Consider the following 144,179-nt stretch of genomic DNA (forward strand, 5'->3'; position numbering starts at 1 on the left):
ATGCAAAAAAGCATGCAATTTTTACTGGCCAAAAAAAACATTGAGGAAAAAAGGAGCGGGAAAATGTTGCCGAACTTTTCTTAGACATTTTAGATTCTAAAAATATAAAAACAATAATAATATCTAACCATTTAATTTGTTGATTAAAAGACATGCTCCTCAGTATAATATATAGTTATTAAATAGCCTAGACCCTTAAGACGTGGCCATCCATTTATATAATGCACAGCACTAATTCAACTAGTGATACTAGGTTAATAGGGAATATTCTGGTCACACACACGCACACATGCATGCATGCTCTTACATTGAGGTAAGAGATGTGGTACTCCAGAAGGACCTGGACATTTCCGATACTCTCCTTAGTTCCGACAAAGGTAAAGGGGACCATTCCCTGTGTCAAATAAAACAAAAAAACAAAAAAGTGCAGGTCAATATAAGGCAGCCAATGATGGAGATAATCAATGTTTCTGTAATGGAGTTTAAATTTTTAAAGAGAAAATAGAAGCAAGAAAACAATGACGGTTAATGTACGTTTAACCTGTTACAGGGCACTTGAACTCATTGGCTGGCATTGCCAGCACTAGAGACCCATTTAATTTTGACCTTGAGAGGAATTACCACTGAAGTCAAAATGTATTGAAAATCTAACACCAATAATGTCATTGACGTCAAACATGAACATTTACACCCATACCTCCCCATTTCCTATCTGTTAATTCCAAAAAGTAGGAGTTAGTGTAATTTTTTTTTTTTTTTTAAATTGCAATATTTTTTTTATTAACACTTGTTTCTAATTTTCATTTACTCATAGTATAAAAGTATTCAAAATAATTTAAGAATTGAAAAAGTAAAATTGAGATATCTGTCCACATTGTGAAAATAACCTTTTTAGTCCTGTAAGCACACTACGTAGCAAAATGTGATGTCTACATTTTTTTGTTTATTATTATTCAAGCTTTTTTTAATTACCAAAATAAGTCCTTGCCTTAGAAAAGGTTTGGAAAAAATAAAGTTGGACAAAAGTAACATGAAGTAAAAAATATTCAATTATGTTTAATATCATTTTTATAACACAATGTGCTGTCTCACATTCAGAATGTATGGTATAACTATTTTTTTCTTAAATTAAAATTAATTAAGAAAATACTTGTGTATATATATGGCTCAGATCTACTCATATTAAGTTAAAAGCAGCTCACTTCTTGTCGTGGCTGCTTGTTGTCATTGTCTCCTTCTATCCGGACCCTAACAACTCCAGACTTGTCCACAATCTCCTGAATGACTTTTCCATTCTTGCCAATGACTTTACCTAAGGGCAGAAAGTGAAAAAAAAAAATTACACACATTAGACCTAGGCCAAAGACCTAGGCCATAAAATAATTTTTCAACAATAAAAAAAAAAACTTTGAATAAAATTTGGTAAATTTAAACTGCAATTATACCACCCGAACACCACAAATAACAGAGCCTGATCCGAAGTGAACACTAGTTCCAGACCAACCTTCAGTAGAAGATGGTAAGGAAAAACTGTTTTTAGTATGGTTAGCAATAGAGCAGCTATCACTGAGCATGAAAAAAAGGACTATAACAGCCAAAATGAGCAATTTGGAGATGCAGGACAACACCGAGCCAACCCACCATAATATGAAAGTGAAGTCTCCCTGTCATTTATTTTATTCCTCTTAAATACCTTCGCACAAATGGCAGCCTTATTGAAAATTTCCTTAACCCACGTTAGCCCACTCTGGCTGTAATTATTTTCTTAATTAAGGGGTTTCCCAATTTTATGCAAATGTATTGAAAAGGTTGCAAAAATCTAAAACTTGACAAGCTCGAAAATGGTAATGATGTCTTCAGTCGAGTTTCATTTACTTCATCTTCCAGAGCAACTTTTGGTTTGAAGGCAAATTTATAAAAACAAAAGCCCTGTCAAAATAATTTAACGAGGAAAGTAAATTTATTCACAGCAGTTTGACGTTTCAAAATTTAAAGATGAATAGATTGATAAGTTTTATTTTCATCGTGATAATTTCTCATATCAACCAGGCCTAACACAAATTCTAGCAAAATATAATTGCCATAAAAGGTTTTTGGAAGTAATTTAATATATATTTCTCGAAACACAGCAGCACTGAACAATGGAGCCATAGCCACCAAATCTGTTTTCGAAAATGTTTATACAAAAATATATTTAAAAAAAAAATTAAAAATGTACTTACCAACGAGATCTCTTGGTACTTGGACAGAATCCTCTAGAAACTCTAGGAAGTTTCTTGCCTTTTTCACCGCTTCTGCGGTCTGAAACGAGGCAAAAAGTTTAACTGAAATAAAACTTAATCGCACATTAAAGTACATTAACACAGTGCACATTCAATGTGGCATAATTCTAATTATAAATGTAGGACTCCATATCTTCATTTAGTATACAGCGGTACCTTGACATACGAGTGGCCCGACATACGTGAAATATTTTGGGCGAATATTTATCTTATAAGAGACAAATTTGGATAAATGAGCAGACAGTGGACGCAAGAGGCTGCTCATAAGAACATCATGGCCACTGTCTCTCTGGTCACAATTCCCTCTGGTAATGTCTCTGCGATCACTGGGCGGACAGTTGCATTTTTTAAAAATGTTTCCCTTGTTAGTCATTGCGAATGGCGAGGCAATCGCTAATACAAGAGTTATATATACACTTCTCGTTGGCAAGTGGTCGTGCGCTATCCTATTGTAAGGACATGTGCATAATTTTCGGAACATTTAGAAGGGAATACAAAAGCATACTACCATCGAAAGGTTGCATCTGAAACTCAGGGTGGAGGCGGGGCAAACAGGCAACCCAGCCCAGAAGAAGAAAGGTATAAAAATGTAAAACCTAAATAAGATTTCTGTTTGGTATAAGGTTAGATTAAATCCAATTGAGTGTGTCTGCATCGTAATTCAAATTCAATTAAATTTGTTTATGTTATCTTACGAGCGCGTTGCAGTGTATAAAGTAATCCAATATCTTGTTTTGGGTGTTTTTTTTTCCCAGAGGGTTCGTTCTTAGTTCTTTCAATGGGAAACGATAATTTGAGTTACGAGGTACCACTGAACATGTATATATCCACTAGAGGAAAAAAAGTGTAGATATTTTTTTTTTTTTAAATAGGGTACATTTTTAGTACATAATTTTGAAAAATCCTCAAACACCACATAAAAATTGACTCTGGGGAAAAATGGTCGCGAGCCTTGAAGGCTAACAGAAAGTTTCCTTAACAGGATGGCTGGCCTTTGCTTAATAGATAAGGACAGTGAGAAGCTTGGATATGAAGCAGGCAAAGATTACAGCTGCTACTTCTCACCTCAGCATTAAGTGCCAGTTGAGGTCACATTAGATAACATGCTAGACATCTCTCTTTAGGACTCCGGCCGAGACACTGGACGGATTAGAAGTAAAATCTAAGTATAATGTGAAAACATTTGCCCTTTTCCTGATTTTCAACCTCTTATTCATATTTTCAGTTACCTTATTCCATGTTTCAAATCAATAAAATTTTAGTATCAAAGGCAAGCCAGGTAAATGCTGTCGTTGTGATCCTATTTGTGTAAAGTTCTAGTATAAACAAGCACCTTGTTACGCTCAGCAGTACCAAAACAAAGTCAGACCGGTTTCAGGATTTGTGTTGATAAGAGGTACATTTGAAAGAGGATTTTTTATGATCTTGGAAGCATCAATGATGCAGACCAGTTTTAAACTAATTAGCAGACTTTTTTTTTTAAACATTGCCTTTAAGGGTGGTGTACAGATCCTTTTACAGATGACGGGGAAGATATGTAGTAAAAATTTGGTTGCTTGATGCACGCTTGTTATGAAAAGTACAAGTCAACCTTACAGACATGGCGAAAAAAGCAGTGTAAAATGGACACTGCTATCTCCCTAAATCAGATGGGATATGCTATAGCCCAAATGTTAACCTAATAATAACCCTGTTAAAGATGGATGTATGAGCTGTCTGCCAATCAACATATTTGTAAATAAAATAAAAACAATACCTCTCCATAAATTCTAAAGGTACCAGTCTCCTCATCCAAATCAATGGCAGTGACACCAGCAACTTTTCTTGCTTGCTGAATGTTACTGCCATGACTGCCAATGGCCAGTCCCATCAAATCTGTCCTCACTGTAAACTCTTCTTGGAATGACGATACCAGATGTCTAGAGTTCTAAAAGAAATAGATAAATAGTTAAGTTAGTTGTGTAGTACAAATTAGGCCTGAACGACATCTTGTTCGTATTGCGATGTGCACATGCTAAATATTAAAATTGTCGACCGTGCGATATTAGAGGTTGGAGGAACGTCTTGTTTGAGACATGTCTTTTAATGAGCGTATCAGGCTATTTGCCACTAGCTTCTTGTGGTTCAAGTAACGTAAAAAAAAAATTTAAAAAAAAAAGACTACAACTAAATGTTTACAATTTACTTTCCCCAAATAATACTTCAGTCACCGTATATCAGGTCAAAAGCAGTTTTGTGCTCACTCATGCCGTACGTTGCAAAATTAAACTTCAGGTTTAAATAACCCGAAAATAAGAAAACTAAACTGCTATGACAATTTTTCTCTGCAAACATTACAATCACTTGTAATAATAGTCTGAATTTAACGATATAAGAATACAATATGGTTATGGTAACTCAACCACCGTCCTCCTGAACAGAGGTTTTAAAGTCCTCTGGAAAAATAAAAAATAAATAATATCACATTATATGGCAAACATACAAAATGTCCGTTTTTATCAATATGGTTGTGCTCAAGTACAAATCCACCTCCCACTATAATCAATGAGTTAACACTAAGCCAACTGACCTCAAGGTGTTTTGTAGCTTCCTGGTTGCGGGACATGAGCATAAGTTTGGTTCTGAGGCTGCGGAGGTGCATGTCACTGAGCAAGGACACACGCTTAACTGTTGACTCATTGGTGGACTAAAATTAGAACAAATAAATACAGATTATTATCAACATAGAAAGTGTTTTTAAGGATGAGGATTTTAAATGACCTGTTATTTTAAAAACATCTTAAAGGAAATTAATTAAGGCATCCATAATAAAGTATGAGACAGCGAAGGAAAATGCGTTACCAAAATGATCAGCTTGCTGGTCTCAGGGCAGTATGACACTTGACAGGCTCCCACAGCTTTCTTGAAGTCTTTATGGGCATTGTCAGTCTGACACCTGAAATGTGTTAAACATTAAAACTGGAGAAAAAAACTGTTGTAATGAGTTTAGTTCTAGAGATTACTCACAAACTGTGAAAAAGAAGGGTTCTTGAAAGATTTCCATTAATCAGTTGGGAAAGTGTTTTTTAATATTTTTTTTACAAATGAAAAAGAAACCGAGTTTTTTTTGTGCTGATTAATAGCTATTTCGAACCATTTTGCAACAATTGTTCTCCTTTAATTAAAATCCTTGCGAAGGAAATCAGGAAATTGTGCAAAATTCACATTCCAATGAAAATGTATATTCAACAGAGAAATATTAACTTTGAAAAGGAAGTCAGTCCTCGTTTCTAATATTACAAAACAAAATTAATTAAAATTGTGGGTTTTCAAGGCAGTGAAGCCAGCAAGCTTGTCAATATTTGATTAAAACTTGAAATTCTAGAGAGTAAAATTGAACAATACACAAAAAAACTATATTCCACCACATAAGAGCCATTTTTGTCAATCTACAAATTCTATAATAGCAAACAAATCACCAACAGTTGTTAAATTTCACTGATAGTTTTGATATCAGAATGTGTCAAATTTTGCACACGGCAAATACAACTAATAACTATAAGAATAGTGACCAAATCTCTATTGTTTTTCCGTCTAAAATTAATCCAGCTATTGTTGTGATGGCTCATTTTGTTATCCTAACTCATTAACTCCTACAGCAAAACTCTTAAACAACCCACAAGAAAAAGGTGCACCGACTGCTTGGGCGCAGCATCCATTTGTAGAGATTTTATACTTTTAAGTACACCCTCTTTGAAAATACAGTGGTTACTTTTTTGAGTGAGAATATGAGATTGTTAAGTGCATTGAGTATACAGACGCTGCCCGACTTATGAGTTGAGTTACGAGCGCTTGTTCATAAGTTGAAAGTGTTCATAAATTGAAATTCAAATTGAAGTTGATTCAGTGCTATATTTTGTATTATAATTTATGTTTAAGGCCTATATAAGTATATTGAAGGTTTATACAAGTGCATTTGTATGTTTAAAGCTTGTATAAGTAACCAGCATGGGATTGTACTGGAAAAGAAACATTTAATAAAATGCAGAATACATACATTACTATATAAATACATTAGACAGATGGAGAGAGATTTACGAGAAACTGGCCGAAAGCTATATAATGACGATTGCAGTTTTTTTCTTTTCATCATAAACGCGGTAGCACTGTATGGCATCATTCAATTGCAGCTCGATCTTTCTGTTTATAAATGTGACTGACGGTCGAACGATTCAAGTTGTATTCCTGTGCAAAGCTCACCACTTTGTCATGCGCATCAAGCTTCTTTATTATTGCCACCTTCGTTTCAAATGAAAAGGCTTGCCTCTTCCTAGCACCTCCATCACTAGAATCCCTTCACTTTTCACCAACCATATTGAATTATGGATGCACGAGATATTTAATGATAGAAATGAAAAAGATTCTTTGCGCACTGGAGATACGTCACGCCTTTCCGCACAGCAACGAACTGGGCAGAGGAAGGTGGATGCTGGGTGAGCAGAGTTCTCACAGCGCCAGGCGTCGGTATTAGCGGCGGAAAAAAGAACTACTCGGAAAAAGGCGCGCAATACAAAATCGAACTTACGAACATTTTTCGACATAAACGCAATTTGCAGACATGTTCGTACGTACTGTTTATTCGTAAGTTGAATGTTTGTAAGTAGGGGAGCGTCTGTATAACTGCTGATAATAGTTTAGTAGTTAAATGTCATCAACATATTTAACAAAACTCTTGCTTTATTGTTGAAGAATCTATATCTCACGGTAATAGGAAAAAAATAAAGCCTTCCTTTAGATGTATAAAATATTTTCTGGAAGCAACATGTACTCACGCTTCTTGAAGATCTTGAGGAATAGTGATACTGCACTTGTGAAAGTAATTATTGGTGATTGCCTTGTTAGTGTTGACAGGGCGCAGGCGCTCAAAGGTCACAATCTCGTTGTAGGTGGCATCACAAGCAGCATATTCAATAACAAAGAACTGAAAATACAAGTTGATCCATTTAGGCATATTTTATTCAGTCGATAACTGCAATTGTTTTTAGCTACCATACAAAGAGGGTCATTAAACCTGGCATTTGGAGACTAAGGGGGAAAAACTTACATCTCCTTTTGTCATGCAGACTTTAGCTAGCCACCAGCCACAAGGTTCCACTTCATTGGCCCGGGAGAGGATCTTGGGGAAAAAAAATTAAAAATTAAGACAACTCGCTAGTGTGAAGGAAATAAATAGAGTCCTACATACCTCCACCTCCTCACCCTCTTTAATCTCTTTCTTGGCATCAGCAGGAGGTGGCATTCTGACATCATTGAAGGGCACCTGCCGTTCGGGTTGCCAACTGAAAAATGAAACCATTAGGTTGATTTTTGATGGTAGCGCATATATTAAAAACAAAAAGATACATTGCATCCGAATTGCAGAAACTCACTTGTTCTCAAAGGAAATGGTGAGGGAGTCATTGTGGATGTCTTTGACTAAGCCCTTCAAAAATAACAAGAGGAACAATAGTTTTTAAAGTTTGTTTATGTTGTAAATTGTGTATTCACAAACAATTTTCTGAAAATGTAGAATATCATGCCAAGATGATTTATTCTGATAATACTTATGTAGAGATGCTTTAACTTTCAAAATAATATAACGGAAAATGTTACTTTATAGTACACAAAATGACTTTCAAATGACATTTTTTCAGGATCAGGATAGTTAAATAATATACGTTGCTGATAATCATTAGTCTCTAAGGAGAAGGATACATGGACACATTTGTCTCTTCGCTTCATAATCATTAAGTACCGATACACAGTATCGGATCGGGACATTACTACTATAGCGGGCTACAATGTTGGCTATCCGTTAGCAATCTATTATCAAACGGTTAGCAAAGCTGTTAAATTGTGTTTGATCCATGGCTTCAGTCCATTTTCCAAGCGTTCACACCCGCATTGTGTTGTCATTAACGCCAGGAATTTCTTCTGTCTAGCTCTGATATGCTGTTTCTTTAAGTATTTAGAGTGTTTTTGAGGGTTAAAAGCACTGGAAGCACACGGAAGTCAAACGCCTTGCCACTCCCCTGGAATGTTCTGAACGGATTTACCGTAATGCTTGGAATGCGTGGGGAGCCTATTTTTAGGGTGAACGTACGCTGTGTTGAGTGCAATAAGTAGTGTCAGGTCCATACAAAAATTGAATTTAGTGCACAGACAAAACGCAAGGACCGACTGGACGCATTAACCATTTTAGAAGTGTGCCCTATGTCTGAAAATACGGTATTTCTCCAAGTAGTGATTGCAACGAGCAAAGAGTTACAATTGACAATTACAAAAAAAATATACGTAAATATGTCGCAATATGCAATAAGTCAATTATTCAATTGGAAAATGAAGGGTATTTTTTGTAATTTATTGTAAAGCATTAAAATTGCTAAAATGAAGCTAACAGTTATATATGGTCTATCGTTGTACTCATAACTTTTGCTAGCAATTAACCAATCACAGTTTTCTCCAAAATCCAATCTTGGATGTTCAAATGTGGCACATCGAAAATGAAAACTGGTTGGTTTACAGCATATGCAAACCATGCAAAAAATGGTGGTGTGGGGTGGAGGGTCAACTGACAGTACATGCTTGAGGAAAATACAACTGCTTTTTTGTTGGTTGGGATTAGCTCCAGCACCCCCCACAACCCCTGTGAGGTATCAAAAGCCCCTCCTCCACTTCAAGATTTTGTACAAAAAAAATCCAACACCAACAAGGGCTGGCTCAACAGGTGAATGTGTAGTTTCCTTCAAATGAGTGCTTTCAGCCAAAATACCTACCCTGTCCACACCGCTCGTACCTGGAACTCAATACCAATTAACTTACGTCAACTGCCGTCTCGGAACTTTTTCACCCAATCATCTTAAAGACTGGCTGTTAGACGGACAAAATTGTGATCACGACGGAGTCTAAAATTGTGCTATGTCTGTCATGTTTATATTGTACCTACAAAAGGGACTAAAGAAGGAAATTAGCCCATGGCTCCAATCTTACATATGTATGTTCATTAACATGAATATAAATATGTTCATGTATATGTGGCGTCTGTCCCTTATCAAATAAATCAATAAAGTTACACACACCACCGGTTTGAACAACTTTCTCTTGTTCTTGCCGGTGTCATACAGTGGCCATTAAATATTAATCAATCAAAACCTTTGTGGCTATTCAGGATCTTAAGTATGGAATTATTAACTTTGGAATTATTGTGAACGGTGAACAGAGACGTGGGAAGACAAGGTAGTTTTTTTATATATATATGCTGAAAGAGCAAATATAATAAAATGCAATAGAAAGACTAGGGTTTGCCGCGAAAGTGGGCAGACGGGCGGCAATTTAACACAAGCAGCTAGTCTAGAAATAGCATTGAAGGTTTCGGTATCAACGAGGCCATCCCCTCTTCCGTCAGCTGCTCATGACTGACAAGGAGCAACTGGCTCGTGTGTAAAAAAATAGCTACGACGTTGGTCAAATAAGAGACGGTTGTTTCAATGTTACGTCGAACCAGAGTTTCTCCATAGCAGTAGGCACAATAATAGCGACAAGAAGAGAATAAATGGATCGGCTTTCCGTTAGCCACGGTAGAACACCAAACTATCCTCTGTGACTTCATGCTTTGACGTCACCATTTAAGTTGGGTGTTCGCACAATATAAAGAGAGCACACTTAACAAATGCCTATCGAGGAAAAGTAGAGCGATAATGTTCACAGCAATTAGGATTCTTCTGATTCGGTCAAAATAAAAAGCCGAAGAAGTAGCTAGAATACGGCAGCATTGCTAGCGTAGCGAGCTAATTGCAGCTAGCAAGGCTAATACAGCTCACGGGAAAATTCTCAGGCTTGGGACTTGTCGCAATATTCAAACTTTATGTGCCAACTAAAGCACACTAACGCGAGGCAATTTGATGTGGCGTAAACATGAAAATAGGTCGACAATTACCTTATAATATGCTCCGTTGGAGCCTCGGACCTCCACCTCCAGTTCTTCCATATTGGACACGCAAAGGATGCTGGGATAACAGGTGCTCCTTAAAGTACCAACACTCTGGGGTGCATGCGAATCTGTTATTATTATGACGCCAAATCTCTTCGAGAGGAATAAAGACCTATTAACGGTAGATCTGAAATTCAATGTTTGTCTCTTGATATCTGAGTTGCAGTTACAATAGTACACTATAGCAATGCCTAGTCTTTGAGTATTTGAAAGAAATGAAAGACTATACAGTAATGTGGGTGAAGACAGTTAGATGTGCCTTAAGTCTGATTGTGAATAATTAAACAGATGTTGAACGTGTTGATGACTAGTGCCATAATCAGGTCTCTAGGTTTAAAAAAAAAAAAAAAATGGGGCCTATGTCAGTCGTCAGGGAGGCCCAGCGGCTGAGTGGTTAGCGTTGACAATAGGAGTCTTGGGTTCAAATCCAGCTTGGTCCACCTGTTTGGAGTTTGCATGTTCTCCCTGGGAATATGTGGGTTTTCTCCAGGTACTCCGATTTCCTCCCACATTCCAAAATCATGCATGGTAGGTGATCCGACACTAAATTGTCCCTAGGGATGAGTGTGAGAGTGAATGGTTGTCCATCTACTTATGCCCTGCGGTCGGCTGGCAACCGTTTCAGGATATCCCCCACTTCTGGCCTAAAGTCAGCTGGGATAGGCTCCAGCACCCCCCGCCGGCCCTAGTGTGAATAAATCAGTTTAGAAGGAACTTCCAAATATAGACACTGTCAAGTTCCCCATCCACAAAAACAACAATAAATATAAAAGAATGACACCCTTCTGGATTTTTACTTGCAAGGAGGACAGACATTGAGGACCACTCCCCAATGGCTTTCTGCCTATTCTTTTCTTTTGTCCATTTTTATTGCAATCGGAGGCCCTGATTCCTACATGGAAATCCCAACTCTAAAGGACTTGCTGGATTATACAATTGGGCCGTCAGACGTTTTAAAAAATCGTTCACAATCTCATCACTAAAGTCAAAACACAAGGCACAAGGACTCATAGACACCTTGGTACATCACTCTTGAAAAGGATAAACAAAACGTCCTTCGTTGGTGGCAAGAAATGAAATGGTGACTTTTTTCTCAGGCAAGAATGCTTTCAAATTCAGGCAAAGCTTGTAGCAAATTAATGATAAATGATAAGGTGTGCATAACTCCAACATAAACATTAGTTTAGGTTGTATAACCCCAATTTATCTTAGGTTTAAAATGACTTGTAAGAAATTAAATTCAACTTAAAAACTGTAATTATTCCACAAGCTGACTCTTCTAAAAGAAATACACTGGCATATTACTGCCATAATTAAAGTATAAAATTGCTAATTCAAGTTTTTGTTATTTTTACTGCACCGTATAATGAAAGACTTCACATCCCTTAAATGTTAACACTGTTTAAAAAAAAAGAAGTCCAAGACTAAATCACAGTGAAAGTAAGTCATGGCAGCTAATCAGTTACAAATAGCCACTGTGACACCTAGTGGCCGACAGTTAACCTCCAGGGGAAATCCTCTTGCTGGATATGCTTCAAAGTGGTATTATTCTGATTTATCACCCCTCAGACCAGAGCTGCCAACCTCTGTCGACCCCATTTCAGGAGTACCCTTGTCCCAATTCCAGAGTTTTTCCAGAGTTTTTGCAATTCAAACAAAATCAATAAAAAATGTAAATTTAAAAAAAAGAACGCTGGACAATTTAAATCAAACTGTTATCATGTTTTTACATTAATTGAAATGTGTTTTTGCAAACTATGGAAAAGTACAGCATAAATAAAATAATATATTTGTGTTTGGGTCCTTCTACGTGTGTGTTACAGTCAGTAATTCCAACAGGTCGCACTTGCATGTTGTGCAATTGTGCAAATGTTAGTCCTTTTGGAGACGACTTCAACATGGGATATTTCGTCGAATAAACTTCTGTGAGTGTCGGGGTTTCTTATTAGATGTTTCAGCCAAATTGTCATCCATTTAACATTAATCCCGAGCAGGCATATTGATTAAACTTACCAGTGCTCTGTACTCCTACTTCCTTTAGAACAACCCCGGAAATGATAGCATTTGTTTCCAAAGAAAAGACTGGTGGTTTATTAATTCATTCATTCATCTGACATACTACCCAACCTTAAAATGGGTATGGAGGCTGCTGGGGCCTAACCCAGCTGTCTTCGGGCAAAAAGCAGACTACACCATAGACTGGTCGGCAGTCAGTCGTAGGGCACACAGAGAGAAAAGTGCCCACCCGTGCTGCCAATCATACCACCACCAGTGGGAATTAAGCCTGTACCTGCACATACCAAAGTCAGGCGATGCGGCCTACTGGTGGTTTAGTCAGCCTTAATAATATTTACTTCCCTTATTAAAAAAAACAAACTAAAAACGAAAACAATAATGTTAAAACGATAGAGCAGGGGTGTCAAACTCCCTTTGGTCTCCGGGCCGAATACAGCTTTTTTTGAGCTCAAGTGGGCCGGACCAGTAAACTCATTGCAAAATTACATAGAACTAACAATAAGCCCACTTTTTTTCCCTCTGTATTAGTCACTAATACTGATAATTAGTGCAAAGAATGAGTAAATTATCAAAATGTTTATTAACAGCATTTTCCTTTTACATTATGAACAATATAATATGAACAAGAGAATAACATAAGAACATAAATCAAGTATGTGCAATTTTAACAACACTTACACAGTTAAACATACATTTAAGTGTTGTACACACTGCGCCTCCTAGCGGATAATACAAGAACTACAAATTGTAAAGAAAATTCGTGTTTTTTATACAATGCAGCTTTCTTCCCCGGGCCATACCAAACCACCAGACGGGCGGGATCCGGCCCGCGTACTGTATGTTTGACACCCCTGCTGTAAGATATGCTGACTCACTATTTGAAATTGCTAGTTAGTATTGCATCAGTTTGATGTGAAAAATGTAGAGTCATGTTGGGACATCAGCTCTGCAGTTATTTGGGCGTATCAACCCACACACACCCTGTTTCACATACAAATAGATGCGCAAACATCATTCGGAGAGAGTTGCGGCGAATAGGCTGTGTTCGCAGTCGTTCCAGCTCTCCTCATCATGCAGTCTGGTAATAAACGTATTTCCTTTAAATTGGTCTCCCTCTTTCTTAACCTGCTCCTGAAGTTGTTTTACAGAGATCCAACATACTTTGGTGCCGATACCCAACAAGCCAGCAATTACTAGAGCGACGACAGGCCGCATCCTCTATTGAAAGGGTCAGCCCCACAGACGTTCCCCCGCCGCTCCGGTGATCTTGCTTGTTTGTAGGTCATCAAATACTTTATTTCATATTTTCAAATTTATTTAAAATTTAAAGTTATAAAATGATAATATTGCCTTCTCCTCGAGAATATTAAAAAATATGACCTTTATTCTTTATATTTAATGCAACAAATTAAATGTTTTAACATGGCTTTTGAAAATATGAAGCATTGATAGTTAAGTGGCAGAATTCTCCTTCTTGCCAGAATGCCATTCAGCATTGCCATAATATAGAAAATAACAATTCCAAAAGTTTGTCAAACTACATTTTCAAAGCAAACTTCCAACTTTGATAGTTTCCAATTTATCTGAAGTTATAACATGATGATATTGCCTTCTTGAGGAAAAAGCTGACCTTTAACCTTTACATTTAATGCAACAAAATAAATGTTTTAACATGTCTTTCATAAATATGAAGCATCGATAGTTCAGTGGTAGAATTCTTCCTTACCATGTGGGAGGCCTGGATCCGATTCCCAGTCAATGCAGGTTATGTTGAATACACAATGCAAGAATACCATTTGGCAATGCTTGAATATAGAAATCAATAGTTCCCAAAGTTTGTAAAGCTAGATTTTCAAAGCAACCTTCCAACTTTGATAGTTTCCAATTTATTTGAAGTTATAACATGATAATATTGCCTTCTTGAGAATATTAAAAAAGCTGACCTTTAACCTTTACATTTAATGCAACAAATTAAATGTTTTAACATGTCTTTCATAAATATGAATCATTGATAGTTGTAGAAATCTTGCTTAACATGTGAGAGGCCTGGATCTGATTCCCAGTCAATGCAGGGTATGTTGAATACACAATGCAGGAATACCATTTAGCAATACTGTAATATAGAAAACAATAGTTCCCAAAGTTCGTCAAACTAGATTTTCAAAGCAACCTTCCTACATTGATAGTTTTAGATTTCTACAGATTAAAATCACATTGTTTGATTTTTAAGTTACTTATTTCCAAATTGGAGTGGAAAATAAGTACTTGTCCACCTACAAACAAGCAAGATTTCAGGCTGTCAAAGAGGTCTAAGTTCCTCTAACGAGGTCTCCACTCGTTACCTGTATTCATGCATCTGTTTTAACTCATTATCGGTATAAAAGACACTTGTCCACAAATTCACTCTCTCACACTCCAAATTCCACAATGGCCAAAACCAAAGACCTATCGAAGGACACCAGAGACAAAATTGTAGAGCTGCACCAGGCTGGGAAGACTGAATCTGCCATAGGTAAAATGCTTGGTGTAAAGAAATCAACTGTGGGAGCAATTATTAGAAAATGGAAGACATACAAGACCACTGATAATCTCCCTCAATCTGGGGCTCCATGCAAGATCTCACCCCGTGGCATCAAAATGATAACAGGTACGGACGACGAGCAAAAATCCCAGAACCACGTGGGGGCAGGGAGGCCGAGTGAATGACCTACAGGGCCTACAATGCGCCGTCAGGGACTCAAATCCTGCACTGCCAGACGTGTCCGCCTCCTGAAGTCAGTACACATCTAGGCCCGTCTGCGGTTTGCTAGGGAGCATTTGGATGATCCAAAAGAAGATATAAAAAATAATCAATAATAACCTAAAAAAATGAAATACGAATTAGGATAATAGACATATTTTACTCACGAAAAAATATTTTAATTATACACAAAATCCATCCTCCTTTCTTTCCTCACGAAAACTGTCGTACAAATTATACGTGGATTTCAGGTCCATCAAGAAGTTCTTTTCTATCGCCATCAAAGCTAATGCTGACAGTCGAGTCTGTTCTGTTGTATTACTGGCATAAGTTTTGATTCTATTTCGGGCTGAAAATGTTCGACAGAAGCAGTGTAAACGGGGATGGTCACTGTCAAACCCACTAATGTGTACAGCCGCCCCATGCGCTCACTCAGATTTTTCTGCTGAAAGAAGTCAAGGAGATCAGTGCGAGATTTCCCCGTAAAATCATCCAAGCCATACATCTGTTGTTAGCCGAGGCAGATCTAAAACTTTACCGTGGCTCTGCGTTAAGAAGGGAAAGGTTGCATATGGGAAAGTATTATGGTATTCCCGAAAATTCTGCGGGTCGAGGAGCGAGAGAAACATCAGTATTTCGCTTGGCCTTTTCGTGCGCTTGGAGCACCCGCACCTCGTTCAGTGGCCTCGTAGATTTCCTCATATTGGCTCCTCTCGAGCGCAACTGTGTCACAAAACTCCTTTACTCTTGCAAGATAAAACTGTACATCAAGTTTGTTGTTCTGTAGTATTGATAAAAAGTACGTCTGAATTCTAAAAAAATGTCATTAAATGTGTGAAGTCAAAAAAATAACAGAATTCAAAATCATCCAGATGTGCTTTAAATCTATCAGCACACCACACAATCTCATTCACCATTACACAGACAAACTACCTTTATTTCCCTTCTGATCTCTTCCTTCATCACTTCAGCAATCAGGTTGTTTTGTATTTTGGCCGACGTAATAATAATAATAATAATCGGACATAGGCTTTGTCGTCATTATCAACAACAAAAGCCTAGTTGTCATCATATTACCTAGAACTGTGTACGACAAAATTGGTAATGTATAATAACATGCCACTAAACACTTTATTAGTGGACGGGTGGTAATGTAAATCCGTGTTTCTCTCAGCAATGAGAGAGAGAAATTCCACATAATTTCCTTTTTTGGGGGATGCAGCGCTTTCATCGTGTCCCCTAAATGAAAGTTTACACAGTCTATCAAACATTTTAAGATTTTCCTATTTTTCTTTAACTTTTCGTTGTGGCGCTCTGTTCGGAGATTACCACCCTTTCTTTAGCTATCCATTTTTTTCTGGAAAAATCCATCTGGAAGATGTCTTTGTTAAATCTGCAACCAAATTCATTTGTTTTTCTTCGTCGGCCATTGTGGGTGGAGTTTGCGAGCCCTGGCTGGCTCACTCTATCACTAGCCAATCATAGTTGGTGAAAGCCATGGCGTATCGCAACGCCTGCGAGAAGGCAATGACGTATCCCTATACCTACGAGATTGCCTTGGTGTCACCAAATCCAATTCTGATTGGTTAAAGTAACAGTCTTATTGGCGCTTGTTTCATGCAGTAGAGCCTCCAGAACTGATTGTGAAGGCCTTGAGGCCAATTTCTGACCCTGGCAACAAATAATGGATGAATTGTGATTGGTCAAATGTTTCAATATGAAAACACATCTGGAAGCAGTGCAAACAGGGGTAAAGCAATGAAAGGAAGTTGACAGACAATTTGGAAATATTTAATAAGTATTCATGGGCAAAATATAATTAACATCAGTTTGTGATTCAGATATTTCTTAGGCCAGCAGAGAAGACCTTGAAGGCCCTGACGGCACACCACTGAACAAAGGGTACATAACACAGAATTGAGATGAACTTTTGGTATTGACCAAATTCTTACTTTTAGCCATGATGTGCAAATAAATTCTTTAAAAATCAAACAATGTTTTTTTCAGGTTTTTTCCCCCCACATTCTATCTCTTGTTTGAGGTTTACCCATGTTGACAATTACAGGCCTCTCTAATCTTTTCAAGTAGGATAACTTGCACAATTGGTGGTCTTGTATGTCTTCCATTTTCTAGTAATTGCTCCCACAGTTAATTTTTTTACACCAGGCGTTTTACCTATTGCAGATTCAGTCTTCCCAGTCTGTTGCAGGTCTAAAATTGTGTCTCTGCTGTCCTTCGACAGCTCTTTGGTCTTAGTGGAGTTTGGAATGTGAGAAAATGAGATTGTGGACACCGATAATGAGTTAAAACAGATGCTATCAATACAGGTAACGAGTGGAGACCTCGTAAGACCTCGTGAGAAGTTAGACCTCTTTGAGAGCCAGAAATCTTGCTTGTTTGTAGGTGACCAAATACTTATTCTCCACTCTAATTTAGAAATAAATTCTTTAAAAGTCAAACAATTTGAATTTCTGTTGGGGTTTTTTCAACATTCTGTCTCTTATGATTGAGGTTTACCCATTTTGAGAATTACAGGACTCTCTAATCTTTTCAAATAGGAGAACATTTACAATTGATGGTTGACTAAATACGTATTTGCCCCACTGTATATGTATCCCCTTCATTAGGCATTATTAATTGAGATGTAATTTTAGATGTATTATACAATGTTTTTTTTATTTCCAATTGATATGTCTTCAATCAATGAATCAAATAAGTTGGACTACGTGTAATACTGAGTGTGAAAACATACGTACATTTTTTTTAGCCTCCTTTTGGGTTGTTCGCATTTGGAAGAGCCAGCCAGAGTGGACAACTGGCTTTGAATAAAGCATATTTTTGTGTGTGTGGGCGTGTAGGTGTGCGTGTGCGTGCGGATGTGTGTGTGTCTGCATGTCATTCTGGCGGGGAAATATTCCACTTGGTCTGAAGACATTACTCCAGACCCTCACAGCCTGGCTGATAGTCGGTCCTCACGTTCAGATTTAAACCAGTTTACAAATTCCATTATGCTAAGCCTGAACACTGGTTGAAAAATGATGAACGATTATGTGAAACACATAATCTCCCTGCTTCACCATCATTGCAATATGACAGCCAAATTTCATTCATCCTATCCAATTTCTTACTTATTGAGGAGAGAAAATTACTGGTCCAAGTAATCAGATATGTGGCAAGGCTACGTGAAGTTAAGCTCACTCCCATTAGGCTTGCTGTATTGCTCCTGCTCTAGTCAAATACACATTTGCACACACACACTTACACACCCACGCGTGCGGGTATGCTCAAATATTTGCACTCATACAAAAAACAGATACTACACATGTTCCACATGTCAAAAATTCAGCATGTTTCGTATCCTGTTTGTAACATTTCAAGGACTATTTTTTGGTTGTAATATTCAGTTTGCCCAACAACATCAACCATTTGTGATGCAAATTTGAAACAGTTTTAGAGCTCATGATATGCATAAATACACTTTTGGATGATGCTACATGTCGTCAGTCTTTTTTTGTTGTTGTTTTTGTATTGTTTTCTTTCCCATCTGTAAAATAGGTCAAATTAGATAACTTGCTGCCTAATTGGCTGATGACCAGTCCAGTGGGAATGTCTGTAACCACATAAACAACAGTTTATTTGATGTGTCTGAAATGTCTGAAAGACCAACCATGTATACATGTGCATTTATACATGTGCATGTATACATGTGCATGTACGTGTGATGTGTGTGTGTGTGTGTATATATATATATATATATATATATATATATATATATATATATATATATATATATATATATATATATATATATATATATATATATATATATATATATATATATATATATATATATATATATATATATATATATATATATATATATATATATATATATATATATATATATATATATATATATATATATATATATATATATATATATATATGTATTTTTTTTTTTTTTTTTCAATGCAACTAGATTATTTAATTACTTATTCATTTCATTCATTTATTTCTAAATTGTCTTTTCCTGTGTCTGTATTCTGACCTTCTGGCTACTGTGACAGGGAAATTTCCAGAATACGGGATGAATAAAGTTATCTAATCTAATTTAATCTAGTTAGGGTACAGTAATAGTAAAATTGATGGATAGTTATGAACGGGAATTCAAATGGTAAAACATCTGATGATATTAATATTTTATTTCTCTCCATGTAATGATATAACCAGTAGAGCGCATGTATGAACACACATTTGTACTAATTCGACTAACATAACATAAGTGTATTGAGTCTACAGCTTTGTTTGTTCTCCGCACATGTTCAATTTAACTCTCCAATCAGGAATGTATTATAGCTGTAATTGAAAATTAGGAGTACATTTTTCAAAGAGTAATTTATCAGACCTTATTGTTCCTGTATGACACCTCCAGGGCGTTTTTCTAACAAGGTGCCTGCGGCACCGAGAGGTTTTCAGCTTGCCCAGGCCCTGAAGCGCTCTCACTGCTTTGTCACTAATTGTGGCCTCCTTTCCAATGAATTGTGATTTGGGTAAAAGAGCTTTTTGGCTCAATGCAATGAAGCTGCCGGTGACGCGCTCACCATTATCAAAGATACTCTTGATCTTTTCAAAAGCAGGAAATGGATTTTTTCCCAAGCCTCTGTTCAATCACTCTTAGGGTTGAGGGGGAAAAAGCAATTTGCAATGCGTCCATTAGTTGTTCATTAAAGCAAGATTAAATTGCACCTCGAATCACATCTGCCTTTGCGAGAGCAAAGGGTGACAGTTTTAGGGCCCAAACTAATTACTAGTGCCAATGAATGAGAAAGGAAAACAGGCCTGTTTTTACATGAGATAGTGTGGCCTGTCATTATATTCAGACTAATTCCACTCTGCCTGCTCTCTTAATGAGACCAGAACATCCTCACATCTCCCTCGCTCGCTTTCTCTGTATCTGCACCAGCTCCAAACATATAATTTAGATAGCACTTGGAGTACGTATTAATTAATTTTTCTATGAGACCTGCTACAAGTGCCCAATCTGTGATGGTATAAATTAACATTTTGAGAAGAAGGGAAGACAGATGGATGTGAAGGCACAAATACAAAAGTTGTTTGTTCAAACCATAAGTTTTAGTTGCTGGTCATCTAAATCTCTCAATGTTTATCAGGTGTAGAACATCAAATTTCCTGGCTACTGCCACAATGCTTCCACATCTGTAAAAATTTGACATTAGTTTTTATTAAATAATTTTTAGAATAATCAAAACTATAACCAATGTAAAAAGATTATACTGTAGATCAGCACAATAAATGTAAACAAATTTGAGTTTGGACAAAGTAATAATATAGTGAAGTATGAATAAAATGGATTGGATTGAAGCAACTGAATCCAGAATGAATTACTACATGCTGAGTAGGTGTGATATGACAATCTATGCAGATACTATAGTGGTTAAATTTAGCGTAATAGAATAAATCATTGATTTTAACACTTTGAGCAAACTTAATATCAAATAAGCAGTTGTTTATCCTTATCAGGGCTGCAGGATGCTGGAGCTATCCCAGCTGACTTCAGGCAAAAAGTGGACTACACCCTAAACTGCTCACCAGCCAGTGTTATGGGCGTATGTAGAGACCGACTGCCACATGCAGAGCAACTGGAAACCAGTTTGAGTACTTGGTGCATATGTAGAAGTTTAAGAAAACGTTGCTCTCCGAGAAATTAAAAGTGTGCTAACTGCCGGAGCTAGACTGAGCTTTTAGCTCAATAGTCAGCACGCTCGACCACCACAGTGACAGCGCAGGTTCAAACTTCTGTTGGGAACATACTGATGTCTCCGTCGTTCCTTTCACATCTTTTTACAGTCATTTTCTGTAAACAGGTAGATTGTTGTTCTTTCTAGGGTTGATGTTTATTTCCAATAAAATCTTACCTGTATTTCACCAAATATTTTGCACTTTTTTTACAGTGATGTAGAAAACATTCAAAGTCACAACAGGCCAGATATTTTGATTTAAAACACCCTCAAGCGGGTATATTCTGTAATACTATAATACATATATATATATATATATATATATATATATATATATATATATATATATATATATATATATATATATATATATATATATATATATATATATATATATATATATATATATATATATATATATATATATATATATATATATATATATATATATATATATATATATATATATATATATATATATATATATATATATATATATATGTGTGTGTGTGTGTATTTAATCATTTTTGTATTATATCAGTCTTCAAATTGTCCGTAGAGAACTCGGGGTCGTAACCAGTCACGTAGTCCTCTCACAGGGACTGTTTATCTGACATCTCACAAAGTCCCGGGCTCCGAGGACTGTTGATCTGGGTTTGCAGCGAAGAGTCGTCCAGGACTCTTGCTACCAGCAGAAGACATGAATCACTTCCATGAACACTCGCATAGTGTTCCTACATCGTGACGCACTTCGCGCTTCTTTATGTAATTGTTATGCCAAATGAAGGCGTGATTGTTTAAATTCAAATGAAGTTTCTTTTTAGTTTCCTCTTTGTATTATTGTTAAACACCTTAATTGTTATTATAATTGCCGATGTTGTTTTTGCTTACGCATGTTGGATTAATCAATAACCTTGTAATTGTTTGGATTTATGGCTTTAAAGCCGTACGAGAAAATAGTGTTCGAGTAGATACAAGGAAGTCTTGATGTATTTTCCCTTATAAGGTTGCTTATCATTGATGCCTATTTAATTAAATGTCAATAATTAAATCAGATGTACGCCTGCAGTGTTTTAATAATTATATTAAAGTATAATTATTAATGAACCTATCACTAGGGTTGATGTTTATTTCCAGTAAATGCTTTACAGTATTTCACCAAATATTTTGCACTTTTTTACAGTGATGTAGAATATATTCAAACTCTATACAACAGGCCAGAGATTCTGATTTGAAACACCCTCAAGCGTGTGAAACAAATGGGCTCACCACCTTTCCATGATCCATGTAGCAAGAAAATTAGAAACAGTCTTTATTTTCAAAGGGTAAAAATAAATAATAAAAAATAAATGTAAATAAAAACACTCTCATATGTTCTCTACTTTCCCGGTTCTCTTCTCAGATTATCGTGTGAGGTTTTGAGGTTGGTTAGATTAGTATTACAGCTGAGAACAGCTAAGTCACACAAACAGGATTTAGCATGTTGTCTCTCAGAGGCAGCCCAACTTGAGATCACATAGTGCTGATGAGCCCCAGGGCATAACATTCTTATGGCAGATACACTGCGAGTTACAGAAAAGGAGAAGTGCATAGTACACCATCTTTACTCGTGTGTATTTGTTAACAGTGCACAAAGTTGAGATTTCGGCATCTTTAAATGAGTCGACAATGTTGTAAGGCTTTAACTCAGTGCTCTTGCTAAATCTCCTAATACACATGATAAGCTTTTCATTGCTGCTGGCTGATTAGCTTTCTCAAGATGATTTATTTATTTATTTTTTACATACAACACATTTTTCCTGCCAAGGTAAAAACCTCCTGTCCTTGCAAAATATATACATGAACTAGCACTAATTTTTTTTTAAGCAGAGGAAGCACACCACCAGTTTTCTGCTGAAGGGAGATTTGGCTGCAGCGAGAGCACTGGTTCCAGGAACTCAAACCATTCCAGGCTGGGCTTATCCTAAGCTTGTTAGTATGTGTGATGCTGAGACTGATAGGGACCTCTACATTACCATATAGCGCTGCTGAATTAACTATGATCTTCTCCTGCACGGGGAGAAATACTAGTCCACTGAAGTTTTGCAGTGTGCAGGATATTATGATGACATGCCATAATAAATGTTTATAATCTACTTAGTGGAGGACCAGAGTTCAAATATGTTTCTATATTCGGCTTATTAATGCTCCTAGAGAGTTTCTGTTCCACCTTCAGCATCTGCAAAAGAAGTATGCACACAGCACTTGAAAAATAAGTGATCTTGCAGCCCCAACTGACATTCTGCCTGCAGACACAAAAGTTAGCTTCCAAATTATTTCATATTGTTATTACATACAATCATGTGTTTATGATTTATTTACTTCAAGCAACAATTTTATACAGTGTGATTAAATATATTTATTTTATGTATATTTAAATCTTCAGTACTGAACTTAATGTTTAAATTCATTCATTTTCCAAACCGATAATCCTCACAATGATAATCGCAGGGGGAGCTGGAGGTTCAGCAAAACATTCATTCTTTTTCTGAACCGTTTTATCTTCATTAGGGTCGCAGTGGGTGCTGGAGCCTATTCCAGCTGACTCCTGGCCAGAAGCGGAAGATACCCTGAATCGATGGCTAGCTGATCACAGGCCACAAGGAGATGGACAACCATGCACACTCACACCCATACCTAGGAGCAATTTAGAGTGTCGGATCACCCATCATGTATGTTTGTGGAATGTGGGAGGCAACCGGAGTACCCGGCGGAAACTGGAGTACCCGGCAGAAGGCCAGGCGAGAGCATGCAAACTCCGCACAGGTAGACCAACCTGGATTTGACCCAGGACCCCAGAGCTGTGAGGCTGATACACTAAGAACTCAGCTGCTGGGCTGCACCTTCAGCTAATCTCAGCTAATTATGGAGACCATGCAAAAGAAACCCTGAATTGGTGGCAAGCCCATCACAGTACTCTTAAATAAATATATTGTTTACCGTATTTATTCGAGTGTAACCCGCACGCACACGTGTATAATGCGCATCCATAATTTGTGATTAAAAGTTGGTATACATTTTTAGGATGGCATTGTTTCAGCGAGATTCGTGTATAACTCGCACCCGAACTCTGCTTCAGTTTTTCGGTAGAAAATTTTGCGCATTATACTTCAATAAATACGATATGCAGATTTTGGTAATTTCATATTACTTATTTTTAGTAAGTAAAACTTCATGGACCAAGGTGTATTTTTGCATAATTTTTCTTATCAATGCTAGTTAATTATTATTTACTCATTACGTATTTATTTATGTCTAAATTGTATTTTCCCGTGTCTGTATTCTCACCCTCTTGCTACTGCAAACCTGTCAACCTCTGCCGATAACTGCCCTTATAAATGATCATGATTCCCCGTACAAACCCCCCAAAAAACGTACAAACACCGTATGACGCATGTTTACTCGCGGTAACTCGTTTCTTACTAGGTGGCTCCTCCATGCTTGCCTCCCCGATATTTACTCTATGTATATCTACGCATGTCATCCTTTATCGATATTGCCAAACGCACCGCTAAAAAAATGCATAAGATTGAGGATACTTTTTGCTGGTATACCGTGACAATAGTAACGATCGATGACAGTAGCTTTGTTGGCTACCAGCCTACGAGACTATCTGGATTTTAGCCAAAATGGTCTTGTTAATATCGGTTTTCATAAATATTGGCGATTTTTATTTTATTCTTTTATTTTTCCCCGTACAAAAGTCGGTGTATGGCGTACATAGTACAAATGGTAAAAAAACGTATAAAATACGTATAAAACGTACAAGCTGACAGGTATGCTATTTATTTATGTCTAAACTGTATTTTCCTGTTTCTGTATTCTCACCCTCTTGCTACTGTGACAGTGAAATTTCCTGAATACGGGATGAATGAAGTTATCTAATCTAAATTAGTCTAATCTAATTGAGAAAAACAAAAAGTATCCAATTCAATAGAACAAGAAATGTTCTCTTGACCTCTCAGACCTAAAACAACAAATATTCTGTTCCCCCGTGTAATCAAGTAAGTGACTCTGCCTTCTTATGTACGTATATCGTTATGCTACATGTTCAATTTGTCCTTATTATAGCACTTGTCCTATTCTGACAAATAGTAATTTGGTGTCAGGCAAGACAGCAACGGGTGAATAGTATATCTGTCTTTCTGCCATTCACCGCCTTTATTGCTTGGGCTCAGACTCCCCTCTCTTTTTCTGTGTTGACACATATACATATCACACAGTAGGATTAGCATGACACTCACTGTAACAAACCTCTCTTTGGGGGGGGGGGGGGGGGGGGGTTAGCCTATTCTATAGCGGAGGTGCCCAGCCAGAAAATAGCATACTTAGACAACAATGGCGTGGTAAGTACCTTAGCAAGGATCAGCGCTGGCAGAGTGAAACACATTACAAAACAATGGCTGACTGCCTGTCTGCTTGGCTGCCTGTCAGAGATGGGAGCTTCCATGAGCCGCCATGGTGTTGTTTGGCGAGGAAGAGACACACATGATAGCCTCATGCCGCAACGTAAACACTGCCGTGTATAACTGGTCATAATCCAGCCTGGAGACATATCTTTCATGATCCTCTTTTGACGTGTGCCATTGTACCACAACACGGTATGCATCTGTATGTAAAGGTTAAAAGCCAAGATGAGAATTGACTACATTGAAAAGTGTGGCTATTTTTAAATCAAACTATAATTTGATTTGGAGTCAAATTAGCCAACGCGGTATTAATACAATTAAATACATACCGTTGTACTTTTGGTCAGGTATTCCTGGTGGGCTGCTAACAAATATTATAGCATGCGACTTTAAAATGACAGCAGACCACATTTGGACACTAATACAATAAAAAGTGGCAAAAAAAGCTAAATAATTAAGTTAAATCCTGATTAATCTTCTTTTCTCAGATGGCATGTCCTTCCGGCTAAAAATAAATTTGCAAACAAAAGATCATACCTGTCAACTTGTGCGTTTTATACGTATTTTATAAGGTTTTTTTACCATTTCAAATCATGTATGCCGTACACCGACTTTTGTACGGGGATTTTTTTTCTAAAAATCGTCAATATTTATGAAAACCGATCTCAACAAGACCATTTTGGCTAAAATCCAGATAGTCTCATAGGCTGGTAGCCAACGACACTACTCTCATCGATCGTTACTATTGTCACGGTATACAGGCAAAAATTATCCTCAATCGTATGTATTTTTTAGCCGTGCGTACGGCAATATCGATAAAGGATGACATGCGCAATGCTAGTTATACATAGAGTAAATATCATGGAAACAAACATGGAGGAGCCACCTAGTAAGAAACGAGTTACCGCGAGTAAACATGCGTCATGTTTTTTTGGGGGTTTGTACGGGGAATCATAATAATTTATAAGGGCAGTTATCGGCAGAGGTTGACAGGTATGAAAGATGTCAGACCCAAAATGAGCTGCTGATTTTTGCCATCTACCAGCATGTTATTCATAGGCTTTTCTATTCTCTTGCTACCGTCCTGTCATTCTTACAACAAGTACTAGAATGCTAGATATTTTCATCAATTCTAATTTCAATGTCACAAACTGAATAGATAAAAAAAAAAGAAAAAAAAAGTGGGCATCCACTGATGGATTGCTTTGGGTGGAATACATATGTAAAGAAAAAGTCAGATTTGCGTAGCAAATTTTTTGCAGTCCTTTTACTGTTTTGACATGGTTACCATTCAATAGCAACATTAAGCATGAAAAGGAGGTGAATCATAGAGGTTAAAATTGGTTATTAACTTTCAAGTTCAACACAGTGGCCCTAATTTAACAGGATGCCAATTGGAGTTTGCTAAATTAAGTGCCCAGTGTCAAAAATAGCATCAAGTTGCAATCTAATACCAAGATCTGAAATAGCAGGTACAACATTACATAACTGGTCACACCAAAAGTCTGTGAAAACCAGAGCACTGACCATTTCCACTGGAAAATGTGTGAATGCATGAAGAATTTGAGGCCACTGGATGATTCATTCATTTTCTGAACCGCTTATTCTCAGAAGGGTCGTGGGGGGGGGGGGGGTGCTAGAGCCTATCCCAGCTGACTTCAGGGCGAAGGTGGGGGACACTCTGAATCGGTGCCCAGCCGATTGCAGGCCACAAGGAGACGGACAACCATTCACACTTATACTCATACCAAGGGGCAATTTTGAGTGTCCAACCCACCTATAATGCATGTTTTTGGAATGTGGGAAGAAACCAGAGTATCTGGCGAAGAAAATAAAACACATGCAATCTCTACACAGAAGGACCTACCTGGATTCTAACCCAAGAGCCCAGAACTATGAGGCTAACGCGCTAACCATTCAGACACTGGGCCGCCTGCCACTGGATGATTGAACATTCCTTCTTCATCCGTACTGTGCATCCTTGCAAGGATTACAGGGGTTACTAGAGCCTATACCAGTTGGCTTCGGGCAAAAGGCTGACAACACCTTAGAATGGTTGCCAGCCATAGGGCACAAAGAGGGACAGTACTCACGGCCCCACCGATCTAGAATCGATCCCACGCTTGCCCGTACCATTTAGGCAGGCTAACCACGATATAATCAGATGACTGTTTGAATATGCCAATGGAAAAGGCCAATAAACAAGGTGCTAAATCCAGCAAGTGAAAAAACTAAACACGTTTAGCTGTGGGAGTTGCAACCACAGTATGTTCCGATCTCTCTGACATTGCGTTAATTACAGCACAACTCGGAAATTGTTAAACCTAGACACATGGAAATGTAAAGTTAAAAAGGGTATAGTCTGATATGGCGTGACTTCCTGCTATCTCCCCAGGAATGAGCTTTCAAGATATTTAGAAGCTCAATTTTTATTGAGGAATTTTTGTATGCATTTAACACTTTTTTAGATTGTCTGTATGCATTGGGGCCCATTTTTACACACCCACACAAATGTGTGTGTATGAATATATATATATATATATATATATATATATATATATATATATATATATATATATATATATATATATATATATATATATATATATATATATATATATATATATATATATATATATATATATATATATATATATATATATATATATATATATAAATATATATATATATATATATGTATATATATATATATATATATATATATATATATATATATATATATATATATATATATATGTATATGTATATATATATATATATATATATATATATATATATGAATATATATGAATACATATAAATATATGTATATGAAACTGATAAACAGTAACACAAACAACATTGTGTTAAAATCACATTTTGTATTACAATGTTTTTCATATGATTTAAAAGCGGAAGTTTAAATTTATTCCAGCTTCATCATTGGGCCAGTAATAAGTCCAGACATTTAATACTAGTTAAATTGGGAAGCGGCCTCTGTAGAAAAAAAAGGGTGTTCCTAATGGTATAAGAGCAAATGTTGGCATATCGCCGTGAAATCTAGTAGAAATCCTCTCGTCACCGCTGTTCCCTTTTAATGCAAAGAAAATGAGCCCCTGCTGTAATAAGAAGCGTTCCTAGAATTAGTTTTCATTTGCACAAAATTGCAATGCAAAAAAAAACCCTACTACTTTTATCTATGAATTTCACTCCCGCATAAGCAAACGGGAAAGAAGGCAGACCCTCCTCCAACATTATTTGGATGACGTTCCATCAGTAGGAGCAGCAAGAAATAACATTGTGCAAATTCTATGCATGTTAATGATAAATAGAAATCCACCTGCTCACAGATAAAATGAGTTTAATTTCCCCCCCACCCGTGCCCGTGTGCCTGCTTGGCCTTTTAGAAATTACTTATGCACAGCTATTATTAAAATAGGGCCCGAGCAAATGAGAAAGAAGCGCTATCTCTGGAGCGAGAGTGGCTGGCTTTAAGACTGCTGCTGCCTCTGCAGCAAAGACTCTCTACTTCACACAGTCAGCGTTTCTTTCTCATACACACATGCCTGCCAGTACACACACACACACACACACACCTTCAGTCAAGCCTCTCTTTGGCAGCAGCTATGACTCTGTGTTTACTAAATTAACCCAAATGTTGTTATTTTTTTGCTGAGAGTTTAATAGAGTAATGGAATTTGCAAGCTTTTTGAGAACATCCTAATACGAGCGTGGCAATGGGACAATGTTCAATGCTTGTGTATGTCTCGCAGTACAATGGGAGCGAGTATGTGTACACTTGTTTATTATTAAATTTTCTTGTGAGGGAGAAACATCTTTTGACTATTGAATGTGGACATTCCTGCATTTTCAAAGTAACTGGGGATGTAAAACTGCTGAAGGCCGGGAGGCAATAGAAAAAAAAATCGGTCATTGGTATTGACAAGATATTGAAACAGAGAACAAAAGTCACGGTTAAAAAGAGGCCATAGCAGAGGGATTATTCAAACTATTGAGTAAAGTGTTGCAAAGTCAACAGATTCTATTTATTTCAACTTTTGGTCCTGAAGACAAATTTATTCATAATTTTAAATCTAAATATGAAAAAAAAACATTGAAAGTGGAGTCAAATGCTACTAGAACTGTTTCTCTAGCATTTCTTTAGATGCAGCACACTTTTTGAATGGGAAAAAACTCAAGGGACAGCCCCAGCTGAAAATGTTCTAATTTAAAACTCTGTCACTTATATTTACAATATAAAGGCATTCTCGTCCAAGTCTTATTAATAAAAATCAGAGAAACACAAAAAAAGTATTTTAATATACACATATATAATTGTATTACAGAATAACCCCAACAATAATCTACCAATTTTATCATCAAATTTAATGACTAAGATTACTTCAATCTCATAATAATGCATGAAAAGCAGTTTGTGGCCACACAGACTTAAACAATGTAATACTGTAATTTGGGGATTTTTGGAAATAAAGCAGTATTTTACGCATTAAATCTATCCATGCCCTTAAAAACTATCATTTAAACCCTTTAAAAATGATCAAAGGGTCCTAATTTAGTATGAAAAATGTGCAAAACACAACAAATCAGACAAGAGAAACAGACAAGAACATTTTTTATCAATGTATCAAAATGAATAATAAGCATGCAAAAACATTTTCTATCTGTGTGCACCCATAAGTGTAAGGAGGAAGCAAATACATGCACATAAAAACACAAACGACTACAAATTATGAATTGAAAACAACATGGATTTTTTATTAACGTTTTTTCTTTAATGTTTTTTTCCTATTACATTTTTCTCCAGTTTTATTACTCACGATGGCTTCTGCTTGTTTGAGTTTACGTTCTCCTTTGCTGCTGCTTTTTCAGATAATAAACTCCATCATTCCATCTTTTGCAATTTCTTCCTTCACTATGCAAAAGTGTAATAGTTTCTCTATCTTGTTATTCAGTGATGACCTCTTTTTTTTTTTTAAATAACAGGGAGACCATGACATGCTTTTATAATGCTTTCTTCTGCTTCAATATCTTAGCATGGGTTATGGCTGTATTGCTCTGCAATGTCAGTCAACCGCATTTTTTTTTTACATTTTCTGATTTTCCTCAATGGATGACAGGGCCGGCTTCCTATTTTCATTATCACCAATAATATAAAATGAAGAACACGTTTATTTTAAACAAACTCAAAAAACCTTTGTAAAAATTCCTTGACAAGAGAAATGTCCAATGGGAGGACAGCAGAGAAAATCACATCACGACTGTGAGAATTTAAAAATAAAATAATGAATATAGGAAACGTATTTACATTTTGGGGGATGTTTGATTTTGTACAGTAATTTGCATATCAAAGGGTTTTGTAACAAGAAAATTTCATATGTAGAAGTATTCCTAAGTAGAGCTACCAGATTTCAGATTAAATGTAATATGTATAATAAATAAATATATATATATATAATATATATGTATATATATGTGTATATATATATATATATATATATATATATATATATATATATATATATATATATATATATATATATATATATATATATATATATATATATATATATATATATATATATATATATATATATATATATATATATATATATATATATATATATATATATATATATATATATATATATATATGTATATATGTATATATATATATATATGTATATATATATATATGTATGTATGTATGTATGTATGTATGTATGTATGTATGTATGTATGTATGTATGTATGTATGTATGTATGTATGTATGTATGTATGTATGTATGTATGTATGTATGTATGTATGTATGTATGTATGTATGTATGTATGTATGTATGTATGTATATATATATATATATATATATATATATATATATATATATATATATATATATATATATATATATATATATATATATATATATATATATATATATATATATATATATATATATATATATATATATATATATATATATATCGTGTTGATGATTGAATGTGACTTAAGTGTCATTTTGAGTGTTTTTGTATTTTGTATGTGATGTTTAGTATTTTGAAATACCTAATTCTTAATTTTGCAAATTAAGAAATTTGCTTTGCCTTATCTCAATGAAGAAAAAGCTCTACTCAGCACTCTTAATAAGTTCAGGACTGCATAAGTACTTAACACAGCAATTATCTAAAAATGGTGGTAATGACAGTAATAGCAAGGTATATTATTTCTTTGCGGTAAAGGACCCACTAGGATTTGACAGTTTTGCTTCATTGCCAAGCGCTCAAGTTAAAGTTGCTATGGCATACTGTTATTTAGTCACTGTGCATTGTCTCCAAATTATATGTTGCATTGTCTATACACTAAACTGCACAAAACCTCTGTAGACATAATATTGTGTTTACACTTTAGACCATTTGATGTCTGTAGCCTATAGTTGTCAATGCATAAAATTATATATCGGTATCATAAAATACCAGCTTGTCTGAATAAGGAAAATCCTGATGAAATATGGTACATCAGTAGCCGCAACATTTATTGGTCAATGAACGTTTGCAATGATCATATATGAAATGCCTGCAAGTTGGGGGGTCGATTTTTTGTATTGTTTCACCACTTGCGTAAGCGTAATATCTACAAAAATACAATGCTGCAAGCAGTCTTTCTTCTGTATACTTTATTAAAATAGGCAAAAATGACACTAGTAAGGTAGTAGCCACATGTTGCGGTGAAGTTGTATAGGTGAGGGAAGGTGAAAACAATATACGAGTAAATTAAATGGAATTGAATGCTTTTTGTTGTCATTATAGTATTTTTTGTTATCATTAAGAATAAGGAGATTTAAAGCTTCACCGTGAAGTGTACAAATAAATAATAAATAATACAGTCAACCCTGACATACGATTGTCCTAAAAGACGATAAATTTGAGATACGAGGAAAATTCTGACAATTTTTTTGCCTTGAGATACGAGACAAATTTGCGATACAATAATACCAGATGGTTACCGATGCAGCCGTTCGGTTGGCCGAGTATGCAAGAGGCTGCTGATGAGAACATCATCATTCTGTCTTTCTTATTGCATCACCCTGAAGTAAAGATATCTACTTGCATCAAGCTGTACAAGGTTGCATTTTTTTTTTTACCAGAGATAGCGTGACAGAGTCAATAATATGCAAAAAAGCCAACGGAATGTCCATGGACTTGAAAGTAAAGCAAACATCTGAAAAAGACCAGCGAAGCCATGGTTCTGAGGCATGGAAAATCAGGAATTTCCACCTTGAAAGCCGCAGTGGAATACATTAAAGTTTAAACTTAGTGTGACGTAAGATTAAAATGTATTCTTAAGTGTGTGTGTGTGTGTATATTGTAATCTAAGTTCATTTCAGTTAAATTTAAATTTTATGTTACGATGTTAGTAGTCCTCAGCCTCCTTGGTAAGGTCAAGTCAGGGGTACTTGAAGAAGTGGGGTTTCCGTCCTGGCCGCTAAACAGTGGACCAGCATTCCACATTCAGAAGAGTTCTCAAGGCGACAACAGAAGTCGCCCTACCAGTTTGCTTTTGTTTTGTGGCTATGTAGAAGCCATTTGACCATGCACCTTGGGGTCTGCTGTGTGCTCCTTGCCTATAGGGTACTGGAAGAGAAGTATGACTGATGTCAGAGTTGGGTTCACATTGCCAAAAGTAAGACAGATATGTTTCCAGTGAGTTTTGAACTTGCTGTGTCACTAATTGTGTTCTTAAATTCTATAGATTCTACAGATCAGGCGTTAATGGTGTCCAGTGATGTGGTCCTGTTGGTTTCATCAAGCTATGATCATTTACTCTCGCTGAAGCAGTGCACAGGGGTTAAGATGAAAATCAGACCGACAAATCTGAGACTAGTTTCTTCCAGAAAAAGTTGGTGCCTTCTCCGTGTCAGGATTAAGCCCTTCCCCAAATAAAGATGTTCAATTATCTTGATGTCTTGTTCAAGTAACGGAAGAACGAAGTTGGAGATCAACTGGCAGAAAAGTGCAGTGTCTGCATCGGTGTGCGGTGGTGAAGAAAGAGCTCAACAGATATGCATTGACAATGGGAGACTGTCTGCCTTAAAAAGTTGGAGAAAATTGCCCGGGCATGGCTAACATACTCACTGTAAGTGACCCATTCTGCATGAAGGAGATGATTTGAATTGGCGATTATAGCAGCCTCTTCCAGTTCTCGTCAATGTTACTTGCTATCATTAACGGTAATCCAGGAGGACAGACTAATAACCTCTACACACCCAAACACAGGTACCCATATCTGTGTCTAAGTGTAGCATCCATTTTGGTAGTTCATTTTTTTATCTCCCATACCGCTTACCCTTACAACAGTGGTCTCAAACCGGTTCCACATAGGGCCGCAGTGGGTCCTGGTTTTTGTTCCAACCGATCCAGTGCCGACATTTTAACCAATCAGGTGTCTTTAAAATAAGTAGCACCTGACTCTAATTAACTGATTGCACTTGCAAAAGGTATCCTTGTTGAGTTGGAATGAAAACCTGCACCCACTGCGGCCCTTTGAGGACCGGTTTGAGACCACTGCCTTACAAGGTGCGAGACACCCTGAATTGTTTGCCAGCCAATCACAAAGCACATGGAGATGGGCAACCTCTTATGCACACACTCATACCTAGGAGAAATTTAGAGTGTTAACCCAGCCTACCATATATGATTTGGGGATATGAGACAAAACCGGAATACCAGGAGAAAACCCACGCAGGCTCGGAGAGAACATGCAGGCTCCACACAGGAATGTGGGAACCCACTGGGCATTGAACCCTCAATCTCCGAACTGTGAGGCAAATGTCTTAACCAGCCTCGCACCGGGACATCTGGGTTTCAGTTGTTCCTTCTTATTATTTGACCATGTAAATATGCTCCGGGCAGTTAATTTTAGAAGAAATTTGAAGAAGCAAAACAGCAATTAATAATAATTTCAAGAGTCACTAGTAATGATTTTCCTGATTTCAATGCAGGCAGCCTAATATTAATTTTTATGCAGGGCTGTGTGATTGTGAGTGCGTATGGTTGTCTGTGTTTGGCCTACGATTGTCTGGGGCGTAGTTTAGTACACATGGCGCCCGAAGTCATTTGGGATAGGCACCAGCAAACATGTCAAAGATAAGTGTTGTTGAAAAAGGATGCATGAGAAGTCACTCAGTGAAAAATGCTTGACTCAATTTCTTAGGGCAGTTAAGTTTATCCTAAAATACTTTAAAAGTGACAAACTTTTCAGTAATCTGGCAGTTTGAAGTTCGGAGAAAAGTGAGTGAGTAACTGACTGACAAGCCAAGGAGTGTACGACTTTAAATTCCTCATTATAGCCTAACACATAGACAGCATGTGTGATCCTATTCCATTACTTACTATCCTGTATTGTCATGCTCAAAGAATTCAATGTAGTACTATTCATTGTAGAAAATGAAAAATGTAATTTCCCACTACTCTCTGTACCGCTGTGCTAACACTAATTTAAAATGTCTCATCTCCCTGTCCATGTTCAACAGTCTGATTGCCTTGCGCTGAAGAAAAGAGGAAGTCCTCTTTATGAAAAGGTGTCCAGGTGGGAGCTGAGAAAGAGGGTGGCGAAGGATGAATCATGATGGCGAGAATGTGCAGCTTCATCAGAGTCGGTCAAGCAGGACAGCTGCAGTTACTGACCTTCTAAACTAGCAATGAGACACACCTTCAAGGACAAAATGTTTTCTCTTTTTGTCCTCCGGCAATCACAATAGCTTGTCTCCTTTTGGCCTTCCGTCTTTTCTACTCTGACCACTTTTACACTCACAGCGTATTACTGCAGTGCAGGGTCAGGACTTTAACCTAGCTAGAAAATATAGTCTCTGAGGTGTGCACTGAGTGATAAAAATGCAGATTGGAATAAAGTACAGGGTAATTCTTAAATTAGCATGTCAGGGCAAATCTGAAGAGGAAACATAAATGGCCTTGGATTATTGAAATACGCGTCAAATTCATTTTTTTTCCTCATTAGGTGTCCATTGCCACAGAAAGGGCTGGAGCAATGCTTCACACCATAAAATATTTTCTTGCATTTTTCTAGACCAATCAGTCAATAAACCTGCTATAAATGACTGCATTTTCAGTCATGGTTTTCGACATTCCAGCTGTCACATTAAAACAGCAGAAGTAATTTGTAATTACAGAGGTCCAACCTAAAACATGTGGTGGACTATAAGAGTCTTACTGAATTATTCTCAGAAACAATTATTTTTGACTTATCAGGTTAAATGCCAACTTAAATTAAAATGAAAAATGCAGGTTTGAATGTTTGTTATAATGTTATTTCTTAAAGTACAGTAGTACCTCAAGATATGGGCTTAATTCGTGCCGGGACTGAGCTCGTATGTCAATTTACTCGTAACACAAATGAACATTTCCCATAGAAATGAACTAAAAACAAATTAATTCGTCCCAACCCTCTGAAAAAACACCAAAAAAACAGGATAGTAGATTGGAAAACATTTTTATTTGTTCTAATTCATCATCTATTAACAAAGTAACATATAACAAGTGGTTTAATAGTACTGAAATGGAGTGGTGTGCCATCAGGGCCTTCAAGGCTTTTTTCTGCTGGCCTAGGAAATAACTGAATCATATATTATATTTTGTCCATCAATACTTATTAAATAATTCCTTTCATTGCTTTGCCCCTGGTTACACTGCTTCCAGATGTGTTTTCATATTGAAGCATTTAACCAATCACATTTCAGCCATTATTTGTTGCCTCAAGGCTTTCACAATCAGTTCTGCAGGCTCTGCTGCATTAAACAAGCGTCGATAAGACTGTTGCTTTAACCAATTAGAATTAAATTTGGTGACACCAAGGCCTTCTCACAGGTGTAGGGATAAGTCATTGCCTTCTCGCAGTCGTAGGGAAACGTCATAGCTTTCACCAACTATGATTGGCTAGTGATAGAGTCGTCAGACCAAAGCCAAAGTGAGACAGCCTGAGATCACAAACTCCACCCACATTGGCCGACGGAGGAAAACAAATGGATTTGGTTGCAGATTTGCTCACAAAGCCATTTTCCAGACGAACTTTTCCAGAAAAAAAATGGACATCATTAAAAAAAGGGCAATCAACTCCGAAGCTAGCAAGCCTGTAACAGCCGGGAAATGGGTGTGTCCGCCACTTTCAGTTCGCTAACTACGAGCACTACTCCTGGCTCACCTGCTCCGAGGAACACTGCACTCCCAGGAACACTGGTCCGTAGTCATGGTAGTGTCCGTGGTCATGGTGTCAGTGGTCGTGTCCTTGGCCGTGGGTTAGTAAACTGTATAAGACGATCCAGGGGTGTGGTCAAGCTCTGGGTGGCTTAAATAGTTCCTTGACGAATAGCCACACCTGGCACCGGCGCAGGACCTGTGATTGGCTGGCAGGCGCAACCACTCACCTGTCTGGCCTTGGGCGTGACCGTGTGTAGTTTTGAGAGAAAAAAATCTTGTATCTTTAGGGGTTTAGCTTGTAAATTACCATAAAATGCATAAAATAATGCACTCTGTGGATGCACTGCACACAAAGTAAATATGAAATTAGAAAAATGAAGTTTTATCAATAAAAGACAAAACTAAACTACACCAAACGGTTGCACACTTTGATCCCATGCAATTATGTCCGGCCTCCTTGTGCTGAACAGGTGCACTCGCCTGACTTCGGTGCGGGCAGGCGTGGGCTCAATTCCCTCTGGTGGTGGCACGATTGGAGCGCTTATGGTCATTTGTCTCTCTGTGTGCTGACTGGCGACCAGTCTAGGGGGCACCCAACCCTTTGCCCAAAGACAGTTGGATTAGGTTCCAGCAACCCCCGCAAGCATTTTGAGGATATGTAGGATGGAAGATGAATGAATGAATTATGGGCCTACAAAAAAACTACCAAAAATACAACTCTCTGGAGTTCACGTAGTGTTACACTGTCCTCCAGTGGACAACAAAATAAATACATCTTGAACGAGGAACAATACCGTTTCTCTAACTCTTTAATTTGGCAACATAAAAATGACTGCTTAACTATTGTGTATCCAAAATCAGTGAATTGCTTTTAAAAAAAATTGATTATTCATGTACTTATTATTTATTTGTTTGTTATTTGTTCACTTCATGGTGAAGCTTCAAATCTTATACTTGTAACATGACAATAAAGACATTCAATTCAATACAACAAATATTTTCGAGTGGATTTGAATCAGTCACAGGGTCAAACATTTAAACCGATAAAAACACCTAATGTGTCAAGCAAGGCCGCTTCTCCTCACAAGTTTATGAACGCCATTGTGGAAGTTGATTCCTCCATCGAAACATTCAATGTTTATGTCATCTGTGATGCTAATCCTGATGTACAGATTGCAGAGGTCTGTTGAAAAGGTAAATATCCCAGCTGACTTCGGGGCAGAGGTGGACACCCGGAATCGGTGGCCAGCCGATCGCAGGGCACAAGGAGACAAACCATACACTGTCACTCATACCTAGGGGCAATTTAGAGTGCCAAATCAGCCTACCATGCATGTTTTTAGAATGTGGGAGGAAGCTGGAGTACCCGAAGAAAACCCACGCAGGCCCGAGGAGAACATGAAAACTCCACACAGGTGGAACGACCTGGATTTGAACCCAGATTCACCACTGTAACCACTCAGCAGCCAGGCCGCCCCAAGTTAAAAGAAAAAATAGGACATTGGATTGGAAAATATGTTTATTTCTTCTAATTCTCCAGCTATTAACAAAGAAAAACATGACTAGTGGTTTAATAATAATAAAATGTGTTTAATAGAACTAAAATTAGACGGATTATGCGGAGGGTACAGAGGGACATGGGGGGTTGGGGGGGGGGGCTTTCTACAACAACACACTCATAACAGAACAAACTCATTTAAATTCACTTGGATTAATATATACAGACACACTCAAGCATACGTTTAATGTAACTTTACACAAAACAGAATTCTATTTTTGTTTTACTATTTCATACCTTCTGGCCGGGGTAGCTGTTTGCCACGTCTCCACCCTCACGTTCGCTATTGATGGGCTGTTTGCTGTTGTATTCCCTTCAAAATATTTTGAAAATGATGCACACAAATGTCCTCACAATAGGATAACGCACGACTACTTGCCAACCAGAAGTAATCTTGAATTTGCGATCGCTCCGTTAACGGGAGCTAACAGACCAAAAACACTGGAAAAAATGTAACGCTCTACTCAGTGCTTGCAGAGACGTTACAAAGAGGTATAGCTGCGACCAGAGATTTTACACGAGAAGTTATGGGGGACAGAGCCCCTGATGTTCTTATGAGCAGCCAATGAGAAGTAATATACTATACTGCTCGTATTAGCGATGGCTCAGGCATTCGCGCTAAGTGACGGAAAAAAACCCTGAAAAAAAATGCACCGCTCCGCCCAGTGCTCGTAGATATCTGTTACACACAAAAGAGATGCGGCAAAAAAGACAGTACGCTACAATGATGAACAGCCTCTCATTTCTTGGCCACCTGGCTTTCTCGCATCTCGAAATGTTTCTTTTCTCTAGAGATAATTATTTGCTCCAAAATGTCCTCGTATCTCGAACTGTTCGTATGAAGAGGTACCACTGTACACTTAAGAATACAATTTTAATCTCACGTTACACTAAATTTAAACCATCGTATGCAATAACCGAGGCAAAGAGGAGTAGGCTTTTTTTTTCCTCAGACAAATTCTGCGATGTAGTGAAGCCGCGATATTCGAGGGCCTTTTTTAAAAATTTCTTATTAAACCCGACCGGCCAATATGAATAAATCAATTTCAACCTGGGTTATTTCAGCTCAGATGCGTCTCTTCACTCTCCTCCCTGCTGTATTGTGCTCTATTCACAGCCTCACACAACATAAATGACATGTCACAGCACTTCGTTAAGTCGAGCTTTTGATGTTCTTACTGCCAAAACTGCTTTAATTTAACACCCTTAATCATTAATGAGATGCATCTCGTTGCCAAGTCTTAATAATGTTATTATCACATTAATACATTTTTAACACCAATGTTTTACTTTTATGATTTATACATTACACTGCATATAGAAGCAATTTGCCTCTCTAACTACTAATATAATCAATATTGGTCCAAAAAGACCGATATCAGCAATCTCTAGTCAGGGTGACCTACACTAAAGTACACTATGGTTCAAATTAATTTTAGGTATGAACGGGCTATCCCAAAATTATTCCGCAAAGTTTTGAGAATGAACAAAATGTGAACACGGTCAAAAGACCATCAAAGGGCAAAATATGCTAATTTGTGAGAAGAGTTCAGTGATAGCCTGTGTTCCAACACTGATACATGAAAGGTCATATACATTGAAATTATAGGTGGTATCTTGAAATACAAGCTGAATGTGTTCCGACCGAGACTGAGCTCAAATGTCGGTTTTCTCGTGACTCAAACGTTTCCCATGGAAATAAACTAAAAATAAATTAATTCATTCCAACGCTCTGAAAAAAACACACAAAACAGGTTATTGGATTGGAAAAACATTTTAATTTGTTCCAATTCGCCATCTATTAAATAAAGTAACAAATAACTTGTTTTAATGATACTAAAATGTGTTTAATAGTACTAAATTCATACGGATTTTGTAGGGGGGAGAGAGATGGACTATTTGCCCCGCCTTCACACTGACTTTCAGTCAATATCGCAGCTTGTTTGATTTTGTAATCCCTTCAAAATATTCCCAAAATGCCGCACACAAATGTCCTCACAATGCACGACAACTTGCCAACGAGAAGTAGTAGCGATCGATCCGCCATTCGCACTTGCGGGGAAAAAAAAACAGAAAAAAGCAACGCCCCGCCCAGTGCTCGCAGACATTACACGAGGGAGTTGCGAGAGAGACAGTGCCCATGATGTTCTTATGAGCAGCATCTCGCATCCACTGTCTGCTCGCATACCAAAATTTATCTCGTTATAAATATGTTAAAAATTTTACTCATAACTCCAATTGCTCGTATGTCAGTGAACTCGCATGTCGAGGTATTATTATTATTATTATTTGGGCAGGAGAGGGGGATGCGAGTGCCTGTTACGGAGAACCTTGACCTCAAATCTGAAAGAACACCTTTGATAAAAATTCCAGATTACAGTGGGGCCTTCTCACCCAACGTTAGTGTATAGCCTCACCATGTTTTTTTTCTTAATACACACACACACACACACACACCCTTAAAGCTAGAAAGAAAGCCTTCCCACAATAAATTAAAAAAAAATCAGGAATTTTGTACAGTCACATTACAATCAATAACGTGACACCTTTTTCAGGAGTCGGGGATTTGTAAAACAATCCCATTAAACTCCCACTGCACAAGGATTAAAACGTGTCGAGCAAAGATGTAGTTTGGTTGAACAAGTAAGAGGAATGAGGCGGCACCTCTTCATTTCTCACCTGATTTTGAAACCACAATCTTGTGGGATGTTTGTCTGCTGATGCGGAAGGTGCTTCCACACTTAAAGTGGATGTTTTAACATCAAAGTCTCACTTCCATGCTATTTTAGGATCGATATCCTGCTTAAAATTGATTCTTTAACTCATTCTAAACCTGAAAGAAATTTAAATCTTCAAAATTAAGTAGAGTTTTTGAACCTGTGCAAGTTACTAGAAATATCCTCAAAGGAGTTGCGCCATGGCAGGTTTTCAACAAGGTTGCACCATCATGGTGGAAAAGACTGAAAACTATGTTCAAAACTTTAGCTGGGCCCCTACTAAAACTGAATGGACTTAATTCATAACATATCTACTCACAAGATTTCAAGGAAATACTCATTCTTAAAAACATACAAAAAAAACACTTACAAAATCTCTGTTCTCTTCTGCAAAATATTTTTGACAGATTATTGTGGGTATAGAAAAAGTAAAGTTTGAAGAAATATTCACATTCATTGCCATACACAAGTGCAAAAATTATACACTAAAAGACTTCACATTCACAAACATCTGAATATCAACTGAGTCAATTGATTTCAATCATGTTTCATAAAGTGAAACTTGTTAATTAGTTTATTGCATGCTCATATTTTAAGCCCATACAGTGGTACCTCAAGATAAAAGGTTCATTCGTTCCGGAACTGAGCTCATATGTCGATTTGCTCGTAACTCAAATTAACCTTTCCCAGAAAAATTTACTAAAAACAAATGAATTCGTTCCAACCCTCTGAAAAAACACCAAAAACAGGATATTGGATTGTAAAACATTTGTATATGTTCTAATTCGCTATCTATTAACAAAGTAACAAATAACTAGTGGTTTAATAGTAAAATTAGACGGATTTCGCAGAAGGCAGTGGGGGGGGGGGGGGGGGGTTGGCTTTTAGCACGGCAATGCGCACGAAACATAACAATAAACTTGGATTACGATGCAGACACACTAAAAAATAATTTTAATCTAACCTTATTCTCAACTTAATTCAAATTTTGTTTTAAATTTTGATACCTTTCTTCTCCTGGGTTGCTTCTATTTGCCCCGCTTCCACCCTGTCCTTCAGATGGAACCTATCGAGGGTTGTTTGCTTTCGTATTCCCTTCAAAATATTCTGAAAATGATGCATACAAATGTCCTTACAATCGGATAAGGCATGGCCACTTGCCAACAAGTAGTATATACGCCATTTGCACTGACAAACGAGAAAAACATGCAAAAAAATTCTCTCTCGCGTCTGCTGTATGCTCCTATATTAAAATTTGGCTCGTATCTCAAGATAAATATTTGCCCGAAATTTTACTCATATCTCAAATTGTTCGTATGTCGGGACACTCATATGTCGAGGTACCACTGTTTCCAGTTGCATACAAGGCAGCAAAGCTGATCATTGAAACAAAAAAATGAAACAGTATTTCACTAAGAATATTGTTCAACTATACGATTTTATAAACAGAAATGTTGGCCTTCTGAAAAGTGTATTAAAATAAGGAAGAGGGATGGTTTGGAAATGTTGCACCCATTGCAGCCCTTTGTGAAATAGTGTGGACATCGCCGCTTTGGAGGCAGTGCATCCCATAAGAAAGAATCTTGATAAATAATGTGGATTTTGGGCTAATAGAGGAAACAAACGAAAGCCAATATTCTAACCCATTTCCAACATTGAACTCTATCCTGAAGAGAAAAACAACACTGTATTCGCACATTTTTCATTGAAGACTTTATTTAAATTCCGACTCAGCGCTCTCATGAGGGAAAATAAGCAAGCTGCACAGACAACACAACCACAAATGAATGGCAGAACTGTGGATGATTGCTGACCTGTATCATCACAACGCACAATTCGGTGACGCTCATCCATCCCTTTTCTGTACCGTTTATCCTCACTAGGGTCATGTGTGAACTGGAGCCTATCCTAGACGACTTTGGGTTGGAGATGGGAAAACACTCTAGGCTGGTTGCCAACCAATCGCAGGGTGTATGTGTAGACATAGCCAACCATTCATATTTAAAAAAAAAAAAAAAAAAACAACAACATGACAACCACATGCAATTAACTCTTTCACACTGATACACACTTGCACTTTTTTTAACATGTAAATGGAAAAACCCACGCTCACAACATTGTTTATGGCACCACGGGCAATTTGCGGAACCTGAAGACACTATTCATGCTGAAAGGTTTTGTATTCATAAGGATTTTAGATTCTGTGACAGACATATCTATCCTTATTCTTGGCCTGGCATATGTTCGGTGTCTTGTAAATCACTGGTGTTAGCCGGATATATTCAGCCAGGTTCCAATCTTTTCTACAAATCTTACGATTAACACTCTCCAGTAGATTTTTTTTTACAAATTATTGACAAATTTGAAGTATTGCCAATTGCAATTGATTTGGACATTAAAAAGATTTTAAAGGATTTTTCGGTTTTCCTCCAGTCATTACTCAAAGAGGCCGTCTGATTTTAAAATGATTTTTTAAACAGAAAACTGTGTATTTAATCATTTCTGCGCATTAAACATTTACTGAAAAGAGCACAGCATTTTCTTTGTGTTTCAGTTGACTCAGACAATTCTACTTCTTTAAATTGAGTTTACATTTTGAAACGGAAGCTGGCTACTTTTTAGGTGCTATCCCTTTCTCTTTCTGAAATTTAGCAATCTGGTTAAAGATGTTCAACAGGTCTGGAGGAAGGTCTTTTTTAGACCTTCCCTCGGGCACCGAGATCTCTTCACATTGCTCATCTTGGACTTCAGCAGCATTTGAACTGTTCCACGCTGGCCCCTCTTCCTCCGCACTAAAGTCTTTCTCTTTGTTTGGTTCGTCTTCATCACCTCTAAAGGAATTACGCCTGGAAACATATTTCCTGGAAAACGCTGACTCAGACGACGAGCAGGATACTTTGCGATTCCTCTCATCCAAGCTACTTCTTTTAGGATAACTATATCCTTTATCCTCATTCCCTCTTTCTTTGCACCATTGACTACTTTTAGATCTATTGCTTTCATCTGAACTTACGCTACAACTTTTCCTCCTTTTTCCTTCCTTATCCTTTGTTTCTCTTCCTCTGTGTGATGAAAACTCACACTCTTCATCTCCTGAGCTTTCTGACAAAGAATACATACAGATTATTGGGCCATTGTCTTCTTTACTCTTCTTGCTGGTCTCACCCTGCTCCTCATCTAATGCTCCAAAATTCTCCCATGCTTGCTTGTTGAGAAAAGTAGCCGAGGTATTGTCAGGAGCTGGATACCACTCATGCTCCTCATCCTCCTCCCTTTTTTTCACTCGCTTACCCTCATCGCTCCTCTTACTACCCTCCCTCGAGAGCCTACGATGGCGTTTGCCTTCTCGCCCTGACTTCCTCTTTCGCTTTTTCTTTTTTTTTGATCTCCTGCGAGAGGATGAGGATGAAGAGCTGGAGTATTCAGTGGAGGAAGAGGATGACGAGGTTGATCTCTTTCGTTTTCGTTTCATCCTGGCCAGAAGAAATAGACTGAGGACTTTTCAATTTATGAAAATGCTTATATCCCATCAGTCCTAGCATAGTAAACAAGCTTCCTTCTAACAGTTACAGAACTCACCTCTTCTCGTCTTTTAAGATCTTACGCAATTTCTCAGCACTGCTTTGACTGCTCTTGGCTTTCTCTTCTAATTCTTTGGCCATCGCGTCTTCCCGCAGGCGAATCGATTTCTTTATGCCCGCCAGGCGATAAAATTCAAGGTACAATAACAGCAATCCACACAGAAATGTAAAAACACGGTGACCCCCGTCAATTTGTTATGGATGAATCGTAAAGTACAGTGCAACGCAAACAATACGGGATTTTTTTTTTACCAATGAAACAGTGGTGCAATCCAAAATGTGAAAGAAGACAGATAGTCAGACGGATGAGTGAGCAGATACATAAGATTGACACATTTTACCATTTGTTGATTGATCATGGACAAGGGATGAAGCAGTGTGCCGAGGTGTCAATCATTTTCCAGAGTTTAATCCCCCCACGTGACAAAGGCCGTGGCAGTCAGGAATTCAAGTCCCAGAGTCGCAATCATATGAACACACACAAAACATCTCATCAGTATTACAAACCACAAGGACAAAACAAACACTCTAATGCAAGACTGTAAGGTTTGTTGATCTATTGCAGGAATGGGCACACATAACATCAAGTCTCTGAGTGTTGAGGCCCACCCACCTGTATGGTCTCTGTGATTTTTTTCAAAGCCTCCTGGGCCTCAGGGTAGGCATCGTCCAGAGAAAGAGCTCTTCTGTACACTCCTTCTGCTGTGACAAGTTTCTCTTGTTCTTCAAGTCTACAGAAGAGAAACAATGAGAGTAAATGAGTGACACGTTTAACATGATGGTATTTCTTTCGTGGGACCTCCAAACCAAGTTTTGTAGCCAGGTAGTATTTTTTTGTTAAGTTTAAAAAATATGCCCATTAGAATGACTAATAAGCTTATTTGAGGCAACACAAAATGAGACGCATTTCTAACTGAGCAAAAGTGAGGCCATCCATTGGGGTAAAGTCTAAACTGCATACATTGGAACCATATTTGAAGCCCTTGCCTGTCGAAAACAGCAATTTTGCGATTTCGGCAGAGTTAACAGACTGCAAATTTTCATTTTTTAGACTTTTTTCAACTGGTTCTCTTTGACCTAGTACCACAAATGCACAACTTACTGTTTTCCTCTCTCAACAAGTGTTTGGCAAAGGTACTTCTTGGCATTGCGGTGATCTGGACAGGTTTCCAAGGCCAATTCAAAGTCAGATATTGCCTTCACGATGACTCCTTTATTAGCGTACCTAAGAAGAAAAAACGATCAGTGATAAACCAAACAAACATCCCAAAATAAACATTTATCGGGATGCTGTAAAGTTCATACCAGTGATTATTTATGACATTAATTAGCCTTTAATTATTAGCATTTAAAACCTTCAATTGGCTGGGAACCAGCATGTTTAATTTCAAAACTAACCATGAACTTGTTAATATTCTTAGAGCTTTAGTGACGCTAGAACATGGTGCAAATGTGTGCATACTTATAGCCACACATTATTCCCGTTTAAAACATATTACATCTAATATGTATTTAAAAGAATGAACTGCAAAACAACTGAAACATCAGTTAATACCATAATGCAAAATAGCCTTAGTCAGGGGTCGTCAACCATAGGTTCGGGAACCGCAGGCAACTCTTTAGCGCTGCCCTAGTGACTCCCTGGAGCTTTTTCAAAAACGTTTGAAAGAGGGCGGATAAATATATATTTTTTTGTTTTAATATGGTTTCTGTAGGACAAACATTCTTAACATTTTCCAATGCTGTAAGAATGTGTAGGATGAATACGAAAGCTCAACATTTCTTTTTGTATCATAACGTGCGGCACACGCAAATATCAGCAGGGCGGGATGCTGGGCCTGTTGTAAAGAAACTGGCGGTCGTGCAATGGGCTATGGATGCCAAGCGAACTGAGAAAAGCAGAGGATTCAACATTTCTTGGACCGAATCATTAACATTCATTGCCAATGGGGAATGGTACAGATAAATTGAGAATATTAGGTCGTCATTCAATTTTCGTACCACTTATCCTCATAAGGCTTCCAGGAGTAGTAGGTGAAAAAAGAAAATGTCAATGAGAATATTTCACAATACAGTGGTAACTCGACATACGATCTTAATACGTTTCGGGACTGAGCTCTTATGTCGAGCTTCGCATAACTCGAACAAACGTTTCCTGTTGAAATGAATTAAAAACAAATTAATTCGTTCCAACCCTCTGAAAAATGACCTAAAATGGGATATTGGATTGGAAAAACATTAGAGGGACTTTATCCACGGCTACGCACTCGTAACCGAACAAACACATTTAAATGAACTTGGATAAATATTTACAAACATACTCAAACATCTGTTTAATGTAACTTTACATATAACTGAATTCTAATTTTGTTTGAATCTTTTTTTTACCTTTGTTCTACGGGTTGACTCCACCCAGACTTGAGCCGGAGTCTTCAAAACAAACGCACCAAGAGTTGTTCGTTTTTGCCTTCCCTTCAAAATATTTCGAAAATGACGCGCAGAAATGTCATCACAATACGATAACGCGCGACCACATGCCAGGTTGTCAGGGTCCATCTTTTGATCGATATTCTGGATCTATTTTGAAATTTTTCGAACAATGACTCGCTTTAAAAGGGTTCTGAAGGTGTTGAAGGCTCTCCCTTTTCAGATGCTTTCGTTGTTATCAAATCCATGTAAATTCCGCTGGCTTTTTCACATATAGTTGACTCGGTCACGCTAGGTAGAGCTGCTCGTATGTCGAGGTACCACCGCATTACTTATGTAAAATGTTAAAGACTTTGATTTCAGAATAACTCACAGGGCTCCCCGTGCTACCAAGGCTTCCACGTTATTTGTGTCAATGTCCAAGGCTTTGTTGTACTCATTCATGGCTTCCACATGGCGACCCTGCTTAAAGTGGGCCACACCTGCCTTGACACTGGACAAAATAAACATTGGAAAATATATAATGTCTTACAAGAAACACATACAAAGGAGGATAAAAAACACAATTCGTACCACTTTAAGGCCCATGATGTCGACTGCTGCTTCCGGATGACGGAGGCAAAATCCTCTTTAACAAAAAGTTTGCTGTGAGGAGAGATAAATATGAAACAATTGATTTGGACAGCATAGTGATATAAAAAGACAGTCTCACAACATATTACAAATCATTAAAACAGCACCAGCACCCACAGGTGAGGAAGTCATTTACCTTTGTAGCCCTCTCATCATTGATGGAGGATGGATGTCGCTGACACCAATGTTCTCTAGCAGGTAGTCCACCACAGATGGGTTGTGGTAGCCATGGCAACTCCTCAATATATGCCCATATGTCTTACTGGAATCATTAGCTGCACCAACACTCCGACTGAGACAAGGTTGCCTTGATTAATCTCAAAATCTAAGCATCATCCACTTTGATCTATAATATTCACATGAGTTTAAGTTTTAGTTATTCCTAATATATTGGCCTTACTTGTATTGTGCGGGTAGCTCTTCCCTTGTCATTACTCCCAATTGGATACTCTGTGATCCGGGAGTTAGGGATGCTTGAAGAAGAGATACAGTTATTTTTTCCTGATAGCGGTCAATGTCTTTCACTCCAGCTAGAAAACAAAACAAAAAAATTAAACATCATTGAATGTATTTCATTGTTTGTTTGTTGAATAGTCTGATGCAATGTTATACTGAAAGTTATCTTGATTGTACAGTGGTACTTCTACACACGAGCTTAATTCGTTCCGGAACTGAGCTCGTATGTCGATTTTCTCGTAACTCGAGCGAATGTTTCCCATTGAAATAAACTAAAAACAAATTAATTTGTGACAACCGTCTGAAAAAACACCAAAAACAGGATATTGAATTGGAAAAAAAATGTTTAATTCTTCTAACTCGCCAATAGTAATAAAATGTGTTCAATTGAACTAAAATTAGACGGATTTTGCGGAGGGTACAAGGGGGGACTTTCCAACGCACTTGTAACAGAACAAACTAATTTAAATTAACTTGGATTAATATATATATAGACACACTCAAACATACATTTAATGTTACTTTATACAAAACTGAATTCTAATTTAGTTTTTTTTTTTTTTTACCTTTGTTCACCGGGAACGCATCAAGAGTTGTTTATTTTTGCCTTCCCTTCAAAATATTTTGAAAATGAAGCGCACAAATGTCCTCACAAAACAATAACGCGCGACCACTCCCCAGCTTGTCAGGGTGCCTCTTTTCTACAAAATCAGAAAACTCATGCCACTTCGCTAGCATGTCTTTGATATCCTTTGTAGCCAGGCGGCCCCCTCTTCCACCTACTCCTCGCAACGGAGTTCCCGCAACACCTCCAAATGTTCAATCTCCTTGGGCTTTTCCAAGTGACATGATATCATCTATGACAACGAGCAAGCTCTGTGACACATTTTTCAATTATCTTGCGCCTAATGTTGATTGTCAACGTTTGGCTTTTGTTTGCACAGCTCTTCATTCCACTTGCTTGCTTTGGATCCATTGTTGTTCACTTTTTATTATGCGTTGACTAACGGAGGCCGGGGGGGGGGGGGGGGGGGGGGTCAGACAGGAAAATGCAAGCTGTGCACAGTGCTCTGTTATACACGAAAGAGATGCGGCAAAAAAGACACCTGGCTTTCTCGCATCTCGAAAACTTTCTCGTATCTCGAGATAATTATTTGCTTGAAATTTTCCTCGTATGTTGAGAAGCTCATATGTAGAGGTACCACTGTCTTGCATCTGAATAGGATTCATTCTCATACAATAAGTCTCAAATTTCTACCAAATAGACATGCAGTGTGTTACTTGCTAAGTTTTAATTAACCAAATCATTTAAAAAAATAAAAGGATGGGGAAAAAAGAGTTATTGAAAGAAGACCACAATAGATTTGGTACCATTGCTGCCAAATTGAAGGAAGTTAAGATCTGAAAAAAAGCTAATGTGCATTGCAAACAAATATTTAAGCATTTGGTTGGTTGATCAAGAAAACCTTAAGGGACTATCAAACACATCAGATGTTATTGTTAAAGCCAATATAATACAAACAGTCACCTCTTATTAAGTCCCCAGTTTGGTAGTAGGACAAAGGATCATCGTGGCTGCCCGATGAAGGAATTTCTTTAATGTGACACAGAGCCTGCAATTAAAAAGACAACAACAAAAAAAGATTTGTTTGACTAAAATTCAAAGGCTTCAACATGACTGGTTTACTTTCAGGTGAATGTTGTGTCTACCCTACAGACATTGGCACAGATTTCTTCTTGTGTATAACTTAAGCAGAAGACTGACATGGGTCTCTGTACATTGAGACTGTTGGCTTACCGATAAATCCAGGTCTTCTATGTCTCTGTTCAACCCTCCTGCCATGCAAATAAGCGTAAGAAAGAAGCCATATTCTCGAATATTGTTGATCCTTCCCACCACAACGTCTCCTCTCTCTATATCCCTATAAAGCATGGCTCTTTTCTCCTCGTAAGGCACCCCCATGAATAACTCCAGGGGGGGCATGACAGCATACGCCTCTGTAAATATACAAAAAATGTAATAGAGTTACCTTGCTATGAGAGGTTACAAGTAATCATTTATATTCCATATTAATTGATTGATCAATTGAAGAACAATTAAACCTAGGAGTGGTATAATTCCAGTTGCATCTATTTGTGCCCAAATTCTTTTCAGAGTTGTATGGCAGATAGTACTTTTTTTCAGTTGATAGGAAGCCCTCAGAAATGTTTTTTTTGTCGGTCTACTAGCATATAATAGGAAAAAGTTACTGTAGCACCTTTTCACAATTTTTATTTTTAGTAAAAAATGATTGATACACAGGCAGCAATTTTTGCAACAGATCTGTTGTTGCTACTATTCATACCAGTCAACCTGACGAATGCGCTTGCAAAATAGTAGATAATCTTACAACATTTCAGAACGTAAGGTAAACAAAAAGAATATTTTGGGCAAATATTTATCTTGGAATACGAGACAAATTTTGATACAAGAGCACAGCGCATGCGAGATGCTGCTCAAAAGAATATCATGCGCACTGTCTCTGATCGCAAATCCCTCTTTGTAATGTCTCTGCGAGCACTGGGCGGAGCGTTGGATTTATTTCAGTGTTTTCTTTTCTCCCGTTAGTCAGTCCGAAAGGCGAATATAATACTTCTCATTGGCAAGTGGTCGTGCGTTATCCTATTGTAAGGACATTTGTGTGCATCATTTTGGGAGTATTCTGAAGGGAATACAAACTCAAACAACCCTCGATACTGACTGAAAGTCAGTACGGAAGTGGGGCAATAAGAGCCAACCCGGCAGAAGAAAGTTTATTGTTAGGTTCGATTAAACTTATTTTTGAATGTGTTTTCATCGTAATCCAAGTTCATTTAAATTTGTTTATGTCATGTTACGATAGTGTTGTGTGCAAAAAGCCTCCTCCTCTCTGTCTTTTTCTCTCTCTGCCCCTAAGAAATCTGTATAATTTTAGTACTAATAAACACATTTTAGTCATGTTAAACCACTAGTTTTGTGTTACTTTGTTAATAGATGGCAAATTACAATGAAAAAAAAAATTCCAATCCAATATCCTGTTTATGGTGTTTTTTCAGAGGGTTGGAACGAATCTATTTGTTTTTAGTTCATTTCAATGGGAAACGTCCGTTTGAGTTACGAGAAAATCGACAAAGGATCTCAGTCCCGGAACAAAGTAAGCTCATATCTCGAGGTACCACTGTGGTTATAACAATGCTGCAAATCAAAGTGCAATAAAAACATGGAAAACCTGAATGCTCCTCTCCTCCATATTCCTCTTCTTTTGGAATTGCAGTCTTCCATGATGGACTGAAAAGAATATCAGCCTTCCTCGCTATGAACTGCTCAACGAGAGGGTTTTTCTGTTCTTCATCATATCTGTGAAGGTATAAGAACAACTTAAATCTATAAATCAGTCTATCAGATGCACACCGTCTGCTTCTACGTATTTGTATGTCTGTCAGTGTATCCTCCGCGTCTAATTTTATAGCTCGGTTAAACACATTTTAGTACTAGTAAACCACTCGTTATTTGTTACTATGGTACTATTAAACCACTCGTTATTTGTTACTCTGGTACTATTAAACCACTCGTTATTTGTTACGTTGGCACTATTAAACCACTCGTTAATTGTTACTTTGTCAATATATGGTGAATTAGAATAAAATAAAAATGTTTTTCCAATCCAATATCCTGTTTTTTTTCATCAGAGGGTTGGAACAAATTAATTAGTTTTCGGTTCATTTCAATGGGAAACTTTCGCTCGAGTTACGAGAAGCTCGACATATGATTTCAGTCACGGAACGACTTAAGATCGTATGTCGAGGTACCACTGTATCTATATAGAAAAGGAGTGCCGGTTCATAATGGCCACCAATGCCTTAAACTTAGGTACAGTAGCTAATATCTTTGGACTTACCCTTCAAATGCAGCCTTGCACAGATCAGTCACCACAGCCTGAAAATCGGGATTTTCAGTCTGCTCGCATTTCAATTTGTTGAACAATGACTTTCCGTGATAAGTCAGACATTGCCTCAACAAGTCTCTATCCATTTTAGGCTCTAGAATTACATTGTTTTGTAGGTGAAAAGAGTAACGATGGCAAGAATTCGTGCAAAAATAATAGAATAGTATGGGGCTAGCAATCTAGTAGATTTGTAATTTTCAATTTTTTAAACTAGCATGATGAGCAGTACAAAGTCTCGCGCTTATAAGATCGCGTTGTGGATGTGTTTGCTATGTTCGTTTTGAAAACACACGCAGTACACCGTACGCAGTAGAGGGTAAGCGTCATTCGATCTAAAAAGACTATAATTTGCCGAGAAATATACACTTTTTTCTACACCGAGAAAACACGATGCTAATGTGTTCACTGCTTGCCGGAACCACACAAAGTGTTAGGTCACTGAGCATGCGCATTGCGCACATCCTAACACGCGTCAAATAAATCAACCATCAAAATATATATTTATTTTTTCCCTCTTTTTCTTTCTCTCTTTTTCTTTATTTTTTATCTCCTTTTTGTGTATTTTCCTTAATGTTTACTTAAATTATTTGGTAATACATTTTTAATTTACTTTAACACTATAACAATTATGTTTCGAATATTATATAATTATTAATTATGACAATAATTGAATGTAATGCTTTTATTATCATTAGAAAAAAATATGTGATAGTTATCGCAATAATTATAAAATATAAATATAAAACAAATAATACAATATATAAGAAAGAAATAATAGATAAATAATAATAAATATTAAAATATAAATACTACTACAAGCAATAATTATAATTATAAAAGCTTGATCATACATTTTTAATTTACTTCGACACTAAAACAATTGTTTCGAATATGATATAATTAATTATGACAATTGAATTTATTGCTTTTATTGTCATTAGACAAAAATATGTGATAGTTATCGCAATAATTATAAAATATAAACATAAAATAAATAATAAAATATATAAGAAAGAAATAATAGATAATAAATACATAAATATTAAAATATAAATACTACTACACGGAATAATAACAATTATAAAAGCTTGATCCAACAGTCGGTTTCTATTGTAACTCCTCTGTGTTACAGTGACTTTTAATCTGTGCTTTTTTTGATGTATCTTTTTGAACTGCGAATTGCCATTCAATAATTCATTCCTTTTCCTTTACGCTTATCCTCACGACGGTCGCCGGGGGTGCTGGAGATGATCTACTTTACTGAATTTTGCTGAGCCACGGACCGTTTCTTTGTAAAATCCACCAAAAAAAGTGCAAAAAAACTCAAACAGTTTTAATCCCAATTCGCAGTTTGCGAGAATACTACAGTACTAACCACCAGGTGGAGTAACGAACAAACATCGTCTTTTATGGACGTATCGATGTTCATTGCTGTCTTTTTCCTGTAACATTAGTTAGAAAAAATATGTTGAGTGACCACCTCCAGCTAGAATTAAAGCAGAGAAATGCAAGAGAATTTAGACTCATTTAAAATTCTTTTGTGGGCCATGTTCATATTTTCAGCCGGTAGTTTCCGATATCCTCAGACCGGCTGGCACCAACCATGGCTATTCTAAGTACCTTAACCATTTAAGTGTCAAAATCACAAAATTGAGGCAAACAACATTGCTGGGTATAACATGCCAGAGCTCCAAATATGGTGTCTCGTGTAGTTTATTACTTATCTTCAAAAGATGGGCTGACATCTGCAACCTGCATAAATGGGTTGAGTTGATAGCTGATCAGAAATTTGCTTGAGAAATTGGCCAGCTGTGCCTAAAAAAAAGTGTCCGGTGAGTGTATATAAAGAGCAAAACCCATCAATTAGTGTAGTTGTTCTCGTACCTTCAATATATTAAAGTCAAGAAATACGATGATTTCAAAGAATTTGAAATAAACACTTGGGAAGGCAAAACCTGCTTGACAACTCTAATTTGAGTTCAATGTATTCTCCTATTACTCGCAACCTGATATCATCTGCCTAATAGCCTTTGGAACAAGGGTGGACATTTAGTCCACAAAGGGCCGCAGTAGGTGGAAGTTTTTAGTCCAACTGAACAATAACACACTTATTCACAAATCCAGTGTCTTACAAGTATAATACTTTGATTGTAGTCAGGTGCTGGTTGTTTCAGCAGAAACCTCATTGGTTAAACTATCTGTGCTGGATCGGTTGACCAATTTGGTCCTTTGTGAAATAATTGCCCACCATTTCTTGAGAAAAGGTCCAATGTCTAGAATTTCAAAGTAGTAGAAGATTATAAAAAAAAATCATTATTTATCTTAATCTAAGAGTGTACTCTGGTCTAGGAAAAAAAGCAAAGATGGCAAATGCACTTGTGTAGCACCTTTCCACCCTCTTGCAACTCAAAGAACTTTGGCACTTTATCGTCATTCTCCTACTGATGACACACTGTCCAGATTAATGTGGCCTTCAGTATCTTCCTCAAGGATCCTTAGACGAAGCCACCTAAGTAGGGAATCAAACGCCCAACCTCTGAGTTGTGGAATGATTACTCTACCACTGACTCGCCCTACATCCCCTCATCTGTTCTTTCTATTACAAGTGTCATGCCATAATAAGAACAATTCTCATATCTGTACCAATTTATCAATAGATAAAGGAATAGAAAACACCTACCGTATTTACTCGCATATAAGCCACATTTGTCAGACAAATAAATGATGACTGAATTGACGGTACGGCTTATATTTACATAAAAATACAAAATGCACGAAATTGCAAGGTGACAACGCCATCACGCATGACAATGCGGCCGATACCGTCATTTATTTCAAAATAGACAAAAAGATAAACAAATGAAATGTTAAATACAATTAATTTTGATCTTGCATAAAACATTAAAAAACATGTGCTCGTCACGGCTTATATTTACATAAAAATACAAAATGCACGAAATTGCAAGGTGACAACGACATAACGCAAGACAATGCGGCCGATACGGTCATTTATATCAAAATAGACAAAAGATAAACAAATGAAATGTTAAATACAATTAATTTTGATCTTGCATAAAACATTAAAAAACATTGCCTGTCACTGCTTTTAAAGGTGCATCAAGTTATTAGTGATTGCATGTTGGGGATGTACAACTAGTTTTGGATTGTAAGTTTATCGGTGTTCGATTGTTGATGCCTTGATCCACATAGCAAGTCTGACATGTTAAAGCGACTATCGGTATTCGATTATTGATGCCTTATTGCATATAGCTGGAGTCACGGGATAATTTTGGGTCATTACAGTAAAAGTTGGATTGAAGAAACAACAACTAATCACTGTTGTGATTATTTGACTGTGTTTCAAGGTATGCTGGTTGTTGTAGAAGCCGGTTGAGTTTGTGGTTTGCAATATACACTATAGCGTGTGAGAAAGGAGATAATGTTTAGTAATGTTTATTTCCTTTTCAAGTGTGTGCGTGAATGTGCAAGTCTAGGCATATGAGTAATTTGAGATACAAGTAAAATTCAGAGCAAATATTGACTTTGAGATAGGAGCATTCGAGGCCTCCAGGTGGCTGCATCTCTCTTGTGCAAAGATGTTTATGAGCACTGGGTGGAGCGTTGCATTTTTTCTGTGTTTTTTTTTTTTTTTTTTGCGTTAGTCAGTGCAGAATTAAGGGAAACACAATGAGTCCAAAGCAAGTCGGTGCAATGAAGGGTAGTGCGAAGAAAAGGCGTATGATGACAATCGATAATAAGCACGAAATAATTGAAAAACAGGGTTTCAGAGGGTGAAAACGAGTTAATTTGTATTTAGTTCATTTCTGTGGGAAATGTTGATTTGAGATATGAGTAAATCGACATACGAGCTCAGTCCTGGAACGCATTAGGCTAGTATCTCAAGGTATGGCTGTAAAGGAAAATCAAAAAATGCTGCTATACATATAAAAATAAACAGCTCACAAGCACTTTCATACAAATCTAATGTCAATATTATCTATACGCTTGGAGGATGTAATTTATGGACTGCCTTTCAGGATGTGTTAAAACAGAAGAGTATAAGCTTATAAATTTTGGGTTGCCATTTGTGGGTGGAGCATGAACAAAGAAAATGTCAAATACAGATTCAAGTTCCACAGAGAATGATAATCGTCAGTGGGGCCAGGTAGACAGATACCTCAATGCCACAATGAAAATAATCCTTTTCTGGATATATTTGCATGGATATATGTTTGCAACATTTCAAGGTAACTTGGTTCAACATTTTTGATTTTATTTTTTTATCAGAAATGCACAATGCTAAGTGATATACATGTAATGTTTGTTGTTCTATTGGTTCATTATTCTTCATGTGGTTATATAAGGGGCCATGTAGTCTACTATTTGTTGTTATTTAGGTTTTTTTCCATGTTGGGGTTTTGAATCTGACTACTATTTAAGGATATAATCATTTATACACATTAACATTTACATTTGGAAACAGTTATTTAAAGGTGTGGCAGTAAATGTTTCTTCATTCAATTTGTAAGGTATACTGTACAAAGGTTCTTTTCACAGTGGCATGAAGAGACGTGGTGCAAGGTGAGAAAGAAAAAGCCTCTTGCCCCTTTTCGAGGCCCATTACCGTCAAGGTGATCAGAAAAATAGACAGGATATTATTAGGGATGTCCTTTGGTTGTAAACAGGGAAAGTAGAAGGGTGGTTGAAATGTAAAGTACAGAAAATCATACAAAGAAAAAGACTAGCAAAAAATGTGGGACACTGAGGACACAAGCACACATTGTGATACTACAACAACAACAACAAAAATTAATGGATGTGGCAAAGACCAAGCAGTAGGCATATAAAAACATATATGCGACCTCACAAGCAGATAAAGATTTCAATAGGTTGCCTAGACAGAAGGAATAAAATTGTAAGGATGTACTGCAAATTAAAATGCTGAAAGAATCATATATTATATTTTGTCCAACAATACTTATTAAATAATTCCAAATTGTCTGTTAGCTTCTTTTCATTGCTTTCCCTCTGATTGCACTGCTTCCAGATGTGTGAATGTCCAGATATGGAAGCATTTGACCAATCACATTTCAGCCATTATTTGTTGCCAGGGTCAGAAATCTGCCTCAAGGCCTTCACAATAAGTTCTGCAGTCTCTGCTGCATTAAACAAGCGTTGTGTTGCTTTAACCAATCAGATTTCGAGTTGGCAACACCACAATGCTTTCTCGCAGGAATAGGTATATGTCATTGCCTTCTCGCTGGCGTAAGGATACGTCATTGCTTTCACCAACGATGATTGGCTAGTTAGCGAGTAGGCGGGCCAGAGTGAGCAAGCCAGAGCTAGCAAATTCCACCTACAATGGCCGACGCAGGAAAACAAGTGGATTTGGTTTCGGATTAGCTGGCAAAGCCATTTTCCAGATGGACTTTTCCGCAAAAAAATGGACATCATTAAGAAAGGGCGGTCAACTCCGAAACTGGCAGCCCTGTTACAGCCGGGAAAAGAGTGTGTGCGCCAATTTCAATTTGCCAACTACAAGCGCTACCCCTGGCTCATGGGCTCTGAGAATGAATGCAAATCGTATTGCTGGGAGTCCTTGTTATTTGCCACCAATCGACGTGGTGTTTGGAGCAACACTGGATTTGCAAATTTGACCTGTTTAACCAAAGCAGCAACGAGACACCAAAGCACGGCCGGATACTTATAAGCTACGATGCGCTCCAAGACTTTTGGAGAATCCCCAGTGGAGTTATAATTCAACGAGCAAGTGCGCAGTGAAACGGAGTGCCACAACAAAAAGGTAAAGAAATCTTAAAAAGTTTGATAGACTGCGTCATTTTTTTGGGGAAGCAGGAACTTTCATTTCGGGGACACGATGAAAGCGCTGCCTCCCCAAACAAAGGAAATTATGTGAACTTCGTTCACTCATTGCTGAGAAAAAACACGGATTTACATTAACCTCTGTCCACTACAAAAGTGTTTAGTGGCACGTCGGGCAAAATAAAAAACGACCGAATCACTGCTATTGCTGAAGTGAGGGAGGAAGAGATCACAAGCGAAATAAAAAAAAGTATAGTTTGTCTCTGTAATGGTGGACGAGACAACAGACGCGAGTACTGCAGCACAGCTCACACTGGTTCTGCGTTACGTCACGGACAAAGGTGTCAAGGAGCGTTTCGTCAGATTTGAAAATGTTACCAGTGGGAAGTGAGCTGATGACATTGCAGGTCTCATCATTCAATTTTTGTTGGAAAATGAATGTCTGTGTAAAGTTGTGGCACAGTGTTATGACGGTGCAGCGGTCATGTCTTCTGGATTAAATGGGGTGCAGGCTAAAGTTAAGGAGAGAGCCCCGTTAGCTTTAATTATACACAGCTATGCCCATCGGCTAAATTTAGTACTGACTCAGAGGGCCTCATTGTAATGTATGCCATGGATGATTTTGCAGGAAAATCTCCCACTGATCTCTTTGACTTCTTTCAGAAAAAAATCTGAGTGAGAACATGAGGAAGCTGTACACCTTAGTGTGTTTGGCAGTGAACATCCCCGTGTCCACTGCTTCTGTCGAGTGGACATTTTCAGCCCGAAATAGAATCAAAACTTATGCTAGAAATACAACCGGACAGACTGAACTTTCAGCATTAGCCTTGATGGCAATAGCAAATAACTTCTCGATGGACCTGAAACGTACGTGTAATCTGTACAACAGAGTAATTGAAATCTTCTTGAGGAAAGAAAGGAGAATGGATTTTGTGTATAAATAAAAATAATTTTGTCGAGTAAAAGGTGTCTATTTTCTGAAATAATATATACATTTTTGAGGTTATTATTGATTATTTTTTATGTGTCAAAGCTGTAGCTGCAGTGAAGGTTTTATAGACATAAAATACTTGAGGGTTGGATTGATTCACACGTAGCACTACTGAAGGCCCAGGTGTGAAATGCACGGCCCGCATTATACACAGTTGTCCAGTGTGTGAACACTGCTTATTAATGTGACAAACGAGCAAATAAAATCTTTTATTACTTCCCAATGCTAGAAAGCGTGAATGGTTGTAGTGATTGGCTGGGCACAAATTCAGGCTATCCCCCACCTGGTGCCCATATTTGGGCCAGGCTCCAGCATCACAGAGACCCCTAGTAGGATAAATGGCACGGAAAATGAATTCATAATCAAAATATGACGTTAATTTAAAAAAATACTATCCATCCAAGTTTATAATGTTGGGCCATAGTACTTTTTTTGTTTAGAAATATTTCCTGTTTTGTAATTCCAGTATACAATAAATAACCAAATCCCACTTAATATAAGAGCATTTTTGTTTGTAATGGACAATGTACTAACTCACTCTCAAATTACTACATATATATAGATTCAACTCAGATAACTATGACTCCAGCAATCAGTACTGAAGCAGCAACTAAGGATGATAAATCACTGACACCTGAGAATCAGAAGAATATAACAGGAACTAGCAATGTGCTCAACATCTCAACTGCTCATCGCTACAGAAGAACTCTAGAAAAAACTTGGATGACCAGATTCCAGAACCCTACCATTTCCACCGAATTTACAGAAATTATTTCAACTACCACATTATCCAAAGTAACCAACCCTCCAACAAAGAGAAGCACCCTTACAAATACATCACCACAAAGTGAGATATATCAAGCACACATGAGAAAATCACAGACAACCAATGGCATACAGTTAAATCAAAATAAAAGTATCTCAATAAGAAGCACATCATTCAAGACATGTTCAACCATAACAAAGAACAATACTATAAACACTGCACTGGCTACAACAAAAGAAAGCACAAGCGGAATAATAAACACAACACAAGAACTTTCAAGCACAATTAATGCAAAACATCACACAATAATTCCTGCGACCACTAGAACTCTGATCACCAGACTTGTAAGAGCACATCTAACCAAGTCTACCACAAATGTAGACAGAACTATGTCCACTTTGGCAACAACTAATACCACCATTCCACCAGAAAACAGAACCATGTCGCCAACTAGAATGATGCCAAGCATGGCAATAGTAACAAACTCAACCATTACCACCGAAACCCAGAACAGACATACAACCATATCCCACCTACATAAACCACTCGCAAGCACACATTTTACATCTTCATCTCAAAACAAATTGAACAGGACTATATCTTTCAGCACGACGGCAACAAAACAGAACAAATTGACTTTCATAATTCAAAACTCAACCATTACATCAGTTTCTGCCAAGACAGTAAGATCTACAACTACTGAACCCCAAACTCTAATAGTCACCAGCATGTCTTTGGCTCAAACAGTGCCCAATACCACAGAATCAACCAATATGCCTGTGACTCCAGACATAACCAGGTCAACATCTGCAACAACTACCATATTTATGATTCCCACCACCACACCAAAAAACACAACTATATACCCACATGCCACATTACCAACATCACATACAATCATCAGTACCACATCTTCAAAAACAGATGCACGTACATCACAAACACCTGAAACAATAACAACCACACGCGTGAATGTTGAAAGTCAAAGCAAAATAAAAACAACTTTACCTGAATCTAGTAAAACTCAAAGCAACACCCTTGCAATTGTGGGCACAACAATGGGTAAACCAGCCCAAAACATGATCACACCCAGAACTCCAGGGTTAGCAATAACATCAATGACAAGTGTAACCCAGAGCACAACACCTGTAGTGCCAACTACGACAGAATCTTCAACAGTGACAAACAAACCCATGACTACAATAACTGAAAACACAGTAATGTCCACATCTTCAACAAGTAACACATATAGGACCATCACCACGACACCACAAAACAATAGTATACTCAACTATGGTACAATGGAAGCCACAACAGCAATAACACCTTTAAATGCTGGAACCCAATACATTACAGCAATAATCAAAAGTGGGACCACAAATACCACCATATTACAAACACCTGTGACAGTAAAAATAATTGCTAGTACACTACAAAACACAACACCATTTAGAGCTAACACCGCCCAAAGCACCGAAGCATCTTTTGCAAACACAATTAGTACCACAATTCAAAATGAATATACAAACATACCACAAACTCATCAAACAATGGCAAGCCTACTTGTAAACAACCAAACGCAAAATCCAAGGGCAACCAGTACCATAGTTAGAACAGCACCTACAAAAATTATTACACCAAACCAAAACACAACTGTATACACACATCCTGCAACAGTACTAACGCCCATTACTACTGTGTCAAAAGACACAGCAACTGAAGCGATATCTGTGACTAGTACAGTGCCATATACAACGGAATCTCTAACCACGCAAAACCCAATGGCAACCAGTACCATAGTTAGAACAGCACCTCCAAAAATTATTACACCAAACCAAAACACAACTGTATACACACATCCTGCAACAGTACTAACGTCCATTACTACTGTGTCAAAAGACACAGCAACTGAAGCGATATCTGTGACTAGTACAGTGCCATATACAACGGAATCTCTAACCACGCAAAACCCAATGGCAACCAGTACCATAGTTAGAACAGCACCTCCAAAAATTATTACACCAAACCAAAACACAACTGTATACACACATCCTGCAACAGTACTAACGTCCATTACTACTGTGTCAAAAGACACAGCAACTGAAGCGATATCTGTGACTAGTACAGTGCCATATACAACGGAATCTCTAACCACGCAAAACCCAATGGCAACCAGTACCATAGTTAGAACAGCACCTCCAAAAATTATTACACCAAACCAAAACACAACTGTATACACACATCCTGCAACAGTACTAACGTCCATTACTACTGTGTCAAAAGACACAGCAACTGAAGCGATATCTGTGACTAGTACAGTGCCATATACAACGGAATCTCTAACCACGCAAAACCCAATGGCAACCAGTACCATAGTTAGAACAGCACCTACAAAAATTATTACACCAATCCAAAAGATAACCCTATACACACATCCCGCAACAGTAGTAACGTCCATTACTACTGTGTCAAAAGGCACAGCAACTGAAGCGATATCTATGACTACTACAGTGCCATATAAAACGGAATCTCTAACCACCAAAAACAAATCCAAAAATGCAGAAACTCTCGACACAATTGCCACAACTAACACATTCCTGAATAGAATCACCTCTACACAGCACAACCCAACATTCTCCACAACCACAAAATTAAGCACAACAGCTACTGTAACACAAAATCCTATGAACAGAACTCTTTTTACAACTAAAACAACACAAAACACACCACTTGCAATGACAAACATAATCATGACTTCAACAAACCAAAATACAACTATATCCACGCAACCTGAAAAAAGAACTAGTACTACTTACGCAGCCCAGAACATGAGCTTATTTACAGCAACAGTAGTAGCGTCCATTAATACTGTGTCACGAAACAAGGCAACTAAAGCAATAGCTACGGTTACTACGCTGACAAATACAACCGAATCTTCAACCACAATAAACAGATCCATGACTACCGTAAATTCAAAAACAACTGCAACAGCAAACACATGGTTGAATACCATCACCGGTACACAACAAAACCCAAGTGGTTTCACAACTAAAAATATGTTAAGCACCATTGGTACAAGAAACTCCAGAATAACTACAATCATACCCGAAAAAACCCAAACAATAGCAAACATATCGGTGACTACTGCAACACGAAACCCAATAAACGGAACTCTACTCACAACTAGAAGAACACAACATATCCCACTTGCAATGACAAATAGAATCGCGACTACAATAAGCCAAAATACGACCATAACCAAACAACCTGAAACAATGACTACTTCTTATGCAGTCCAGAACACGATCTTATCCACAGCAACGTCCATGACTACAGCCTCACAAAACACAGAAACTAAAGCAATATCAATGACTGCTACAGGGCGAAACACAATAGAATCTTCAACCACAATAAACAGATCCATAACTACAGCATCCACAGACACAACTGCAACAAATAACACATTTCTGAATAACATCACCTTTATACAGCAAAACCCGACTTTGTCCACAACTCAAAAACTTTTAAGCACCACAGCTACAAGAAACCACAGAATAAGTACAACCATATCCCAAACACCTGAAAAAATAATACCTATAACTACGGCAACACAAACCTCAATGAACAGAATCATATTCACAACAAAAACGACACAAAACACCACCCCTACAAGCACAAACACAATCACGACTATAAAAAAACAAAATACAACCAAATCCACACAACCAGAAACACTGACTACCAATGCTGTCCAGAACATGACTTTATCTACAGCAACAGAAGTAATGTCAATTGCTACTCTGTCGCAGAGCACAGAAACTGAAGGAATAGCTATAGCTACTAAAGTGCCAAATTCAACAGAAAATCTGACCACAAAAACAAAATCCACAAATAAAGAAAATCCTGACACAACTGCAACAACTAACACATTTCTGAAGACCATCAGTTCTACACAGAGAAACCCAACTTTCTCCACACCTCAAACATTATTACTAAGCACCATAGCTAAAACAAATCATACAATAGGTACAACCATATCTCAAACACAAAAAACAATAACAAGCACACCTGTGACTACTGCAACGCAAAACTCAATAAACAGAAGTCTTTTTACAACTAAATCAACACAAAACACTCCGCTTGCAACTACACACACAATCATGACTACAACAAACCAAAATACAACCATATCTACGCCACCTAAAACAATGACTACTTATACAGCCCAGACCATGAGCTTTTCTTCAGCAACTTTAGTAAGGTCCACGACTACTGTGTCACAAAACGCTGAAACTAAAGCAAAATCTACGGCTACAGCAATGCAAAATACAATAGAATCTTCAACCACAATAAAACGATCAATGACTACAATAACTCCAGACGAAACTGCGACAACTAACACATTTCTGAATACCATCACCTCTACACAGCAAAACCCAACTTTCTCCAAAACCCCAAAATTATCAAGCGCCACAGCTACAAGAAACCACAGAATAAGTACAACCATATCCCAAACAACCGACAAAATAATACCTATAACTACTGCAACACAAACCTCAATGAACAGAACCATATTCACAAGAAGAACAACACAGAACCCTACACCTGCAATGTCAAACATAATCACGACTACAGCAAAACAATCTCCAGCAACTTTAGTAAGGTCCATGACTACTGTGTCACAAAACGCAGAAACTAAAACAAAGTCTACGACTACAACAATGCAAAATACCATAGAATCTTCAACCCCAATAAAAAGATCAATGACTACAATAACTCCAGATGAAACTGCGACAACTAACACATTTCTGAATACCATCACCTCTCCACAGCAAAACCCAACTTTCTCCAAAACGCCAAAATTATCAAGCAGCACAGCTACAAGAAACCACAGAATAAGTACAACCATATCCCAAACAACCGACAAAATAATACCTATAACTACTGCAACACAAACCTCAATGAACAGAACCATATTCACAACAAGAACAACACAGAACCCTACACCTGCAATGTCAAACATAATCACGACTACAGCAAAACAATCTCCAGCAACTTTAGTAAGGTCCATGACTACTGTGTCACAAAACGCAGAAACTAAAACAAAGTCTACGACTACAACAATGCAAAATACCATAGAATCTTCAACCCCAATAAAAAGATCAATGACTACAATAACTCCAGATGAAACTGCGACAACTAACACATTTCTGAATACCATCACCTCTCCACAGCAAAACCCAACTTTCTCCAAAACGCCAAAATTATCAAGCAGCACAGCTACAAGAAACCACAGAATAAGTACAACCATATCCCAAACAACCGACAAAATAATACCTATAACTACTGCAACACAAACCTCAATGAACAGAACCATATTCACAACAAGAACAACACAGAACCCTACACCTGCAATGTCAAACATAATCACGACTACAGCAAAACAATCTCCAGCAACTTTAGTAAGGTCCATGACTACTGTGTCACAAAACGCAGAAACTAAAACAAAGTCTACGACTACAACAATGCAAAATACCATAGAATCTTCAACCCCAATAAAAAGATCAATGACTACAATAACTCCAGATGAAACTGCGACAACTTACACATTTCTGAATACCATCACCTCTCCACAGCAAAACCCAACTTTCTCCAAAACGCCAAAATTATCAAGCAGCACAGCTACAAGAAACCACAGAATAAGTACAACCATATCCCAAACAACCGACAAAATAATACCTATAACTACTGCAACACAAACCTCAATGAACAGAACCATATTCACAACAAGAACAACACAGAACCCTACACCTGCAATGTCAAACATAATCACGACTACAGCAAAACAATCTCCAGCAACTTTAGTAAGGTCCATGACTACTGTGTCACAAAACGCAGAAACTAAAACAAAGTCTACGACTACAACAATGCAAAATACCATAGAATCTTCAACCCCAATAAAAAGATCAATGACTACAATAACTCCAGATGAAACTGCGACAACTAACACATTTCTGAATACCATCACCTCTCCACAGCAAAACCCAACTTTCTCCAAAACGCCAAAATTATCAAGCAGCACAGCTACAAGAAACCACAGAATAAGTACAACCATATCCCAAACAACCGACAAAATAATACCTATAACTACTGCAACACAAACCTCAATGAACAGAACCATATTCACAACAAGAACAACACAGAACCCTACACCTGCAATGTCAAACATAATCACGACTACAGCAAAACAATCTCCAGCAACTTTAGTAAGGTCCATGACTACTGTGTCACAAAACGCAGAAACTAAAACAAAGTCTACGACTACAACAATGCAAAATACCATAGAATCTTCAACCCCAATAAAAAGATCAATGAATACAATAACTCCAGATGAAACTGCGACAACTAACACATTTCTGAATACCATCACCTCTCCACAGCAAAACCCAACTTTCTCCAAAACGCCAAAATTATCAAGCAGCACAGCTACAAGAAACCACAGAATAAGTACAACCATATCCCAAACAACCGACAAAATAATACCTATAACTACTGCAACACAAACCTCAATGAACAGAACCATATTCACAACAAGAACAACACAGAACCCTACACCTGCAACGTCAAACATAATGACGACTACAGCAAAGCAAAGCATGGCCAAGTCTACACATCCTGCAACAACGAATAATTATGCAGCCCAGAACACGACCTTATCTACAGCAACTGTATTGCCCCATACAACTAAGTCTCCAACCACCACAAATGATCCCTTAATTATGGTGGCCACTTCCAATTCAATGGTATATACAACCAACTCAACGTCAACCATAACAACTTCGTTGATAAACACTCCCCAAGGTACTGTACACGACTCCTCTATTTGGTGGTAGTTTAATTGATAGATTTGGTAAACCATAGACGGGGGAAAATTACTCATTTAAAAATGGTTATCAGTGAAATTCAAAATTATTATAAATTTGGTTTCTCAACCCTTAATCCCTGCAGGTGCCCCATCACTGGCCCACATCAGGATGAAGATAAATGTGCTAAATGAAATTAGGAATGAAGTAATTATTGAACTGGTAGAAGCAGTAAGTGACCTTAAATCACTGCCATTTATAGTAGTTATGATATATATATATATATATATCTATATATATAGTTAATTGAAGGACAATGGTAAAGTGACATTACTTGTGCTTTTTATTTTCTCCTTTTAATTCAGTTCTTCACACAGCATCTGATAGAGACATCTTACCGCATCAACGTATCCAAAGTTCAAGAGACATCTTAACGCATCAACGTATCCAAAGTTCAATGGACTGGCCTTTAAAAGTATCTGTAGTACTGCTTCCAAGCTATCATGTGACAATGGTATACTGTACAAAACATGATCAAATGAATCTTTTTTTCTCATTGTTAGGGTTATTAGTCTGACTTTATTATATATTTGTTTCCAATGAAGAACGCTTTGCTTTACTTATCTTAAGATTAGAAAAGTTATTATAGTACATCTGCCTTGCAACAAAGTAAATGCTTTGCTTCTTAGTTAGTATCAAGGAACCTGAGTTTTAATTCACATATTGACCCCGCAATCCTTAAAGTTCCATGCATGTTCGTTTTGAAAGAGTACTCCAATAACAATTTGTTCTAATCTAACCAATGTATTGTCCAAAACAGAGGAGTCAGATACAGCGTACTGGAATATTCTATTCAATCCAAGTCCTAGCAAAGATGTAATACAATGCAGGTCTCTCTGTCTTGTAAGCAATATTATACAAGTTGAAGGGAAAGGAAGACCCATCATCATCCATGTTCTCAGCAGTCCTTCATCTCGTGTCCGCCGTCCATGAGCTGTGGGGGACTTGGTTTCCCAGATGTGTTCATTCTTCTATGACGATAAAAGTGTCCTCTGTGTCCGTCTTCCTTATCTCGCTTTTTAATGGTTTCTTCTACACACGTGAGTGATTTGGTTAGAGTTTCCCTGCTTGAGAAAACATACTCATTTCTTTTGGTAGTAAATAACTTTTTTTTAACTATTAGTTTTACATATAAAATGTTACTTTTCTTCACCTAACAGTATTTTTATTTTATTTTTTTATTTTTTTACAGTGAAACATAACCGTGCTTTTGAAAATAAGAAGAAAACTTGAATGAAATAACCTCAATTGTAATATCCCAGTGACGGAAACGATTCATCATACCTGGCTCGAAGAATGACAGAAAACTGCGGTGGTCTGGCAACTAATTCAGGACGTAACCTGCCTAATGCCCATATTCAGCTGGGATGGGATCCCACATCCCCTCAATTCTTATAAGGACAAGCGGCTTAGAAAATGAATGAATGCCATGCTTCGTCCGCCATTAAGTCCCGTGCACCGTTTTCTGTGTTTTTTTTTTTTTGCATATTTATCACACAGACAGGTTTAAGACTATCAAATCAATTTTTGTTAGACACAAAGACAACACGAGGAAAAAAGGCTGTTTCTAAATGATTTTATTTACCAAGGCAGGAAAAAAACTACTAACTTGTCTGGCCCTCAGTAAAACAGTTATTGCCCTCTTGTTTCAATCAAAAAATAACCGGGACAAATCACAATTTTAGGAAATCTGATTACCACCACATGTTTAATCAAGAAAACACTTAAATAGAATGTGCAATAACACAATCTAAAGGAATCCAAGAAAAGATGTGATGAACATCTATCAGTCTGAAAAAGGTTACAAAGCTATTTCCAAGGCGTTGTTGGTCAATCGAACCACTGTCATAGCCATTATCCACAAATGGCAAGAACTGGCAACAGTGGCAATCCTTTGCTGGAGTGGTCGGCCAGCTAAAATTACAAGGTGATGGTCTAAGGTTGCTTTACTGCCTCAGGACCAAGATGACTTGCTGTAATTGATGGAATTATGAATTCTGCTGTCTACCAGCAAATTTAGAAGGAGAACGGCCAGCCCTCGGTTCATGGGCTCAAACTTCAGCACTCTTGGAGCATGCAGCATGACAATCATCCAAAGCACACCAGCAGGTCCAGCTGTAAATGGCTGGGAAAAAACTATATTGCAGAATTGAATAATTCTGCACAAATTTGTGTGCCAAAATTCCTATAAAGCATTGTGAAAGACCCACCACAAATGATCAGAAACACTTGGTTTCGATTATTGCTGCCAAAAGGTGGCACAATGCATTATTAGGTTCAGGAGGTCAAATACTTTTTCACAGAGGGCCAGAGAAGTTTGTAATTTTTTCTGCCTTGGTAAATAAAATCATTTAGAAACTGTATTTTCTGTTTCCTTGGGTTGTCTCTGTGTCATACTAAAATTGTTTTAATGATCTGAAACCCGTGTTAAAAATGCAAAAAAAAAGTAAAAATAAAAAAAATGAAATCAGAAAGGGACAATTACTTTTTCAACTTGCGAGGAAATTCGGGTTGCAACACCAAGAACTTGATTCAATAATCCCCCTAATGATATATATAAAAAATAACTGGATACAAAGAGCCAAAATCATAATACTGATTCATAAAGAAAACATGCTAACTGACCACCTGGATGTATATTATGTCATCTTGATCAGATCAGTGTTTTCTTGTTGTGCCAACTCCAGGCGGCTAATTGTGGCAAATGTGAGCTAAATGGCTAGTGAAGAGATAGAGGATTTGCCCATTTTTGTTATTTAATAACGTAATGCGGTTCTTGGGTTAATTAACAATCAGAGTTTATTTCTAAACAGATCAAGGTTAGAGCTTTCTCAAATGCATTTAACAGTTCAACATTCTACTACCAAGAAATGAAAATATTGTTCAGTCATTTTTGATTTCAAAATGAATGTCCAATTATACCCATTTACATTGCAATCATTCTTCAGCTGCCTTAATGATGGCTCAAAGAAATTAAAACTTGTAACTTTTTGTGGGGGATTTTGCAGAACCTTGTAAGCATCCATTTATATAAATTACATTACAACATTCAAATAAACACTCAAAATAATTAGAAAAACTCCACGCCTCACAATTGGAAAATCTTTAAAAACATGATTTCTTTGCCAACATTCCAAAAGGCAATTTCAACGATCTTGTCAAGATGGTATTAGAAATTGGTCCAGGATTCATGATGTTTCAGGTCCATAAGTAACATGCATGCATCCAGGAGGCTAAAAGTAACATTGATTCATTCAGATCAAAGAAAATCAAATCTTCTTAACCAATGCGGCAGACACACTTCCCCAAAAAACCCACCTAACCGAGAAGTTTCTTGTCAAAAACTGTTAACACACAAAAACTGGAAGTACATGAGAAGAGAGGCAAAGAAAGAAAGAGAGGGAGAGAAATCAGTTTCGTAAGCAACGAGAAAGGTGACGCAAGTGAGAAAGTTTCCATTGGGACAAAAGTCGACAGCAAGAAGGTTAAAAATGGAATTGTAAACATTGTGTTAGACACTCTTGTCATGTGACTTTGTTGGGTTAAATTTCATGATTTTGCTTCAAGTATTATTCACAGTATTTTAGTGAGCTAAGTACCAGATTTTTTTTTCAGAATTATAACGTCATTATTTTTTGACAATTAGAAACTCACATTGGCTGTAATCTCATATTTGTGGGTTTGGTTCCCTCTGCCATTGTGTATTATCGCCATCTTGGTCGCTCTCTACGGTATCTTCCTGACATATTTTCCTTTAAGGAGTATTAAGAAGAATGCCCAAGTAATCATTCATTTAGCTTTACAATCATTTCAGTTCTATAAACTTACCTTTCCACCACACCCCTCCCACTTGGTGTCTGGAAAGAGGGTAATTTGATTTTGTGTTAAACAGGAATTAGGGAAAAAGTATTACATGTCATGAAACTGTTTACATATTGTACTGGGTGATGATTTTGTCAATTGTACTAAACAGAAATAGTAAACGACTTAAGAAAAAGACAAAAATAAACCTCGAAATTACCTGCAGGTGGTCATGGTGGCTGAGAATATACAAGGTACCCTGTCCCGAGATCCTGAGGACCTGCTCCCCAGTCCAACCTTCTGTGGGCATGACTGGGACAAACAGAACGCACTGCATGCACTAAAACACACAGTTAATGTTAAACTTAGGCGAACATTCTACACGCAATTTGGTACATAGAGAAGAATTACAGTATTCCATTAAGTACCAGAGGTCATAACACCTCTACAAACACTATCAAATCAAATGTTAAATTTTCTATTTATTTATCTATCAACAAAATGTTAAGACCGACAAAAGAAATACACAAGATGTAGGATATGCATAACAATACAGACCTGTAAATATGTGAAGGAAAACTTTTGACCCCCCTGTTTTTTATCTAGCTTTTGGAAAAGCATCACCAAGCGGCTCTCCATCTGTTTGGCTGACCATTCCTTATCAATGGTGATCCTGGCAGTCATTCCCATAGCTGAAAGAGTTGCTTGCTCTTTGCCTTTTGGCACAGTGTTTCTGTGAAAACAGTAAGTCGCATAGATCATCCATCCATTTTCTATGTGGTTGTCATCCCAACACTTACATGCAGCCATATTTGAGTAAAAGTCAATATTGTGTGTGTGTAGTTTTTTTCTGTTGTTAAACATTTAAAATGACCAAACTTAGAGTCTTCTGTTCCCATACTATATACATAGATTTATTTTAGATATATACAATGTTCCCTCTCTTATCGCGGTTAATGGGGACCAGGACCACCTGCGATAAGTGAATTTCCGCGATGTAGGGATTCCCCTTCCAAAACGCTTAATTTAAATTCAATTCCCAATTTTTTTATTTTTTTTAAAAAATTTTACCCCCCTGTATACAGCACACCATATAGAATACGGGCAGAGAGAGTGAAATTCATGTTATAACAAAAAAAACCTGTAAAATATGTTGTTTCAATGTAATATTTGCATTTTTTTACTTTTTCAAAAAAAAATCCGAAGCTCTGAGTCTGCGATAGCTGAACCGCGAAGTAGCGAGGGAACACTGTAGTTGCATGACAAGAAAGGATGAAGCTTAATTGTGAACATGAATAAAGTTTTTGGGATATCAGCAAAGAGGAAAAAACAGCTTTCACTGTACGTCTTCTTACCTCCTGATTTCTTCATTGTAGTAGCCTCTTGGTAAACAAAGTACATCTTTGACCACCAGCCCTGTCTGCTGAGGACTTAGTCGCTTCCATTTCATTCGAGTTTCCTTGTGTGAGGTGGCTATGTGAATAGTCTTAGTGGATCAACATTGAAATAAGAAACAACAATTTAAATAACCATCATCATGTTATTTACATACATATTTGAATTAAAAAGTCTGAATCAAGGGTACAGGTTATATGCGCACAAGACATACAGCGTTGCTAAACTATTTCACCAGTAGATGTCAGCAAATCAACGTTTAGTATTCGCTGGTTATTTTCTGTTTTGCAGTAAGAAAACAACCATTATATATGAGAAATTCCCAAATGTAATGATTTTATGGCAATTTTAAGGGTGCAACTTATAATGCGAGGGGGAGGAGGGTCATATGTGAAAAAATACGGTATTATTTTTATCCAAAAAGAGAAAATTCAATGTTGAAAATTAAAAGAAAAATCCCATCTATGTAAAAAACCCATACAATTTCATTTTGGTTCCATGATGCAATTATATTAAATACATTTGCTGTTTTGAACAATAACTAGAAGTTCCTTATTTGTGTTTATGTTTAAAAGAACAAAGACCTAGTGACCAGTCTCAAAATCACGTGAAAATTAGTTTTTGAAAGATTAGAAATAGAATCATGGGGAGAATAATGTTAATACACAGATAATCACAGACCACATAGGCACTACCATTTTGGTGTAATGTCAGTTACGTTGTAGTTAAGGTCTTTCTAAAGTTCTGCATAGCATATTCATAACTGCTTCTGTGGTCCAAATTCTAAGTTATATGACGTTTGCTGTCATCCTTTGGAGGTTTAAATTTTATCAACCGTTTTATTTGATTTTAATTCTTGTAATTTTCTTTTTCGTTTTTTTCAAACTCTTAAGCTATACTTTTTTTCCAGTGCGATGACTTGATTAAAAACTTGTCTGTCTCTTTCAAGCCACACAAGAGCCAAATCATGTGGAACAGACAACAGTTTGAAATTGATTGATTGATTATATCACATGTTTAAGTCGCGTGACGAGGCAAAGGTATTCAAAAATCATCATGAGCAGTAGCTACGTTAAATTTGGATTAGCATTCTACTACCATTAAAAATGTATAAAAACAAACAAAAGAAAAATGTAAAGTGTGTTACCGGGGTGGTGAGCTCCACAAGACGAGCCTTGGATTTCCAAGTGAGAGGAAACACCTGAGATAGTCAGATTAAATCAAGGCAAGTTGATTAATTGTTCACACTTGGATACCAACCACCTATGGTAATACTACCAATGGTACAATCTAATGATATGCAATACTCAACTTTAGGAGAAGCAATTGAATTTTGAACAAAAAAAGGGAACCCCATCTATTATTTATAATTGGCATTGCATTTACTGCGGCACATGGTATTAAGAACGATTTTGTAATAATTAGATTGCGAATTTTTTTTTTGTCTGAGGGAACAATAATATGATACCCCAATGCAACTAAAAGCAGCAAGTACAAATGTTTTTTAAATGATTATTTTTGCTACAGTTCTTATGTTTACATTACATTTTGCAGATGGTTTTTGCCAATTAAGGTTTTACCTCCATTTCTATGTCTATGTCATCCACGAAGTCAAGAGTAGGTGGGTGGTATTCACAGTTTTTATTAATCCTGGCAGGGGTTATTGAGTGGGGCTTGGCCTTCTGCAATGTGTCTTCGATCTCCCATTCTGGTTCTTCCTCGCAAATAACAAGAGGATGCTCCAAGTGCTTTAGGGTTAAAAAAGAAAAATATCAGACCAATATTATTGTTTGTTGTAAGAGTAGTGATCGCAGCAGTTTTACAACTGTTTCCCGCTACACTCTATTAGTTGCGTCTCTCAGCACAAAAGGTATGGATATGAAAATTAAGAGCAATAAAAAAAAGTTAGAATGTCTTCATCAAAAATTATAAATTATCATCTGACATTGTAAAATGAAATGAAAATGAAAAATGAAAATCAGACATAGGCATTGTCGTCATCATTGACTTGACAAAAAGCCTAGTAGTCATCATACCCTCAGCAGCGTATGACAAAATTGTATAGAGCTTCTCCACAAGTTAAATACGCATGATTCTATTTATCTATGTACACTTTAAAAAAATCATCTAATCCACAAATGACCAGGCCTTCAGTAGTCAAAATGATAAATGACTGGTTTTAGTTGCAAGTAAACAAATAACTTGAACATCTTGCTGAGAAGATTCCCAAACATGGGGGCTTTTAGACGGCATTAAAGTTTACCACATACCTGATAACTGTAATTTACTTCCTCCAGCTTTACTGGCGAGAGCATCCCACAGGATTCTTCAGAAGAAAACAATTCCATCTCAATGCTTTCCTTTGCCGCCAACACAGTCATTTTCCTTTGATCTGGCCTCATTGTATTGACAATAAGAGGTACTTATACTTTCTCATTTACTTTACAGGAAAATATCCTTTATCTCTACATAATGCATGGTAGATGATCAGTATCTTTTTTTCTCTACTTTTCTGTAACGTTTGGATTCCAAAACTATGGCCAGCTCATTACTTCAGCTGGGATCTTTCAAAGGCTCCAGTCATGATTGGTTCACATTTGTACTCATGGACTGGATTGATTGGCTAAGACAACATGTGTAGTATTCCTTGGAAGGGAGGTATTATGAAACTGATTGGATAATAGTGACATTTGATTAGAAAACAATTCAGATGTTGAGTAATGACATCTGACCGGTGTTACTCAATCATGTTTTTACATGGTTAATGGTTTAGACTCTAACCAGCTAGGTGATAAGGTTCACTCCAAAACCATAGAGGCGTTTGTCACTCATCTGTCTGACACATCAATTTCACAACAAAATTAGTAATATGGGATAATGTCCCAGCCAACTATGGCAGCAGGCTTGTTCAACGGACTGCATAGTGATTATTAATTAACAAATAAAAATAGTAGTCCAGCAAGTTGAAATCTACAACTGACAGTGTGAAGGAGCAAAAGACGTATTTATTGATGACACAAGTTTATATAAAATCATTAGTTCCATAGCTATCTTTATTGTGTTTCTGCACAATAACAGATAAACTGATTTCAAATGCAATCATAAAAACAAAACAATACTATTTGAAAATGGAGGTTGATCATTTGACATGTCTGCTTAACAAAACAATAATGTCTCAATACTTTTTCACAGAGTCCTAAAATAAGATTGCGTTTAGCCCTGCAATAGTTGGCTATTGTAACATAATAAACATGAAAGCAATGTAACACAATGCTCCATAATCCATACAAAAATGTTTGGTCATAGAAGTAGAATATGAATTCCTCCACATCACGATTAAAATCCTACAATGTGTTGTAACTGTGAAATATATTTGAATTCTTATATTTAGTCTTGCACCCTTTTCACTATGATGTATTAAGTTACTAGAATAGAATTTAACTTACACCTATTGGTTAAAATGTGCACTACACCTTTTGCTTTCCACCTCCTTCATTTGTATTAACGCCTCCCATTTTTATGACTTGTCTCTAATAAAACCAGGTTGTTTGTAGGGAGTCGCCAGGAATTCCAAACGGTCATTCAGGAAGATAGACTATCTTTCTGCTCTGGCTACACTGGCGTCCTCCTTCATATGAAGTGGTTTAAATTCTCATCACGACTGGCTGTGTGTTTCCTCTGCTCCGATATTATTGAATGTATATGGTCTTAAACCTGACATTTTCTGGTGCCGAAAACCCCGGGAATTCATTTCTGAATTTCGGTCGATCGCGGCCCGTTTGAAGAAAGGAACCCGGCCGGAGAAAAGAGGAGACAGGCAGACGGTAAGGGCATTTAAAATTTCTATATAACAAGGCTGGTGAAATCCCGTTTTTCCATTCGAACGAGTCGTGGAAAAACGCTCCAATAGTGGGAGATAAGGGATGCATACATGTGAGGATTACGTATGTCGTTAAAATTGAAATAGAAACGTAAGGTATGCACGGATGAATGCTTGGTCGGCCAACTGAGTATTTCCATGAAGTACGTCGGTGACGTGACGTTTACTTTAAGGCGGGAGTAAGAGTCCCCCTTTTTTGTTAAAAGGATTTCACAGATTGTTCAAAATAAGGGAAACCTTCCAAAAATAATGCACCCGATGAGTAAAAAGCGCTAAATAAAAGTAATCTTTATATAGAGATATAATAAAAACGGAAGTACGCCGTGACGCGCGCAGGCCTTGCGAAATAAAAGAATAACGGTTATAAAGTCGACGTAGACGGATAAATAGGATAATAACGTTATTAAAAATATAATAAATTGGTTGGGACGTCCCTAAAAAATCCTAAAGAAATATATTAATAGAGTAACATTTGACCATTGTTTGGAAAAAGTTCAAAAAATCTTCAAACAAAAGAAAAGTTGCAAAAATGGGTTTAACAAACAGCAAAGAACTCTCAACTAACCTGAAGTTTATGCTGAAGCATTTTCCAGGATAATTGCACATATATGAAATAGTGGAGGAAGAATAAAGACAAAGGGTGGGGGGAGAAAAGGGCAAAGCACATGTGAAGAAAAAATGGCTGAGCCAAGGACAAAGGAAAAATGGCGGCCAAATGGAGTGAAAAAAGCCTTCTTTCCCTAACCCATCCCAAAACTCGCCAGCATGACAGGTCTGATGGATGCCAGGCCTGCTAAATGACAGTGCCCCCCTACTATCCCCCCTCTCGTACCGGGCACGGGGGGGGGGGGACTCCTGGAATGCCAGACAAGATGTCTCAGGTTACCTCGCATCAACAAGAGCAGAGGGAGATAAGAATGTAGAAGCAGAGGAGACAGAAATGGCATTCATCCAAATTATTAATGATATCAAACGAAAAGAAAACAATGCAGAAATGGCATTGATCCAAATTATTAGGTAAAGTTTAGATAAAATAATTAATTTAGGATAAGCATGATTTCTATAGGATGGAATGAGATGAATCATGTTTAGTGCACGAAATATGATTCATTGTTTTTCCATCACTAGATGAAATATGCTTTAGTGTGAGTCATATTAATGACTATTAACCTAGTTCTTTTGAGAATGACTAGTGCTGATAGGACAGAAAAAGGTGGTTAGCTGCCAATAAGCCCTTTTCAGGGATGGCGCTCTCCACTAGTGAAAAAATTACAGACCACTGATGTCTGTGAGCGTGAATGGTTGTTTGTCTTTTTGTGTTTTTGATTGGCCATCCACCAAAATATAATTGATCCCTTAGATATCAAGGTGGAAAAGGATTTAGCAAATTGGAATCAATTTCTGAAACTGCCAATAAGCCCTTTTCAGGGATGGCAGCGAAGGATTGGAAATTTGAAATCAATTTCTGAAATCGCCAATAGGTTTTTTTTTGGATGGCGATGAAAAATCAAGGAAAATTGTTTAGTCCAAAGAATTTTTTTTGATGATAATGCATTGGATTGGAGGAACAAATCTGCAATGCGAAAATTTGAAGCACTGAGAAAAACAAAAACAGTGCATCATATGAAATTCCAAAGTACCATTGATGTATAGGGATAATGGCATCCAAATTGTGTTAACAGATTAATTGACTGAATTGACAAAATGTTCCATATTTCGTTACCATACCAAACGCCATTATTCACTACACGATTGGAGCTGAAGGATGACTCTAATCTGGCTATCTGTATAAAAGAAAAACTTTAAAGAAAAGAAACACACTAATTTTGAGTTAGCAGAAGAAGACTGTGTTTTTCAACAGGAAACATGGAGAAGACGCACGAGCAACCCAAAATGAGAACGTCCGTACAACTCTTGCTGACCAAACAGCAGACATGAAAATAGCGGAGGATGCAGATCCATCTTTGCACTGTAAGGAGGTTCTCTCAGTTGAAACGTTTGAGGAGACAGGTAAGATAAGCTTATTGACGCGATCAGACGTAATGGAAAGCATCCAATATTGATTGGAAAGATTATTGCTCGAGGAGCAATGCCATAAACCATAAGGAACTTTTTATATTGGTTTTATTGTCTCCATAAAAAGTGAAAGCGTTTCAATTGAGAACAAACCTTCTTACAGATTTTTAAAGTAAACAATTAGAGAGAAAAAGAGACTACAATGGATAGATATGTAACTAAATTTTAATTTTATGCCTGACTACTGGAAAAGTATTGATTAGGGAAGTTTTAAAGGAGATGATTGGCAAACTCCAAAGACAATGGAATGTTACATTTGATAAAAAAGACTATTAGTTTGGGATATTTTAGAATTTGAAATAATTGAGTTTAATATGCAACGCGATACACATTGTTAATTGAATTGGGACTTGATTAGTATGCAATTAATAAGTAATGAGTTTTAATGGCTCTAAAAGACAATTATGCTAGAAAATATTAACCCTAATAAACAAGGGGTGGTTACAGTTTAGTGGGTTCAATTCTTTTCAGAATTATAAATGTCTACATTTGTTTCTGGATAATAATTGATGTGAATGTAACTTGCAGAGAGCGGGAAAGCTGTTTTCCTGAGGAGAAGGCAGCCTGGTTTGCTCTATGTATTCTTCATATTTTTAGCATGATTAGTTAATTTGTGTAATTGCAGGAAAGGAAAAAACAAATATAGTTATTGATCTTAACAAGGAAGCAGCAATCAAAATAGAATACCAGCTAGCATATTTAATTTTGACTGATAAGGCATATAGTTAGAAATTAATTAAGATTGTTATGATTTTTGTTAATTGGGATTTTAAGCCCAACCACATAGCGGTAAGAAAATGTTAAGCACACGCTGAAGACAACGACAGAATACAGCAGCTAAAGCAGCAGCAGAAAACACCAAACAGCATACACAACAAAAACTGAGTCGATCTAAAAACTGTGTTAATTGATTTAAAAACACTGTACCATAGAAAGAAAAGATGCATAGATACATGAAGAAGCAGAACAGTCAGCCTATCCACAGCTAAAGGCCTAGCGGGCCTACCAAAAATATTCCAAAATTGAGCCATGGAAGGAGCCATGTCTCAACAGGGGGGAAGATGGACATGGCAGAGCATGTGTTCCATGTCCCAGAGGTCTAAATACCTACTTTAAATTTTTTTGTAGATACTGTTTAATTTGTTACAGAGGGTGTGCGGGATAGCCTCGGGCCCAAGCAGGTGCAACGGGGAGACAAAGTTGGAACCTTCACGAGGTGTCTCCTGAGAGGCCGCCCGTCGCCACCTTCGAATTCGACTACTACACACCTTCGGCTAGCCCCCGGATGAACTAATGTGACTGAGGGTAACCCCTAGACGCCTGGATGGCCTAACAACAACAATAACAACAACAACTGCAACGTCCAAAAGAGCGTGGGACTTGAAGAGCGAACAAATGGTACAATAAGACCAAGAAACCGATAAACTTGTCCAAAGAACATGTAAGCTGCCGTGATCTTTTTGTCTATCCTGCAGGAGGTGGTGAAGTCTGGTGACCAGAGCCTGATTTGAGTCATAAAAAGAAAGTCCTGGTCCTCGCCACGTTGGGAAGGTCCCTTCGTGGTTTAACTCACCACCCCCACCGCAGTAAAGATTGCTGAGAGGTCGACGTAGATTGACCAATCCCAAATCAAAGTAGTTCGAGACAACGGTGACTCTGAGTAGACTGGAAATCGGGCGGTCCCAAAACCCTTGTCCGTGAAAAAATCATCTGACGTCTACTCACCTGCCACGAGCACCTTTCACCTAACCTTGACCTCTCATAGTTTTTACACCCTCACGCAGAAGCCAAAATGAAATCAGTTGCCACCCCCATTCCTGTGACTGTACTATCAGTGGCAGCCTGGGTGTGGCTGAACGCCCCACCCTCAGGGATTTGAGTCGAAAAACGAGACAATGCCGTGCTGCTGTCACAGAGGAAAGTGAAGTGGTATGAAAAGAGCAATCCAAATAACCACTTTGAAGAAAATATGTGGTATCATTTCATGGTATTTCAGACAAAAACTAACTGGTGTGAATGAAAGTTGTTATGTGTGTAGCCGTATACCCATTTCCACAGGTATCCTGATATCCTGAATTCACTGGGTCTAGGTGTCACTTTTAGCACATCTGCAGTGATGCAGGTGGTCCAAAATGCATTCCTTTGAAGGGGAGTGAACACAACAGTAAGATATATAAGATCAAAGTCAGTGGAATTCAAACCACGTGATTCAATCTGGGGCAGTGATGTTCCTGGTGACCATAAGTTGTGGTCCACCCCCCCCCAGAAAATCATTCTGTCACTAACTTCCCAACTTGGACATTGAATTGTTACATGAGTGTTCATTAACCAAACTTTTAAAGCCCTACATGGTATAGCAGATGAATTAAAAGCCCTTAGAGAAATGGAGTTGCAAGACCGGACGGTCCTAGATTTGATAACAGCCAAGGATGGAGGTGAGTGTGCCATAGTTGGAGAGCACTGTTGCACCTTCATCCAAGATGGAACCGGTGACAAAGGTAACATAACTCGTGCCATAGCTGAAATGAAAATCTTAGCCAACACCATGGCCCAAGATCACTCAGCCGTAATTGGTATCACTGTGGTCGTGGTTACCAACCGGATCATGGTTCTCTATTCAGATTAAATTTGCAACTCCCTTTCTTGCGGTTTTACTTCTATACTGTATCTTTTCAATGTGTGTAATCCTTGGTATGAAAGTTATGATTCAAAAACCTAACCAGCACACGCTGGTAGCTTACAGCGACATACAGTATCACCGTGTGGCATGCCGTGATGAAGATTCTCCCATCATTTTACGAGTGCCGGTATGTCGAGTCTTCCGGGTAATTGTACATGTCTTAACTTCAAAACTGTGTTCGCTCATAAAGAGGGACGCAGAGGAATTTTCTTAGATAACCTTGAATTACCTCACAATTTTCACCTTTGCCTTCACAAGTGATTTTGTTATTTTCCATACCCTGTTGAGTGACTATTGATGATATTTGTTTTCTAAAACCTGCAGAGGAGGGATATAGATTGATGAAAATGAAAATTCTTTCAAAGTAACTTCAGGGGGGAAATGTGAAATATATTTGAATTCTTATATTTAGTCTTGCACCCTTTTCACTATGATGTATTAAGTTACTAGAATAGAATTTAACTTACACCTATTGGTTAAAATGTGCACTACACCTTTTGCTTTCCACCTCCTTCATTTGTATTAACGCCTCCCATTTTTATGACTTGTCTCTAATAAAACCAGGTTGTTTGTAGGGAGTCGCCAGGAATTCCAAACGGTCATTCAGGAAGATAGACTATCTTTCTGCTCTGGCTACACTGGCGTCCTCCTTCATATGAAGTGGTTTAAATTCTCATCACGACTGGCTGTGTGTTTCCTCTGCTCCGATATTATTGAATGTATATGGTCTTAAACCTGACAGTAACAAAGCATCAAATTGACTTATAGTCGTTCTTAGGCATTGCTGAACTATCACTAAAATGTGTAAACTACAGTAGGAAACTTGCAACATTGTACCACCTCACAAGATACTGTATCATGAGATTGAACACAACGCCTCCTGGCTCCCATCTTAACACAGAGCCACGGAGTACTTTTTCGATCTGCCTCGGCTAGGAACAGAACTGATTGTAATGTATGCCACAAATGATTTTACGGAAAAATCTCCCACTGACTTCCTTCAGCAGAAAAACCTGAGTGATAGCATGGGGTGGCTGTACACATTAGTGGGTTTGACAGTGACCATCCTCATGTCCACTGTTTCTGTCGAACGGACATTTTTAGCCCAAAACAGAATCAAAACTTATGCCAGAAATACAACAGGACAGGCTCAACTGTCAGCATTAGCTTTGATGGCGATAGATAAGGACTTCTTGATGGACCTGAAACGCACATGTAATCTGTACAACAGAGTAATTGAAATCTTCTTGAGGAAAGGAGTATTGATTTGTGTATAAGTAAAAAAAAAATGGTGAGTGAAATGTCTATATTCCTAAATAATATTCAAATTTTTCAGGTCATTAATGATTCTTTTTTATGTGTTGCAGCTGTAGCTGCATTAAAGGTTTTAAAGCCATAAAATACTAATTGAGGGTTGGATTGATTCACACACAGCACTACTGAGGTTTTTAGTCAAATTAGCGGTGTCCTTTATTAATTCTTGCTGTCTACAAGGACATAACACTTTAAATTAAAAAGGTAAAGGCAAAAGAAAAATAGAGTATCAAAACAATACAAAAAAATATTTGCATTATTGCAGGACCACAAAGTTGGAACCTATGCAGGATAATGTGTTTTTACCTGAAAAACAACACTTTCCTTAGATTATAGTCTAAAAACGAAATGTTCAGGCATTTAACTAATACTAGGCAATATTTTCCCTGTAGTAGCATAGTACATATAGGGGTATATTAAGATATCTGCATCATCTGAAACACTGTGCTTGTGCATTTAAGATAGTAAGTGTTTGTGGCTGGAAGTCAACAAATGAGGTAAGAAGTAAGAAGCTGTGCCATCGTCAGGTATCAACTCCAGGAATTTTGTAGGACTTGTCTCCATTGCAACCACGATGAGCGTCTCTGTTGGTACAATAGTATGCATTAGTCTTAAAACACAAACATTTTCAAATCTATTTGGATATTTTGCATTAAGTAGACCCACCCTCCAAAAATGAAGAATCAATTATCATTCATTGCAGGTGATAAATGGAAATAAAGACAATGACTGTTTTTATCGACAGAATTTGTGGTGCAGTTTTTACCTTTGAGTGCAGCCAACAGAATGCTATTGGCTGGGCCAGATCTTGTGCGATTGCAGAGTTCTGGGAGCAGCTTCTGCCACCACAAATCCTATCGAGTTTAAACAAAAGAGGAAATGATAAACTAGCTATGCACATAACAATTACTGAAAATACATTATTTACATAGATAAATACTATGGATTCAGTACACTGTAGCTGTATACACATGCATGTTCAACAGGCTACTAAACAACTTGGAAAATGAAGACAACACTTAGTTATTTTCCTGAATTAGGGTAGTAAACTTTAGGCTGTGCATCTATGGTTAACCAACCCACCCTCCCTCCAACTAAAAATTGTAGTTTTATTTAAAATTCAGAGTAACAGCCTGAGCAAACTCTGACAGTGAGCACGCCACTGTTATCCACCGATTGTCTGGCAAAAAGTATGTTTCTTATCTCAAAAGCTCCCAGGTATTGCTTTGTGCTCCCATATGGGGAGGGCACTATTTAAGAAGCACTTCTTTAGGGTGCATTGACTTGACGAACGGAGTGTCAAAGTTTTCCTTGATATCTTTATTCTGGCAAGTTAAGCATTTTTTGCGGTTTTACAAGACGACGACAGCCTGCCAAGTCATCACCCAAGTTATTTTTTTCTTTTATGTGGACACTAACTTTGAAAGTTGGTTGCCATGCAGCATGTGCCAGTAGCCATCGATTCTCAGAGCAAGAATTTTAATTTCAGCGTTTCACCTCGGTCACGATAATTGTATTGTTTAAAGTTAGTTATGTATTTATATCAAACAATAACTTCAGCATTTTAAACCCAAGTGGTTCCTATTTGCCAGACAATGGATGGAATGGATTGGGCAACCTTGATAATTACTACAGGCTGACTGAGGGAGGGTAAGTAAGAAGACAGTGAGAGGTAAGTGATCCATCTTATTCTTGTTGGCATCGGTGAGGCAATTTGCAGTCGCCGGATTGATGGCGCTCAAGGAGGCTGAGAGCTAACAAGTATGAATATGTCATGAATTGGTCTTGCCTGGGAAGACAAACTTGTGGAGAAGCACTATACAATTTCGTCATACGCTGCTGACGGTATGATGACTACTAGGCTTTTTGTCAAGTCAATGATGACGACAATGCCTGTCTGATTTCATTTTCAATATTTTCCTTTAGAAATCATTGGTTGTATGACCCATTTCAGATAAAAATATCATATAGCAGACAAACACAATAATATTTCAGAGGGGAAAAAAGGTCTTTAGGTGTTGCGAAAAGTAATCAATTAATGTTTAACTAAGTGGTGATATAATTTGGCATGGGATATCCTTAACCATAATCCTTACTTACCCTCATTGGAAGTTATAAAAAGTGTTAAAAGGCAGTTTTTCCCAAAAGGAAGATTTAAATATTCACATTAAAAAAATTGAATCTTCCGCAACTCCTATACTTTTTACCCATTTCAAATATTACTGTGATTGTCTGTTATATATAATATATTTAACTGAAAGAGCTGATCCATGCAGCCAATATTTTATAACTGAAAATCTTAAAAATGATCAGAGGTTAGGGTTAGGGATTTTTATTATTATTTTTAGGTGGCCAAGGGGTGGTTTTTGTACCACTGTAGCTTAAGAGGGTAAGGTACGTTGTGTGTTCGGTACATTTCATAATACTAAATATTGTGGTCATTTAAGAACTTTTAAACCTACAAGAATGAAAATCCACACACTTTCATGACCGGTAAAACAAAGCGGCAATCATTTTCATGTACAGACCATATACTGATCTTGCAAGTGATGATTAGCATAGGCGATTATAGCCTGGGGGCATCGGTCCAGCAGCTCTTCAATGCTCCTACCGTACTGCCCCTTTCTGGTAGCAAAGAGAAGGTGCAGGCTGAAGCCCCATAAAGTTTTGTCTGACAAACTTTCCAACAAAGGCATGACTGAAGCCAATGACAGGGATGTTCCACAAAGGAGAGACTGTTGAAAACACACATCATCAGTGGTAAAAAAAAAGGTGAATATAAATATAGGGTTAGTGTGCAGCAAGCACAGGAGAGATACAGCTTGCAATTTCAATTATGTACATGGTTCTAATTCTTACCTGCATTTTGTGTAAAGCCTCCTGATGTTGGAGGCTGTTATTCTGAGGTGGACAGAGAACAGTCAGCCACGGATATAAAGCACCGTAATGGGAGCAGGAATTGATCTGAAAATAATAGACCAGAAATTACATTTTCATGAGGCAATTTATACATAAAACCATTGATTCTTTAACATTAAAAAAAAAAAAAAAAAAAAAAAATATATATATATATATATATATATATATATATATATATATATATATATATATATATATATATATATATATATATATATATATATATATATATATATATATATATATATATATATATATATATATATATATATATATATATATATTTTTTTTTTTTTTTTTTTTTACACTGACATACGAAGTTGCTTGGTATCATGCAAATTTTATAAAAATCTCCTTTAGCCATTTTACCAGATCATCAGCACTTTTTAGTGACTTGTGTACTAGAGATGCAGACCCAGGTTTGTCTGTGCTGGTGCGCATTAGTCGGTCAATATAAATAGAAGACAATCGGAACAGAAGTTCTTGAATGACCGGTTCCTGCGATGAGGCCATTAGCATTGCTTCCCAGAAATCTACTTGTAAGCTGTTTTCACAACCCAGCACCTGCAGTAGTACATGAACATACAACACGTCAGAATTTAAGCAGTTGGTTTAAGACTACAAATGAATGATAATTGATTGACCATATACTATATATCTTTATGGGACATCTTTAGGTTTTTTGTCAGATCACAAATTTCCCTAGCAGATTTTTTTTGCACACACTTGGTGTCACTCTAGAAGTGTGGATGTAGTTCTGAACTGTCTAGTACATTAAGTGTGTCAATCTATTATAATCACTAGTTACCAATTATACTAGTGGCCTGTCCATTGCGGGGCATATATTGAGACAAACACACATACACACCCTAACACACCCACCCACCCATCCACCTTTATTCAGTCATATTTTTGTGTTACAAATACATTGCGTATACATTACATAGCGTATAATACATTACATAGCGTATATGCGAGAAAATACTGTATTTGCCAACGGTGAAAGTTATGCCATATACCAAGGTGACAATAACCTTTAGAATGACCTGAAGAAACACATACCTCAAACATGTGGTCTACTTGCTCAAGCTGAAATTTGTTATTCTCATGGAGACCAACCATGGCAGCCACAAGAAGGCCAGGCTGGGACTTGGCCATTTGTTGGGTTAATGCTGTGGCAGAGATATTTGTTTGTTGGCCTCCTCCACCACTATGCAGCAACACCCTCGGCTCCTCAATGAAACCATAAACCAATACCATCTAGAAACACAAAGTTGCAGATTTCATTTGCATTTACAAATTTCAGAATTCAATGATTTTCACAGGCTGGAATACTATTGCAGTGATCTGTAAAAGTATTCATACCCTTAAATATCACGTCACTGGATGGTCTGTATACATTCACTGTTAGTACCTTCTCGCGTTTTCCCTGTTGTCTGATCGCCGAATTTATGCTTTGCCCTAGGACCACATTTCTTCCCCATGAATTCGGTACATTTGCGTGAGATTATCCCATGGACTTGATCCCCACGCCACATTCACCAACCTTCTACCTACACTTGTCCCCTTGAACCCTCTCACTGAATCTTAGTACCTCGCAAGAAAGAGAAATCACCACGATCAGTGACTACTTTGGGGCTCTTTGCTCAGGAACACAGCATCTCCTACCTTAATATTTGTAGGAATTTACAAAAAAGATACACCATAACCGCTAACCTCAGCATGTCTTTCCATCAGGTGTGTGTACTGTGGCAGATCATCCAAGCGCAGCAACATGGTTGCCATTGTGATTGTCATTGCAACCGACACACCGACGCTGTCCTCCAGATGTTGCAAGATTTGGAGTGTCCGCGTAGGATTGACATTGGTCATGGTTGGACTTGCACACGCATTGATAAGTTGGGAGGGTTCTGATTGGCTAAAAATATCTACGACCTCATCCGCTGCTTCCTGTGGAGAGAAAAGTGTTTTGAGTTATTGATGGAGTAAACAGAAATTTGTTCTACTAACAAATAACTCTAAAAGATAAAGATAGTTGTAAAACAAGTATTTTACAACCATTCATGATTTGGAAAGGTTGAAATTCACATCTTCAATTAACACATTAACTATGTCAGCTGTTTAGTTTGTGGACCACAAATATACGATCAAGTAGAGGTAAGATTGGACCGTAAAAAATCTGACCCGACCCAACCCGGGCCGCGGGTCCAAAAACCCGACCCGGACCACACCCGACAAAGTAACTAGCACTAAAATGTCTTTTTGGTGAGCACACGGGACTCCCAACCCGACTCGGGAGGAGGGGTGATTTATGATAACAAATTAAAGCGTCTTTTGTAAAAATAATTTAAACAAGACGGTATACACATTTACATCATTTATATGATAGAGTAATACCTTGAGATACAAGCTTAATGCGTTCCCGAACCGAGCTCGTATGTCGATTTACTCAAATCTCAAATCAACATTTCCTATAGAAATTAAATAAATACAAAATTAACTTGTTCCCACCGTCTGAAAAAAACCCACCAAAAACACTCAGTCACGCTATCTACTGCTAACTGTTTATCTTTTATCCATATTAAAAGGCTCTCCATGTTGTTATGAATGTCACTGCTTAGTTTGGAATTTATGGTTAGTCTTTGGAAGGCTTGATATCCTTAACAGCGTCCTTCTGCTTCAGGACAGTGAATATTGTTGAAAATCTCGTATTGCCGAGTCAGCTCCATCATGCGTACACCACTCATGGTTTTCAATTATTTTGTGCTTAATATCGATTATCATCACATGCCTTTTCCTCGCACCACCCTTCTTTGCACCTGCTAGCTTTGGAGCCATTGTTTTTCCCTTAATTCTGCACTGACTATCTCCCCCCCAAAAAACACAGAAAAAAATGCAACACTCAGTGCTCATTGATATCTTTACACGCGCTAAAATCATAAACAGCCTCTCGCGTCTCGGCCATCGGGCTGTCTAGTATGCTCTTATCTCAAAATTCGTCTCGTATCTCAATGCAAATATTTGCTCGGAATTTTACTCTAATTTCAAATTGCTTGTATGTTGGGGCACTTTATGTTAAGGTATTACTATAATATAGGTATTTCACGATTTCAACTGTTTAAATTCCTGCTCAGCATCGAGGTAGCAAGTGTATTTGCTCTCTTATGAGAGCAAAGCGCCACATTAACCACATTTAACGAAGTCAGTGCAAGTTTCTCTCGCATATTTTCCAAAACTAACTGTTACCGGTAATGGTGCGTGTTTCTCATTCTTTATTTTATCTTTAACTTCTTGCAGCGTTCACGTGACGTGCGCAGAGCAGGCTGTGGCTCTGTGGTTCCGCCTCCAATTGCAATTACAGTACAACACCTTCTCTGTTTTATCCAAAATTCCAAATTATTTATGTCATAAGAAGTAAACATTGTTTTAGTATACATTTTTAAAAACATTTTTTAAAGTCATTGAGAAAGACCAAACATCATTTTAGTATAGTACTTTTTTCCGGCGAGAGTAGCCCGAACTGAACCCAAAGTAATAATTGACAATTTAGGCCCGACCCAGCCCAAAATTCGGGTTCAGGCTCAAAATCTTACCGCTAGGATGAAGTGTAAATTGTTGCCATTACCTGACTGAGTTGTTGATCAGTCTCTTCTAAAAGGTAATGCTTCAGGTAAAACAAAAAGCCAGGGCCGTAGGTAGGTGAAGTTCTTGAAAGGGGGCGATTCCTGGCCATGATATCAGTGACTGATAGGCCAGACATTCTGTAGTAAGGCAAAGCCTGATGACAGTGTCTCTGGTTCCCCCTATTAACACCAAGAAGAGAGTAATTAGAATGATTTTATTGGATAATAAACTGTTTAGAATGAAGAGTACTGAACCCTACATGTTCAATTCTTTTTTGGAAGGTGCTTTTTTTATTTAACTGATGAGGCTAGTGAGTATTTACTCTAACAAATGAAATAAATTTAAAAAGTTTTAAAATATACACTTTCTTGCTTATGTCAGCTGCCATTATTAGGTCTTATAAATCTTACTAAAGTATGCATTCAGGAGAATGCGAGCACTTCCTACCAGTTTTATTCAATAGCAAATTAAAAAAAAGAGTTGTTGAATATTCAGGAACGACAGGTGGTAAACCAGTCAGATGACTAAGATTCACTTCAAGCCTGATAAGTTTGTATTCAATGGTATAGTGGACTCCAAAATATAAGAAGTCAATCAAACTGCAGCAACAATCATACTATGGTAAGATGCCCCCAAGTTAAAAACCTACACACATTTTATTCAGGAAGATAAACGTATTATTAAATTTATTAACTATGAGAGAATTTTTATTTTCTCCTGATTTATCACGAAATTGTATTACCTGCTGAAACAGTCTCCCAGTTGAGCACAATTTTCCCGGAATGCTTCCTCCATTTTTAGTCTGTCAGTCTTAATGACGAGATGTTCCTCAGGAAGACTTTCAGTGGGCCTCCCATTGCTTTGGTAGTGCTGCAGTTGAGAAGAATGTAGCAAGGCCGCACGGAGGAGGAGATGAGCCTCACTTAGAAGGTGCCAAAGACTCTGGAAATGCTGATTGTTTTGTGCATATTGTTGGCTATATTCAACCTTAAGCATGGGCACATTCACAATGAAAACATTTGTGTTAAAGCATTTAAATCAGACAAAACCAAATCTGAGTAACTGTGTCTGCATTACCATCTCTTTGTAAAGCGTGAGTGGAGGAACAGTATCAACCACATAGAGATTCCATCCATGTCCCACAGTGCTGGTCACTTTTGGAGAAGACATTGTCCACTTTCTGCTTCTGAGGTCAAAAGCCACACAGACAGGAAATCAGAAATATACTCAAAAAGAATATACGAGCCTTTGGTGTCTGTTTTTTTTTTTATCAATAAAGTCTGAAAAAGTCCCAGATACAGAACCTAGTACTCAAAATTCATTACCATAAGCATTAACTTTACAAAAAAGCTGTAAATTTGGAAACTCTAGAGTCTAGATCATAGGTGTCGAACCGATTCCACAAAAGGTCAAGTGGATGCAGGTTTTCCTACCAACCACTGAAGATGACACCCTGGCACCAATCTAATATCTATCAACTGTAATTACTGCAGGCAGGTCCTGGTTGGTTCAGCAGAAACCTCATTGGTCAAACTGTATGTACTGTTGCAGTTGGAAGAAAAACCTGCACCCACTTGGACCTTTGTGGAATCATTTTGACACCTGTGCTCAAGATGAATGACGTTGAGCCTCCTAGCCCAAGCATTTACCTGAAATTGATGGACTATCTCTGGAGCGATCTTAAGAATATTGTGCATCAAAGGTTGCCATTCACCTTTTCGAAGCTCCAGTGCTGCTGTGAAGTTGAATGGCCAAAATGATCCAGATATTTGCCATATATTGTGGGATCATAGCCTTTAAGTTATTATGCAGTAATTGCCAAAACTTTAAATACAGAGGCTACAGAAATTTAGTATGTAAAAAGTGTAATTTTTTTAGTCTTAATGAGTTTGCTAAGAAAAAAAATAAATAAATTGGAAACCCATGTATAAATTAGTGAGTTTTGTGTGAAGAATTTGGACTGTTTTGGCTGTTACCTAACAAATGTTGTTAGAACACGTCAGATTCACTTTGTATGAGCGAATGTTAATTTATAATCCAAGACAGAGGTGATTGAATTTCTAATGCTGGCTTCTGTAGCTGAACAGCCCAAAAATTAAACAGAAAACCAAAATATGTGAGGAAAAAAAGCACTCTTAAGTAGCCGATATTTGCATAATTAACATGAGTAGTGATGGCAACCCGGTGGCTGAGTAGTTCGCGTGTCAGCCTCACAGCGCTTGAGTCCTGGGTTCAAATCCAGGTCAGCCAACCAGTGTGGAGTTTGCATGTTCTCCCCTGGTCTGCTTGGGTTTCCTCCCACATTCCAAAAACATGAATGGTAGGCTGTTTGGACACTCTAAATTGTCCATAGGTGTGAGTGTGATAGTGAATGGTTGTCCATCTCCTCATGCCTCCGATTCAGGGAGTCCCCCCCACCTCTGGCCCGATTGTCAGCTGGGATAGGTTCCAGCAACACCCGTGACACTAGTGACGGTCAATCGGTTCAGAAAATGAATGAATGAATGTCACAGGCTGGTGTGTGCATGTGTACGTGCACGATATTGAAATTCACGTCCAGTAACCTCCTGTGTTTAGCCAGACTTGAACGGGGACATTGCCTCCTGGTTTATGCATTTTCTATTTACCCTTCAATAATGGCAGCTTAGTGTAAGTGCTATAGAATTAGAGTATGGGATGCTGATGGGTCAGAGTCCAAAGAACATACTGAACTGTCAAGTTAGTTACTATAGCAATCAACTGTCATTGCCTCACACTTCAGGATTATTTGGGATGGGTCGAAAGCAGGGGTGGGCAAACTGGTCCTCGGTGGCCGCTGTGAATGCAGGTTTTTGTTCTTATTGATCCAAGGAAGACAGTTTAACCAATGAGGTTTCTGCTGAAATAAGAAGCATCTTACTGCAATCCACTGATTGCACTTCTAAAGATACCAGATTGGTGGAAAATTTTCCTCTTATCGGTTGGAACAAAAACCTGCACCCAACGCAGTTTGGATTAGCTGACATCAGTAAATTTCACGATTTCTGGCATGCCACACTCTCACTACATAAGGACTAAATACAATGAGAAAACGTCTCCCCTCACAGAGGGAAAAAAACGTTACATTTTAGGTAAAATTATTAGTTTATAACCTAAGGGACATAATTTTTAGTTAGTTAAAAAGGTTAAGGTTGAATTGATTTAGGAAAGAAAAAAATAATGCTGCCACTGTTAGTCAAACTTTTTACATTGGTGAATTAAATGTTGAAAATGTTTGGATGTAGATCAAAGATATAATACTGACAGAATTGGAGAGATTAATAAATATGAATCCAATCCATTACTTCTGCAAAAAGTATGCTGAATCCTCCAAACTGTGCTTTCAAGACTGTATTTATCCAGCACAAACAGCAGTTACTGAGCCAAACAAATTTAACTTTGTACTAGAACAAATGAATAACGAATACTTGTGAGTGGTCAAAGACACTAGATTTTGTCACCATCTCGAGTTTTACTTTAAAGAAAATATTTTACAGATTCTATAAAGAGCTATAGTTACTCTTATCGAGAAGCCTCATGCAAGTTTAATTGATTGCATGTGGATTTTTTTTTCACAAAGCAAATACACTGTAAAGGCGGAAACAGACTGGGCATTTGCTTTGGTCAAGTGTCCCAGCTTCACTGTGCTGTAGTTACATCAGACTATCACGGATTTCCAGTAATACTTCAACAATATCAATAATAAACCGTCTATTCTGTCCCTATTTTGTCTCTAATGAGACTGGTAATTTTGTAACTGATTCCAAATCTGTCAGTCCATAATCTCTTACAGTAGTGCTTTTTCATTCTATCCCTTTGAAGGACATGACAATGCAGTTCAGACTTCAAGTGACAGCAAGTGGCAGCTAGGGCTGGTGTAATCTTACACAAAGGTACGTGAAAGAAGGCTCTCCAGAGCTGGTGTGGTGGTGGGATCGATTCCCACCGCCAGGAAAATACCAGTCAGCATGGTGTGTTCTTTCAATATGCTAAAATGTACAACACACACATTAAATAATTTGACGCACATATACTAAACTTGTCCATTGCTCTGTGTATAAAGAATTGACCGTGTGGTGTGCAAGTATTGTGTTACGATTCAGAATGACATACAGGCCTCGGCGTTTGGCATTGCGTTCAGTCTCCTCTGGTGTCTCAGTGTCAGCAGTAGAGAACAGGATGACGTGACAGCCGCACACACGCAATGAGCGAAGGCCAATAAAAAGTTGCATCCTGAACGCACACACCTCAAGGCTCCAGGGTGGACAAGCCTGAAAGCACGCATGCATAAATGTTCAATTATTCCTTGAGGGTGGTTTTAAAAACCACAATATACTTGAAATTTTGCTAACTATCTCATGCTTTTTTACTTGACAATTGTTTTCAAGTTATAATGAACTCAGATTTAGTAAATATCACACACAACAATTACTGTAGTAAAAGCATTATTCACACACAAAGAAACGTGCAATTAAATCATGAGTTTGTATGACTATTTCCAAAACGAAAAACAAATTCACGTTAATAGTCACAGTTTTAGAGAATTAGGTCCTCAATTAAGCTCAGTTAGTATCCATCTATCATGAAGATCTGGTCCGTTCACACTTTTTGTGATTTCTCTTTTTTGTGATTGTACCAACCCCTGCAATGCCACACATAAGTGTTTCTTCTTAGAATGTTACTAAATCTAAACAGCAACGGAGAATAGACAATCATCTGGAAGGTGCAAGTTATAAATATGGCAAAGGACGAGTAAACTTATGGTGCCATCTTGCTCAATTGTATAGAAAATGAGTTTACCATTCCCTCCATCACTAAGGACAAGATGTGTTCCATCAATTTTAGTGACACAGCATAGACGTTTTTTACGTCTCAAATCTCTGTCTGCGTGCAACCTACATCGGCCGTATAAACACCCAACTGCCGAATGAAGAATATAACCTTACGAAAATTATCACAACAACCGTCGTTATATTATTTCATAATAAATGTTATTTCTAAATACCTTCCGAGGTTTCTTTTTATAAGCTACAGGCAACACTACAGATTTGCCGTGGCGACCACTGAGAGGATAAGTTAAAAGTGCACCCACTTCCAATTTTGAAATGAGTAAGACAAGTCTAAAGGGCCCTCTTGCAGTTCAATGATAACAGGTGGAATCATATCATAGCGTGCATAATTTTATACATACGTCATACTGGAGTATAAGTCGCACCCTAAGCCAAACTACTATAAGGAAAAATGCATAGTTGTCCGTCTCCTTGTGCCCTGCGATCGGCTGGCCGCCAATCCAGGGTGTCCCCTGCCTGTGGCCTGGAATCAGCTGGGATAGGCTCTAGCGCCCCCGTGACCCCAATGAGGATAAAGTGGTTCAGAACATGATGAAATGAGACTTGGGATTCGCGAGGAGGCTATTTGTAGGGCGAACATCCACTGTGTTGATCGCAATAAGTACCGTGTCGGCAAGAGATAAAACCAGTCACTCCAGCGGTCGGGATAATACAAAAATTAAAATTTAGGAACAAAGTGCACCGACTAATTGGGCATATTGACCATTTTAGAGAAAAAATATATACTTTTAAATGAGCCCTATAGGTGTCGAAATACAGTATTTTCCCCGAGAGTACAGTATTTACAATTGTTTAAAGATAAATTATATTTAGATATGAATATTTTAGTCTTTTCATATGCTTATAACTGTAATATTTAATAAATACACTTCTTGAAAATTGTACTTGTGCACTTGTATTTTTGTATAGCCGTGAAAACATGTAGTAAAATAGTAATAATAGGTGATCCGAGGTGTCACCGGTTTACATTATCCGCGAAAAACAAAAGATTAATGTACCTACAGTAGATTATTGGCTGTAAATTCCTTTTGATATAGCAAAGGAGTTTTTTTCTCAATAATCATACCTTCATCGTGGTATCGATGTAGGGGTCCTCAAACCTGGCTGCAACTGCTGCACAACGCACTGTGAAGCACTGCAGAGCATTCCTAGTACACAATCAGAAAGAAATATGATTAAAAATATACCAGTGACATGGTTAAACTTCTTTACCCCATAACCTTGCAGTGTATTTATTGATTCAATCACAGTATCTAGACAGAAATCTAAACTCAAGCAGAAGCTGTTCTCGAGAGGGTTTTTTTCCGCAGTTTATGAGCAATCTTTTGAGGTAGCTATTTCCAGCGGTGTAACAATACAATAATAACTTGATATACAAGTGCCCTGACATACAAGGAGTTTGAGATACGAGTAAAACTCTGAGCAAATATTTACCTTGAGAGACGAGACGAATTTTGAGAAACAAGCATTGGAGACCTACAGCTAGCCAGGCCACGGGAGGCTGCTTATGATTTCAGAGCACTGTCTTTCTCGCTGCATCTCCCACATACAAAGATCTCTAAGAGCATTGGGCGGAGCGTTGCATTTTTTTCCATGTTTTTTTTCCCCGTTAGTCAGTGCAGATTTAAGGGAAATGCAATGGATCCAAAGCTTAGCTGGCTCGCCAATACATACGTATGGAGAAGCCAGAAGTTTGCGGTGTAATACATGAACCTCTTTCCCTTGGTTATTGCACAAGGTTTAAATTTTGTGTAACATTGAGATTAAAACTTTTTTTAGTGTGAGTATGTGTGTGTGTGTATAGGAATCCAAGATACCTAAGTTAAATTTAAACTTTAAAGTGAATGTTACGTTACAAGTACATCCATCAGGTCTCTCTCTCTAGCTCTCCCATCCACGAACCTCCCTGTTGTATTGAATAATACCTCTTTTTATTATAAAATATCATAGCCATAGTTATTAGTTACTCTGTTAATAGATGGTGAATTACAACCAATAAAAATATGTTTCCATTGTAATATCCTGTTTTAATGTGTTTTTTTTCGGATGGTGGTGATCAATTTGTATTTAGCTCAGTCCCAGAACGCGTTAAGCTTGTATCTCAAAGGTATGACTGTCCATCAAGTCTCACAAAAAGCCTGGTAAACTGTAGTTGCAGTTTATTCTTCATAATATAGTAATTTTATACTCAACTTTACTATACTAGTATTAAATGCAACTGTGACTTCACTGCAGTGTCAGAGTATGCCAATGCCCATAATCATTAGAGTTACATAGTGGAACACCATAGTAAACTGAGACACTGTACTTGTAATATTAAGCAGGCTAATATTAGGGAAACAAAAACTTTATAAGTAAGACTTACTGTGTAATGACATGTAGCAGGTCGTCAGTCAGCACTGCTTCCAAGACCTTCTCTGGATACTGGTAAATCGAGATAAGTTCAACCCTGCCTTTTAGGCTATACAGGTAGCCCGTTGTGGGTAGAGAAAAGAAGCAGAACACACAAGCTGGCTCTTCGACCAGAGACTGACAGCCTGCATGCACATGATAAATATTCTCAAATATTTTCTGGGAATTTAAACATATCTTTCATCAGTCAAAGAACTTCGTAACTGATACTTGACCCATTTAACTCACTTGTAAAAAATGGTTGGAGTTTGAGGGAGTGAAGGCGTGTCTCCTCCACACTGAAACCCTGTAGGTAATCTGGAGTAAAACGCCTAAGGTAGGACATATAACCAGAGGAAAAAGTTTAATAAGAAATAAAAGCTCTTCTGAACAACGCAAGACACTAGCAAACAAACCTGAACAAAACATAGGCAAATGTGTTTTGGCCTTTGTCCTCAAGCCCTGTTTTTTCGATGGTGACAGGGATGTCACAGTCTTTAGCTTGCTCACCAAGCAATTCCTGGTCTCTTGGAAGAATTAGGAAGTCAGCCTGGTCTTCAGCAACATCTGTGCAAAAACATTTGTTTAGAGGAGGAAAAAAAAGCACTCTTAAAATTACAAGACAGTTTACGTTTGTTTATGAAGTTTTGCCTCGCCAAACTTCTTGCAACTTAGACTTTGTTAATGTATTCTTTTATCAGACAAAATATTGAACAGCAAAAGATGCAACACATTTTAAAACGTTTCTAGCTTTAGTGTTCTATAACAATGAACCCCCAGAAAGCTTTGTATTTAATCACCATCTACTGGTTTCTCCAACGACTCTTCCAGTTCCAGTTTATTTGGCTTGTAATCAGCTTCCAGTTTAAGGACCAGAACCTCCAGGTCAGCTTGGATAGCTATATATCCTGCACAAAGTGCTACCTTGAGGGGTGCAAGGAATATTTAAATAAATAAACTTGTAGCTTACATAGACCTACATGCCTTAATAGCTTTCAACTCAATACACGACAAACTATCCGAAAGTGCAGAAGTGGAGAGGCAGCTCGCCCAATAACCCCCCATTCTAGCATGTGATGTTATATGTTTTGACTCGAGCGGAACGCAATTGCATCACAAGTGTTTATAATTGTCTTTTGTGCCTTTTCCTTCCAAAAACCTAACTGATTGCTGAAGCACCAAAGCAATGTTTTTCACGAAGAAATTTTGAAGAGGATTTGGGTCGGGCCGGGCTTTTTCCAATCCAATATCCTGTTTTTGGTGTTCATTCAGAGGGTTGGAACAAATTAATTTGTTTTTAGTTCATTTCAATAGGAAACGTTCGCTCGAGTTACGAGAAGCTCGACATACGAGCTCAGGCCCGAAACAAATTAAGATTGTATGTCGAGGTACTACTGTAGTTCTAAACGTATCATGTAGAGGATTTAACATTTTATTCAAACGTTGAGTACCATTGATGGTAATCAATCCAAAATTTGAGAACCACTAATCTGAGATAAAAAAAAAAAATAAAAAAAATAATAAGGATGAACATAAGTCAAATGATACAATACCTGTTCAGGTTTAGTTGCTGGAAGATGAAGGATGACAGAGCGTTCAAAGTCAAGAAAAGAACCGACTTGATTTGAGGTCGGATCTGGAAGTAAAACATGAGACCTAAGAAATTTTTTAAAATTGTTTTATCAGTTATAGTCAATTAATCCATATTATACAAGTTCAGGCTACTGTGAAGTATAAAAAAAAGGTGATGTCACCTTACATTAAATTATTTGTCCATGAATGTGATTGTCACTAATCTTTGAAGCACTAATATGAGGTGGAATAAAATTTTAAAAAATAAAAACCAACAACAACATGATGGATAAAGCCATCAACACATCATTCATGAAAGCTAACCATTTCTTGTTCACCCCAAACTATCGTTGCATACTTGAGTGTTACCTTGATTCTGACTGGAACTCTGCTGAGTGTTTAAAGGTGTTTGTATGTTTTGTTGAGTCTGAAAATAACAATTTAAACAAAGATGTTTCTTTTTAATAATTTAAACTTAATCACTTTGTTTAGGAAAGCATTGTTAGGGCATTTAGGAAAATGTATTTCACAAAAGTCAAAATAACATTATGTTGAATAACTAAGCCAAAAAAATCAGTACAAGAACAGCATATTTACCATGTTTGGATGGTTCTGTCTTCTCAAGGTAAACAAAACCAAGGTTTTCTCACAGCCAACCAAGAGGTCACCTGTAACTGGACAACACGCAACAGCAACAGGAAGTTCTGAAAGGGGAATCTCAATTATCTCCATTTGTACTCCACCCCGTTGAGACGCTCCTCGGAGTAGGTGGCCCAACAAGCGTACACCAACACGAGCCTTTTCTTCAGCCTGGTGATGTAATGCATGCATTAAAATGGATAGTATACAAGTATACTGTGCTATACATAAATATGACGAGAAAAGCTATTTCATAAGTTTAGCCAAACATATTTATTTAAGGCAAACTGAAAATGTCATTAAATCTCTACACATCACATTGGAAAGTGTCTGAAAATGCATTGTTGGTGTTTATGTTATCATCAGATAATTTTCACAAGATGACAAAAAAGTAACTTTTTGATAAATCACCTGGTAACGCCAGTTGGTGTAGGCTCTCAGATAGGTGCTGCTGTTCTTTTCTTCAATTGTGACCAGATAGTCCCCTACATGGAGCCAAGGTTATCTCTCTGGCTCATACATTTAAATTATTGACCTAATTAATTATCTTATTATCGGAAGACAGTGAAGAAAAAAAAAATACTACATACCAATATTGCTGTGTAGGATGCTCTTCACAGTACCCATGGTCGCAAAGCGGCAGATCAGTGGGCAGCCTTCCCGATCCAGACTGTATGCTTCCACCTGAATTTCACACAAAACAACCCATAACTCGGCACTATTCTAGAGGGCACCAGGAAACTATTGGAGGGTGTGCCTACATAAAAATAAAGTACATGTACGATGCAACATGCCCATTTTGGATCTAATCTGATCGTCTCCTTCACTGGCAGCAGATGAAATATAATATACAGCTAATATTGTCATGCTTCAAGCATTTTAAGTGCACCCTATGTGATTAAATATGTTCCGCATAGCACATGTACGTTTTTTTAACACTTAATAAGGGGAATTGCAATCATTAATATGGGGCGCAATTGCCTAAGGTTGACAAGTACCGTATTTTCTCGCATATTAGCCGTATTTGGAACAAAAAAAATGACTGAATCTAGGGTACGGCTGACATGCGCACAAGACTTGCTATACTATTTCTCACCAGTAGATGTCGGCAAAGTAACATGTTCTGGTTGTAGGTTATTTTCTGTTTTGTAGCAAGAAAAAAAAAACATGACTGGATGAACTAATTCCTTATGATATTGACCCTAATAATGTGCTTTAGATTCATACAGTATTTCACAAACATCATGTGCAATGATTTTTCTTAATATTTTCCCTTCAAAGTAACACATTTGATCTCCCTTTTAAAACCATGAATAAGGAGGTGAACATTGTGAATCAGGGGGGCAGCTTATTAGCGAGAAATTGTAAAATTCAAGAATTTTAAGGCAATTTTAAGGGTGTGGCTTATACGCGGGGCGGCTGAAATGTGAGTAGCTACAGTATGTATGAATGATGAATATATGTATAACCTTGCATCCTCCAAAGGTGACCACAAACAACGCATCACCTCCACAGCAGACCAACCCAGGCTCCTGTTCCACCTGGGGCAGAGGGATAATGGTCATTATAGAGCAGGGGTGGGCAAACCAGTCATAGAGGGCAACTGCAGGCTTTTGTTTCAATCGATCCAACACAGACAGTATAACCAATGAGGTTTGTGCTGAAATAGGAAACATCTGACAGCAATCCACTGATTGCACTTCTAAAATACCAGATTGGTGGAAAAGTTTTCTCTTGTAGGTTGGAACGAAAACCTACACCCACTTCTGTCCATGATGGAATAATTTTCCCGCATCTGTTATAGAATGTGGACGACTGGGATTTATTTAGATTGACTGTCTTGACCATTTACCTGCACTATCTGCTGTGAGGCGTACGGGTGGCAATTGTATACGTGCACCATTCTTCATCCACCGTTATGAGACCTCACTCAATGAAGCAAGGAAGCTTGGTAAGGTTTATATAGATCTTTGATTTCTGTGGTCTAATTTCACATCAGCAGATGACGCAGCATCCTGTGAGAATACACATACACAAGGTACAATTTAATTGTTAAATTATTCAAAAGAATGTCGGGCTGCATATCGGATGCGATGGTAATTCATAAAATTATTATTTCTGTCACCATACCCAACCGGCATTGCGTTATTATACAATTGGGGGACACACACCATGTGAATCATTGTTTAAATACCATTTTTTCGTAAATGTTTGCTAACTAGTCCACCACCAAAAGCAGACAACGGGCAAGTGTGTGCTCCATTCGTCTAATCAATATCACATGCTCGAGTCTTGTGAGCTGAATCAGTAGGTGGTTGAAACAACTTACTTAAGCTCATTTTCGCCGTCTCTCCGTCCACATTTGACTTGCATGCAGAGTGCCATATTTGTAAATAAATAAATAAATAAAAATGTATTTACGCTACCTGTGTAATTGCTTTTAAAAAGCGTGTTTATCCTGTCTTCATGATATAAAGCTGCCTTGAGAACACTTTCACGCTGCAAAGCAGGAAGTTGTCAACCACAACATCGCTGGCCACGCCTCCTTGCGCTGATTGGCTGCTTTACCTCGTATTTTATTTTCCTTGTCACAAAGAAAGGGAACTTTTCAACAATTCATTAAAACCAACATCTTCGTTCATAGTCAATGAAACCTTCAGAACAAAGTATTTAAGAAACATTAATTTGTTTTAAATTACGTCCTTCAGACGGCATCTTTAAAATATGCTGCTGAGGTTACTCATGGGATATTTTAAATTTCATCATGAATTCACCGAAACCATTAAAATAGCTCGATGTGTCTGAAATTAATTTGTTTGACTTTCATACCACTGTGCAATAGCCTTCTTTAAATCTCACTTTTGTGAGTGTGTGGCTATAAAACGTCATTCTCTTCATTGATTCCTTGAAAATTATATCATTAAATTAGGCTATTTTTAAGATACACCGTTTTTACTGTACATTTCGTGTATCTTTTCCATGACAGAAGATTGCACCGGTCTGTATCCACGCTTGAGGGCGCTTTCACCAAGCACAAGATGTGGTGAACAGTCCTTAAGCAGAAAACAGACTTTTTTTTGCCCAGGTTTTGGATTATTTCGACAAGCAACGTGATTTTTGCACCGTGAATGGCAAGGTTTTGCTGGAAACGAAACAATGGTTCTTGGGTATTTCACAGATTTTTTTCAAATGTTTTTCATTAGAGTGCTGAGAAATTTAATATCTCACAATTGTCTCATCTCATTTCATTTTCTGAACCACTTCATCCTTTCTAGGGTCGCGGGGAGTGCTAGAGCCTATCCCAACTGACTCCGGGCCAGAGGCGGGGGACATCCTGAATAGGTGGCCAGCTGATCGCAGGGCACGAGGAGATGGACAACCATGCACACTCACATCCATTCTTATTTAGAGTGAGAACTTAGAGTGTCCAATCAGCCTACCATGCAGGTTTTTGGAATGTGGGAGGAAACTGGCGTACCTGGAAGGAACCCACTCAGGCCCGGGGAGAACATGCAAACTCCACACAGGTGGACCAACCAGGATTTGAACCCAGAGCTGTGAGGCCGACGTGCTAACCTCTCATCATTAAGTTAAATTCAAAGTTTATGTTACCTTTACGAGTGCGGTCCTTTCAATGAGGATAACGTGGTTCAGAAAATGAGATGAGATGACACTAGCAGGTGTCTTGTTCGGGTGCTTGCTTTGCTATTAAGTCCATGTAGATTCCGCTGGCTTTTTCACAGTTTATCGACTCGGTTACGCTATCTCGCTACTGTTTATCTTATAACCATATTAAACGAAATCTCTCCATCTCATTATGAATGTCACTGTGAAGCTAGGAAATGATGGTTAGCCCCTCATTGCACTAGCTTGCTATGGACCCATTGTGTTTCCCCTTAATTTTGCACAGATTAGTGCAAAAAAAGCAACCTGTGCAACTAGTGCTCAAAGATATCTTTACGCGTTGGAAATGCGGCAAGAAAGACCGAGATGCTGTTCTCATACGCAACCTCTCGCATTCTAGGCCACTTGGCGGCTGCATCAGGAACTGTCTCGTAAGCTCGTATCTCAAAATTGGCTCGTATCTCAAGGCAAAAATGTACTCAGATTTTTCCTCGTATCACAAATTAATGGTATGTTGGGACAATCGTATGTCAAGGCATTCCTGTATTTTATTTAGAATTGATTTGACCAGATCCTCCGATGGTGCTCTACATTGCACTTGTATATCAGTGTGAGCGTGAATGGTTCTCCTTTGTCTCTTTGTGTCCGTGATTGGCTGGCCAACGCATGCTGCCCGTAGTTGGCTGAGATACGCTCCAGAACCCCCGCAACCCTTGGGAGAATAAACAGTTCAAAATGGGTGAATGGATATGTCACTGTCTACCCTTACATGCTATAATTCAGGCCTTCTGTAAGTGGTCTTTTTTGTCTGGGTCATAACACTAAAATAATTTAACCTTAAAATAGTATAGTATAGTTTCATTCTAATTGCAATTTCCAACATAATTCGGTTGGTTGAATCGTATCTGTCTAAAATGATTGGTGAAACAGAAGACCTTGGTTTATAGAAGGCAGCCAATAAAGGCATTAGATAGGCTGAGTAAAGAGCACAGTCTTGTCTTGGCTGTATTAGGGTTTGTTTTTCCAAAATGTCCTTCTGTTATTTTGCTTTGTTATATGTTGTTGTTTAATGGCCAAGCTTGTTTGGCTCACTCATCAGGCAGGATCCAGAGTGGTCTATTTATAGTCTTCTATGAGAAATTGGATGCTGCTTCAGCACTCTTGAGAGATGTGGTCATGGGAAACAGCAGAGGTTAGATGGACAGAGAAAAAGTTTAAGTGTGCTCAACAAAAAACGAAGAACCCTCTTGAGAGAGGGCTTTGGTTAATTTTTTTCCATTGTATATTTGACTACATCCACAGCCACCCCATTCATCTATTTTTTGCCTTGTGCTTTCTACTACACGGCCAGGCGACTGAGTGGTTACAGTTCTGGCCTCACAGTCTTGGGTTCAAATCCAGTTCTGTCCTCTGGTGTGGAGTTTGCATATTCTCCTGGGCTAGCCTGTGTTTCCTCTGAGTACTCCGGTTTCGTCCCACATTCCAAAGACATACATGGTAGACTGATTGGACACTCTAAATTACTCCTAGATATGAGTTTGAGCATGAATGGTTGTTTGTCTCCTCCTGCTCTGCGATTGGCTGGCCACCAATTCAGAGTGTCCAACGCCTTGTGCCTCAAGTCAGATTGGATAGGCTCCGGCATCCGCCACGACTCTAGTGAGAATAAAGGGGTTCAGAAAATGAATGCTTTCTACTATCATATTGCTACGATCTAGATTTCATAACAAGTCGGGTGAAAACACACTACTGGGGGAAATTTCTGTATTGTTTGTCAGTGTTTTCTTCTTCTGCTGTACCAGTTACTATTTGTGTGCAGAATAAGGAAGTGCCACAGGTCATATATGATGTAATAAACACTATGATTGGCCACTGGAATAAAATGTGAAGAACAGGCTACAATGAGCTTGCAACATCCTTAGCCACTCAAAAACAGCTGCTTCATTTTTGTTCTCCTTTGTATTTGCTTTATCCTTACAGAACTGCTCCACATTCACATGGCTCTCAATGGGCTTGTAACTAAATAAACTGCTTAGAGTATCTGGGAAAATCCTAAACACATTATAAATAAAATACATCTGCCTAACAGACAGGCAAGATTTTGAAAGTGTCATCTAGCTGAAAGATGGTGAAAGAGCCAACTATATTTGATTCATTAACCCTATTGGATATATTGTAAAGACTGCAAGATTGACCAATAGTAGTTTATTCATCCACTTCACTTTATGTTAGCTTACTGCTTGGAGTGGTTCTGTGACAATTCAAGAGGCTAAGGGAACTATTGTACCACAGCTTTCAATGGATGACTTCAACACTATTTTCTTAGACAATCGTGGCTTAATTTCAGTTATCAACTCAATAACCAAGCACAGAATCCTTGTTCAGATACTTTGTACTGCAGTGTGTATGTACGTTATGTACAATAAGCGGTTTTCCCAAGGAACAAAACAGAGGTCACCCCCCACCCCCCCTGGACAAACTCCAGTCATCCACTAAATTAAACAGTGAATTGGATCAGATTCTGGCAAGTGTTCCTCAAGTGCATTAAGCTCACCTCTTTTTGGTATATAGAGTGTCTAGATTCTAGACAATAACACACTTGTGGATTGGCTTGATGTGATTGAGTAGAGAGTCCCGTAGAATGGTTGGCTATGGACTGACACAAATTGTGGGTGTTGAAGAACTCAAATGCAAAACAATGATCTAGTATATGGTGACAGTTCCTTCAAAGCAAGATATAGAGCATGGATGGTAAGAGGCTGAAGATTGGCAGTTTGATCAGATGTTTTTAAAAGGTTATATATATAGTAATATTTAGATTTTTTTAAATATATATTTTAATATATTTATATTCCAAGAGTAGCACCTTAAAAGGATGCTGAAAGCTGTTGTTTTAAATCTCATTTTAGAGTTCACAGTTCAATAATTTTTACCACATAATCCCAACGCCAGTATCTTTTTGAAATGTAAATTAAAAAAATATGACACTGCATAATCTACAAATTTACAAATAAAGCGTTTCTCTGCAGATTGTAATATCGAGCCAATCATTTGAAAGACATAACGACGGCATGACTATGAGTCGCAGTCAAGGTGTCTGTCAAAGTGGATTGTGACAATGATTCTCTTTGGAGACAGTCAAGGACATCCTTGTATTTGCCTGCAATACCCCTTAATGTAATTGTGTGGGTGTGGGGTAACTGCAGAACCTCAGCCATTGCTTCACTTCCACATAATGTACCGTCGTGTTCTGTCCTTAGCAGTGATGTGTAACCTTAAACGGTCACTCACAAATGTAATCAATACAGCTTTACGAAGCATGGAAAGCACCGTTGGAAAAGTGACGCTAACTACCACCTAGCTACTATTTGCAAATGGATTGTGAACTTCAAAACTTAAATGCATTGGGAGCTTCTCAAAAATAACAGGGACCAAAGAACAAAAGTCCAACCACACTGGGAAGACACAGGGAGACGAGGAGCACTGGACATGGGGAGAGCACACGTGAACACTAGTTGACACGGTACCCGGACATTTCATCAACGGACACTTCGTCGACAGACACTTGGTTGACGGACACTTGGTTGACGGACACTTGGTTGACGGACACTTGGTTGACGGACACTTGGTTGACGAACACCTTTTATTCTAAAAACAATTGTTCGCGAGTCTGGCCATGAATTGTCCGTCGGCGAAATGTCCGGCGATGATATGTCTGTTCGATGAACTGTCCGCCGACGATATGTCTGTTCGACGAACTGTCCGGCGACAAAGCGTCCGTTCCGCGAAACGTCCGTTCGACGAAGCATCTTGCGACGAAATGTCTGGTCACAGTGGTCACAAGGCGATCCAACTTGGACTGACTAATACACAGGGTTAAAATAGGCAGCGAGCTGCCTCGTGGTGTTAATGCCTGACTTCGGTGTGGGCAGGCGCAGGCCCAATTCCTGCTAGTAGTGCAGAGCTGCCACCAACTCTGTAATTTTCGGAGTTTACCCGGAAATACAACGCAAATTCTGAGACTCCGGACAACCTCCTTTAAGCAACCATTTTGGAAAAGTACCAATTTAAATGCCTCAAAATTCACATGACTGCCACAGCTTCCACCATCTTTATTCAACTGCTCTGTAAACCGGGAGAATTTTGTACAACGAGGGCATTGTCATCATCCGAGTTACAAGTTCTGACAAATGGTTCGTCTTGAGCGACTTCAGCGTGGCAATCGATTTGGAATCTATTGCATAGGTAGCCTCTATGACTTCAACATTTTCCCTTTTTTGTAATAAGGGAAGTAAGTATTGTTAAGGCTGACTAAACCACCAGTCTCTTGTTTTGAAACAAATCCTATCATATCCGGGGTTGTTCTAAAGGAAGTGCAAGTAAGAGTAGACAGCACAAAATGGATCAGAATTTGGATTAAACGTTTAAGAAATCCAGACAGTCGCTTCTTATTCGATAAAATATCCCATATTGAAGCCGTCTCCAAAACGACCGACATTTGCACATTGCACAACATACATCTGTAGCTCCAACGTGACATAGTGGGATTACGGACTATAAAACGCACATAGAAGGACCCAAACACAAAGATAAACTTATTTTCATTGTGCTGTATTTTTTCAAAAGATTGCAAAAACACAATGTTTTAATTAATGTAAAAACACGATAACAGTTTGATTTAAATTATTATTTAAGTTTTTTTTTTTTTTTTTACATTTGGTATCGATTTTTGCGTGAATCACATTCACTCCGTCCGGATAAATTCCTGCAATGAGACAAGGGTACTCCTGAAATGGGGTCGACGGAGGTTGGCAGCTCTGGTAGTGGTATGATTGTGAGTGCGTATGGTCGTTTGTCTCTCTGAGTGCCCTACGGCTGACTGACGACCAGTCTAGGGCAGGGGTGGGCAAACCTTTCGGCCCGGAGGCACATTGACTTTAAATATTTGACAGTTGGGCCGGGTCAGCACAAGATACGATAGATATAAAAACTGCATCCGTTAACAGTATATATGAAACATAAACAGAAAAAAACACTAATTTATTAACATACTCCTCACTCATCATTAAAGTAAAGAGTCTAAAGTACAAAGTAAAGTAAAAAGGAATGTATTAAGAAATATCAAAATGTAATTTAAAAAAAGATAGAGGGGCTGTAAAACATGGAAACAAATAAGAGTGGATAGAACTACTGGCACTGGCTTCCGCGTGACGACGCCATCTTGGAAAAAAAAAACTTTTTTTGGACAACGTCGGCGGGCCGGATTAAAAAGCCTAACGGGTATGTGGCTCGCGGGCCGTAGTTTGCCCATGTCTGGTCTAGGGTGTAGTCTGCCTCTTGCCCCGAAGTCAGCTTGGTTAGGCTCCAGCAACCCCCGCAAACCTTTCAAGGATGCGCAGTATGGAAGATGGATGGATGGACACTCTAAATGCCCATAGGTATGAGTGTGTGTGCGGTTGCCCGTAATTAGCTAGGATATGTTCCAGCCCTTCCGACACCCTTGTGACGATTAGCAGTTCTGTAAATGAGTTAATGAATGAGATAAATCTGCAGATAATTGGCTTTTTTGGCTGTCTACGTCAACAAATCCCATATTGTAAATTAAATTTATAATAGTGTAATAATACTTCCAATTGTACACATATTTTCAACAAAGACATTTTTGACATCAACCTGCCTCCAGACTTAATTCACACAGCTCCACTGACCCTTTTCTGGATATTATATCAACAATGTCCAGTTCATTGGTTCTCAACTATCAAGGATTAGTTTTGCATGACTTAACTGGTAGACACCATCAACATTGGCCAGACATTAAGTAAACATTAGTATTAGGATTGTCAAAGGTTTTTTTAATTTTTGCTTTAGGGAAATAGCATAGGGTTTACATTTTCTAATTCACAACTGCACAGTTTGTTAGAACTTTAGTAGGACTTTCTTTGCTGTTTGAAACTTGTCATTCATCAAAAATAAAACAGCCAGTGAGAAACATAACAGATTTTGTTGACCATACATAACAAAGGAATCGGACTGGGGGGAAAAAATCGTACCCAATCCTTAAATCTCTCCTGCAAAGGCAGATTTTGAGTTCGTGTTGTTGTTTAGTTTAGGATGATGAGCTTATGAAAACATGTCAACTCAGTTGTAGACACACAGATGGGACAAGTGAAGGTGATGTAAAAACACTAAGTTATATGCAAGTACATTATAAAGAGAGTTTGTAATACCTATATTCAAATAAAATGTATTCCTTGAGATGTGCGGATAGTGTTTTGCGCTCCAAATATCCTGTGATGACACTGCGGATAATCTATGCTTTGTACACTTACGCACCTCCAGTACGTACTGTCCAAAGTTATTTCTAGTTATCCCACCTTCATGGATCATTTTAGTCAATACCATAGGGTGACTTGAAGTGTGGCAAGGTGTGTTTTGTCCATGTGCTAAACAATGCTGTAATGACAGGATAAGAATAAGGGGAGGATGTGGCGCACTTTTTTGGAGATGGGAGGAGGTCACCACTGGTCTCTGCAGTTTACATTCTCTGCTGGAGCCAACAACCTGTCTAGACAGATTTGGGGTTTCTTATCTTCCATCAAACACTGTGTGCATTCTAGCCTTCAAAACAAATGTTGTATACTTACATTTTCCCACTTTATAGTCAAATATGTATTTTGTAGTTCAAAGTTTCCATGAAATAAATGAAGAATATTAAATCCAGAAACAAGCCATTACTTTCCCCCCCATTAATTTACTGAACCACTTATCCTCACAAGGATCGCAGGCAAGCCATTACTAATTAGTAATTTGAGTGCCAAGTTAGGATATTTTTTATTCAAAGTTGATCCTTTCCTATTTTGAATAATTTATCAAACAATGCACAGGAAAAGTGAAGAAGTTAATTTAGTCAATTGGAGCAGCATGGTTTAAATATTTGCCATTCTCTGAGAAGCTGCTCTGGTTGCCGCCACACATGTTTGGCACCATCTGTACCAAATAGGTGTTGGATCCTATAGACAACAGGACATGATGAAAGTAATCTATAGTAATGAAGTAAAGTAGTCTGCTCGCCATCAGCAAACCTTTTTCGGGCTTGCTTGTGCACCATTTTTAGAAGAGGCTTTTTCCTGGGACGTGAGCCATGCACATCAATTGAATGCAGTGAGTGGTGTATGGCCTAAGCACTGACAGACTGACCCTCACCCCCTCACCCTTCTGCAGTAATGGCGGCAACACTCATAAACCTGTTTTCCAAGGACAACTTTTGGATACGACACCTAGTGCACGCACTCAATTTCTTTGGTCAACCATGGCGATGGATGTTTTGAGTGGATCTTGTTTTCTTGAACCACTGTATGGTGTTAGCCACGTGCCTCAGCTAAATTTCTTTGGCATTAGGTTCCAGGTGACTAGAATGAAAGTGACAATGCAAAATGTTCTCCAATCACACCTGACACATTGTTAAATTATTGCATTATGCAGGGAGGCAAATGCCTAATTGCAGCATTTTACACACTCATTGCTGTTTTACATTATTTTGAAGATCCAGTACATTTCTGTTATCATCCATGCTCTACACTAAACATGAAAATATATACCACATTTTCTCGCATATACGCTGTATTTGTAACTAAAGAAAATTATGACCAAATCAAGGGTACGGCTTATGTGCACAAATTAGACTTGACATTCACGAAACTACGGGGTAAAAAAGACAAAATGCCAAAACGCAAGGCAATGCGGCTGGCATTGCCATTTACTTCATAATAGAGAAAAGATAAACAGATAAAACGCTAAATAACATTTATTTTGATGTCTTCGAATGTAATTCAAGAAAAAAAAGGATCATAAAACATGAAAAAAATCACTTACTTTTGTCTGCAATTGCTTGCTCAAGGCACCGCCATCTTACCGTAGTTAAACTTGCTCTGACTGGCCAGACGCGGGTAACCTTGATACATGTGATAGATGTGTTCGTAGTATTTACCATTTGAGCACATCCCAATAGTTGTTAAGGTTGATCGAAGGTATGGCGGTCGATCATGAAAATATCAGCCTCGATATCTGCGTGACTTGTATCTCATGCTATTATTGCACCCAGAGACTTGATGAAAACTAGAGCTCTACGGACACACTTCTGGTTGTACTGCTCGCTTCATAGTAACACATTTGTACTCCTTATTAAAACCATGAATGTGGAGGTAAAAATTGTGAATCAGAATCTTATACGAGAGAAAAGGCCAAATTCAATGATGCGGCAGCGGTCGATATGTGCGAAAATATGGTAATTAAAAAAATGCAAAATAAGATGCATTGCAACAATTTTGTAGACACTCACATGAGGGTTGTGCTCTTCATTTTCTTTAAGACCTGCTGCAACTCTTAGAATTTGATCTCTATGATATGATAGTGTTCACAACTTTAGTTGGGCAGTGGTTCTTAAGCTGGGTTCGATCGAACCCCAGGGGTTCGGTTTCGGGTTCGGTGGACCTTCTACCATGGAGGTCAAGACACTTCGACTCATCATGTCTAGTCACAATAAAATGCCCTGCTTGACCATCACTGGCTGCAGATGATCATGTGACATTGCGTGGCCAATCAGTGCTGTGAGGAATTTATACATCTAAATAAAAAAAATCATATTTTACACTAAAGTAGGGTTCGGTGAATGCACATATGAAACTGCTGTGGTTTGGTAGCCCCAACAAGGTTGAGAACCACTGATTTAGCACCTCCTCAATGAGCAGAGAGGAGGGAGGGTTATTAATTGCACATAATGGCCCGTCACACATTCACACAAACACACAGATTGAACAAACATTATCTTCCATGATCCGTCTCATCAGGTTGTTTGTTCTGTCTCACAAAGTCCCAAAACATCCATCTCTGTCTTTGTCATTGTGTGCCCAAAAAGTGTAGAGACGTATAGCATGAGTGTCATGTAAAGGCATGCATATGCCTGAGGCATTGTGAGGATTCTAGTCTGTCAAAGGACAATACAACATTCTCACAGAAACACACATCAACACATAAACTTCATACTAAAATGTAATCTTGCTAAAATGTCTATCTTTCTGGGCTTAACCACTGTTGTAGGCGTATTTCTTTGTGTTGCTCACATATTATATTGCAACATGTAAATTCTAAACTAGGATATAGTTTGGACTGGATATTTCACACCTAACGTTATATCTAGCTACAGTGGCCATTATATACAGTACTCTTTACAAGCAAGGCGGACTCACATTTGCACAGACCAGGGAAGCCTAAAATGGGAGGTCTAATATTATTTCAGTTTTACCACATTTGACACATTTATGATGAGCAAAATTAGCCTTATGCATGTCTTGTAATGAATATTATAATATCTTATAAGAGTGTTTGTTCTTAAAATTGTTGAAATGTATGACTTCTCACGTATAAGCCACCCCTGAATTCCCAATTTTCACCTCCATATTCATGGTTTTAATTGGGACTACAAATGTTTTACTTACATACAATATACAATTGGTTATTCTGAGATATTGTATCAATCAAGGCCACATTATTACGGTCAATATCATAGGGAAGTTAATATGCCTGTCTTTATAAATGCAAAATATAAAATTATTCAATTTGAAAATGAAAAATATAAATAAGTCTATGCTGATGAGAGCTTAATGCTTTTTAATGACAGGAATTACAATTTTCTTACCAGAAGTTTAAAATGTTGTGGCGGCCAAATTGCTTCTAATATCGAAATATCTCAATTTTTTTTTCAATTTTTCATATTACTGCAATAGTTGATACTTTCAAACAACAAATAAAAAGAAAAAAAACATAAAAGCAGAGTTTGGTTTTATTTCATAAAATCAAATGTACAATGATTTCCTTTCACCCTAGGTAATATGGTGGTGCCCTAGGTAAGATGGTGGCACCCTCCGTAACATGGCGAGACCCTGAGCAAGCAGTGACAGTTTTTTCACGTTTTTTTTTTAAATTTCCTTCATAGACGTTGAAATAAATTTTATTTAGAGTTTTATCTGTTTATCTTTTCTCCATTTTGAAATGACTATTCTCGATTTATTTATTTTTTTGTCCGACAAATGCAGCCTATACGCGAGTAAATTCGGTATAAATCATTATCCTGTATCGATGAGTTCCCGTCTCTGGCATGTCTTGCTTTTGGAAATTATGCACTTGAATAATTAGACTATTAACAGATGTGCAACTTAATGAGTTGTAGATGTTGATAGATTTTCACAGATTCCCTATCTTAAATATATATTGCAGTATATTTCAAATATCCTGTTATCAGTGTGTGACTACCAGTGCCACAACCTGCCCTTTAAAGACTGTTGCTGAGGCGAAACAGCCTCTACTTATAATCAGTCAGTCACCAACTACCATGGTATTATCTGTCAGCCTGGCAGCTTGCCACCCCTATCATTAAACACCGAGGCCAGATTTGTGCAGTAGCAACACACGCAAGTACAAGCAATTTAACACGTTTTCTGACGTGATGATTTGCATTTCAGAGGCTTGCTTTTGGTCACTAGGAGAGATGTCTTGTCTGCACAATGCGAACAGATTTATGTCTACTTTTGGATCAGTACACACACGCACACACACACGCTAACACACAACATTTCTTTCGAAAATGTCAAGTCAACATTTCAACCAAGATAAGAGCATTCCAGTGAGAGCAGCGTCAAAATTAAACACGCACGTTTATATTTACACTCTATCCTCAAGGCTTGTTGAGTACACCCTTGGATAGTTAAAGATTGAAGCGTCTTAAATCTATGTGTCTGCTTGAAAAAATACACTAGAATCAGTTACAATGATCTTGATCATATCACGAGACAGTTATATCAGAGGACAGAAGTAAATCATGTACTTCATAGTTTTAAAATAAAAAAAGGAAACATTTTATGACCATGATTTTCCAAAAAGTATTTGAGGGGGAAAAAAAAACCTTGAGCAAAATGCTTTGTACGCATTCACTGATTTGTTTTGCCTGTTAATCATCTCGTGCATTTTTGTCTGTGATACTATAAAAAATTGGTTTTATTGTTAACATAAATCTAAAAGATAATTGGAATTTTGCCTAAGCTTCTCTATATATGAAATGTATTAGACTTTATATTGATGGATAGTGCCGCCATCTTACTTAATTAAACGTGTTCTGAGTGGCGTGTAGCCTTGAATTTGCAATAAAACAAAATTGCACTTTGATTGTTTTTTTCATTTATTTCTTGGTCGAAAGTGAGAACTATTTTATTGATATGAACCATCAAAAGAATCGAGATATTTTAACATTAGAAGAAATATGGCTGCCACAACATCTTAAACTTCTGGTAAGAAAATTGTAATTTCTCTCAATAAAAAGCATCAGGTTCTCATAAAAGATAGACTCATTTATTTTCTTTCAATAATTTGATATTTTTCATTTACAAAGACAGGCATATTAACTTCCTTATGACATTGACCCTAAAAATGTGCTTTTGGTTTATATACAGTATCCCAGAAATTCCCTGTGCTGTGTTTTTTTTTTTAAAGATTTTTCCTTCAAAGTAACACATTTGTACTCCCTTTTAAATATGGGGGTGAAAATTGTGAATCGGGGCGGATTCTATGAAAAAAAACTTTAAAATTCAACATTTTTAAGGCAATTTTATGGGTGCAGCATATATGCACGGGGGGCTTATATGCGAGTAAATACGGTAATCCTTTATTCGTATATTGTATGTGTCGTCACTTTCACGCTTGGCCTCCCCCAGGTGTACCCGCTTAAATGGATGTGAGGGAAGAACAAAGAGGCCTGGTACATTACAAGGCATGGTGTGGTCTGACTCGGTGACCAATTTTAAAACCTTTGCATAACCTTTTATCTAAAATGTGCTTGCAATCGAATAAAAAACTACATAGATAACATATACATGCCTGTTTTAATCTATCTATTTATGTAAAATATGGCACAACTCACTCCACTCTTCTCAACTGCGCTCTCCTGGCTGTAGTTCAGAAAATAATCTTGAATACTATGAAGTGGAGGGCCATCTTCAAAGCCTCTTTGAATGGCAAAAAAAATAAAATAATCGGCCATGTGAAAGCCACAACAATGCAAACTTTCCTGTTAGATAATGCAGGGGATTGGTGCTGGGCTTGAGAGCTGTGAATGCCTGGATCACATTAAAAAACCTCCTTTTACTTTTCAGTGGGTTGATTTTTGTCTAGCATTACATTTTTTTTTATATTAAACATTGAAGTGGGGAAACAAGAGTTTCAGAAGGGAGGGCAAATAGTTTACGTTTTCACGGCACTGTGTTTTATTTGTGTTGAATAACTTGCTGTTGCTGTGAAGTTACACTGAAATAATTTGCTCGGCTCCAGGGATGGGCATGACCTGTCGTAAAATCGGTGTCTTGTTAACATTCTGCTGTCATCTTGCTTCTGTCAAAACAGAGCTGGGCCGGTCTCTGGAATAAGTAATATCGAAGACGGCATGAGCGGATATGAATAAGATTATACCAGGTTTGCACAGTAATTTGCATTTTCCAAACCACTTACCCTCACAAGGGTCTTGAGGAGTGCTTGAGCCTATCCCAGCTAACGATGGGCACAAGGAGACTAGACGATTAAGAGAACATTTGTAACCGGTTTTTCTATCACTACGACATACAACACAACACAGAACAAAAAGAAGCTTGACCCCCAGAATTCAGTACCAGAGAGGCTAATCAATCAATCAATCAATCAATCAATCAATCAATCAATCAATCAATCAATCAAGGAGACAGACAACCATTCACACACACGTAGAAGAAGCAAAGTCCACACAGTGAGGATCCACCCGGGATCGAAACCTGGACCCCATAACAGTGAGTCCGACACACTACTCACTCTACCACCGGGCTGGGCGTAGCTGGGTATAGTTGCTTGAATTTCTGCAAAAGTTGAATTTTCATTGCTCATCTCATCTCCTTTTCTGAACCGCTTTATTCTCATTAGGGTCACGGGGGTTGCTGGAGCCAATCCCCGCTCTGGGCCAGAGGCTGACACTTCCAACATATTGAGTAGTCTCATCTCATCTAATTTTCTGAACCGCTTTATCATCATTAGGGTGGTGGGGGTGCTGGAGTCTCTTCCAGCTGACTCCGGGCCAAAGGCGGGGAACCCCTGAATCGGTGGCCAGCCGATCACAAGGCATAAGGAGACGGACAACCATGCACACTCACACCCATACCTAAGGGCAATTTAAAGTGTCCAATCAGCCTAGCATGCATGTCTTTGGAATGTGGGAGGAAACCGGTGTGCCTGGAGGAAACCCACACAGGCCCGAGGAGAACATGTAAACTCCACACAAATGGAGATGACCTAAATTTGAACCCAAAACCCCAGAGCTGTGAGGCCAGCGTGCTAACCACTCGCTCCAACAGGCTGCCCTATTATAAAGCTGATGAACCAATTGTCAGGTTCATTAATAATTACCTTCGTCCGTAATTATCAATAACTGCAGGAAGACATCTTATTCAATTATTGACATTTAATTAAATAGAAATGGATACAACAGATAAAAAGCTTCCGGAAGGGAGAGTTACAGCAAGCGTCACCGTACGACTTCCGAACGTCTCCTCGAATAGACGTTTTCGTCCCATTCTTATGGTCACAAGTTACAGAGTTGTTGATCATTCCATCACGTATGAGTAAAAACAACATCTGGGACTACAATAACAATCAAAGTATTTTACTAATAACAAAAACAGGGACTAGACCTAACAACATTTAGATTAGAGTAATTATACAACCTCCTTGACCTAAGAATCATATAATATAATCATAATCATATAATCGTTACATACAGAAAAACCCGAAGTGTACGGTTACATAACGATAACAATATTCTTGTTATTGTCCGAATAGCCCTGTCCTCGTCACCAAGGGCCCACCAAATCTCAAGGACCGAGATTGGGTGGATTGTTTGTATAACCATCCTGGAACAGGCTGTCTAGGTTAAAGATGACTTGGTGTGACCTCAAGACTTTTGAAAAACAGAAAGAGAATGATTTAACAAAGTAATGAAATAATACAAAGAAAAGAAAGAGATTGATTTAATAAAGAAATGAATTAATATAACTATTATAATAATAAAACAGAATAAACCCAACATTCCCCCGTTTTTATAATATGTATGTTATTAGTCATTTCTTAGTAATCACTAAATGGAAATGTCGGTGACTGCGATTTTATCCGCCTACTCCTTACTCCCATGGCTGGTCTGAAAGAGAAAAAACATAATTATATTCGTCCAATTGGTCCTCGGATTTACCGTACTCCTGGACCTCACTGCTTTCCCCAAACCGTCCCATAAGATACAACTCCGCCAATTGTATCTCCTCCACTGTGGATGGAAAAACAGACATCGGTAAGAGCAGTGAGACCAAAGTACCTAGTCCTGCCGCGTTTCGGCAGGAGTCGTATAATTTATCTACCACCCCGCTACCATAGGCCAGAACGTGGTATCAGGGGTGTAGTTTGTTTTAACCCCATCGTTGCTAAAGTTCTCACCAATTTGCATGCCCTTAATGCCGTAAAAGCAACGTTATTTGGTTGTATCAATTGACCAATGCTTATCCAATCCGTAATATCCTTAAAGTCATCAATATGACCTGTGACAAAGCATATTTCCTCCTGCCAGGACAACAGACAATGTTCTTTCAAGTGCACTTTGAAAAACATTCCATGTTACTCCATTCTTAGGGAAAATATGCTCATCCTAAACCAATTATTTTATTTACAATTCCCCTAATTATTTGGATGAATGCCATGAATTTTATCATGCCACTATTGCATTGTAAATTTCCCATCTGATGTCGTTAACAGCCAAATAATTCAATACCTACTATACTTTGTAAATCACCTCATATGATGTTTACTTAAGACACGAGTCATTTCCCATAGCCTGTTACCAAAACAAAAATCTACAACAATTAAATGAGAGAAATCAACCTTTTGTTAGACAATTCCTAATTACAAACTTTAATGTTTTAAAAACCTTATCGTCACCAATATACCATAATTTTGTAAATTTTGTCATCCTGGCCTTTTCTTTAACCAGCCAACCCCCTGGATTAAAGTATTTTGAACAATCAAAAAATTCTGAAATAGTATTAATATTATTTTATCCTCCAAAAGCTAGTTTCCTTTAACTAAGAGCCCTTTGAAATCCACAATTGCTCAAAAATGACTATTTTGGTCTATTTCCCAAATCCAAAGCTTTTTACCAAATCAACCTTTTACTGAACAGATTTTTCTATCCTCTTAATGCATTTCATTTTAAAACCCAAAATATCAATGCGAAAGCATTCGCATAACCTTGCATTTCTTGCAGCCCATGTATTGTTCTTATTCTGAAAAGTCCAAACAGAAAACGCAATTAGCCGTTAACTATGACCTCCACTCTTGCTGCGAAAACAGCATTGTTATCTTATGTTTACAAACCAGCTTTTTCCCTGTGCCCAAATACAACGCTTTTTAGAGAAGACAACCATTAAAACGTCAAATTAACCCCTCTTCCGATATTCAACTACATAACAATATTTTTCCAAGACCCCATATATCCAGAATATGTATGCTGCAAGCACAACAATATGGCAAAAACCCATTTTCTGCCCTCAAGTTTGCTTCAGCACCCCCAAGGCCAATTATTATTATTATAATGTCTTCACGGAAGGGATCACAAAATTTTAGTCGTTTACACGGTCCGAACGCTCCCGAAAGCCCAACACAGTTAAATCGTCTGCCCCGCGGCCCACATGTTTCACTCCCATCTAATCAGCAGCCGCTGCACCAGAAACGCTTCCCCCGCAGTTGACACATTTTTTGGCAAGTCTAGAGCATAATAAAACACAGGTGACATTCCCTGCTAAACATTTAAATGATCATTTTGTATATATTCTTTTGTCTTTTTAAACACCATCTTCCCGCTAGCGGACGGGATCAAAAACCAAGCTGCAATAAGCCATCACATTGCTGTAAATTGACAGTACATATAGGTTATATTAACAAAGCACCACCAGCACTTGGAAATAACCATTCTAATTGTTGTTATACAAGCCCAAGCATCACAAAAAAACCCAATTTATTGTAATCACAAAACGTCATACCCGGATTAACCAAATCAAATACCAGTGTCCCCATTAATTTTCTAGCTCCCTTTATTTTTGTTAAACTTCCTCCGCGCCCGTCACCTATCTCGGTAAATATTTTCCCCGTCAGCCGAGGAGGCCCCGCTATTTTTTCCTTACCAAACAGTACTTTCCCGCCGCCACGGTCTTAAATATATCCCCGTTATCCGAGGGAGCCCCCACTATTTTCCCAAAATAGTATTTTTTAACTTCTCCCCGGCCTTATTTCGCCATTAGTGTCTGTGGAACAAGCTGTTACACTTTTATCCACTCACATATTATTTATATATGTATATTACCTCCATTAGTGTCTGTGGAACAAGCTGTTACACTTTTATCCACTCACATATTATTTATATATGTATATTACCTCCATTAGTGTATATATTATCCTGCATTTTATGCATTTTAAGCTGGCCAGCAAACCCATATTTATTTATCCATAAATATAGCTGTGTAATATTTTTAAAGCGCTTTGTCTTTCCAATTTTTTTCCAATCCTTACAAGTTAGACGTATTTTTTGGATCGTCATCCAAACCCGCCTTACAACACGTGTTTCCCATATTTTACTATTATTTTTTGTAGTGAGTTCGTGTGCCTCACACAGTTAACTCTATTATTTATTATTATTATTAATATTATTATTATCTATTCGACTGTATCGACTGTATCTCCTAGGCCTTTCCTAATTTTACTGCAGAAACCACACAAACACCATACAACGTATATTCGTGCCTACCCTTTAGACACAGGACACTCCCCGGCCCCAATATTGTACCTCTAGTACAATACATTCGTGCCTACCCCTGAGACACAGGACACTTTCCAGCAAAGTGCCCCACCGTACCTGCCATTGACTAGTATAAACACAGGGTTTTATCGCCGTCACCCAGGACGCGAAACCAGCCCAACAATGGGCCTCACATACAATGTCCCTTTAACGCATTTGTAAACATCTTCACAACATGCAGACATTAATGTGGACTTACCCGAGATCCATCAGATGTCTCCCTCCAGCAGGAAAAGTCTTCAACCGCCGAGAATCCAGGCGCCCCCGTCGAAAAACTCCGGCCCACCAAGGGTTTTGAAGACGCCGTGCGCACGGTCACTTACCAGATGTCGAACAGCAGCGCCTGGGTTCTCGCTCCGGTATATTGACCTCCATGGCTCAGAAGGACCAAAATGTCAGGTTCATTAATAATTACCTTCGTCCGTAATTATCAATAACTGCAGGAAGACATCTTATTCAATTATTGACATTTAATTAAATAGAAATGGATACAACAGATAAAAAGCTTCCGGAAGGGAGAGTTACAGCAAGCGTCACCGTACGACTTCCGAACGTCTCCTCGAATAGACGTTTTCGTCCCATTCTTATGGTCACAAGTTACAGAGTTGTTGATCATTCCATCACGTATGAGTAAAAACAACATCTGGGACTACAATAACAATCAAAGTATTTTACTAATAACAAAAACAGGGACTAGACCTAACAACATTTAGATTAGAGTAATTATACAACCTCCTTGACCTAAGAATCATATAATATAATCATAATCATATAATCGTTACATACAGAAAAACCCGAAGTGTACGGTTACATAACGATAACAATATTCTTGTTATTGTCCGAATAGCCCTGTCCTCGTCACCAAGGGCCCACCAAATCTCAAGGACCGAGATTGGGTGGATTGTTTGTATAACCATCCTGGAACAGGCTGTCTAGGTTAAAGATGACTTGGTGTGACCTCAAGACTTTTGAAAAACAGAAAGAGAATGATTTAACAAAGTAATGAAATAATACAAAGAAAAGAAAGAGATTGATTTAATAAAGAAATGAATTAATATAACTATTATAATAATAAAACAGAATAAACCCAACACCAATATAAATATTTAAATTTTGCTTTGATTTGCCGTAGAGTGGGTGTGTCATTGGCCCGACGAACTAGCCTGACTTTTGGAATTTATCTTGTACATTTTAATCTGGTGTTGCGTGGTTTGGGCTTGATTTCAAAATGAATATAGGTTGCTCAGTTCAAGCTCACAAGCGCAGACTGAATCTGAAAAGAACCAGTCACAAGTGCGGATGTGATGTAACGAGTCATGATGCATGTTGTATATAATTTGTAAATCATAATTTCTGAGTTGTGCAAAAACTAGCAATGTGTGTGTGCTATATTTTATAGCTACTGTTTAATGTCAATCAAAGACCAAATTCCAGGGAGTGTTAGTGGTAGGATAAATTGATTCCTCTACTTGAGTTTGACAGTTTTACCTGTATGTAATTATCATTAAAAGAAAAATCCACAAGAAGACTTTCACCTTTGAAACCAGGCTGTGAACACTGACAGTATTTCACAGTCAACTGGGATCATAGTTTTGTTACAAGTAACAATGCATGCCATCTATTAATTTAAGCGGTTGAAAAGCACCAGAGCTATTTGTTTTTTTTTAAATGAATGACTCAGTTAGGCTTTATGCCAATACATTATATTGAGGTCTAAATGTTCACGTGCCAAGGATGGGCTTGGTCTAGGAAAGTGTCAACAGGATGCACTGGAAAGTACTGTAATGGGGTGAACATCCTACAAATACTTATTTTAGTCTTCGGCTTTTTCTCAGATAAGAATGAAGCCTTGAATTGTCTGATTTAAAATATTTTTAGTATTGTAATATCCATTCTTTTAAACACAATAAATGGTGCATGTCCTATTTATTTCCACACATGCATTTTTGATACTGCTCTGTAGGGCAATGAGTATGCGGGGGAGTATCGCATCTGATTTTGTGTGAAGGGTAGTTGATACCCTGGACTGCTCAACAGCCAATTGCCAGGCACATATAGACAAGTAAACACTCACATATGTACACCCAGAGACAATTTTGAGACTTCAACTTACTTAAAAAATGTTTGGGATATAAAACACACTAACAAGACAAAAGCCATCCAAGAAAAAGGAATAGTCTAAGCGCAACGTAGATTAAAATTAATTATGAGTTTGCCTGAAGAATAGCATAATGGTGTTTTTATGTATGCACAAGCATTGCATAAACGATACACATATTTTGGACAGAATAAATACATCAACTAAAGGAGACAGCTTGTACTTTACTGAATCTAAGCAAAGCATGAGAGAGATAATGATGAATACCACCTAACTCACTAACAGGGTTCCTGGAAATAACACCCTCCCACACAAAAAAATGTAAAATATTTTTTGCATGTCTGTATGAAATTACATGTAAAATGTGCAGAAATACAGATTTTTTTTTACTCTCAAACCACTTTACTGAAGACCTGGACAACCTTATATAAGCTTTACAGAAAGCAAACAACTGTTTTATTTAGATGTTTGGCTTTGCACTATTTTTATCTGAGTCTTCACTGCAGCCACATTCACTTCCTGTTTGTTTGTGGTTAGCCTTAAATCGATCTTCTGTACATTGTGTTAGGGTGTTCTCTTGACAAAACTTTTGCAGGTACCTAGAAGTAACTAAAACAGTTTTTGAAAGGAAGAAAAAAACGGTCTCAGGAACTTACTCTTTTGGAGTAAATGTGCTGGCCTCATTTGTTCACAGTCAACTTTTATTATGTCACCTCTTTGACAAAACAGGGGTTCTTACCTTCATGGCCTTTCGAGCCCATTCACAAGGGCCAGTGATTCAATTTGTCAGGGAACCCACTCCAGATACTTCTACCAGCAATGTAAAATGTCTAAATTACTCTTTGAGGGACAGAACTCTCAGGGAGTGGTATTCTTTTGAAGTGAATGTAATGGGGGCCATTAGGTTTGTTTACATTGAACTATGTTTTTGTTTTTTTTCCAGCCAAAGTATCGGATTCACAAACAATGAAGACTTTCGGTGGAAGGTATACTAGTCTGGATAAGACTCATTTTAGCTTGCTAGTTGAATTCTAATTTTCTATCAAAATCAAGATTGTTCGAGAATTCTCTGACTCATTTTGACCTTGAATATTTTGAAAATTAAATTGAATATACAAATTCAGCGAATTCAAAGATGTTCAATGTGAGCACAATTGGTCACTCTGCATACAAAAAGCTAATAGTGTATTTTTTTTCAGATGTGTTACAGCATTGCATTGTTAATGGTTTCAACAGCTTTGTTGTTCTGGCAAAAATGGAGACGAGCCATTTCCACAAGAAGAAATCACAGGGTTTACTGAAGAACTGGGAGGCCAGAGCAAAAAAAAAAAAGCTGTTATCTAGCCCAGATTGACCAAATTGAACCTCTTGAAACTTTCTATTACATTAAACGTAAAAACATATCATATGCCTTTATAGGTCCTTAATAGTTTTTGAGAAATTCAGTTTCTCAAAATGTGCCCTCGACTTCTGGAACACTATGCTGTCTGATCACCTTTCAATACAGAGATGGGATTGTTGTTTTCTTGGAAGGGAACACACACGTTGACACAGTCACACATCTACGTGTTATCAACACAAGACAACACAGAAAAACCGGGAGGACAAATGCATCAGAGTCTATTGCCGGGGGAAACTACACATTTATGATTACTTTGTAGTTCTAATAACGTGTAATAATGAGTCTCTGGAAAGTATTTTTGATGGTATGATGGGAAACCATGCTACCATTTTCAACGTATTTATGAAAAGAATTTACTCAGTGCTGACTAATGTATGTTAGTCAACCCTGAGTCAAGTGGTTGAATTTTCCCAACTGCTCTCCAAGTTACTAAGTGCAAGCCATGGCTGCACATACTAAGTCTAAATCATTTCGGAGCACCCGGTTAGTTGTTGGTAGTGTGAAAATTCTTCACAAAAAGACTGAGAGCAATGAAATATGAAGCTATGAAGGCAACACAGGGAAGAAAAGATGAGATGTGGAGAGCAGGGGGTGGGGAGTTATGGGGAGTTTTGCTGTGTGTTGGGGGCAGGATTTGTCGAAATAGGGCGGGGAGTGGACTGCAACACACAACTGGGTAAAAAAAAAAAGAAAGGAACCCCTGCACAGTAGATGGTGAGGTAGAGGGGGCGTGGACTTGCAAATCACACCCTGCAGGGGGAAAGAGGAGGGCATCGATTGCCATAGAGCACCACTACTTGTTGTATCCTGTCTGAGACAGCATGAGAGTTGATCCTAGTTGCTCATTCAAACAAACTATGAATCTGAATGAGTAATAAGTCAAAAGAATATAAAGAGGGAGAATTTCAAACTCTAAGGAGACCAATATAAGGTAGGTGGTGTGTTCATTTATTGTCTGCATGTGTAGGAATGAAGATGTTAAATGTAGATGTCATGTCTTGACGATGTTTACATATTGTGCTGTTAATGATTTGCCAAGTCAGAAATTAGAAATATAACTTTGTTTTCGTCACATCCTTTTTTGGGGGGTCTTTTTTCAACTGAAGAATGAGTTTTTATGGGATTCTGAGGGGGAATAAATGGGCATCCCAAGGCACTGGGTGTTGCTGTGGTTGCGTGAGTTAGTGGTCTAGGCTGTGGAAACCCCTCCAGGAAACAATTACAAGAGGACAGATAAGACCTTTATCGTTATTTGTTTTCTTATTTTATGTTGCTTGGATTTGTGAATTTTCTCTTAAACCTTAGATGGTTTCATTTATTTTCTGAAAATTGCATTATAGAGAAAATAATACCCTATTTAAGTTTGGAAGGTTTCACAGTTTTATTTGGGAAAAAAATAAAATGAAGCACTTACATTGAGGAGCCAGAGATGGGCATATATGCATGTGTATTGGCATGTGTTGGGGGTTGGAATCATTCAGCGTAGTTTCCTTTTTAAATTAGACTCATTATTCAAATTTAGTTCAAACTTGATATTGTTAGAGGTCTAGTAACATTGGGCTGATGTGTATTTGCATGGGTGTGCATGTGTATTTTTGCTTGTGGCTTTAGTGGCATGTGGTGGTTAGTATTTCAACCATAACTACCATGACTTAGACTTATTGACTAACAACAAGTTTCACTTTCTACATCAACCATTTTGAGCCACTCCTGACACGATAATCCATATAATCAAATTTTCTTCGGGAATTTATTGAACTTCCTGGAAATGCATTGAAAGTTTTTATTGGGTGAATCAGTGTCCTCTGACTGGAAGCCCCACTGGAGAGATTGTAAAATACTTCTTAGCGATAAAGGGAAAAGGGGAAAAAAAACTATAATTTTCTCACTTCAAAAGCTCATCATTTGCCTTTTGGTCTTTAATGTTTTTTTTGTTTCACATTCTGACTTTTCATTTTCAGCAATGGGATTCAAATTCACCAATAAAAGACATTTTAAAAGCAACCTTCCATAATGTACAAATAATTAAAATTGCATGCATTTTATGGTTAAAGATGATTTGCCCTTGGGCAAACTACACCCTGGCCTTGTCTCGTTATTAGTCAGTTGTGGGCACAGAGATACACAACGCATCCACTGTCACTCTCTCACTGAGTGGGAACTGATCCCACGTTGCTTGTACCAAAGTCAGGAAAAAGTACTACTATGCCTTCAGTGATGATATCGTTTGACCTATTAGCTAACTGAGTCAAAGACTAGACAAAAAGAGATGTTATCAAAAGAAACAGACCGGGGTGGCATTTTAATTGGAGTTGTTCACTTAAATGTGAACAAGCAATGCAGCACACTAGTATTGCACTAATTTCTAAAAGGTATCAATAAAGAACGATCTTTGCACAGGGCAGTGTGCTTGGCTTTGTGTTTATGTATCAGGAGAATTTAGGCAAGGTTCACATGTGAGTTAAATGACAGCTACTGCTGTGGGCTTTAATAGCATGAATATAACATGGACACACACATACACACTGGTGGGCCCACATGCTGAAGAGCGCAGTAGGACACCTCTCTCTTTCTGCAAACAATGGCTCGCTCTGAGCTGTAGTCATGTGACAGTTGTTCCCATTGTTCACTTCAGGCCAGGGGTGGTTTGACTAATGCACTCGTGTGTAGTATGTGTCCGTGTGTTCAAGTGCATGCATGCATGCGTGTTTTGCGTGTTAACCAAAGCAGGAAGCCACTTGTAGCTTGCCAGAGGAAACCCCTTATTCCCAAGTATTTTGATGTTCGTGTCCGTCTTCCCTATTGTGTGTTTGTGCTCTGAGAGTATTTTGCATCTTGGAGATGTACGCAGTATCAACTCAAGAACATTGTGTTGTAGATGTCATTCTTTTTTTTTGAAGGTACATTGTCTTCCAGTGAATTACAACTAGAATATATATTGTGGTGATCTGTCCCTATATTATGAAAATACCAGAGTATTAATCATGACCTTCACTTTCTTTTCTCACCCTTGCTTGGATAAGATTAGAGAGTGGCATTGAGTATGAATTGTAATTGCGAGAAATGTTAGTTTATTTTTGTTTTATGGCACGTAATCATCTAAAACGAGCTCTCTGCTGTCTAGATGTTCAAATTGACATTTCCTCTTCCTGTTAACGTGGGCTTGTTTCCTCGCCCAATACTTTGTGCACTGTATATGATCTACAACTCAAGACCTTAGTTCATGTAGCATATGCCCAATTTCATTATTTTTCAAGTGAGATCAGCTATCTGTGCTACAAAACGTCTTCCAGTGCTTATAATCACAATTGCTAGGAGACTAGTTGATATGACGTTCTCTCGTCGACCTCATTGACCTTTAATTCCAATGGCAGCACATGCCAAAACCACTTGTGGGCATACACTACAGATACATATTGGTTGCTACAAACTGATTCGATGTGTCAAATCTACTCACTAGTTCTTGGAATGGGACAATAGGCAATCGATTACTGCAATTAATTGTTCTTTTTATTCAATATACGGGGGGATGTTTGCTGAGTAAATGAAAATAATGCAAAACATTTGAGACTTAAACTGAACCCCTTTAGATAACATCTTTTCATCACGTTTTAAATATTGTAACATGATTTGAAATAGTAAATTTGTCCTCTGGTACAGATGTAATCAGTTTAACAGTACACGCATCGGAATCTTAACAGTTTCACATCCTCAAAATGTCTTCACAGGAAATGAAATGCGAGTTTTGCTTCTTCAAGTCCGGATGTCACAATAAACTACAACCATCGTTTCTTTAGCAATGCAGAAGGCAGGAGAATATTTAGTGTAATTGTAGCAGGTTTTTGTTGTTTATTTATGCTTAATGGAGCAACTTTTTTTTTAAAAAAGTAAAATTCGAGATGAGGAATATTGCTGCATTGCCAAAAGATGAAAAATGTCTTTGTCAAATGAGAAAGAACTATATAAATAACAATTAACAAATGTTTGTACCATAACCTCCCACCTGCTTACAATGTCTTGACATTTCTCCACAAATTTCTCCACAAAGTATGTCTCATTACACAGAATGAGTAAACTAGAAAAGGATTATTAATGGATACTATCCAGTACTGCCATTCACTAGCATACCATGCCTGGCAGTAACGTTAAATTGAAATTTCCCAAAATAGTCTAGGATCTACTCTACCTCTTGCTAAAATTCAACTCGGTCCAGTTAAATACCAAAATAATGAAAAATTTGCAAAATACATTATCAATCATTCATTTTCTGAATCACTTTATCCTCATTTGGGTTGCGGGGGGTGCTGGAGCCTATCCCAGCTGACTCCAGGCCAGAATCGGGAAACACGCTGAATCGATGGTGGCCATCCGATCGCAGGTGACAAGGTGACGGACGACCATACGGACTCACACCCAAAACCAGGGACAATGTAGATTGTAAGACATGACATGTTTGTAAGAAAAAGGGGGGACAGCACATGAAGAAGGGACGTCTTAGAAAGGATAGTGTAATAAAACGCTAAGCTAATTAATTTAAATGTGCTTTATGCAAATATAGTGACTACCGATGAGACCAAATGAAGAATAGCAATCAATTTGCAAATTAAAACCAATATTGACCTAAGACGTATGATCTTGAGGGGTGAATGTCTGTGCTTTCATTCATTGATAGTGTGTCCTTTCTTTCCTAAAGAAAGGATGTGTGTGTCTAGCAGATGGTCAGGACCACACAAATACACAGACACACACAGCTGACCATCCCTCAGGGTCTTATAATAGGTCCTCCTGTAGTCGTTGTGCCCCTCACAGAAATCCCTACTAACACAGCATGCTTCAGCTGGACCTGAATTGGTTTTACAGTTTTTTTGTTAGTCTTTAGACATTGCTTGTCATGCTGAAAAGGCTGTAGAGTAGTCAGCTGTGGCTGATACTAAAGCTGCGTTTGCATTTTAATTGCTATCATCATTTCAATAGAGGAGCTCTAATACCCCCTGCTACTGTGTTTCCTGTTTGGATATGTATACTGTAGGCCAAGAGACAATTTACACATAATTTAAGATAACAGTGACACTCCTCCAGCATGATAATAATTTTATACTGTATCCTCCTGACTACTAGTACAGTGTTCCCTCGCTACTTCGCGCTTCAGCTATTGCGGACTCAGAGCTTCGCAGATTTTTTTCAGGAAAAATAAAAATAAAAATTTAAAGATATTAAGTTAAAATGATAAATTACATCATTTTACAAGAGGTGGAAACAAAATATTCAATAATAATTAGTAATTGCATCAAAGAAATGGTCAATAACATGGTGAGAGTTCAGGTATCGCATTAATGAGGTGATGGCTGTTTACAGGCGCATCTTCACCGCCCAAAAAAAACAATGTTCACAACTCCCAATAACGATGTTTTTTACGTGCAAAAAAAAAAACTGCAGAAGATCCTCCATACGGGCTACTATGATGTTTTTGCTTGGTGGTGCTTTTGTCCACGTGTTAGACGTTTCTTTAAGCATTTTTGAAGGGGCACCCCTACTTCGCGGAAATGCACTTATTGCGGGGGGTCCCGGTCCCCATTAACCGCAATAAGAAGTAATGTAAAGTACAGTGTTCCCTCGGTTATCGCGTTTAATGGGGACCGGGACCACCCGCGATAAGTGAATTTCGCAAAGTAGGGATTCCCCTTCAAAAATGCTGTATTTGAATTAAATTCAAAAATGTTTTTTAATGTTTTTTTTTTCTTTTTTGGTTTTCTTTTTTTTTTTTTTTTTAATTTACCCCCTGTATACAGTACACCATATAGAATACGGGTAGAGAGAGTGAAATTCATGTTATAACAAAAAAACTGGAAAATATGCTGTTTCAATGTAATATTTGTATTTTTTTTTCCTAAAAAAATCTGCGAAGCTCTGAGTCCACGGTGGCTGAGCCGCGAAGTAGCGAGGGAACACTGTAGTTCAAATTAGTCCTCTGAGGAGGACAATTGTAAACCAAAATATATCCCACCCTGTGCATCCTATTGAATTAACTTTTTATGTTCTCTATAGAGGACAATCAGAGCTTTCCAAAGATAACAGATTTCTTTTGCAGTATTCCAATTACTTCACATAGATCGGGAAATTTAAAAATAAATGTGATTGAACAACTCCCCCCCGCCACATAGTATTGAAATTCTGTCCAGGTGTGCCTCTATTCTCAGAAAACCAATAGTGGTCAATAGTGAACCTATCCTGAAGGTAATAGTAAACCACATTTCCCAAATTACATGTAAGCATGGGGAAAACAAGATGACTTGTTTTGGATTAAAAAAAAAAACGAGGAGGCAGATATTTAAACTGCACTGCTACAATTAGCCAAATTTAAAACTTCCTTCCCTATTTATAAATTGATCGATTTGTAAAAATAGAAAAAGAAAAGCTTCCTTCAACGTTTGAAATGAAAAGTTATTATGGTTAAATGATGCTCTTCCATTTACCTTGGACAAAATGCCTGCTCTAAGTCAAACCCAACTAAGACTGACATTGCTGTATGTCTGGAAACATCATGTTTTGCCTTGATGAGTTATTCTGAGCAGATAATAGCACAGCCTACTCATCATCATGCAGCAGGGGAATTTATCAGGATGCTCAGTTTTCCACCAGTGACAAACATCATGTTCTGTACACTTTGTGGCCTTAAACAGACGTAAGAAGACGGAATCTATTGACACAAATCTAGTTTCGGCACTGTACAAGTTTGATAGTTGTGCTAAATTCAATGTTAAAACAATGAAGAATTTATTACCATTGTTAGTGGGAACTTTAAGTGTAGATATTTTGAGAATGGGATCACTGCAATGTTAAATTGGAATTTGGCTCCCTCGCCCCTTCAAGCTCTTCTTTGCAATTCCCATTCAGTGTGGATTATTTTTAGGAATCCTAATTCAAAATGGGTGGTCACGGTGGATTGAGTTGTTAGCATGTCCGCCTCACAATTCTAAGATTAAGCGTTCAATTAGTCCGGTTTTATTTTATGCACCCTGGAATTGGCTGGTAACCAATTTAGGGTCTACCTCCAGCACACCTATGACCTTTGTGAGGATAAGTAGTACAGTAGAGGAATAAACGAATGAATGTACAATTCAAAATTTTGATTAAATGAATTTATGCTTTCCAATCTTAAACTGATCATGACTGCCATTTTCTAGTTGTCTGTATTCGTACATCCTCAGCATTATGCCCAAGTAAACTAAACATTGAGATTAACATACAATAAACAGTTGAATCCCTTTAGCTTCCTTTCAAAATGGAGTTATGGAAACAACATTCGAAACAAATGATATCGTGTTATGATAAGAATGATCGCCCTGCAGGGAATGTCTGCTTTATGTCCAAGACAATGTGAAAGGGTGTGTGACCATATGGATAGCTGCACTAACACCTGTTGTAATCATTCTTTTTGTGTCTGCATAACTTTGCTTCTCCATGAATTTTGTGCAGTGTGTGCCTGTGTATGTGTGTACATATTTCAGATGAGATTTAAAAAATTCATGGATCAATTAAAAATGTATTGTGTTACGTTGTTGTGACCCTTAGGTTTTAGAAAATTGTTATAAGGTCATACATAGGCATAAGTTCAAATTTTGGTTTAGTTTCACCAGGTTTAAATGACAGCATTTTTCCTCTCATTTTCTGAACCACTTTATCCTAAGGGTCACGGGGGGTGCTGGAGCCTGTCGCAACTAACTTCAGGCCAGAGGCGGGGACACCCTGAATTGGTGGCCAGCCAATCGCAGGCCACAAGGAGACAAACAACCATTCACGCTCACACTCATACCTAGGGGCAATTTAGAGTATCCAATCAGCCTACCATGCATGTCTTTGGAATGTGGGAGGAAATCGGAGTACCTGGAGAAAACCCACACTGGCCCGGGTTAGAACTTGCAAACTCCACACAGGTGGATCGACCTGGATTTGAACCCACCATTGTGAGGCCAACACGCTAACCCAGGGGTCGGGAACCTTTTTGACAGAGAGAGCCATACAGAATTCATATAATGAAATATTCCTTGAATATTCGGAATTTAAAAGTACAAAAAGTCTTTGAGTTGTTTTTGAAAACATTGTTACGCTGTTGCTAATCAATTAGGATTAATAAGAGTAAGCATGCAAACGTTTCTAATGCAGGCTCGCAAGCCAAATGTGGCCCATTTGTTGGGTGCATAAGGCTCACCGTTAACCTGAAAAGCTAAAATGTATCTCTACCGCCGCTATAATCTTTCTTTTTTCTTCTTTTAAACTCCCTTGTGAATGCACACTCTAGTATTATGTAGTTAAAATAATTCTGAGACGTTTTCTACTTTAATTGTTGAAAGGAACCCAAAAAACCCACACAATAAAAAATATTATAATTAAAGTGGCGCTAATGGTTCCGTCAACACCACAGGGCAGACATGACGCCCCTATTGGTGCGTTTGGGACTCAGTTGTTTCCATATTTTCACTCACATGTTAACAGAGACCCATACGCACCATTGAAAAAATCCCCATGTGGCCCCCGAGCCATAGGTTCCCTACCCCTGTGCTAACCATTCAACCACCGGGCCGCCGCAATAGTATGTATTATCAATAATACAAATAAAGTCCAGCTCTTATATTTCTAGTTCTCTCACTTGTTTAAACATAAGTGATAGTTTTATTACATTTCATTATGTTTGCTTTGTTGTTTCATAGAGTGGAGGATGATGGCAGAAGGGCGTTTTGCCAGCTTGCCCAGGACACTCCATGCACATCACACACTGGGTGGCACTTCCCATGCACAAATCCATTTGATTTGTTTTCCTAAATGAAGTATTTCGTGCACAATCAGAAGATGAAATTATCTATTGCATCATAAATAACGGAGGTGCAATCTATTTACATTCAAGTTGTCATTGAAATTTTTATTTGGACGTAACGGGACCGAGTGATTAGCACATCTGCTAGACATCACACAATGCACTCCAAGTACAGTATCGTGATCAAGCAATTTAACAGCTAGTTATTTTCTCATTAAATCAACCCCATAAGATTGGTAACCATTTGTAACAGAAATATAAATAAACATATTGCTGCATTTTTTTAATGATTTTTCCCCCACTTTTTAGTCTCATTCCAGGTTACAATAGTACAGAGTTTTCTGTAGCCTCGTACAAGAACATATCTATTCATGGAACTCTGCCCCGGCACAAGAAGGGAGGCTTCACCAACACCTGGGACCCCAGAACCAATCATTCTCAGACAGAATCAAATGGGGGCTCCACATTGGTAGCTGCACAAGTCCACCAGGCCATGAAATCGCCACTGGTACAACATATAAACGACGGCGTCCATAATTATGGGTAAGCAAAAATGATTACATACCTGGTGCACAGCATGTTAATTACATTTCACTTTGTGTAGAAGAGCAAACTCAGAAATGTTAGAACATTTCCCATGGATTGCATAGTTTTAACCCTTTTCTAGTGTTTATATGCAACCAAACTAGAAGGTGTTGAAACAAACCCTTTTGTTTTGTGAAACGATTAGTTCAGGGGTAGGAAACCTATGGCTTGGGAGCCATTTGTGGCTATTTCAATGGGTGTATATGGCTCTCCACTAACCTGTGAGGTAAAATGTGGAAATCACTGGGGAGATAGCTGAGTCCGGAACACACCAATAGGAGCCTCATGTCGACATGGCGTTGACTGAACCTTTGGCACTACTTTAATCCTAATTTTGTTTTTCATTACTCTTCAGCATACTGATTGATTAGCAACAACAAAACAATACTGTCAAAACAATTCAGAGACTTTTTGTACTTAAAAAGTGGTCAAATGACAAAAAAAGTCACACTTTCATATATTTTTACTTTTCAATTCTGAGAATGGCTCTCCAGAAATAACATTAGAAAACATGCGTTTTTTTATGGCTCTCCCTGTCAAAAAGTTTAAATTAGTCCAATGGTGGAGGAAAAGATTCTCCCATTTTAGTGTTAAAATTAAACGGAGCCAGTGCCAGTTTAACCCCACCCTCCTGGGGGGAAAAAGGTAACAACTAGAATTTAACGCCTGGAGACTTTATGGGTTAGCACATTTGCCGCCCTCTTTATTTATGTTCTATTTTTTAGCTCAAATGCAAGCTCAACTCAGAGTTTTCTTTAGGTACTTCCATTTTCTACCACATTCTAAAACGATCCCCAGTAGTCGTGTTAATATAAGACAGTGTGAATCCTATTGACGACTGAAGTTGTCAATATTGCTCCAAGTCAGCTGGGAAAATTCTCACACACTCGCAATGATGGTGAGAATAGGACAGCAAGTGGTGGATGGAACTTGTAAAAAGTGATAATATGCACTCACAAGACATAACATTAAGCACACCTGCATAAACAAAAAATATTCTGTTGGGAGAAAACAGGGTTATAAAACCCTGACCTCCATCAAGTAGGTGTTGGATAAAGATAAATAAGAAATGAGTGAAAATCTCAATGTCTTTTTCACTCCTATGACAGTACAGTTCATATTAGCTTGTAAGGGACTATATGTAACATCAAACTCTTGACGTTTACTGAACGTAAAACAAAACATATGCACAGATATGTTGAGCAAAAGCACAAAGTTAAGCAATTTTAAAAAATCGTTTAGCAGTCACTGAATGTGAAACTCGAGGGTTCAATCCCCACGGAGTTCACACCTTCCTCTGTGGAGTTTGCATGTTCTCTTCAGGTCTGCATGGGTTTTCATTGGGTACTCCGGTTTCCTCAAACATAAAAAAACATGCATGGAAGGCAAGGATGAACTTGACCCAAGGTATGAGTGTGAGCAAGAATGCTTTTCCATCTACATGTGCTCTGCTATTAGCGGAATCGGTGGCCAGCCAATCGCAGGGCACAAGGAGACGGACAAACATTCATGCTCACTCTCATAACTAGGAGCAATTTAGAGTGTTCAACCAGCCTACCCTGCATGTTTTTGGGATGTTGGAGGAAACAAAATTACCTGGAGAAAACCCATGCAAGCCCTGGCAGAACATGCAAACTCCACACAGTGAGGTCTGACCTGGGATTAAACTCTGGACCCCAGACAGAAATGCGAGGCTGATGCCCTAACCCCTGGCGCACCGGGTCGCTGTCCTTTACTTCATCTCTTATCTCATTTTCTGAATCGCTTTATCTTCATTAGGGTTGTGGGGGGTTCTGGAGCATATCCCAGTTGATTGGGCCAGATGCGGGGGGACAATTCATAAGAATTCCAATTATATTAAAGTGAAAGTAGTTTAGTATTTTTAGGGTGTAGTAATAGCTCTACAAAAATATTTAACTTCAACCTCCTGGGACCCAAACTCCTGCAAGGCATGTATTTTTATTTTCTATTTGATATTTTGGCAAATTGGGACTTGATGAGTGTAAAAACAGAGAATTACCTTTTTACATGATGTAGTTTCTGAGAAAAAAATATGTCCACATCATAAGCCCTTGTAGTCCAATATTAAACATAAAAGTCCCTGACAACCAAAAATGTGACGTTCACACATATGGACGCCAGGTCATAGGAGGTTAAGTTAACTTTATGTTTTTTAAGAGGGGTCTCGGAAAGGGCGGTCCTGAGACTAGGATGGTTATTGCCCAGAGAAAGCGGTTTCTTCTCACAGTGGGCAGTGAAATGTCTGCAAGAGAAGCCTTAGGGATGTTGCGCTTTCGTAGTTTTACTTCAGAGAGAATGGCCACAAAAATCGTTTCACATCCTTCATCATGTCTCCCTATTTCCCAGAGGTGAGTGTTGAATTACAGATGTTTGTGATCCAGTTATGAGCGCATGTTTGTGTTCATAGCCCGCAGCATCTGGGTTGCCTTTGTGGGTCAGGGTGTGGCACGACAGATCACAGAATACTGTGAAGTCTTTGTCTGCAAACTCCATCTTTCTACCAATGCTCACGGGCAAATTTTATATACTTCTGACAGACAGGTGGAGTACTAGACCAGGCCGCATTGAAACAGTGCAGGTGGCTATACCGTGAACATATTATAATTGCATCTTTTATAATGCATGTTTTTTCAAGGATAAGTTTTAATTTGGCAGATTTCTCAGAAACATTGACATTGCAGAGTTGGAGACGTGTGGCATGTGGTGGCATGTGGCAATGCGCTTTTTAAAACTGTCATTCCCCTGTATCTTCAGGTGCAAAGAAGGGTTCAGTGTCTTTTTTTCGTTACATTTCTGAACCGGTTCATGCTCATTAAGGTTGCGAGGGGTACTGGAGCCCATCCCAGCTGACTTCAGGTTAGAGGGAGGGGACACCCCAAATTGGTGGTCAGGCAATAACAGGGCACAAGGAGACAGAAAACAATGCACACTCACACCCATACCTAGGGGCAATTTAGAGTGTCCAATCAGCCTGCCATGCATGTTTTTGCAATGTGGGAGAAAACCGGACTAGCCAAAAAAAATCCACGAAGGTCCAGGGAGAACATGCAAACCTCCACACAGGTGGACGCGAACTGGTTTTGAACCCAGGACCCCATCGGTGTGAGCCCAATGCGCTAACCACTCACACCACCAGACCGACGGATTTAGCACCTTGTTTAAGGATACTTAGATTCAACGAGGTCACCCGGGCAGGAAATCGAATCCGCTACCTTTGGGTTTGGGTCCATGGGCGTATTGACTCCCACCCAAGAGTTGTAGAGTTTTATCTCAGCTCAAGCCTTGTGGAATGGACCTCTACATTAGTGGTTTGGTTAATTCCCACATAACTTCAACATATACTAAAATACTGAAAAAAAAATAGAATCTGAGATTTACAATTTAAAAAAATGACTAACTTGGTTGAAATCTTGGTTGAACTCAGAGTTAAGCTAATATACTTGAAAAAGCCATGAGAAATGTTATTGTGCAGGTGGACGTAAAATGATTGTGCCTTCTGCCATCTAGTGGAAGAACATTTAGTTGTTTTACCATACAGTGACGGGTTCAATGTCATGTATTTTTTAGATCATAGTGTTGTACCCTCTATTTAATCTTCAAGGAGAAATAATCACAATAGTGATACGTTGTTGCTTCTTCAATCCAACTTTACTGGTATCTTTATCAACACAAAAAGTTGATAAAGATACCAGTAAAGTATAAATATGTACCCAATAATCGAATATACTGATATACACTTTAACAATTCACACTTGCTATGTGGGTCAAGCCATCAATAATCGAATACCGATATACATCCCCAACATGCGATCGTTAATAAATTAAACACTTTAGCATGTCACAAAAGCTCTACTGCACAATGTGGTGCCTGGGGGTACAAAATAGACCTCAACTGGCTTAAGTCATATTCATGAAACACACTGTTGATTTAACTAGTAATGTTGGACTGAAACATTTGAAAATGGAAAAACTGAAAAGCAGAGCGAGATCATAATAACAACATATTAGTAGCATTTTATTAGGCAAAAATGATGCATGAAACTGGAAGCACTTCCCATAATCTGTTCTGAAGAAGTAGCTCTGAGTGCTGCTATAGTTTAACAAACTTTATTAATGACTTTATGATTTATGAATCGGTGGCCCGCCAATCACAGGGCACTGGGAGACAGACAACCATGCACACACCCGTACCTAGGGGCAATCCAGAGTGTCCAATCAGCCTATACAGACTCTGGGAGGGAAACACATAAACTTCACACAACTGGACTGACCTGGATTTGAACCCAGGACCCCAGACCTGTGGGGCTGATGCACTAACCATTCATACATTGGGCAATTCCCTTTTGTGTTTCATAACATTAAATATACAGTGTTCCCTCGCTACTTCACGGTTCAGCTACCGCGGACTCAGAGTTTCGCGGATTTTTTTGAAGAAAAAAAATACAAATATTACATTGAAACAACATATTTTAGTTGTTTTTGTTACAACATGAATTTCACTCTCTCTACCTGTATTCTATATGGTGTACTGTATACAGGGGGGTAAAAAAATGTAAAAAAAAAACAATTAAATTAAAAAAAATTGAATTAAATTCAAATTAAGCATTTTTGAAGGGGAATTCCTACTTCGCGGAAATTCACTTATCGCGGATGGTCCCGGTCCCCTCTAGTAACCGAGGGAACACTTTAATGGTCACATCCATATGCATAAAATTTAGAAGCCCATATAAAAGGAAATGAACCTGTGGTCAGCTCAAACAAATGCTCAGAACTCCTGTTTATTTCTCTTTCTGTCTAATGACTTGTTGATTTGAAACTGATACAAAATCTGTCTAGAGAAAAAAATGTTAAGGGAGTATATAAATGGTATGCTAGTCCATGCTGACTCACACTATCACCTGACCTTAGACACCCGACCTTATGTTGATCTGGCTCCCACTAGCCAGTTTTTATTTCTATTGACTAATCAGCAGACCACCAAGTGAGAAGATAAGAACAGGGAGAGTAGTTGAGAAAAGCAACCTTTTCCAAAAATCAACATAATGGCACTTTTAAATTGTCCATTAGGTCTTAGTTTAGTTTGGGTTTTGAATTTGACCCGGCATTAAGGTCCTTTTCCACTCCAGTAATGAGGGATAACAGAATTGCAGCTTTATGCTTTTATCATGGCCCAGTGGATGAGTGGTTTGAGCGTCGGACTCCCTGTGGCGGACCGGGGTTCAAATCCAGATCGCCCTACCTGTGTGGAGTTTGCATGTTCTCCCTGGGCCTGTGTGGGTTTATTCTGGGTACTCTGGTTTCCTCCCACATTCCAAAAACATGCATGGAATGCTTATTGGACACTCTAAATCGCCTCTTGGTATGACTGTGGGCGTGAATGGTTGTTTGTCTCGTTGTACCCTCTGATTGGCTGGCCATCAATTTGTGGTCACTCCTCCCTCTTGCCTGAAGTCAGCTGGCATAGGCTCCCCCCCCCCCACCCCTTCGTGACCCTAGTGAGGATACAGCATTTCAGAAGATGTGATGAGCACAGTGCTATAAAGAATATTTGATACTGACATCTGTTGGCTAGAAACTAACACTGCATCGAGTCATTTTGACACAGTTCCAATTACACCACACATACACAGCGTACTCCCATGCTAGATTCGCCCACATGTGGTGATGCTAACTGTCATGCGGTAAGCAAAAAAACAACAGAAGACAGAAAAAGATTGTCGTGGGAGCAGCCTCCTCATTCCACTTTTGACTTTTTTCGGCGTTCTTCTTTTCTTTGTGGAGCAGGTCAGTTTCGTGGTCATGGTAGCAAAAAGTGTGCGATGCTGCTTCAGCAAAACAAGTAGAATAAAAAAAATTCAAAGTTAGCTGTGGTTAGTATATGTAGGCAGGAAGGCCAGTGCTCAACCTCCACATTCCAACCACATTTTGTCTCCTTTCTTTTTCTACTCTTGTTAAACCTACTCACGTTTGACTGGATTTGCAATATATTCAAGACACCTAACACATGCCCACCGTCACTCAATAGATTTCTGGGGGAATATGGAATGCATGGGTGGCACAATCATCACAACCCTATTCCTAAATTTGAAGGATAGTGTATCTTTGTTAGCAAGTTGGGTCGCAAGAAGTCGAAAACAATGCAGTGAAGGAAAAACAACATTGCCAATAGAGTAATACCGTGAAATACGAGCTTAATGCGTTCAAGGACCGAGCTCGTATCTCAAATCATTTTTTTTTCACAGGAATGAGCTAAATACAAATTTATCTGTTTCTACCCCCCGAGAAAAACACCCAAAACAGGACTTTACAATGAGGAAGCATATTTTTATTTGTTCTAATTAACTACCTACTCACAAAGAAACACATACCTATCCAGCTGTTATGATCTTCAACACTATTACAGTACTACTAAATGTGACATTATTCAGTAGACAGACTGTAGCGTCTTAACGCGGACAACAAAGAGCGCGAGAGGCAACATATTTAAAAATACATTTTAGTATTACGTAAATTTAAACCTAAATATATATATATATATATATATATATATATATATATATATATATATATATATATATATATATATATATATATATATATATATATATATATATATATATATATATATATATATATATATATATATATATATATATATATATATATATATATATATATATATATATATATATATATATATATATATATATATATATATATATATATATATATATATATATATATATATATATATATATATCCATTTAATTAAAGCAAGATCCTTTCTATTCTTTTGCCATTCTATATGTTATCCAAAATTAAATGTGCCACTGTCACACAATCAAAATGGATCTACTACAGTATGTGACAATGATTATACGCAATGGCAACAAAATTATAAGACCAAGCCAACTAAACATGCTTGCACGCAAAAGTTGCATGTATGTGAAAATAACTTTTAGACGCCACTCCTTAGCTCAGCCCACTTGTGGTGGCGTTATGGAACAGTGATTGTGAGAAAACTTAGAGTGCATATAATTATGTTTTTTATGCACTGGTCAAATCTATATGTACATAGAGTTCACTATATTTTGGGAATTCTTTCAGCAAAGCTGTGAAAGTATTTCTTCAAAAATGAATTAACTTGATTTTTTTTCATGCAAAATGTGTTCTTTATTGCGTTCTTTTGCCGCAAAAGTATTAGAAACTAGAAGAGGGACTATGACTAAAGACCAGAAATTGTCGTGAATGCAGCCTTCTGTTCTATTATGTAATGAAATCCCATTCGATATTTGGGCCATATTAAAGCTGAGAGGGCTTAGGGCTGAACGTGTTTGGTTTGTTAAGTACTGCCCTATGCTCAAATTCCCATGGGAACACTAATATAAGCTTAGGGGACTTCAACCAACAACCTTGCTCAAGTAGTAAAGGATTTGAGCTAATTACCTTTTTTTTAGTGAGCTATAAGCTTCCTGGAGAAGGTTAGAATCTCAAGTTGTTCAAACCAGTTTGTGGAACATTTTCAACCACTTCAAAGTATTAATTTGACTACTGCTACTGAAAATAAATAAATAAACATGGACACATCTGTGTAATTGTGTGCTGAAACCTCTGTGTGAAATTGGCAGTGGACTCACAGGTTTTGGGGCGTGGGGTTGTGATGTGTATTATGATGGGGACGAGAGGGAGGGAGGGAATTTGGCAGAGAGAAAGTGAGTGAGTGAGGCAGGGAAAGACCTGAGTTAGAAGGAGACTAGTATGCACTGTATTTCTTGTTCTCCCATACAGTCAACTTAGGATAGTTCCATGCCGTGTGCCTTCTCTGACAGAACTGGACCAGCATTTTTCCAAACCAGAAAATAAAGATGCTTCTTTGGATGATTGAATGTATGTGACTTCTTGAATGAGAGGCATTGCCACCAGTTAGAAGTGACTAGTTCCAGTAGGAAGCAAAGAAGAACCAAGAGAACAAGGACAGTTTGTTGGTGGGAAAACCACCACTAAGGACAAGATGTGCTCACTAAACCGAGCCTTTTCGCTCTCTGTGTTCCCCAGGGAACCAATGGCCGGCTTGGATGCAGCAGTGGACTATGTGAAGGTAAGGGCAATGTTTTGTTTTCCAGTGAATTCTCCTTAATAAAGCTTTGGCTATTGAGATGTTCTATTGATTTTCCCAGAAATTTAAACCAGGTGTATAGATGTCCAGTCTTTATGTAAGCAAAAACAAATTATGTTAGGATTATTGCATTTTCAGTCATTGTTGGGATTTGTTACTCGTAATGGGTTAAACTTTACATGAAGACTACACTGTTATGTCAATGCTTTTCTTATCTTAAAACTGATGCCAAAAAAATAGCACATAACATTTATGCAATTCCACATATTTTCTCTTCAGTCTTGGACTATATAAGGATAAAAATAAGTCAGAAACATGCTCCAGCGATTTTTTTTTAACATTCTTCCATCCTGAAAAACTTCCAAAATAAATGAACATGTTTATACAATGTTCAATATTAGCAAAAATATAAGTGTTACAAAACATGATGTAATATAACTGAACTATAAGCAGCTGAGAAATCATTTAACAACCACTGTGTAACAGGTGGCAATAAAACCATCACTCAAGGGGGAATAAATTCACTTACACGATGGACACTAAGGGAGATTTGTGCACCCTCTGAATCCCTGCCTAACCTTGAAACCTCATATCTTATATCTATATAAATCTGTTGACAAAAATAAGTCAGAAACATGCACCAGTGTTTTTTTCTCTTGCTACTGTGACAACGAAATTTACCGAATATGATAATCCAATCCAATATCTAATTTACAGTTCCCTATGTATTAAAACAATTTTTTTACCATATAAATCCAATTTGTTAAATAAGGCATTGCTTTTCCAACTGCTATGTGGGGTTGAAAAATTATTGCACTAACATTTATTTGGTAAAGATTTTTTTGGTTAAGTCTTATCTTGTCACTGGAGATTTTTCAGTTTTTTACCCTCTCTCTATGTTTTCTTTTTGCCAGAAACCTTTTAAATGTTTCCGTAAAGGTCTTCATAGGAGATAAACACTAACATGTATGTTTTTTTTAAATGACAAATGTAAAAAAAAAACAGTATTTCAAAGATGTGCAGTATCTAAAATTGACCACCAGCACCACAATAAAAATGTTGTCTGCAACAAATGAATGTGGTAATACTGGAAACAAATATCTGATGATGAAAACACCCAGATAAAACATTTACTGTAGTAATTTGATGTTTATCCAGTGTTAGATTGGTCTTCTCTTTAAGTTTCCATATTCATAATGAGCATTTATGTTCCACCAACATTTTAGAACTCACATTTGCTAAAAAGAAAAAAAAACATAGCAGATTAACTGACTTCAATATTGAACAACACAAGTGCAGGTTATGTCTTGACACAATTTTTTCATCACCATGACAGTATGGTTCATTTCTTCCACTCCATCATTCCTCCTTCTGTCTATTCAACATACTTTTCCACCATCTTTTAGCACATATGTTTGGATGCTGATGCCTTAGTGTGGAAAGCAAACTCAGTGTTTCTCACAAGAACACAAACAAACACACTCGCACACACCCACACACACGCACGAAGAGTTCTAGTGTTTTGTCGGTCAAATCAGGACTGTGAGCAAAAGTCAACAGTGTGTTCTCACTGCACATGGGGCCACTGTATCCTAGCTCTTATATAATAGGTGTGAACGTGTGACTGTCAGCCAGAATTCCAGGTGTGTTTGCGTTTTTACCGTGGAAATTAAAAAGTCTCACAGTCACGCAGGTGCTCTCATATCTTATTTCCGGGGACGAGGTCAAAAGGGTACGCTGTGCATGAAAAGTACATTGTTCGGCACCAGTGATTGAGCAGGGTGCAAATGTGGTCAGGAAGCTTGCATGCAAGGAAAGAAAGTGTCTGCTCATGACACTACAGTAATGCCTTGACATATGAGTGCTCCGACAAATTTAATTTGAGATACGAGTACAAGTTTGAGCAAATATTTCCCTTGAGATACGAGACAAATTTTTATATACGAGCATACAGAAAGGCTGCTTATGAGAACATTATCTTGCCGCAACTCCTCGTGTAAATGTCTCTATGAGCACTGGGTGGAGCGTTGCATTTTTTTCAGTGTTTTTTTTTCCTTGTTGGTCAGTGCAAAATGGTGTACACATGGCAAAGCTTGTTCACTAATACGAGAGGAGTATATCCATATGGTCGTGGGTCATTCAATTGAGAGGACATTTGTGTGCATCATTTTCAGAATATTTTGAAGGGAAGACAAAGGCAAACAACCCTAGAAAGGTTCCTTTTAAAAACTGCAGCTGAAAGTCAGGGTGGAGGCAGGGCAAATAGATTGAACCTGGCAGAAGAAATGAATAAAGATTTAAAACAAGATGTGAATTAAGTTTGCGGTATGGGTAGATTAAATTTACTTTTGTTGAGTGTCTGTATCGTTATCCAAGTTCATTTAAATTTGTTATGTTATGAGCCCATGCCCGTGCAAAAAATCTTTCAGTCCCTCTCTCTTCGTCTAATTTTACAACTATTAAACATCATAACCACTAGTTATTTGTTACTCCATTATTAGATGGCGAATTAGAACAAATACAAATGTTTTTCCATTCCAATATCGTGTAAGTACCTCTAAAAAAGACTAACAATTAATAGCGACCCAATGCTTTTGTCCAAGGAAAAACCATCAAGAATTTAAATAACTAGGAATCACTCTTGACTCTCAACCAGCCTTCAAATGACATATTTAAAAAAAAAAACACTAAATAAAATTAAATTCAATTTGTCCAATTTTAGGTTCATTGGAAACAATCTAACACCTGAGTTATAAAAATTATATTTTGACACATTGATCATATTACACATGACTTACTGCCTAACAGGTTGGTCATCGATCTGCAAAAAAAAACACTAAAACCAATTGAATCCATTTAAAGCAAGCTTTGAAAATATTGGACAGAAAGCCAAAAACGCACCACCACTGTCAGATATTAAAAAAAAAACACAAATGCCTGAAATCGAACAATATCGTTAAATATGTAAGTACCACCTTAGTTTGCAAAAACTTCCAACACAAAGTCTCTCCTCCACTGCAAGATTTTGCCGAAAAACTTCCAACACATCAAGAATGGCTGGCTCTAGAGGTGACTGTGTAGTTCCCTTCAAAAAGAGTGCTTTCATGCAGGAAAAGGGGAAAAACTGAAAATATTCTTTTACAGTCATCTCTAAAGAACTTTTTTTCATTTCCTTTGATGTCATAACAGCAATTTTCCTCGAAGAGAGGCCTTTCTAAAAACAATCATCTTCTGTGTGTGGTCTTGACTTGCTTTCATACAGAAGCCTTTGGTAGATAGTAGATTTTCTATAAAAATAACATGAATCTGGCATTTTAAATTTGAAGAATAAAAACATGAATATACTAGTTAACAGCTCATTTAAATGGGATTGAAGATATTGATAGTGGTAGTGAGGAGGAACTCGCGAGCCACTTGGTGGCCAAAGTTTGGTTAGACAAATTAGGCCTCGGAAAGCTGAGCTGCCGGCATGCCAGTTTGAGTTCCGTCAGCAGTGGAGACTCATCAGGCACGTCGTGCCAGTCTGACAGTGAGCCATCACAAGTTCTTCTAACAAGCATTGAGAAGCGTTACGCTCCACCAACCTGACCGTGGGTGTGTTCATGTGCGTGACAGTCAATCAATCAAAGAGATTGTCTGTAAGCAGGACACACTGTTGGCCAACAGCAACAGTTGTGTTATAAACGCACGCCTGGTCAGTCTCATTTGGCTACTCGGACAATCTCATTTCTATACTTTGCCTTGGCTAGAATCCTTAAAACCAGCGTGACAACGTATTTTAAACTAACTCCGAATATTTGGCTTCTCACATCAACGGATAATTAAAGTGATGTTTTCTATTGGCTACCACAGTTTGAAAGCATCCATTTTTACAAATCGTAGTATGTCACATTCCACATAATAGTATATAGGTTATCTTAAGATAACTAGCTAATTCGTTAAGAATATTTATCACAACAACCCTTGGATCACGAACCCCTAAGTTACCTACGGCAGAATTAAGTATACACGTATTTGAACCGGGAAAATCATCATTAATTTTAGATTTTCACTGAAAGTGAGATTCTTCAGCCACATATTTTTTTCCATATTTTCTCGCATATATGCCCCCATGTATAAGCCACACCCTTAAAGACGCCTTAAAATTGTTAAATTTTACAATTTCTCGCTTATAAGCCACCCCCCGATTGTCAATTTTCACCTCCATATTCATGGTCTTATGGGGAGTACAAATATTTTTATTTGATGGGAAAAATCATCGCACTTGGTATTCCTGAGATATTATATGAATCAAAACCACACTATATCATAAGGAAGTTAATAATTCATCCAGTCGTGGTTGTTTTCTTACTCAAAATAACCACAAATAGTTAATGTTAATTTGCTGACATCTATTGGTGAAAAAGATTATAACAACGTTTTAAGTCTTGTGCGCATATAAGCCGTACTCTTGATTCAGTCATCATTTTTTTAGTTTCAAAATTACGGCTTCTATTCGAGAAAATACGGTATTTCTTACTGGGCTACTCTCAGAATAATGACTACTATTTTCAAAAACTACTTACTACTCAAAATGTATCATCTAATCAGTTTGTGATGTGTGCTTTCTATGGCCTGATTTTTGGGTGTTCTTCAAAGAAAAAATACAGTAAAAGATATGAAGCCCAAAACAAAGTAAGAATAGTTTCCTGTCCCTTGCTGTTTTCCAGAGCATTCCTGAAATGACGGATGTGTGTATTTTAAGGAAGGTTTTTATTCTAGTTGGTGATTTGAGGTCATTGTGGCTGGCAATGCTGTTTATGTTGCTCCAAGGGAACGTTGGACATGTATTTCCTCCATGGATCCTCAGGGAGCCCACACTGTAATTACTGTCTTCATTCCCGGCGGCAGTAAATTCTGCTGGGGTGTCACCCCTGTGTATGTGTATTTGCTGGTGTCTTCTGCATTTCAAAGAATCATGTTATTGAGATAAGAGTCAGCTTGGGTCTCAGGCATTTTTTGAGTTCATCTCAGGTTCTTACAAATCAAACAATGCCCTTATTGATCTGTCATGCACATTGGAGCACATAAAAGTGGCCAGA

The 144,179-nt window shown here is 37.8% G+C and overlaps 5 protein-coding genes and 1 long non-coding RNA gene across 14 annotated transcripts in view; 2 read left to right on the top strand and 4 right to left on the bottom strand.

Moving 5' to 3' along the window:
• The window catches only part of fxr1 (FMR1 autosomal homolog 1), a 17,428-nt gene extending 7,072 nt beyond the window's left edge, over positions 1-10,356 (bottom strand). Inside the window, exons 1-11 of one of the 3 annotated variants that reach the window (XM_077716720.1) lie at positions 10,237-10,356; positions 7,691-7,743; positions 7,507-7,600; positions 7,366-7,437; positions 7,094-7,242; positions 5,124-5,217; positions 4,852-4,968; positions 4,039-4,209; positions 2,223-2,301; positions 1,203-1,312; positions 308-394 (exon numbers count right to left, since the gene is read on the bottom strand). In XM_077716720.1, coding sequence (XP_077572846.1) covers positions 308-394; positions 1,203-1,312; positions 2,223-2,301; positions 4,039-4,209; positions 4,852-4,968; positions 5,124-5,217; positions 7,094-7,242; positions 7,366-7,437; positions 7,507-7,600; positions 7,691-7,743; positions 10,237-10,287 — 1,077 coding nt within the window. In that variant the 5' untranslated portion in view covers positions 10,288-10,356. Of the gene's footprint in view, positions 1-307; positions 401-1,202; positions 1,313-2,222; positions 2,302-4,038; positions 4,210-4,851; positions 4,969-5,123; positions 5,218-7,093; positions 7,243-7,365; positions 7,438-7,506; positions 7,601-7,690; positions 7,744-10,236 lie in introns of all 3 variants that reach the window. The other 2 variants (XM_077716717.1, XM_077716719.1) reach the window with 2 other exon arrangements.
• A 32,090-nt stretch (positions 10,357-42,446) lies between these two features.
• On the bottom strand, positions 42,447-52,256 carry ttc14 (tetratricopeptide repeat domain 14). Its single transcript, XM_077717387.1, has 12 exons — positions 51,771-52,256; positions 51,102-51,229; positions 49,652-49,851; positions 49,382-49,466; positions 47,798-47,927; positions 47,534-47,689; positions 47,338-47,409; positions 47,138-47,257; positions 45,440-45,562; positions 44,951-45,068; positions 44,336-44,445; positions 42,447-44,229 (listed from the first exon to the last, which is right to left on the bottom strand). The coding sequence occupies exons 1-12, from the start codon at positions 51,902-51,904 to the stop codon at positions 43,368-43,370; spliced, it is 2,238 nt and encodes a 745-aa protein (XP_077573513.1). The 5' UTR covers positions 51,905-52,256; the 3' UTR covers positions 42,447-43,367.
• A 14,837-nt stretch (positions 52,257-67,093) lies between these two features.
• LOC144196797 (uncharacterized) lies at positions 67,094-74,106 on the bottom strand. 4 transcript variants are annotated; one of them, XM_077717243.1, is made up of 8 exons: positions 73,788-74,106; positions 73,098-73,265; positions 72,665-72,718; positions 71,478-71,608; positions 70,681-70,855; positions 70,343-70,462; positions 70,150-70,178; positions 67,094-67,385 (listed from the first exon to the last, which is right to left on the bottom strand). In XM_077717243.1, the coding sequence occupies exons 1-8, from the start codon at positions 73,917-73,919 to the stop codon at positions 67,220-67,222; spliced, it is 975 nt and encodes a 324-aa protein (XP_077573369.1). In that variant the 5' UTR covers positions 73,920-74,106; the 3' UTR covers positions 67,094-67,219. The 4 variants fall into 4 exon arrangements, with proteins under 4 accessions (XP_077573369.1, XP_077573368.1, XP_077573371.1 ...); XM_077717242.1 differs by having other exon boundaries at positions 67,094-67,388; XM_077717244.1 differs by lacking the exon at positions 67,094-67,385 and adding an exon at positions 69,410-69,554 and having other exon boundaries at positions 73,788-74,104.
• A 1,175-nt stretch (positions 74,107-75,281) lies between these two features.
• LOC144196433 (uncharacterized) lies at positions 75,282-80,829 on the top strand. Its single transcript, XR_013326319.1, has 2 exons — positions 75,282-77,407; positions 78,002-80,829. It is a non-coding gene; the product is annotated as an uncharacterized LOC144196433 (long non-coding RNA).
• Positions 80,830-80,926: 97 nt separating this feature from the next.
• On the bottom strand, positions 80,927-100,040 carry hps3 (HPS3 biogenesis of lysosomal organelles complex 2 subunit 1). 4 transcript variants are annotated; one of them, XM_077716607.1, is made up of 25 exons: positions 99,907-100,040; positions 99,333-99,495; positions 98,950-99,021; positions 98,071-98,164; positions 97,892-97,965; positions 97,439-97,651; positions 97,211-97,268; positions 96,823-96,905; positions 96,070-96,193; positions 95,686-95,836; positions 95,519-95,601; positions 95,244-95,415; positions 93,945-94,026; positions 92,142-92,299; positions 91,916-92,017; positions 89,088-89,196; positions 88,753-88,997; positions 88,012-88,189; positions 86,103-86,336; positions 85,449-85,646; positions 84,756-84,950; positions 84,327-84,431; positions 83,996-84,202; positions 82,234-82,321; positions 80,927-82,051 (listed from the first exon to the last, which is right to left on the bottom strand). In XM_077716607.1, the coding sequence occupies exons 2-25, from the start codon at positions 99,381-99,383 to the stop codon at positions 81,924-81,926; spliced, it is 3,204 nt and encodes a 1,067-aa protein (XP_077572733.1). In that variant the 5' UTR covers positions 99,384-99,495; positions 99,907-100,040; the 3' UTR covers positions 80,927-81,923. The 4 variants fall into 4 exon arrangements, with proteins under 4 accessions (XP_077572733.1, XP_077572734.1, XP_077572735.1 ...); XM_077716608.1 differs by having other exon boundaries at positions 99,810-100,023; XM_077716609.1 differs by lacking the exon at positions 91,916-92,017.
• A 30,694-nt stretch (positions 100,041-130,734) lies between these two features.
• Positions 130,735-144,179, top strand: part of bcar3 (BCAR3 adaptor protein, NSP family member) — a 41,066-nt gene continuing 27,621 nt past the window's right edge. Inside the window, exons 1-2 of the mRNA XM_077717525.1 lie at positions 130,735-130,919; positions 139,038-139,080. Coding sequence (XP_077573651.1) covers positions 130,870-130,919; positions 139,038-139,080 — 93 coding nt within the window. The 5' untranslated portion in view covers positions 130,735-130,869. The remainder of the gene's footprint in view (positions 130,920-139,037; positions 139,081-144,179) is intronic.

Source organism: Stigmatopora nigra, chromosome 5 (assembly GCF_051989575.1).
Source record: "Stigmatopora nigra isolate UIUO_SnigA chromosome 5, RoL_Snig_1.1, whole genome shotgun sequence".
NCBI classification, from domain to species: domain Eukaryota; kingdom Metazoa; phylum Chordata; class Actinopteri; order Syngnathiformes; family Syngnathidae; genus Stigmatopora; species Stigmatopora nigra.

Excerpts from the sequence above, each read along its gene's own strand:
- ttc14 (XM_077717387.1), bottom strand. The coding sequence starts at position 51,904 with ATGGATAGAGACTTGTTGAGGCAATGTCTGACTTATCACGGAAAGTCA. Across the intron at positions 47,928-49,381 it reads AACTGGGGACTTAATAAGAG|CTGGAGTGAAAGACATTGAC; the intron begins GTGACTGTTTGT and ends TTTGTTTTCTAG. Across the intron at positions 44,230-44,335 it reads ATCTTAAAAGACGAGAAGAG|GATGAAACGAAAACGAAAGA; the intron begins GTGAGTTCTGTA and ends TCTTCTGGCCAG.
- LOC144196797 (XM_077717242.1), bottom strand. The coding sequence starts at position 73,919 with ATGAGGCCAGATCAAAGGAAAATGACTGTGTTGGCGGCAAAGGAAAGC. Across the intron at positions 72,719-73,097 it reads ACATAGACATAGAAATGGAG|GTGTTTCCTCTCACTTGGAA; the intron begins GTAAAACCTTAA and ends TGACTATCTCAG. Across the intron at positions 70,463-70,680 it reads TTTCCTTCACATATTTACAG|TGCATGCAGTGCGTTCTGTT; the intron begins GTCTGTATTGTT and ends TGTGTGTTTTAG.
- hps3 (XM_077716607.1), bottom strand. The coding sequence starts at position 99,383 with ATGGTGCACGTATACAATTGCCACCCGTACGCCTCACAGCAGATAGTG. Across the intron at positions 96,906-97,210 it reads GAGTTCCAGTCAGAATCAAG|ATCCGACCTCAAATCAAGTC; the intron begins GTAACACTCAAG and ends TTTTACTTCCAG. Across the intron at positions 92,300-93,944 it reads ACATCGATACCACGATGAAG|GCTTGTCCACCCTGGAGCCT; the intron begins GTATGATTATTG and ends GCGTGCTTTCAG.